At 41.7% G+C, this 144,179-nt stretch overlaps 3 protein-coding genes across 5 annotated transcripts; all 3 read right to left on the bottom strand.

Annotated features, from left to right (window-relative positions):
• Window positions 1–9,101: 9,101 nt before the first annotated feature.
• Window positions 9,102–20,596, bottom strand: LOC131924105 (SERTA domain-containing protein 4-like). 3 transcript variants are annotated; one of them, XM_059279329.1, is made up of 5 exons: window positions 20,370–20,596; window positions 19,183–19,306; window positions 16,779–17,004; window positions 9,606–9,721; window positions 9,102–9,497 (listed from the first exon to the last, which is right to left on the bottom strand). In XM_059279329.1, the coding sequence occupies exons 3-5, from the start codon at window positions 16,795–16,797 to the stop codon at window positions 9,123–9,125; spliced, it is 510 nt and encodes a 169-aa protein (XP_059135312.1). In that variant the 5' UTR covers window positions 16,798–17,004; window positions 19,183–19,306; window positions 20,370–20,596; the 3' UTR covers window positions 9,102–9,122. The 3 variants fall into 3 exon arrangements, 2 of the variants coding, with proteins under 2 accessions (XP_059135312.1, XP_059135313.1); XM_059279330.1 differs by lacking the exon at window positions 20,370–20,596 and adding an exon at window positions 19,789–19,868; XR_009382782.1 differs by lacking the exon at window positions 16,779–17,004 and having other exon boundaries at window positions 20,370–20,589.
• A 16,324-nt stretch (window positions 20,597–36,920) lies between these two features.
• Window positions 36,921–140,880, bottom strand: Syt16 (synaptotagmin 16). The gene is made up of 6 exons (XM_059279187.1): window positions 140,358–140,880; window positions 71,380–71,592; window positions 63,893–64,146; window positions 58,186–58,626; window positions 55,059–55,248; window positions 36,921–37,951 (listed from the first exon to the last, which is right to left on the bottom strand). Exons 1-6 carry the CDS (start codon window positions 140,878–140,880, stop codon window positions 37,638–37,640), a joined length of 1,935 nt encoding a protein of 644 aa, XP_059135170.1. The 3' UTR covers window positions 36,921–37,637.
• On the bottom strand, window positions 53,529–54,056 carry LOC131924117 (small ribosomal subunit protein uS10-like). Its single transcript, XM_059279342.1, has one exon. It carries the CDS (start codon window positions 53,898–53,900, stop codon window positions 53,547–53,549), a length of 354 nt encoding a protein of 117 aa, XP_059135325.1. The 5' UTR covers window positions 53,901–54,056; the 3' UTR covers window positions 53,529–53,546.
• Window positions 140,881–144,179: the final 3,299 nt, after the last annotated feature.

Here is a 144,179-nt window from a genome sequence, read left to right as displayed (position 1 = left end):
TTTTCCTTTCTATTACTGTTCTAAAACCCACTTGGGAAGAAAGGGGTTAATTTAGTTTACATTTCCCCCATCAAGGGAAGTCAAGGCAGGGACTGAAGCAAAGAGCATGGAGAAAGGCTGCTTGCTGACTTGCCCTCCACAGCTTGCTCAGCCTGCACTTTTACATAGCCCAAGAACCACCTGTGCAGTGGACTCAGCCCTCCCACATAAATTGTTATTTAAAAAAAAAAAAAAAAAACTTGCCTACAGGCCAATCTGGTGGAGACATTTTCTCAGCAGAGGTTTCCTCTTCCTAGCTTGACCCTAGCTTGTGTCAAAAGTTGTCACGAGGCTAACCCAGCACACATGGTAAAGCCTGCATGTATCATGGAATTTAGGTGAACTTGACTTCGATTGCTGTTGTTGTTTTCTTATTCGATGTTTCAACCTATTCAGGCCAGGGTAGTATCTTTAAGATCTGTTTGAGACTGTAGTCAAGGGTCCCATCAGTCTCCAGATACCTAAGAGAGGCCAGTCTCTGGCAGCCACCGGTCAAGACAAGCAAAAGTGCAGGAAACTATTCTTTTAACAGCTTTTCATAACCCAGCTAACAAGAAACACCATAACAACGAGGAGGTTTAATGCCATGTATTTCTTACCAATTTGGATGGGAAATTCTGGCTAGACATAGCAGTCTGCATGGAGGTCAGAGGTTGATTCCAGGTGTCTTCCTCAACTTCCCTACTCTGAGTTTTTGAGAAAAGCCTTCTCACTATACTTGAACTCACCCATCAGCAGTCCCCAGCAACCCACCCTGTCCCTACCTTCCGACATTGGGTATTAGACACATGCACTGCCACACCAGATCTTTACATGGATTACTAGGGCTGCAAGCCTGGGTTATGCCTGCATTCCAGGCTCTTTACCAACTGAGCCATCTCCTCTAACCCCAAACTCTCTTTTAAGGGATGTGTTTGAGAGACACAGTTGTTCTTGAAAATTATTTGCTAAGAGACAGACAGAACTAGAGGGATGCCCCAGGAACTATGATGTTATACTTAGGGTGCAAACTGGGTATTTCCTTTACCTCCAGGAACCTGTGTTCAATACCATAATCACGCTTTTGTCTGTGGGCATCACCTAAATTTTCTCAGGTGACATCTATTCCTGCATCCAGGACCCTTTCTTTGGCCATTGTTCCAAGATAACAGGTACAAGTTTATAAAGTAGTAGGCCAGGGGTATGTAAAATTATCTAAAATTTTCTTCAATTGCAACCAAAAACCAGTGGAAATACATGAAGTGAGAGTAGCAATCCTCTCAGCCATCTGTCTGAAAGGCACTCACACCCTTAAAGCAAATTCAAAGAAGGAAAAAAACACTATCAAGTTTTGGGATCATGCCCAGGATTCTTTTCTTCTAAATATGGAAACAAATATTTAAGTCCCTGGTGCATTTGCACTGGCTGTCTGGATCGCTCCCATGATTCTTCCTTCCCACAAGTAGATTGCTTCTTCTCCCTGAGCAAAGAGCTCTCTTCGCCTATGCTGAGGCAATCAATTCGGTTCCATTCAATTATGCAGGGATCTGGGAAAGGATGCAGCATTCAGAGGAGAGACAGCACAGTGCTTAAAGCTTTAGAATGTTTTCCAGATCCTAATGGCCTATCGATGACATCAAATCAGAGAGTTTCTATAGTTGCCCCTCACCTTGAAAGCCAAACAGAGACAGCAGTTGGTTTATTTAAGTCCCTTAATTATTTACTATCAACGCAGAAAATATCCTTGGGGAGTGTGACATGAGAAGGAAGGTTAGCCGGGCAGTGGTGGTGCACGCCTTTAATCCCAGCACTTGAGAGGCAGAGCTGGGTGGATCTCTGTGAGTTCGAGGCCAGCCTGGGCTACAGATCGAGATCCAGGACAGGCAACAAAACTACACAGAGAAACTCTGTCTCGAAAAACCAAAAAAAGAAAGAAAGAAAAAGAAAGAAAGAAAGAAAGAAAGAAAGAAAGAAAGAAAGAAAGAAAGAAAGAAAGAAAGAAAGAAAGAAAAAGAAAAAGATAAAAGAAAGAAAAGGAAGGTTAGCCTAGGCAGGTCTTATAAAAACAGGGCAATAGGGACAATGGTCCACTGCCAGGATACAGTTTCCCTAGTCACAATGACCACAAGTAGTAAGTGTCTTGCCCCAGGTGTCCATGGTCATGCTATATTGGCAGTTGAGCCACAGCCAACTCTAGGAGTGATGCTGACCATCTGGCATGTACATCTGGCTAGTGACCAGCAGACACGGCCCTGAAGCACCCTGGAGTAAGTCTTCCCAGAAGGCGGCCAAATGAGGGTGACATCATTTCAGTTTGATAAGTAGTTGTCATGTATTTTATATACCAATTGATGAAATGGGGACTATGAGGCAGCAGATGAAACCTCTGTATTTTCCTTCCTTATGAGCTATCAAAATACTATGACAAGAATTGGCCCAAGTGGCTCTGTGCTTTAGTAATGATGATGCTTTATCTTCATTTGGTGCAATGATTCTGTGATGCTTGCGTTTACATAGCACCATGTACACACATTTCTAATCATCACATTCATGAGGTGATGGTCGAAGTAGCTTGTAGGTAAGGGAATGGTTGGAGGTAGTCACCGCTGTGTGGAACACGTGGGACACAAGGGAAGACTTACCCCAAGATGAAGAAATAGCAGTGGAGATATACTCACTGTCTCTTGTCTGAACACTTTCCCAGATCCCTGGCATTTGTATGGGTCAGTTATTCTTGAGTTACTGAAATAACTGCATACTTAAGAAAGATGTCTAACTGGATGTATGCAGGAAAATACTGTTTGCTTGCAAACACCTTACCCTGGTTGTTTATGGACCACACACATCCATGGCCTACAGGGGACTTGGCTGTCATTTGTCTGCAATGTCAATAACAAACACCAGAGAGAGAAAATGCATCTCTCTGGTGTGTCCCTCCAGCCTATCGGTAAATCTACCACCAAGAAACCATGGGCACACCTGTTGAGATAGTTGGGGAGCAGGCAACCATCCTTGATGCTAAAATCCATAGAATGTCATGTCTTATTGTTAATGACTTCTGCTATGTGACATTTGGGGTCAGTTTTAGCAAAGAAAATGTGCCATGAGATTGTGCATCTTCCAGCCCATTAAGCAAATGCTGCATTGAAAACGCTAAGAAGAAAACTAGATCCACCAGCCTTTAAAATGTGACCTCTGGGATTCAGAGACATTCTGCAGCTGCTACATCAGGATCCCACCTCCCCTGCTTCACAAAGGGTTCCATATTTCACCAGTAATAAAACTTTATTAGTAACATGTCAAATACGTTGTAAAATACAGTTACCCTTCTTCTTCCTCTGAGCTTAAAAAAGCAATCCAATCAAAACTTTAAACCATGACCCAAATATGTTTAAATGCGAAAAAGACATATTTTAGGTTATGTAACAGACACACATTTTCCCCCAAATAAGTGTTGTAGAAAGGCCATCTGCTCCGAATCTGGGTGCGTTCCCACAGAGCCACGCTTCTGCTGCTCTCCCATCATTAATGGGTTATTACGACACTGTATTTCACAATAGCGATACTAAAACGCATGACCAGAAGAGAGCTTGATGAAAACACATGGCATGCTCCAACCACACAGCTTACGCAATTCCTCATTTACTAATCCTCCATCCCTTTACTGTGACCTCCCAACCTGAGGAGAAAGGGGGGATCCCTGGCAGGGGCAGGACCTTGTATGGAGGAGAGCTCAAATAGAGTTCAAGACAAAGGGGTGAAGGAAGCAACCCAAGGTCATTTCCTAGCCAACCTCTCCATCCCAGCACCCCCAGATTCCTGGGTTTATAGGCTATTTTGTACTATAGATATAGATTTGACCACGGAGATTGTCTGTTTCTTCTTAGCTCTGGAATAGTTGATTCTTGTTCCTGTGTTATCAAGTGGAGCACCCCTAATTCCAGGGTGACTGAGGGAAGAGATCCCCCTGGCTGATAAGGATGGGACAGAGCTCTACCTTTGCTCCTCTTACGCACTTGGTTTGGATCTGGTCTTCTAACTTGGGAAATCAATTTCCATGCATGTTATGCTGGTTTATATTTGTGACTATTTTGAACAAATGGTTTTACGACGCTATGATGTTTACTTTTGCTATTTCTTCTCTCTCTTTTTTTCCCCTTGAGACAGGATCCTCACATGTAGCCTAGGCTGATTTTAAACTCACTGTATAGATGAGGAAGACCTTGCCCTCCTGACCCTCTTGCCTCTAATGGAATTGCTGTAACACTACATCTACTTTTATTTAGTATTTCTTAAAAGAAAAAAAAACTTGCTATGAAAAACAGGCATGGACATTCACATGTAGGCTTGCATTTGTGGTTTTCATCCTAAAATTACAAATAACCATTTTACTCAAAAATGCACTCACTAAAAATATTGAAAATTGAAGACTTGGGGTCCCATTAAAGACCTACAAAGAAGAATATGCACTATTAACACAACCACTGGGGAACAGAATGTCCAAAGGGACTTTAGAAGTGCCAATGCAGAGGAGTGTTCTTAACTCAGTCAACTATATAACGTAAGCCTCAAGGAAAAACAGGAGTATCTTCATGTGGAAATTTTGCCCCAAAATTTCAACCAGGAATGTAACAATTTTTAGACATGACTCACTTTAAAAATAAAAAATGGCACTTGTCATGTTGCTAATATATAGTAATAAAGTTTAAGAATAAGGATATTTAAGTTAAATCAACATATATTACATAAAGTACTTGAATTAATTATATACAATCTTTGTTTCCAATACAGGAATTTTCTTAGCAAAACATGACTGTTACACTGAATTCTAGAAACAAGAATACTACCTTAACTCACAAGTACTCAGTGACCAAGTATGGTCATTTAAAAAAATGTGTCCAACAAATAACATTACTGTGAATGGATTCCAGTTTGATAAACTCCGGAGCCCTTTCTCAAAGGAATTCAACCAGAATTTTAAGCTGCTATCCTCCTATGAGTATCTCTGGGCAGATCAGTGTCTGTGTGAGAGAGGATGGACAGAAGAAAACTTGGGGACCAGGGACACAGCTGTGATTCAGAGAGGCAGCTCATGGGACAGACAGAAGATGGCTTCAGCAGCAGGTGTTGAGAAGTCCCCATTTCCATTTATAACAAATGACAAATGAACAAAACCTGTCTCTCTGGCTTTAACTCATGCCAGACCCAGCTTTTAGGCTATAATCTACCCATTAGGGTTGTCCTTTATGGCTTTCCTCGACATTAATATTAACCTGATTTGCCCCATAAAAAAAAAAAAAACTAGAGAGATGGAGGGATTGTTATATACTTGAATTTGTCTTCCCAGCATCTCCTGAGGAGACATCCCAGAGATGAGTGCAGACCAGCCTCATTTCCCCAGGCAATGGAGGCATCGTCCTATGCTTCCAAGCACAAAATACCCCTGTGGAGCACAGAGTGTGCATCCCTTTGATGTCTGCTCTGCATTTACTTAAACTCTCCTCTTCCAGGTGCATCTTTTCACCTGCAAACACTTTTGGAGAAAGATGTTGGATAACCATTATCTCAGTTCTCTTCAGGGAAACTGAGCAAAGTGACTGTGTATCACTTGGGTCACACCCCCTGCTCGGGCACAATGTTCAACCCTAAGAGTGGTTCTGCACTTCCACACAAGTCTCCTACCAGCAACCCGCTTAATCTTGAGAGGTGCATTGCAAACAGGTCATGCATTTGAGCATACACATTTGCACACAACCTCAGGGTGTCATATCTCCTCCAGCTGTCTTTGCTGTTTTTCCTTCACTGGTCTGCCCAGAGTCCAGTTTCAGCAGTATGTTGTAGCAATCCCACACTTCAACTCTCATCTGTGCTGAATAGAATCTAATGTTAAGCATCGTTGCTGAATGAAAGAGAAGATCAATCCATTCAGATAGCAGGTGCATTATGTACAGTGGACACAGGAAAGAAAAAAAAACGAACGCAGCAAACAAACAATCCCTCACATGAAACAGTTTGCTCATTCACTTACGAGTCCTGCCTGCTGCTGCTTTCCCAGTCCTCTTTTTTTCTCTTCATTTTTCTCATCTCCTTTTGTGTTCTTGTATTCTGCTTTACCAGGTGTGTGTGTGTGTGTGTGTGTGTGTGTGTGTGTGTGTGTGTGTCTACCTCTCTTTCTTGTGTGTATGTAAATCTGTATATCTGTGTGTGTGTGTGTGTGTGTGTGTGTGTGTGTGTGTGTAAATCTATGTATATCTGTATGTGTCTGTGTGTGTGCATGCAGGCATGCATGTGCATGCATTCATGTGTGTGTGTGTGTGTGTGTGTGTGTGTGTGTGTGTGTGTTCTTTTGGGCCAGGGTATCTTTATGGTGCCTGCAGGAATAAGCAGTACAATATGTACACTCAGATTTCTCATCCCAGCTTCCCTACCCTAAGGATGGTTTCTGTCACCAGAGAAAGGAAGCCTAAAGTCAGAAGAGCTATAACTGGTGTTGGCACCATCCATAGTGGAACATACAGAAGTCACTAGCAGAGCAAACATAGATGGAATCTCCCTATATCCCAGCTGGTCCTGGTAAAATCACAATCATCCACTGGCTAGCTTGGGCAAGTCTGCAGAATTTAAATACAAGTTTAAAACAAAAATCAAGATAACACTTGTCAAATCCTTATCTATAAGCAGTTTATTGGGGGAAATTATTTGCACTAAAAGGTATTTTTAAATAATTTGTTTTTAAATCAATGCATATTTAAATAAAAGTAGAATCACAAATACCACTGGCTTCTAAGACAGCTTATATAAGAATGTGTAGATCAAAGCTCTCCGGTAATGATGTCTTGAAATAAAATGAATTTTTACATCTGTTACTGGTTCTTTGTCCCAGAGTTCTGGCTTTGATTAAGGTTTTTTTGATTAAGACATACAGGAAACATTACAAATTTACACTTTCTTGATGATTTTTTTCTCATCTATCCCCAAACATGTGTATTTCTATATTTAACCAATTTTAACATGTGTTTTTTTAAAAATGTCATACCTGTTAGCATTGGTGGCCTCTTCCTAGAGGGGCTATTGTAAGTAATGCCAGGTGTTCTTTCAGTAACAATTTAAAAGTCATCAGATAACTGATTCCATTTTTAGACTTATGATGGCATAATTATCCTATCAAATTTGGAGTTTGGGACTAGACTCATTTTTAAATAAATCTATATTTTTGGAAGGGGTTTTCTGAGAAATGTGGTCTTTTATAAGCAATGAAATAAAACTATTAAACTTTTGTGCCAAATCTTACTCTCCAACTAATTTTTAAATATTTCTATATGGATTTCAAAGGCATCTTGCCATTCACACTAACTTGTCTGTACGCCTTTGCCTCTTATTACACATTGTACTTTATTCTAAAGCACTTTTCATAATGTTGATTGAGCAATTAAATATAAACTCAACACTTGGACCTATTGTGTATCTTGGTAGTCTTGCACAGCACAATCTAGTTAGAGAGCCCATGTTCTTAGTGCAAAATCACCTTGGTGATTTGTCATAGGGACCAAATGTGGTACCAAAAATAAAAGCAAAGGAAGATGCAGCCAGCCTGGTTACAAGACGGCTTTTCAGCTAGGGATGACACTGTGCTGACAGTTGCCATATTTGCGTTACGAAAGCTTGATATCTGAATTTAGCATCATATTCCTGTTGGCCATCATTCTGAACAAAGCACTAGGAAGCACACCAGTAAACGAGTCATTATGAAGCCCTTAACAATGTTTCCACAGTACCCATGCAGTCCTTGGATCAGAACCTTGTCTTGGCTGGTCTTCACTATCATAGTCTCCCTAACACTCATCTTTGAGTCTTTGGTATTTTCTTAATACACCTTTGGCACCTAGTTTTCCCAATCTGTTTTTATCAATAACAGTTTTTTAAATGAAATACTCCACAGGACAAAAGCTTCAGACCCTGAGGTCAGACGTCTCACTCACACCTCCAGAACACGATGAATCACTCCCAACAACTTCATAAACCTATCCAACGTGTTACATCTTCACCCTTAGAACTGTAAAACGTAGGAACTTATCCACATCTCTCCCCAAAGGCATTCTCAGACATATTGTGACGTGGTAAGTGATCGACTACTGTTCAAAAATCAGTGCAGTGTTTCATCCCGGTACCTTCCGTGAGCTCTTAGCGGGATGAAGAAATAACATCATTTCTAAATTCTATTATTCTCGCCAACTTTCCAGAGCAGGTTTTTTTTAAAAAAAATTATTATCCTATTAAAAACATATTTTGCCTGCCTACCCTTTCCTGAGCTTCACAGCCTATAAAAAAAAAAAGTAAGATCATATATAAAATTTAAACTCTTAAAGGCCCAGCACAAATTTTAACCAACCCATAGAACTTAAAGGTGATCCTATATGCGATGCTAATCTATTACATTTCATTCTTAAAGAGAAAGTCTGTTCAGATTATAAGAATAATCAACAAAATGAAGAAAGTGGATGAGCTTGGGGTAACCCAGTTGCTACACTGAGCAAGGAAGCTTCAGTATATGCTATGCTGGTCCCATCGTTAACTCACAGTTAAAGGATACTAACGACAAACCATTTGGCACAGTGTTTGACAAGTCAAAGAATTTCTGAAAGGACAGAACTCTCACTGTGTAAATAAAATTAGATTAATTCTACCCCTCGTCCTCAGGGCCACAGCATTATCAATTTTATATATATATATATATATATATATATATATATACTTTCAATAAGAGTGGCAGAATTTAAGTGTGTGTGGGGGGGAGGGGTGACTTAAGAATTTTAACCTAACAGATTGACCAGAGATCAATCTCTTCCTATCTCAAAAAACAAATTAAAAAAACCTTTTTCTCCTAATGCATCAATTCACTGCTTTATGATAAAGTGGGTATATTTTCCATTCAACAAGATGGCACTAAGGATTGCTGGGTAATACCCATGGTTCTCTCCCCTCGGTTCGGCATGCATCTCATCACTGAGATCAAGTGCACTGGCAATTAGTGTCTTATATTAACATCTTCACTATAAACAGTTCAGGCATGTAGAAACAAAATATCAATGAACTTAACAGTTACTTTAATTCATTTTATAAATAAGCAACTGAGAATTTTGCTCCAAGTGGTCACCAGTGTAGCCCATCCCGTAGATGGGGTTTTCCGAAGTATAAGGCACAATGTGGTAGGAATGCAGCTCTTCATAGTAGAGAGACTGGGAACAGCACTCCTGTACCATAAACTTCAGCCGTTTTCTTGTATCCGAATAAGCAGTCTTATAGGAGGGAGATTCCTTAAAGTATTCATAGCTCTCTTTCTCCGTCTCTAGGTGTATCTTCCTCAGCAAATTGTTAATTAACACAGACCTTCTTAAGTAGGTTTCTGGGTCTTCAAGAAACCTGAGCTTCTCCAGGGAAAGCTTGAGGATACAGGTCCTGTCTTCGGGTAATATCAAGTGCTAGGGAGCAAATAGAGCCATTACTCACCACATAGAGAAAAAAGCTAGAGCTTTGTGCTATCAATGACATTGGGGTGGGGAGAGACTGGGAGAAATGTAAATCCTTACTTTTGGAAAACACCCATGGTAATCTTGATGTAAATCTTCTTCTTCTGCATATTTCCTCTTAAAGTAGGCTACTTTCGACGTTGTTAATGAATACGATGGTACTTCTCTTGGATAAGCTAAAACAAACAAAAGACGATTGGAGAAAGATCAGGTGGCATGGTGGCAAAGAGAGTTTCAGCACATGGAGACCATTTGTTAGCAACATTCTAGTGACCCCAGAGATTGCTACCTCCTCAACAGTACTGTGGTTGGCAATTGTCTTATGACTGAAGTGCCTGTTGGCAGAAAAATGCCATCATTTAGACCCAAAATAGACAGTTGCATTTAGAGTTCTATGTTCATTTCCTTATGCAGCCCCAGAAATCAAATTCAAGTACTGTTTAATTTCGTGCTTTTTGTGTGTGCCAAAATATACCCAAATGTGAAGTTGGTACACAGAATATAGTGGAAGGGGTTAAGTAATTTTCCACCATTCTTTTTGCTAATCTTCCCAATACTCTGGGAAAGTTAACACTTTTAGGGTAATCAAAATGACGTAAAACAGTTGGTGGCCCAATCATGCCTTTAAAAATAGTGGTATGATCCCTAACAGCAATCTAAACAACTGTCCTTACACCCACAGAGAAATGTATTCTTCACCCCACATCAAGGAAGCTTCTTTTTGTAGCAGGCAAAGACCACACAGAAAATCACGACCAAACAAAATGCAGAGTTGTGGAGCCCAGCCCCAGTGGACATGTCTACAAAACACTCCCTCACTCAAAGCTCAGGGAACTTAGCTGAAGAGGGGCCAGAAAGAGTGTAAGAGCCAGAGGGTCAGGGAGTTTGCTGTGAGATTGGGTCTCCTGGTAACATCAGAAGCTACAACCCGTAAAGACTCACCAACATGACCACCCAAACGAGAGCTAAACAAGGATGGACATTTCAGATTGGACAGGAAAAAGCCCAAGAGGCCTCGAGTTTAAACAAAGAGCTACAGGTGACTGAGGAGAGCTGGGAGTGGGAGAGGAGGCCCTCCCTGGGGAAGAGAACACCAAGTTTTTGCTCAGTGCCAAATGGTCAGCCCTGAAAATATACATACAAGTAACATCATACAGACTAAACAGGTTATAGATCGGAATACACAAATACGTATATGTATGCAATAACAACTGAGGAAAAGAGAGGCCATGAATTTGAAGGAGATCAGGAAGGGCATTTGCATTTGGAAGAGTTAGAGGGAGGAAAGGGAAGGGAGCAATGTTGTAATTAAAATGCAATTTCAAAAAGAAACAACAAAATTAATTAATCAATTAACATAAGTCTATATCTTCAGACAAAACCATTTTACATGATTATGTTTTAACCATTGTCCTGACATTTGGCATAATTGAGGTTAATCATGAGGAACCGGAAGAGAATGGATAGCGTAATTGACTTTAGCGTAATGTGTGTGAGTAGAAACCTTTGTTTCCTCCTTGAAAATGCTACTGTCACTGAGGATTCTGACTCGGTTCTCAGAGATCTGCAAAGGGGCTCCAAGGATGTACTCTAGGTGGCACTGTGACCACAGAAAGGTAGCAAGATCAAAATTCCAAATACAGGGGCTTCCAATTCAAAGCAGAGTGAACGTACAAAACAGAGTCCAGTTTGATATTCATTCAAGCTCCAGGGTCCAGAGCACGTTTGCATTCTTCACCCTAACCCATACCCTCACATATTTCTGTGTTAGAACCACTTGATTCACAAAATAATGAGTACGTAAAGACGTGTAGGTTAAATAAATTTATACTTGGGCATTTGGTGCTTTTCCTCTAAAATGTAGAGCTTTAACGAGCGTAAGTATTAAAAATATGCTCTTCGATAACCTGCTTTCTGTGGTGTTTTCTTCATCTTGGAGGCATGTGTACATAACTTTCACATGGCTCTCCTGTTGCTGGAGGGGTTCTCCTGAGCCAGCAGGGAAAGCTACAGGCCTTACCTCAAGTACCCCAAATTCTCCCTGGTGTTACTGTGGGTTATAAATCCAAAAGAGCCTTAAGTTAACATGGGTATGTCTTACTAAGGAATCCAAGACTCAAAGCACTTGTGTATCCCACCTAAAAGAGACCAGTGATCAGGAATCAGTAGTTGAGGCTCCACGCTCACAGTTCCTGAACTCAATAAACAAAGCACAGCTTATGTAGATTTTTTCACTGGTTTAAAAGGGTTAGGGAAAAAGAACGATACTGATCAAATGAAACCATCACCAAACCCAAATTTCTCTGGGCATTTTTTGTTCGTTTGTTTTTCATTTTTAAGATAATGGAACTGTTAGGGTCACTTTGAAAGCTATTAACCAAATAACTAGATAACAAAACTTTAGTTTATCCCTTGTGATAATGACTCTTACATGCATGTATGTGCATGTGTGTGTGTGATATATGCCTGTGTATATGTGTTCTTGTTTGTACATGTCTACATAAGGTGCGCGTGCAAACGGAGGTCGACATGGATTTTCATCCACAATTGATCGCCACATTACTTATTTGAGAAGGGGTCTCTCACTGAACTTAGATTCACAAAATGGCTAGACTAGCTAGCCAGGAAGCCCTAGGGTCTCTTACCCTCACCTACTTAGCATTCAGGTTACAGGTCCTGGCTGCAGCCTGGCTTTTACGTGGGTGCTTGGGATCCAAAACTCAGGTATTGATGCTTATACAGCAAGCGATTTACATGCTGAGCCAGCATGTCCCCAGCCCCTATTCCTACTTTTTAATTAACTCTCTAACTAATTGATGTAATAGTGGTTCTCAAATGCTAACAAGCATCAGAATCCCTTGTAAGGCTCCTTGACACAAACTGCTGGGCTTCTCTACCTTTTCAGTGGGTCCAGCGGGGAAAATTTGTACTTTTACCCGATTTCCAAATGAGATCCATGTCAGCTAGCCTGGGCCACATTTTGAGAACTTGAGTGTTACAGCACCAGGCACCTGTACTAGTAGGCAATAAAAGTTGAATGAGCCCATCAGCTGATAGCCAAGCAAATAGGGTTGATTGATTTTGTCATTGTGGCTATTGTTCCCCTTTATCAGCTTGGGTTTGCTTTTTTTTTTTTTTTTTTTTGTAAGCATCATGAGCAAAGCCAGCTCACATTTTAAATTACACAGTAAAGAATGAAGTCCATTTTCAACAAGACTCCCGGGGATCATCTTAAGAGGTGTCAATGCCTGTTACTAGCATTGGTGCTTAGGAAGGTCATAACCTTTCCTGGCAAGACCTAGCGAGCTACTCTAGTGAAGGGTAGAGTGAGGAAAGACTGGGAAATAGGAAGCATAACTTTGCCATAAGCAACATTGTTTTTAATCTATATATGTGTCCTTTATTAAATATTGGCTTGCTTTACCGTCTTAAGTAACGGCACTTAATGGAACATTTGTAGCCAGTTAAAAGGCCTTTGGTGACACAGTGGAAGACAATGTGTCAGACTTCACTGTTCTGCCTCCCACTCCCAAGAGATCCTCCAGGAACGCTAAGGATTCTGGGTGGCTGTATTCCAGAAATGAGCCTCAACTACAGACTGCATCAGCCCTTGAAAACACAGAGCGAATACTCAGAGGTCTAGACCTGAACCAGCTCCTCCTGGGCAGGGCTCTTAAGTCAGTTTATTGTTCTTGAGGAAACACCCCCAGTGCTGGCTGCTGAATGGCTGAGCAGCGTTCACAGCTGCTGTTAGCTTGGCAATCCCCTCCAAGCTAGCTGCCTGGCTCTTTGCAATGTTTTCCACATCACTTTTTGGAAGATGGTTTTTAGCCACTTTGAGGCTAAAGTATGTAGCAAACGTACGTTGCTACATCTGTTTACTTGCTGGATAAAAACTCAAAAGCTTCAGAGCTGGCAGCTACGTATTGATCATGCCTGAAGTCTGCCTCTTCTGAGTGCAGACGAGGAAACCACAGCCCAGAAGAGAGTCTAGTTGACAGCCAGTTGTGTGGCTAAGAGTTGGGGGTCTAGAAGTGGCAGGGGGGAGGCGTAGGTTTACTCTCCAGATCTATTGCTTCTTGGTTGTATGACTTTAAACAAATTACATAGACTCATTACAAATCTCATTTGTCCAGTGGGGTTAGAAATACCCTGGATCCTGCGGTTATGCAAAGTAGCATCACACCTAATATATGGTAAGCCCCGTACCAAATCATAATAATGAGTGCCAATAGACGGAGACCAGTCACACAAAAGCCAAGCCCACCCCACCCTACTAGCTCGGACCTAAAGACCATTCCCACCACCCAGCCACACAGAGAGGATAGTTATTGGTTGAAAGCTTCCCAAAAGGCAGCTCAGATGGTCAAGTTGACAGGTATTACACAGAACCCACAATCTCTCTGAGAACGTGTTTCTGGTGTATTCCTATGGGTCATGCATTTGGGGCGAAAGGAAAAGCAAACTGTCTATGAAACATTTATCTAATCTTCTGGATGATTCATCAGTGTTGATCCAAATGCCCAAAGATGTGCACTTGCTATGATTGAGTGGAGAAGAATAAATGTGCTGCTGTTCCTGCCACCAAAAAGCTTGTAATTCACCTAAAATCCAATGAAATAAACAAGAGCAAAGTGACTATATGCCTTTAGAGTCAGCACTCTGAGTTCTGAGAATAGTATACAAATTACAAAACGGAATTGAGCTGAGCTGGAACTTATCTCTGAAGTAAAACAGCTAATGCTGGTTTGAACGTTAAAATTATTCTTAATGTTGTGACCTCTGGGTCACAACGCAACGTCTGTGCCAGGCCCCAAGCATGCCACAGTGTTAAGAGCTCAGCAAGTAACACACCAAACACCGCAGATCAGAGTGACCCACCTGTCATGAGAGCTCTGGCAGGGCAATTCATACATATGTCTTTAAATAAATGCTTAAAATGCAATTACAAACGATTGCTTCCTTATTGTCCTGCATTTGCCTCCAGGCAACTGGAATCCTGTTAGCATTCAAGTGATTTCATTTGGTAGGAGGCCCAGGGACAGTACATTAAGGTAACATCATCAGCAAATTAATTTATAAACACTTTGAAAGGGCAGACAACAGTAAAAGAACACCCCACCTGAGTGATTTTTTTTTTTTTTTTTTTTTTTTTAGGTCAAAGGAGAAACCTGAGAAAGAGTAAAGAGCCGCTGTGTTTAGTACTATCATCTTCGTAGTTTTTAGTTTTCCCCAACATTTTAACCAACACCCGCCATCTGGTTAGAGGTGTGCATCCTGGCTACCAACAGAAGGGGTGGAGGCTGATCTTCGGGGAAAGCGAGTGCTGTATCAGACCAGCAGCCGATGTCTGTCATAGACAAAGCATGGCCTTATCAGTTCCCCATTTGTGATGTGAGCCAGGCATTGGTCTTTGAAAATATTAGTATCCTGTCCGTCTAAACCACGCTTAACTGATAGGACAACTATCAGTTTTCATCTTAAAGGCTATAAATACATTTGTTTGGAATTATCTAATCGAGGGCTGGTGATGTAACTCTGTAACTTGGTGGTAGAGCATTCACCTGGCATGCACAGGACTTGGGTTCAATCCTCAATGTAGCCAGAAAAAAAAAAAAAACACAAAACAGAAATAATAACAACAACGACAAAGAGAACCATCTCCTCTGACCCTGCTAGGCGTGTTCTGCCATCTCGCTGCATGGCTTCAAGCATTCCGCCGTGACAAACCCCAGCTCTGTGATTTGTTTCCTGTCTTCAGGACATAACCTGAAAGAGCCTGAGTTTTTTTTCATGGGGGCGGGGGACAATTTCCAATTCACTGATTTTCATGTCATTTAGTTGAGATGGTGCTTTAAAAGCATTTTCTTCTTTGTCTGTCACACACATTCATAATTTCAGCTCAATCACTGTTATGTATCATTATTGCAATGACCCATTTTCAAACCATGAATATACATCCTACACAGAAGCATCATGTTCTATGTAGGATATCTGTGCCCTCACTGGTGTGAAGCACAGGGTTACATAAAACATTCATGAATGTGTTCATGAAGGCAGACGGGAACAAAGTCCAAGGCTGTACTGGCTTGCTTTCCGTGGACATACAGCTTTGTTGATACCTGATATCAGGTAGGTATCTTCCTTCTGTCAACACCCCAAGTACCCAGCACCTTTCTGCCTGATACGCTCTATGGTAGCAGAACTCAGTGTCCGTGTTTAGCTCTGGATCAATGAGGCAATCTGTTTCTTCAGATCTATCATCTATTCCAAGCACAATATTGACTTTATTGTCACAGTTTCTGATTAGCAACAAGTTGCAGATTATGGAAGGCTTTCTTAGGAACTTCCAGAGATACTGATGGCCAATGATTTCTTAAGAGAGCAGCGGCATTGTCTGGCCTGAGATTCCTGGTCCCCTGGCATAGTCCCAAGCACAGAAGTGGACTATTGAACAGAGCATCCGAAGTCCCACAAACCCATCTTGTTCTACTGGTCACTGAACTGGAGAGAACACCATTAAACAAGAGGTGACCAGCCAGGCAACAAGGGAGTTACGCTGCTGCAGCACAGCCCACTTCTCCAAGAAGCTAGCCAATGGCAATGGCAGAGGCCAAAAGGTATGAGTTTTGAGAGTAACCCCTTGTGATTTATCACTCTCTAGGGGAATGGTGCCCCCGTTCCCTGCACCCTGAACCTTAGAATGTGGGACTGACATAAAAATTGGCCAAGCAACTACATTTCCTGATATGGCTTCCAAAAATCATCCCACCAATAATATCTAGAGAGAGATTTTAACTCCTGTAGGTACTACCTAGGGCCAGCGCCTGGAGAGGAGAGTTTTGATCTCTGACCTGAGGGCAACAGAGGCCTTTTAGAGAGTCCTAATCAGTATCACCCACACGCTCTTTTGTTTGTATCATCATCCATCGTCGTATTTTATTTGGGTGTATCAACAAAGCACCCCAAGGCCAGATTTGCTTCTGTTGTCCAAGAAGGTTTTGTGTAAGACTCAAGTCAGAACCACCACTCCCTTCTCTAGGAGCCCTGGCCCTGGCGTTGAGATGGTCTGCCTTCAGCGCTCGTGCTGTCTGATTGGTGTTCCCAACTAAAGATCCTCTAGCAAGAAAATTATCTGCAGCAGTGGGGTGCCTCCCTTCCACAGGCGTGGGGCATCCTCGAAATGCACTGTACTCAAGCTCGGCCCATCTGCGAAGTCACTGGCTGTCTTACCGAGATGTGACAATAGCATGCAGGGACAGAACGGAGCCTTTGGGCACCTGATTCCCACTTCTCTTTGAAAGTATCCCCAGCTTCTTTGGGTAGGCTCCTGAAGTCTCACAGACCCTCTGATATATCCCTTGCAGAGTCCCCAGCTTCAAACTTGTGCCTCGTCTCCATCCACTCACTGGCATTTAGAAGTCTCCTATCTCTCCATTAAGATAATTTTCTCTTGCCTCTGCAGTAGAGAATATAGAAGTAAATGCTTGGTTTATTCTAAATACAAGGCTATATTTGACAGTACTGAATGTAATACTAGTAAAGCCTTACTGCCTTTCACTCATAAATCCATTGTCCCCTCTGGGAATTATTTCCTGAAATTGGAAGAGTCTGTATTGGTGTCTTTGTATAATTTTGACTGGGGAAAAAATTTAAAATAATTGTGTTAGACTAAAAGGGAGAAACAATGTACTAGAACTGTATAAAAACAGCCTATTTTTTAATGTAAATTTAAAACGTAATTTTTAATGTAAATTCAATGTAAATAAAGAGAGTTAACAAGACAGGCTTCTGCAGGCCCCCAGGTCCAACATAAAGGCAGGTTTTTCTTCCTTTGCCTCAATTCTGAAAGTTTGGTCAGTGCACACCTGTGTCCATTTCTGAGAAAGTTATTTTTCATCTATAGATAGATTTCATTTCATATTTATGCTGTCATGTAGGTTTCAGAAGCACACACTGCTCTGGAAGACAGTCTAAGCTGCCTGTGCATTTGCTTTCAAGCATGCTTGGGACTTCAGTGTTTTCCCTGCTGAAACTGAGTCATGAGCAGTAAGCCTAGGAGTGGAAGCCTTGATGGAGATTTCAAAGACTCCATTGTGTCTCAAGGCATCTTCGAAGCCTTACAGGAGCTTCGTGACATGAATCCAAACATGAATGTTGATATGCACCTAAAGACTTAAGACTTCCCGACAGAGTGAGCCGCTGGAAACGGAAGGGTGCAATTAGATCTCGGTTTCAGCCCTAGGCTGTTTGATCTCAGCTTGATCTAATCTAAGCATCATATCCCAACCACACACACACTCTTTATGACCCAAAGTGTGGTAATGTGGATGGGGGCACCTAGAAACTTCAAAACCAATGTTTTCTTTCGTGGATTCACTGAAACTGTGGAGCCACCAACATCCCTAGGATTAAGTGTCTGCTATCATGATACTTTATCTTTCTATTTATTTAGGACTAAATGCTATGACATCAGCAAGGAGTGATTTTTCAACAGACATGTTCACCAAAATCTGTGCAGTACATATTCTGCATATTGCACTTTCATGACGAAAATCAATACAAAAATCTGAGAAGCACTTTGACTTTTTTGATTGTGACAGGGGTCTCAGTGGATGGCAGTGTCATTCACAGACATCAAAGGACATAGAGGTTTTAAACTTCTATGTATGTCTCATAAGAAATGAGATATATATAATATATGTATAAATTACAAGACTAATGCATACACATGAACCAATCATCGTGGCTGCTTTTCTCACACACTCCTGAGACTGAGGCCCTGCACAGAACACTTACACATCCCCTGGAAGATTGCAGTGAGTCTCATCATCTCCGTGGATTTGTTTCTCACAATAAAATATGGCAATTATCATGACAGAAGGGGGAAGGCTGGCTGGGACTAAGAGCTAATGAATTCTGCAGTTTGGGTTTATATGTGGTAATCTTATCCTAATATTATTAAACTACAGTGATTTCCATAAGCGACCATAAAAATGAATGATTTCAAAGTCTTATGACATTCATAAAGCCATATAAAATCAGAGAGAATTTTTGAATGGGAATCTGAATAGATTCTCTCCAATTGCATATCTCTATGGCGGGCCCATCTTTCTGAGTTTGCCATTCGCTAGGCTAGTCACCTCTGGCAGGGTACTGCTCAGGGACTGCTCATTACACCAACTTCCACAGTGCTAGGGAGCTGAACATTCAATTATACATCAAATTCAGTCTTATAATTGAGAAGAAAGTAGTTAATTCTCCTTGGTCTCTACCATAAGTCTTCATGTAAACGGGCATTCCAAAAGTCCCCACAACCTCCTATGGTACCTTAAAGAATTCTCTTGGATTCTTTCGCCCCAGAACCACACAGCCAGTTTGCTCAGAAAGCTTCCTCTTGACATTTTCCGGGATCCAAGTTCCCTCACTTGGCCCACCCAATTCACATGGTTCTAAGAGAGGAACTCTGACAGCCCATGAATGTCCTTTTTACAGAAAACCTCTATTGACTTCAGCCCAGCAACAGCCTATATAAACAGCCCCTTCTATTAATCCTGTAAGTTGCCACGATACTACATTAGCATTTATCTCTCTGGATACATATTTAAACACTAATTTCTCTTCATCTGGTGATTACCTGGTGATGCTGACTCAGTCCGAACAGCGTATGTCTAGGACAGTCTCAGAAGATTTGGTGAGAACTCCCCTTGGCACATGGAGCATGTCTCACAGCCTCGGGCTCATGAATGGTGACTGGAGATCTTGAAACAAGGAGACATACTGGCATAAGTCACCTCTACCGAATCAGGGATGCCGAGACATGAATTAATTGTCAGAGCAGGAGATCGCCGCGTGAGGGGTTTGGGGGGTGGGGGGTGAGGACCGAGATGTTTGAGGTAGGGTCGATCTGGAATCTGGATTAGATAGAGAGATAAACCTTCCAACTCACACAATCACTTAAGTTTAAATCGGAGCAGCGTCAACTCCCCCTAAGAGATTTGGAAAGTACCCAATAACTTATCTCACCAGTTATTTACTGGTGATTATTTGGAGAAGACTGATCTTTTTAAAAATCACAGCCAGCTCTTGTACAGTTCTCTCCAAAATCACAAAGCAATTAACTCAAACCACAGTAACTTGGTCTTTCTCTGGCATAGTGACTCTTTCTGGCAAGGTTTGAAGTAGCCAGACGCCGCTACACGTCTGAAGATAGTTCTCAGCAAAGGGCTCCGTTTAACCACACCTAGTCTGCATGGCTGTGTGCTCACGGATCTCATCATCTTCTATATTTAGAGAGACGGGCTTTCCAAGGGAAGACGGGCATCCAATAAGGACGATCTCATCTAGAGAGGTGAGTTACTATGGTTACTGCTCAGGAGGCTGAGGACCCGTGAAGGGCTACTCCTGGCCAGATGGACCCTTTCCAGATGAGGACCTAAGACAGAACCCTGCTCTCCACACGCGTTGACTGAATTTAGTGGCGCCTACTCCGTGTCATTTTGTCCGTAACCACAGGCTGCCTTTGGGCGCTCGTTGCCTCCAGCTCTCCAGCCTCAGGCAGCCAGGCAAAGCAAAATCAAGGAGGGTGGAAAACTTCTGAGCACTAACCTAACAGTAGTGAGCCGAGGGGGGAGTCTCGATATCCAGTCCTGGGATTTAAAAAATCAAATCAAGTTATTCGAGACCCGTGGCTGGTCACTTTTCAATGACTGGGGGCGGGGTAGGACCGAGGCCAAGTCCCTAGCCTCCTGTGCTTTTTCTGGGCCTCGGGGTTAGATGGCTGGCTGGAGGGGTTCTGGCATACCTTGCCAGGGGTCCACTCACCCGAAGACTGCGCGTGCAACTGTTTCGTAGCTCCTGTTTTTCGCGAAGGTGTCACTCTTCGGACGGGCTCTGACAGCGACAGCGGCGGCAGCAGCGGCGGCGACTGCAGCTCGGCTGGGCGGCCGGCTCCTGCAGATCGGTCCCTCCTTCTCTGAAGCGCCTCTCGCTCCGGCTCAGAACGCGAGGCGGGCGCGCGGCTTTTCTAGGCGCGCATTGGACCAAAGGGAGCAGATGTTATCCGGTTGCTAGGAGCGTTGCTAGGAGGCGATGACGCCCCTCCACCGCTCCGAGCAACTTTCCAGAAGGTCTCGAGCGCCAGAGGGGGCTGCTGAGAGCCTGTCTGGGAGCTTGCTTATACCTGGAGCGAAGGCTGGGATCGAAGGGTCCAGCCATTGACTGGACACAGAGGGAGTGTTGCAGGCTTGAGCGTTGAGAGGAGCCTCGCATCCCAGGAAACGGTCACTCACTGGAGGACCATGGGGGTATCACCATGAAAATTGAATTTGGGGACAGTGGTGGAACTGCACTTAAAGGTGTGAGCTGAGCTGAGCTGCGCGGAATTCTTTGGCTCTGGGGTCTGTCTCCAACTGTGTTCCTGTTCCTATAAGCAGGTTTGAGTAGTTGATGGATTTGGAAGAGGGAAATATTAATCCATGGAACTCAATCTTGAGTTTAATTCCTTTGGGCACCCGATACGGCTGCCTCCTGACAAGGTGTCCAAGATTGGGGGTGGGGGGCACAGACTAGGAGAGGGGGGGCTCGCATGGTCTAAAAGTACTTCATTCACACAACTTAGATCTGAGAAGAAAATAAACCCTCGATTAATATAAAATTTTCTGTAAAAAAAAAATTGCAGAAAAGATATGAAGTTGGAAGAAAGATATAGGGGTTTCCAGGATAGTAGTCCAGGGAGTGGGGAATGAATATGATCAAAATATATTGTATACCTATATTAAATTCTCAAATGACAAATAAAATGTATATTTTTAAAGGCACCCAAAAGGGTACTTCCTTTTCACAAGGAAAACTAGGAGTAACTATATATGTTTCAGTCATTTTTGCTTTATTTTAATTTCCACAAAGGTTTACATGCTCTCTGACTTCTGGATAGAACTTTTTAAAATTTGTTTTTTTGTTTATGTTCCTAACCATTGCTTCTCATCACCACTGTTGTTAAATAGTGTTATTTTATCTGGGAAAGAAGCTGGTAAGATCCTCTAAGTGGGAACATTTGAGAAGCCAATGAGCAAATTCAAGAAAGGAAGACAAAACACCTAGTAAAGATATTTTGCCCAATGTGCCTCCTTGACGGTAAATTCCCCCTAAGGAAGGAACATAGCATTTCCCTGACTCCCCAGAGAGTCAGGCCAGGGCCAGGATGGAAGTTAGCACCACCTGGGAACCATTTACAAAGAAATACTGTGTTTAGATCCAAGACAGGTCTGCTGCATAGCACTGTGTTAAGTACTGTGGTGGTAGCCATCTTCAAAGCCAGTGGGGCTACAGTGTGACCCCACAGCTCAGAGGCCTCCAGTATCTACTTAATGCCTCTGTCAGACTTGGATCTGGGAGTGTGGTTGCCCTGAGGTTTGAGAAGCTGACGAGCTGAGTTGGAACTGTGCAAAGAAGTAATAAGTAGCCCAGGTGGGCTAAAGAGCTAATCATCATAAAGGTACTTCGAAGGGGACTAAAGGGGGACCTTGAGAGCAGCTCAGATCTCCCAGGCATCCAGCTACGGTATGTTACGTGGCTGCTTTGCGCTTGGCAGCAAGAGGCTAAAAGGGGCTGCCACCTCCTTCCTTCTCCTCCAGCTCTTCCCCTGGGACTCTACCTTTGACCTTTAGCTTCCAGTCACCCTGGACTCTTCTCTGCCTTGTATGGAGAAGGTTCCAAGGTCTCCGGGAATATGTGCATGGTATTTCTTTCTCTTTCATGTGTCTCCCTCTCACCTGGCTTCCTCCCTCCCACCCAGCCTGCAAGTTGCTGCTTAAATACATCCTCCTAGCCTAGCTTTCCTAATGACAGCCCGAGTCACACTCCCCCAGCCCACCTACGGTACTCACCCTGCCTCACACTAAGCTAGTTCTCTCAGGATAACAGTGAGTGCCCAGTGTTTAGCGCACAGCGCCAGCTGCACGTTAGGGAGCCCCGCTGAGCCTGTGGCCATGATTTCCTGAGCTGGGCAGCTATTAGCTAGTGCCACACACTGACATGAGGGTAGCCTGGAGCTGCTGTCATTTTCAGCTAGGGGTGTGGGAAGACTTAATGAAGCACTGTATTTATACACTGACTCCATTTCCTTTTCGAGGACCAGTGTCTGGTCTCCGTGAACTGCAGGAAGTTCTCAACCTGGAGTCTCTCTGGTATATTCTTAGCACTCCTCTTCCCAGTCCTCTAAACTGAGTGTGAGCCCTCTGAGTTCATCTGTCTTCTCTTTCCTAAACATGCACCCCCCCCCCCAGGCTGGGACAATAGCTCAGTCAGTGAAGTGCTTGCCACAAAAGCCCGAGGACCTGAGTTCAATCCCCAGACCCACCTTTAAAAGTGGCGTATGATAGCATATGCTGCCAAGGCAGAGGCAGGCATATCACTGCAGTACACTGCCCGCCCCGTGGGAATGGGGGTACACCTCAGTAGCCGAGCATCTGCCTAGCATGTGTGAACCTGTAGATTCAGTCTCCAGAACTGAAAACAGACAAACCCCACCCATAATCACATGCTATATCACTACGGAACCAAAGCAGAGAAACCGTTCAGGGGAGTGCGGTGGGCACACCTATGCAATGTATCGGAACCGACAGGAAACAATGTATCTGAACCAATCAGGAAACAATGTGTCTGAACTGACCAGGAAACAATGTATCTGGACCAATCAGGAAACAATGTATCTGAACCGACCCGGAAACCTGGTCCACCGTGTAACCTCCGAGTAATTGCCCCATCTCCCTTTCATGTAGGGCTCCCTTAAAAAAAAAATAGACGTTAGAAAATGAGAAGGAAGGGTCAGGGTGATATCAGGATGACAGAGTGGCCTTGTGACAAATCTAGAAACAGAACAAAGGTATGACTCTTGATCCCTGCAGGCCCATTGATATCCTCAAATATTTGTGTTGTTCTTTGGTGACCGTGTCTTGCTGCGTATCCCAGGCCAGCTTTGAACTCTAGACCTCCTGCCTCAGCTTTCTGACTGCTGGGGAATAACAGGCATATGCCGCCTTGTCCAGACTACAGCAGATGGAACTTCACGCACGCTTCACTCCTGGTCGCTTCCTTTTGAGCAACATTCCCAAATCCTCCCGGAGACACATCCCCAGACACTGTAAGGCCCACACCAAGTTTTGGGGTGTTTATATGATTTGATTCATCGGTCCAATGTTATTGGAGATGGTGAATGTTTTCAAAGTAACTCTACACAAAGCACTACAGGCAACCAAGGCCTGCCAAGAGTGGGGGAAACAGTCTTCCCTAGGGAGGAGCACAACGATTGGTTATCCAATACCAAAGGGTCAGCCCTGCAAACAGTAACGACATACAGACTGAGCAGGTTGTATGTGTGTATTTAGGAATACATATGTATATACATACATTTATATAACAGCAATTAATGAAAGAACAGGCCATAAATTTGAAAGAGAACAAGGAGCAATATATGAAAAGGAAATTGCGGTATCAAAAAAAGTAAAAAAAGAAAAGGGATATTATAAATAAATCATGCTATAGAGTTTTAAAACTACCACATGGGCTAGGAAACACAAAAGAAAAAACGGATCCATGGTCATAGAAAGGGGTACTATTTCAGCCCTTAAGGATGGGAGAGTCTTAATTGACATGTCAGGAGGCATCAGTCCTAGAGACTCCAGATGACATATTCTAAACTTAGTTAGATCTCTTTCTTCTGCACTCTACTTACAGCTAAAACTGTACATTTTGGTACCTTCATATACCATCTGTGGTTCCCTGTGGCCCATATGGAGGAGCATCCAGCCTTGCCCAGGCTACCAGCTCAGAGCAGTTTGCTCTGGACTTGGAGCCTCATTTCAGCAATGTGCCCACAGCCCTGAAATGCTTGAAATCCAACATGACTGTTGGTGAACAAGCAAATCACTCTGGTCAGCCTATAATGGGTACAGCCATGGGTGAGAAGGAACTGGTGGCGGGGGACCGAGCTCAGCACCACGAGGCCTTCAGTTGTGACCACCAGGGACACAACACTGGGAAGACGCTTGTTTCAGAAGATGGACAAAGGAAAGAGTGCTGGGATGTGAGATGTTGTCTAGAGGGGGTTTACTATTTTCAGTTCATTTCCCCAGGCATATAAAACTAAAATTGCCAATTGTTTCAAAAGAAAGATTACTTTTTTATTTAGTGTGTGTGCATATTCATGAACATGCATACCATGTGTGGAGGCCATGGACAGCTTGCTGGAGTTGTCTCTTTAATTCATAATGTGGGTCTAGGTGATCAAACTCCAATCTCTGTGGGCTTCTGCGCCTGCCTTCTTAAACACAGTAGAGTTCTGTGACTGGTCCTGGTCAATTAAGGTTGGGCAGAAGTGTGCCCCCCCCAGATCAAATTATTTCATTCTCTCTCATGCCTTTCTCCCCTGCTGACAAGGCAGGGTGTTCCTTGAGAACACATTATGACAGGAAGGTAGCAAACTCTCACACAGAGAGGTCCTCAGAAGAAAGCTGTATGGCCAAAGAATTGCTTCAGACTGTGGTGTTAAAAACCTTTCTCACACAAATATGCCCACACTTAGGGCAAGTGGTATTAATGCCACAACTAACAAAATAGTGAAAACAAACTGTCCCTGGAGTATTTCTAGAATAGTGTTGCATTTTCATTTGATTTGGAGGAGTTGGACTTTGCTTTCATGCTGTGGAGGTGCTGGACTGGAACAGCCCCACTCCTTCTCCTTCTTTGAGATCAGTGCATCTGAGCATTGTAAACTAATTAGAAATGAGTAAACACGGAGGATCGAGATTTCTGGACAAGAGTGTCACTGAAGGGGAATCACCTCCACTCAGCATGTGAAAACCTGCACTTGCCCTCAGTTTTCCAGACACATTTTAGTAATCCAGGTATTGTGATATTTATATAGATCCTTCCATACCTGGTATTTTTAAACTCAATCCCTTCAACAAGCATTTGACAGGTGTCGACTTGTACTCATGCTCATAAAAGCCCGCATCATTCTGAAGCTAAGTAAATCATGTAGCTTCTCAAGTGTAATGCTTGTGGTTCTGACATGCATGTCTGCAGCTGGGGTAGTTTTGAAGTTAAGGTTTTTGTGTGTAGTGAAATAATATCATTCAGGCTCATAAAATTGATACGTTGGTGGTGCAAAATGTAACATTAAAAATTTTGACACATGTACATACAAACCATCTGCTAAAACTTTATTGACAAGACCCGTAACAATGCTTTTACAAAATCAGACTGCTTCTCAGTTTTGAACTGCCATGAATTCAGTTTCATTAGACATTTTGAACAAACTGAGGCTAATGCTTCTAGGTTTCATTTTTTAAACAAAAAGCAATTCAAATTTGTCCTCATGCATTTAAATACCTAATACAGAAACAGATTTCAGGCTGCACGAATGTACTTTTCCACATCACCAAGACTGAGTATCTTCCATGAGTTGTAGAAGAAAAACTGTAACTCTCCCAGACATGAATTCCTTCTTTATCATGGGCAAACAATTTTATACATTCTAATGGATTTCCAAAGGTTGTATTCATCACAAGAGGATTGACATCCTATACCTCTCTGGTGGCCTGGTAGAGACAAGGGACATACCAGTGGCTCAGCAGTGGATCACAACCGTGAATACAAGATCAGGAACAGTACAAAAGTTAGAAAAAGTACACCAATGCTGAGTTTCACAATTTAAAAATATCAAAGCCTTTTCCACCACGCTCATTTTTGCCAACAGAAGTAAATTTAGAAATGGGGAGGGTCGTTCCATTCTGTCTGTTCTTCAGACAAAAATGTGTCTGTCATCTAAGCTTTCATGGGGTACCCTAAAGTCAGTGATGTCACACCAGGGAAAAACATAGGACTCCAATATGGAATGCACTGATGACTCATTCTCTCTTTCTGTTTATCTCTCCTCCTCTTACACATACACATACACCCCCTTGGCCACAGAGGCATTACCTGAAGATGAACTTTCTTCAGAGGGGTCCTATGATAGAGGCCAGGTCTAAAATGCCTATGAAGTCCCGAGAAAGGCTCAGGGCAACTCTTACTTGACAGTGGCCTGGCCTCCAACCATAAACTTCTCAAAAATTCTGCTAGTGGCTTAGAAATCTAGGCGAAGACCCAATTTTATGCTAAAAATGTAAGTAAAATGTATAAAACTATTGCTACCCATCAAAGAACAAAAGCAGTGCAGTACACAGAGATGACACCTGGCAGGAAACACGGGCTTGGAAGAGATGATCATGGCCCTGCATCTGCAGTATCCAGCCAGGAGCAGAGCAGTCCTGGGAAGCTCTTCCCACTGAGAACAGCATGCTCCACCGTAGGGTAAAACCTCCTGAAGACGTCTCCCAAAATAGTTACATGTGCTCAGAATGAATGAATCATTCACATTTACATTTTTTATGCAAGTTCTTCAAGGACACCCATCAAAAGTTGAGATATGAAAGAAAACCAATAAAATATTTTAAAACAACAGAACTGCACACGGTATGCATATGGCAGGACATAGATGTGTGAATGTGAACAACTGTTTCAGATGCCATATGAAGACTAAAAAAAAAAATCAGATTTATCTTGTACTGTGAACCCAAAATATTGCTATGAAATCTTGGATGTTCCTTAAAAATGAGTTTTTAATCTTTAATTTTTCTGGGAGATAATGAAAGTATATTTACAAAGGAAGTGATTACGTGAGTGAGGAAGGCTGGTGGGGGTGGGATGTGGACAGCCATGTTCTTAAGAGAAAGTGATAAGGTAGCTTTAAGAACCCTTTTTAGTGGGTAAGGGGATGGGTTGGAATTCTTTCCATAAACTGCATTCAGATCCCCTTTTGGAAGATTGAGTGGTGGAAGGGGGGCAGCTAATTTAGTACTTCTCCTGTATTCAAACTGTTATAAAGGAATGTGCACACTCAACTCAAAAATGGCAAACCCCCGAATAAAAGTGGAGTTGTAATTTGTTAAAGAAACAAACCAGAACCATGGAGATGGTACAAGTCAAAATCCTTACCACGCAAGCCTGCTGACCTGAGTTTGAGCCCTAGGAGTCTTCTGACCTCCACAGGCACACCATGGCATGTGCTCTACACACACACACACACACACACACACACACACACACACACACTCATGCCCACACACATCTTAAAACCTTTTAAATCAGAGCCTAACACATTATTTTCTCAGAGGCAGAATCACTAAAGAACATTCCAACTGTAACTTTTAGTCAAATTACTGGCAGAGATCTAAAAGTGTCAATTACTTTGATATAGCAACATAATAAAAGTGGATCTGACCTTAATATAAAAATAACTTAAAGTCTCCAAAAAGTATGCATGTCTTCAAAAATTCTGCAAAAATGTTTTCCATCTAAGATCTCATCCTACATCCACAGTAGGGGCTCACAGTGCTTGTTATATTAATTGAGAACCTTAAAGAACTGTATTCCTACACCCTAGTGTAAATAAGTAAAATGGACTGAGAAGCCTGGCTGATAGATACAGGGAAGGTTCAGGGGACCTGAAGTTCGCCACTATTCTTAGAGATCATGAAAGGAAGGCAGGGTACCAGAATGCAGGCCTTGTTAATTTGCATCTGACCCTCATTGCTCGGTTAGACCTTCATCTCTGCTGTAGGAATTGGTCCACAAGTGGCTGCTGGCACAAAGCAGGGCAGGCCATATATACAGAATATGGTAAGGGCCTCAGATATGGCTCACTCAGCAGGCCTTTTCCTCATTCATTCCATGTGATTATCAGGATCTTCCTTTCAACATCCACTTGCTTGTCATAGGTCCCCCATCCTGCGTGTGGTAAATCACCCTTCCCCTCAGAATGCAGAGCTTCCAGGTGCTCAGAAGCCACTGTTAATCAATGTGCATGGCTGACAAGGGCAATGTGTAGGATCACAACACTTCTCTCAGCAGAAGTGATAAAGAGGAGGCCATATAGACTGGAAAAAGCCAATCCAGACTCAGTAGCAACATCAGATCCATAGGAAAGAATCAATTTGTTTTTTCTGTGATGATTCACATTCAAATGTGTCATAGCAAATGGAATTAGAGGCAAAAGTAAATAGGTCATAAACTGCTGTATGCAGACAGAATAGTATTCAACACTTAAAAGAAATGAGCTATCAAGGCATAAAAAGACATGAAAATGTAAATGCAGATTGCAAGTAAAAGAAGACAATCTGAGAAGTCTGCACACTGATTGATTCCAACTATGTGACATTCTGGAAGACAAAACTATGAAGACAGTATAAAGATCAGTGGTTGCCAGGACTTAGTGAGGAGAGGGATTCAGCAATCAGAACACGGGAGTTCTAGGACAGTGAAAATACCCCACATGCTATTATAATAATAAAGATATACATTAGATGTACTTCAAAACCCACAGAACATACAACCCAGGTAAAACCCTGACATGAACTATCTATCCACTTCCTATGGAGATGTGTTGGCATAGATTGACTGTACCAGATCCAACAGTGTGGCAGAGAGGATGCTGATAGTGAAAGGTGTGTTGAGTGGGAGCATGAGTAGATGTGGACTCTTGGGTTTTGTTGTGAACCTAAAATCACACTCTGTAAAAGAAAGTCCATTATCTTTATTAATAAATATCACAAAAGTATCATGGTTTAACCTGAAAATACAGTTCAAATGTCATCCATACAAACATAATTTTTTTCACAATAGAGTTTACACATTTTCTCTTTCTATTCACAGATTTAAATTAAAATTTGTAATAAAATTATATTTTAAAATTTCTGGGAAATACTTTGTAGTTTGTAATAATAAAACTCAACATGTGGCTGCATTAGTTGTCAGCATAATAAACGTTGCTTTATAATGTGGAAGAATTGAGCATTAGTCAAGGTTACTGAAGGGTGCAGGGAAACGTAGGAAAGTTAGTGAGCTTTGCCCCTATGACCATGCTAAGGAACCTGACCAGTCTCCTCATGAAATAAGTGCATCTCTAGAATGCACGTGCTTCAGATAGAACTGTTATCTTTCTCTTCCTGAACATGTCCCTCAGTTAACCGGAGTGTCATTGGCAGCTGTCACTTCCAGGTAAGATGACACACTAGAAGTCCCCCGGATGACTTAACAAGAATGGAAATCAGCCTCAGAACAAACAGACTCCATCTCAAGGACAGAAAGAGGAAGACTGTCAGAAAGTCACAAAGACAGAATGACAAGAGCTGAAAACTGCAAGACAAAGACAGGCAACACCACAAAAAAGGTCAACCCAACACAGCTCCATGTGGGAGACTCCCTGGCTGGGGGTCGGAGGGACAACTTAGACAACTGTCTGGTACCTTTTCTCAACTACCAAGGTCACTAACAGATGAGATATGTGTATTTCTTACTATGGCCCATAGATGGGCCATTCTTTGGTAAGTTGTTTTAGGCCACCAAAGATTCTGACTTAGGTAGCTTGAGGAGAGCTTAGTGGACGCTTGAACTTTTATGATGTTAAGAATGATAAGCAATAAATCCCCTGGGTGGAAAAAAATCCAACCTGGTCCTTTACTATGAAATTAAAAGTATCAAGAATTATATCCAGGGCTGGGGAATCTAGCTCAACAGTAGAACATGCCATCTGTAAGGACTGGGGGTTGATTCCTAGACCTCAAAACCAAGTTGTGTTCAGACCAATTTCAAAATCAACACTAAAAAAAACAAAAAAAAAAAACAAGAACCAATATTGATCTGACACATTTTACAAGGATGCCCCAAAATGTTCCGTTTTGGGGGACTGCGGGTTGGGACTCATTGTCCATTGTGCTTGGCTTCATAAATACAGATTCTACCACATGTTCTTTGACCATATCTGCTTCATCCCCTCACCTGATCACTCGCTTTCCCCAGTCACACTGCTGTTCCTGTTTCTTCCATCTCCCTTCTCCTGTGTTACATATAAAAATGGTTTTGTCTGCACATATAAAGTCTAGGCTCCAAAATGAGAGAAAATATGCAACCTTTCTCTCTCTACATCTGTCCTACCTTGCTTAATATGATCTCAGATAACTAACATTTATTTAAAAAAATTAAAAACGTCAGTAGGTTCTTCGTCCACATCCTCACCCATGTATCCTGTGGCTACAGTCTCCAGTCCACACATTCAAACAGGAAGAAGCAGCCATTTCTGATAGGCAGAGCCCCAGTAAGAACTGTCACGTTTGCCTGTACAGACCAACCACCCTACTGCCTTATAGAGGGAATTCAGTATTCAGTCACAAAAGTTCAAATCCCCGTCTCACCGCCAGCTCCTGCTGTAACTCACTTCTTTGTAGGACTGGAACACTGCATTCCTCCCTCTGTAGATATAAAACACCCATTTATTTGGAAGAGAAGCATAAGCTGCCAAAGATATTTATTCCTTAACTAGACACAGAGTAATAACTTCCAAATCCTCTCCCCTTTACAGGAGGGAAGAAACCATGGTAGAAATATATTAAGTCCCAAATTACAAGATAATAAAAGTAAATTTTTGCTGGCCTGCGGCCCTTGTCAGAATCGAGCATGAAAGAAGAGGCTATTTAGAAGCAAAAATATTGTCGAGTTCTTTTATTCAGCAGCACATCTTCTAGCCCCCGCCCAGATTCCAGAACATTCTAAGCATCAGTGACTTTAGTGAATATGTTTTGAATACATCCAAAAATTATTTTAAAAGTCAAATGGATAATCTAAGGGAAAAATCAAGTCAACAAAAATTATACATACATCAGGTGACACCGTGGGGAAATCTGCCTTCTCGTGAGCCTCAAAGTCGATCGGTAATATTGTCATACGGCAGTAAGAAGGTAAAGCTCCCCTGAGACACTTGAGGCGGCGTTAGTGAGCACTCGAGAGCCGTTCACAGAGCTCAGCAGTGATTCTAAGAACATCCATCGACCTCCATGGCTGCCGCCCGAATGTGCACTGTAAAATCTCAAGCTGTGCACAGGTTCCAGGTGGGTTGTAAATATAGGTGATTATCACCTCCGTGTCTAGGATACGGCAATCTGACCCAAGGGGCATGAAAGCAATCGACAGTCCCTGCACCATAGGAGCCAGCCAGCCAAAGCCTGCAGGCACCCCAGTGTTACCCAAACAAGACCCGAGTAGCAACTCCCCAGAGAAGAACTAAGAAGCTGAGAAAAATCCATGCAGGGAAACTATAAGGGGAAGAATACAGGCCAGGAGTATAGAAATTACATACCAGATACTAAATTTAGAAGAAACCTTCTAAAGACCACTTCCTGGGTGCCCTCCCATCCTTTGGGAACAAATGCTGCCAGCACAACTTCCTGTTTTAAAAGCCATGCTTCTGGAAGCTTCTTGGCAATTAATTTGCCCTTTTGGGCAACCAAGGCTGGCCCCCAACTCAGGGACTAATAGCAGTTTTTTCCTGCTTCATTTAGCCAAATGTGTCTCACTTCCTTCCCCTAACCCACGATCTGAAAATCTACCTTGGACTACAAATAATTAAAAAAATCACTTAACGATTGTATATTGGTAAGCACTGTGGTTTTAATGTTAGCCAATGACTTCAGAAGGATTTTTAAGCTCTGGACCATCCCAGATAATCCAGTGCTAGACATAGGGAAATCCAACAAATACCTTTAAGCTAATGTGAAACAATCTCCGTATATTTTTGCTAATGTCAACTAAAGTCTCATCATTAAGGGTTTGTGGGTGTTCTGACTCTATCCATGTGGCCAAGATCAGAAAACGTCCATTGTCCTCTCCAATAGGGTTTTACCTTCTGGGTCATTGTTACCATATGTCACTTCCCAGTCTTCTCATCTCCCACCCCACAGCTTTATCATCCCAACTAGTTATCCCTCTTGGAAAACACTAAGCTAAATGACCTGTGTCTAATGCCTCTGTGTTGCTGTCCCTGAATTGGGAAGCCTGGAATTCAACATAACATGTTGACACTTTGCCAGTGAGTAGAAGTACAGCCTCACAGCTTCTCATCCCAGAGTCACTCTGGACCTGCAGATAGAGCTCTGTTGGTAGAGTGCTTCCTAGCATCCACAAAGTCCTAACCCCAGTACCACAGAAACCAGGCATGGTGACACACACCTATAATCCCAGCACTCAGGAGATGGAAGGTGGAGAATCAGAAGTTCAAGGTCATCCTCAGCTACTTAGTGAGTTCAAACTCGTAGGAGATCCCATCTTCAAAACCACCACCACTACCACCATGCAGAAGATGAATGGCCCACGGCATCCAGTAACATTTGAGGTAACTTGTCCCTGACTTCTATTGATTAAAGGTCAACAAAGTTTCTTCTAAACTTTTAGGACATCTTCATCACTTTTAATCGTTTGAAAACAACTGGACATATACCCTATTGTATCAATCAGAACCCTTAAACTGAAAAGAAGTTCTGTTCGATGATGGAATTCCTTTCACTGTGATCTAATGGAAACAATGCCAAAGAACTGGTTCTGAATGGAACCTTCAGTTGGACAATGAATCTTAAGTTTTCACTGCTGAAAATTCCTCATCTATAAAGATATAAATAGATAATGTAGGCTTTAAAGATATATCGATTTTTAAAGACTGTAACTGTAGTATTACACTGCTTATTTCTGTAGATCAAGTGAAAATATATAGCAAAATGCCACCAAGTTTTTTGATGGGAAAAGTGGTCTATCTGCCTATGAGCAGCAGAGTGGGTTGAGGAAAGGCCTGTGAGCAGCTGATCAAGATGTAAACATAAATTATTCAGGTCTTGCATTACCTCCAAACTAAGAGAATAAAAGACAGAGATTTGGTCATACCTCAGTTGATATCTACTATGATGTAACTTACTCATTTATCATGTTCATCTCCTGACAAAATCTACTTGCTGTGCAACTCTCGGCCAGCTTCATGAAGGTGTGTTTTTCATATTCCTGAGAAAGATGTTTTGAGTTACTGCCTAGTGTTATAATTGCATTCCTGGAAAAAGTAGTCAACCTTGAACACGTCTTTCTCAAGCATGATTATCAGGAGTAAATACTGAATATTAGCTTCGTGCCAGCTTCTATTCTGGTCGCATTACATCTGTGACTTCACTGATATCTCTTAAAGGAAACTTAAGCAGTAATTCTGCTTTCCATTTGAGAACACTGGGTTGTGGGTTGGCTAGGTCATTTTCCTAAGGTCACACAGCAGAGTTCCACCTGAACCCAAGCTATGACCACATGGCCTGTGCCTACTTCACTGCCTGGGGTCTGTTTTGTTCCACACCTTTAAGTATTGTCCAGAACCCCACTGATTGTTGAGTGTTGGTTGATCTTAAATGCCTTTCTCAGTCTATTCTTCTTGCATATACACCAATTATGCCAAACATGTCCACATACTAATTTCTTCATCTCTTCCATACCAGGTTATTTTATAGCTGTATCTAAACAAATTATTAGTTTTTCAGACAATAAAAGGTCTTTTATCATTTCAAGATCTATCATCCGCTTCTCACTAGGAATTTAGAATGGAATTGTCTTTACACATAGTTCTATGCGAAGTTAAGGGGGAAGCATCACGTGTGTTTTCTTGTCTAATCACTTATCAGCAAAGAATATGCCCTCGTGCCAGGCAAGGTAGTTCATGGCTGCTGTAATCTCAACACTTTGGAGCCTGAGGCAGGAGGATCACAAGTTTAAGGCAAGCCTGGGCTATACAGTATGTTCCAGTGGGCTACAGTAAGATCCTGTCCCCAAATTGTTTCCACTTGGTTTTATGTCACTTACAAGTGACTCCATACCTTCTAAGTCCTCTGCATGGAAAGCACAGCCAGGTTTGGGTGGATACACAGCTCAATGTCCACACGGAAAGATCAATAGATCAATGAACTTTCTATGAGATTTAAATAATGCTTTACTTGAAAGGAAGGATTTGGATCCTCAGATAACACCTTCTAGTACACAGCCACAATATAAATCACAATACCAAGAGGCAACAGTCATTTGTATAATGCTGTGAATGTACATGTTGAAAAGGGAGAAGGGGTGCTTCAGTGGAGCACCTAGCACTGTGGAGAATGTCAACATTTGCATCAATGCCGGAACTGTCATCAAAGCACGCCATAGCCAATGGCACCTAAGTTGAACAACCACAGATGCAATATCATGCCTCTTTGCAAACATGGTGTGGCTCATTTCTGGGGACTCATGGTGGTGAAAGGTTGAGAATACTACATTCATGGGTATTACAAATTCTTCGTATGTCAGGGAAAGCAGGACCCCCTCTGCCCAATAGTTATTTGATCAGCAAAAACAGGGTCCAAAACACCTGTGCATCTCTCACAGGGAGCCAGCAAGGGAGAAGGAACCCAGAGCAGGTGTTTGTCTGCTCTGGTGAATAGTCTATTAAAATAAAAGGAAAGGAAAAATAGTCAGAGGGGATCCGAGAACACAACAGCCACCACCATGACTGGTGAAGCCAGCTCTTCTCACATCAGTGGGAGCCTGTGCCCTGAAAGAAGGCGCACGATGAAACACATTGCCATAAACTCTGTGCATCTTGTACTCTCAAAGCTCACTCTTCAGGAAAGAAACTAGCAAGCGACAAAACCCAGCATTTCTTCCACGTCAAGCTCTGCACAAGATATTAATCATTAGCTAGCTAAAACAGGCAAAAGCAGCTTTCCCACCACAGAGCCAACTAATTATCTTTCATAAGTCTTTTGAGAGGCAAATGTAGCTGTAAACACTCAAGTGAAAAACATGTTAAATGCATTTGGGTCTAGACTTTGCCAAGAAAATAAGAGAGTCTAAGTGCACAAAATCCAAAGATCTTCCTAAAGCAGAATTTCAAATTGAGGTTAAAAAAAAAATGTTCAGCTTCACATTTCAATGCATCTTGTCTCTAGAATTTGATGTCTGTACCATCCATGGAGGGTGAATGCTGCTGTATAATCAAGATGCACATGTGTTATATGACGAGTGATACTAACATAGAAAATTATTTAAAAAGTGGGGGAAACGCTTTTCAGGCATCTTTCCTCTTGAAAGGATGCACACTGTTGTAAAGCTCACTACACCAGCAGAAAACCCTAAAACTAGGTGAGTCAAGGAGCAGAACAGAAAGCATAGGTGATTACTGGGGACCACAAAGCCCTGGAGGCAGGCAAACATGAATGAGGAAAATCCAGGGCTGTCTGTACAATATATACAGATTTTTTTCAAATGTAAATTTGAAAATGAATGCTGCTATTATGCCAGTGGCATAAAGGGAAGCATAACGAGGCTGCTCTACTTCCCTTTAAACACAAGGCATACAGAGAGGGAGGGATGTGAAAAGCCAATTCTTCGCCGCTCTCCATCAATTGCACTCAGTTCTACCCTGTGACACAGTCACGCTGCAAAGACCACTCGGCAGTTAATGGACACGACGCTGAGAAAGCACTCTCAGGTCTTCCCAAGAAAGATAGGGGAAAACCCAAAGGACCAGAAAAGAAATGGAGATACTCATTTATTCTGCAAATTCTTGTCCTTCCATATAAAGTTATTTCTTCCAAATATCAGATCCCTGTGATCACAGTAGCGTTATCCCATGCCCTTGCCTGGTCTTGTCAGGATAACCATTACAAATTGCAAGGAATAAATATGTTCTCCCAGCATTGCAGCCTACGCTTACAATCTGTCGAAATGTAGAGCTGAGGGGGAAGCTACGGGGCTTTGACTGTATACAGCCATCTCTAGCCATCACTCTTCCCACAGACAGGATAGAAGTCAACAAGAAAACATAAAAGGCTAAAAATAAATGACTGGGCAATTGCTCAGAGAACCTGTAACATTGGGCACAGGGTTAAGTGTGCATGCCATCCGCCTCTCACTTCCAGGTGAAAGTTATTGAAATTAAGAGCTCAGATCTAGGAATCAAGAAAATAAAAATGCACTGCAAACATATGTAAAAGCTGCTCATAAGTAAAACCCTATGCCCAGAACCATGCATGGTCAGCATTTAAACAGTACGTGCTCAGAAGACAAGGAGTCACTAATACATATTGTTCCATGTGAGAAATAGCACTGCTGGGGATTTTAAATGCTCAAAGAATTCAGTGTCATTCCATACAAAATGACATTATGTCTTCACTCACAGGAGTTCACATGTTCATTCTCACAAGTCAATCAAATCAGTATTTATTAAGATCCACTGTGTACATTTTACTATGCTCTACTGGCAAGGTACATAGCATAAAGATGAACATGGCTGACATGCAGGAGTACATACAAAAAACATAAATGTAAGTAAATGTAATTTGGCTATAGAAAAGGTATAATCCAAATGAATGCCAGATTTGGAAACAAAAGAAAGCCAAGACTTTATTATCTCCTTGGTTTTCCTCTTGTGTAGGTACTGACTTGTTTTTTTTTTTTAAAGGCACAAAAAACTTGATTTTTGAAATTTTACATATTCAAAAGGAGATGGGTTAGATAACAGTCACTTTTTAACTCTTACAACTTTAAGATGATTTGTGTAACCCAATTCTTTTAGAAATCATGATATCTAATTGAGAAAAAAGAGGCATTTCATGAATACAAATTTATTTTACACCACAAATTTATAACAATTATCTTTTAAATAAACAGACCTTTTTTTTTTCATAAAAAGAGTAGTTATGCAGAGGATTGTGGATTGGTTACATCTTCCTGTAACCCTAGGCATCTGATTCATTTCTCTCTTTTGGAATTTTGAACACTGAGAAGAGTGATTCATACACCCCGGTGATGGAAAACAGCAACATTACAGCTCCTTTAAAATCTCAGTCTATTCTCCAAGCAAAAAGAGAAAGCAGGAGAAGTTGCATCCCACAGTGTGAACCAAAACACGATCATCCATTAGCACAAATTATGACATCACCAGCGGTCTCAACTAGAGTACCATTTCCCAAACTGTGCACTTGGCCGTGACAACATTTAAACAAAAACCAAACCTTTGATAATGTTCTAAACCACAGAATGCCCTAAGATTAGTAAAATTCTCAATTTGAACCCCCCCCCCCCAGACATCCACACAATGCTCTGACTTGGTGTCTGATCATCAAGGCTGATGGAGCACACAGATGCCCCTTGGTAAACCTAGGATTCTAGCAATGTATGCCACCTGCATATCTGCTGGCCTTTGCTTTCCCTCATCTCCTCCCAATGCTCCTGCTCCTCTTCCCCACTGCTGTTCTGACCCAGCGCGATCCAGCCAATCATCTCCTTACGCTTCATAGTGCGTCTACTGTAAATGGAAACCATCAAGGTGACATCAGAGAGCTGGAAGAGGGCCACCTGGAAGACAAAGGTCTCTTTATAGACAGGATTGGGTTGGCCACGCCGAATGGATGTCTTGCATCGGGACATCTCTTGGCCCACACAGTTGAGGAGGAAGAGTTTCCCATATGTATCTGCAGCAAAAAAACAAGCGAGAGAAGCATGAGAAAACATCAGTGCTTTGCACTGCACTGGCTTAGCTCTAATCTTCACATGGACTTCAAATTTCTCCTTGCAACGGTATCTTCAGGTCGGGACCACCACATCTTGCATAGATAAAGGAAAAGGAATATTGCCTTATATGTCTATTGTTTAATACAAGCCAGTCTGGCACATTCTGAGGCTCATTAGAACCTCTGTACGGAGTAGATATGGAGGTGCGCAGGCATATGTACAATGGGGGCTGTGGCCATCCAGAGAGAGCTTGATTTATGTGCCAAGATGAATATGCACTCTTTTTCTCCATGTGTGGGATTTTTCTTTCCGAGTCAATGTATTGTTTTCTGTCTGGGCTGAAGAGTATCTTCTGTTCTTGTTCTCCGCATAGTCTACAACATTCTCTGAACCATCTCATGATGGAACTCCTTCCTGCCCACAAGCTTCACCTCCCACTCTCCTGCACACTCTCCCAATTCCCTGATATCCCAGTGGCCATCCACCTTCCCTACCTTTTACCAACAATGTTTAATTTGCACAACGCTGTCTCCAGAATCCCTGTGACTCTGCCACAGCACTCGGGGTCATTGCCCATTGCCTACAAACTGCCAGTCCCTCAAAGGTAAAGAGAGGGTTTACCTTATTCAGCCTGACTTAGTTCCTACCTGGAGCTAGACTTCTAACAAATAATTTTATAATGAATATTCATTCATGACTAGACAGAGAGCTCAACCTTTTTCTCTTTCAATCTCATGTTTTCAAACAATGAAATCAAGCAAAACTTCCCACTTTAAGACCCCTACACTAGAATACTATGAAGTCGTGACTGATGTCCTCCTTTTAGTTACAGAAAGGAAAGGAAAGCATCCAAATTTTACTAACATCATCTACTTTGGCTAAAATTCCTGAATGAATCATTAAAAAGAAAATTACCCTCAAAAATGCATGTTATCAAAATCACTTCATTGATCATTTTTGGCCTTTTTTTTTTTTTTCTTAACTACAACTTTTGCTTCTAACTTAGATACATGCTACTATTCAAAAAAAAAAAAATCAAAATGTTAGGGTGTTGCCTAAGTTCCACCACTCTGTACTTTCTGTTCAGTGGAGGCAGAAAGCTTAGTGTTTGCAGCTCGCTTTCCCAGCTAACCACCAGTCTAACTTTTTTAAAGCGTAAACCCAGATCTCTGTAATTTCCTCTCCGGGCATTGTAAGGTAGGAAGCAAATTACAACCTACAGTTTTCTTTGTATGTTGATCTTTTTTCTATTCCGGTTTGATGTGTTATTTTATGCACTTATCTGCTGAGAAACACAAGGTGTGAGATTACACTTCAGGTGTGAAAACACTTCTCTGTCTCAGAAACAGGGCTCTCCACTCCTCAAACTGTTCCACAGAAAAGCTGTCAACAAACCGACAGTGGGAACGAGGCTGCACTTCCGTAGCCGAACAGCAACAGGACACTGCAGGGAAAGCTCACTCCAGGCGTGCTGATCTGCTCAGGCAATTCTGCCGGTTGGAGCAGTAGGGATGGCGTTCATCTTTCAAACAAAGACTTGCTCATTTTGCAGAGAACATCCTGAGCTTCCGCTTGTCCCAAGATAGATCTCTAATTACAAGAAAGGCCTATTTCCCACTAATCTCACCACTGACTCTGGGGCATAGGTGCATGACATGGAAGATGAACATTTGATAAGCAATACAACATAAAGGCACCTAACTAAAGGAAAGGATACTGTACAGTTCAAAGAGGGAAGTTTAAATCAACGTGCCCTTCAGGAAGTCCTGCCTGGGTGAAACTGGCAGAGACATAGCTAGAGTCTTCTGGAGCTCCACAACTGACTCCAGTGAGCACCAATCCAACAGGTAACCAAATGCCCAACTTAAATGAGCCCTATTTTATTTCTTTGGAAATTGATCACAGAAGCTATAAAACAACATTGAACTAAACTTCACCTTAGAAGATTCAGAAATCTTTATAGTATCTTTATAGCGATCTTCAGTAGCTCAGACCCATCATCACAGGCTAAATGGGTCAGAGTCCCTTGAAAGAACAGTGACTTGTATCAGGTCATTTGTCTCATGGCATAAAGGAAAACGCCCCTTGTACCCTAATATTTTGAATGTTTAACGAGAAGCACACAAATAAGTTAGAAACAGAATTGTGGTTAAAAGTCTGAAAATGATCAATGAAGTGACTCTGATAATATATTTATATTTTATTCATAGTAGCTAACAACCCCAATTTATCAAGGCACAAAAGTATGTCATTTGTAGCACAGGAGGAATTTACAGCAAAGAAATAAACAGTCACAGAAAAGAGCCCACTCAAAAACACCTGCCCATTCACAACCCAATACTCTACCAACTACTGCAGACTGAGCCTCCAGGGATGATCTACCATCAACTGAAGAGTGAGCCTCCAGGGATGGATGGTGTACCATATACTGCAGAGTGAACCTTCAAGGGATGGTCTACCAACTACTGCAGAGTGAGCCTCCAGGAATGCTATACTAACTACAGCAAAGTGTGCCTTCAAGGGATGTTCTACCAACTCCTGCAGAGTAAGCCTCCAGGGATGCTATAGCAAGTACTGTAGAGTGAACCTTCAAGGGATGGTCTACCAACTACTACAGAGTAAGCCTCCTTCAGGGGTACTGTACCTTCAGGGATGCTGTACCAAATATGCAGAGTAAAACTTCAAGGGATGTTCTACCAACTACTACAGAGTGAGCCTCCAGAGCAGAGGTCTGTATGACTCAAGTATCTGGGAAACAGGGCAAGTAAAAGGTAGTTGGCCATTTAATTCTCTGTTCCTTTTTAGTATATTAGTATTTACAAAGCATTTTAAATACATATAAGAATATAGAAACTAATATCACATGTTCCCATTTGGGATGGCTAACATTTTTCACACTTGCTACTGATATTTTCTGAGTTTTGTTTGTCTTTTAAGAAATAAGAAGTTGGGTATAATGCTCACATCTGTAATTCCAGCACTGGAGAGGCCCAGGCAGAAGGGTTATTATGAGTTTGAAGCCAGCCTGGGCTTACATGGTAGGTTCTAAGCTACATAGCAAAACTCTCTCAAAAGTAGCCATATTGATGATTCTTGAGCAGCCCTCTTTGGAATGTTCAACGTCTAAAGTTGTAGTTCATCACTTCCAATGTATGTTTTTAGACCTTCACCACATGCAAACAAAAGAAATCCAAAACATACTTAATAACATTTTTGTAAATTAACATATTTAACACTCTAGTGTATATCTTCCTGAAACATTTTCATTTTTTGATAGTCATATAGCAGTTTAATACTGAAAATATATTAACATTTTACTATACAACAGAAATACATTGTCAATGAAAAAACATCTTTCAGTGAAAACCTGAAAAAGTCTATCATTATAAACAATTTCAGTAGAGGACACCAGCTTTGTAAAGTGGTGTCTTAAGCTTGAAGTTCCACACATGACACTTCAAATATGTGTTATAATAGAACACATTATTTTTTTTTACACTTTGAGGACACAAAGAGAATTATCATATAATGTAGCCAGCACCCAGCTAAATATATATTTTCACTCAACATTAAATTTTTAAGTATTATCTCTATATGTACGAGACAGATGAGTTTATTTCCATATGTACTGTCCCAATGTATCAATGAATCCCAACTTGCTCATCCATTTTCTTAATGAAAGGATGTTTGTAACAACCAAGAAATACAAAGGCTTCCCCATTCCATTTGCATTGTATTGATAGTTAACAGTCTCTCCCAGAGATGTCAGTGGATGTCTGTGTTCCCTGAAATTCTAGGTGGCAAAATCTTTGCCACTTGTATTTACTGGCAGTATTTTCTCCCCGTCAGGGGCTTCCCTTCCTGTTGTGTTTGCAGCAACTTCTGTAGTATTTTACAATTTATGGTGAAGTTTATAAATGTCTTATTTTCAGGGAATGCTTTATTATTTATTTATTTTTACAACTAGAACACCCTACTCCAACTCCATAGTCTCTTGTATTTTCTTCTATAAATTCTAATTTTTCTCCTTTGATCGTTAATCTGGCTAAAATTAATATTTTAGTGTGAGATAAGGAGCTATCTATTTTTTATATGAGAAGCGGTATTCAGTAAATTATTCAGCAAAAAAAAAAAAAAAATCATGATGTCCAGCAGGTCTCCAGGGTTCAGGGTTGATGATATTTATTATAATTGGCTCAAAATATGTCTTGCTGTTTTGGATAATCCCTGTGTCATGTTTAAGATGTATCTTTAAGCTTTATATAGGCTAATCCTTATGTCTTTAAACTGTGATTTTCTTTCTCGTTCTCTCTCTCTCTCTCTCTCTCTCTCTCTCTCTCTCTCTCTCTCACACACACACACACACACACACACACACACACACACAAATAAAATATCATTTAAAAAAACTTTAAAACCATTGGAATTTGAACTGGAATTGTACTAGAGATATAGACTAATATAGGAAAAACTGTTTGTATAATGTATGGAATATCTTCATCAATGAACATGGTATATCTATCAACTTAACAATTACCTTCTGTTATTTTCTCCCAAAATGTTTTATTATTCCTTCTATAATTTTCTCACTTGCCCTCAATTAAAGTTATTCTTTGGAATCTTAGATGATGTATTGCCATTATAATGCTAATATTCTTAAACTTTATTTTTTAACTTTTGCTGATGTATTTGAATAGAAGTAATTTGGTACAAGTACTACTTTAAATTTGTACAAATTGGTAGATATTCTTGTGTTGTAATGCAGGCAATTGAATTTTCTATATATATATAATCTTCGTTTCACTTCTTCTTTTCAAGTTTTACCTATTTTATTCCTATATCTTATGCTATTAAGCTGCCTAGAATGTTATTGTCAAGTTAATAAAGTTCCCTCTGGGCCATGTATTAGTAGATGTACATCTTTCTAAGATTCTCTTGTACCAAAGAGACATGAATCCTGAAAACTAAAATCCCCTAAATTCTTGCCAGTCAAATCCCAATTAGACTCCACCAATGAATGCTACCCACAAGAGTCAGTAAAGGAAGAAAACGGAAAATGGAAGCATTAATGGCTGACACAGGAAGAGATTGCCCAATGTGTTTGGAACTCCTGAGAAACATTCCACTGTGTGCACACAGAAGAACAGTCCTGTGGCATCTGTGTTTCAGATTCCTAAAAAAAAAAGTTTTCCTGGTGGTTATCCTCCCACCTTCCACTGACTGATCTTAATAGTCAAACATCCTCTGACACAATGTACTAGGTAATTCTCTATTTTCTAGACAAAGATCTGACTCATACAGTAACGGGTAATCTCAACAGGAATGGTGCCTTCATAAAAAGCAAGCGTGAGAATTGACTTAGAAGTCAGGGCCAATTCATTAAGAAGGTAGGATCAAAGGGCAGAAGAAAAAAAAAAAGAGTAGCAACCCATACCCCCAAGAGGATAAAGCTGCAACTTAGAAGGGGAAACACATACCTGATGAACACGTAGCTCTAGGGAAAGGGATTCTGCAAACTCCGGGATTTACAAGCATGTATTTTGGTATGATTGGCTTAATTTAGGTGATTAGAGGGAAAAGATAGCCTTGGGAAGGAACTGACCCAAGTAGAACTAAGCCATATTTGAGGAAATAGCATAAAAATTTAGACCTTTCAGTATTTAGAAACCTGATTGTTTTACATCTCCAAAGAGTAAGAGATAGGTTTTTAAAGTTTTGGTTTTTTGTTTGTTTTTTGTTTTGTTTTGTTTGTTGTAAAACAAAGGCCTACTAAAGGTTGCAGGTGAATACTAATTCATAGTGAATATCTAACTAAAGCTGTGGCCTTCCAGACAATATAAACTGGCTGGACCATGTGACTGAGTTCTGAACAATGGCATATGAACAGCACTGTCGTCTTCAGTCATCTCTACAGTCAACCAATTCCATTCAAGCCCAATCTCTCGGACTGCCTTTTCTCCCTTCAGGGAATGTGAATGTGTGTGTGTGTGTGTGTGTATGTGTGTGTGTGTGTGTGTGTGTGTGTGTGTGTGTGTGTGTAATATATATATATATATATATATATATATATATATATATATTTATTCATATCTCCTCATTGAATAAAAAAAGCCTATGGCCCTTAGTCAGAGCATGAAGGGAAGTCGTGTGACTTACTTTGAACTGTTGGGGGGAAATGTTTTGCTGCGTTAGGGTGCTGAGATGGTAGGATCTATCAATTACAGCATCATAGCCTAATCGATATTAACACATCTTATACTACACATCTGCTGAGCTATTTTATTCATTAAGAAATTGTGCATTTCATCAAAAGCCTGTGTTAAAAATCTATTGATATTATCATATTTATTTTTTGAAAACTCTGTCAAAAATCTATTTGCATCTGAGGAAGTCAGTCATGTTTTCTCATGAATTAGTTAACATATCAATTATACCAGCAGATTTCCTAATAGTGCATCATTCTTGCATTGCAAAGCTAAGTCAAATTTTGTTAGCAGTTAGCAAATTTTATGTGGCAATTTTATCCTTTTGTATTTTTTGTGATTGTTGATGTTTTATTTGTTTTCTATTTCCTAGACTTATAAAATGTTTTATCTATTTTATATCAGTTGAATTGAATTTTCTTTATTATTGTTCTCCATGTTGCTTTAGAAGATTAAGATTTTACCATGCACCATGATTTATTACCTAAAATTAATCAGTATTTCTGCTTTCCATTTTCTTAAATTTCTAATTTTTAACAAGCTTTTAGAAAGCATTTTTAACTTTCTTTTTATTTATTCTTTGTGTCTTTCACATTTTGCATTTCGATCCCATTCTTTTCCCATCCCTTCATATTCATCATCTACCCTTGTGACCTCCCCCAAAATAAAATTTAAGAGAAAAAAAAAAAGAAAAGAGAAGGAAAAATCAATCTCATCTTGGAAGCTGTAGTGTGACACAGTGAGTCACACAGTTAACCCTTTTATCCATATATCTTTACTTGCAAGTGTTCATTGGGTCGAGGCCTCTGGTTTCTGCTACACTATTGATGCTAGGCCCTCAGTGGGACTCCTCTTGAATATCCTGTTGTTGCCCTGTGTCATGGAGATCCTGCAGCTTTGGGTCTGCAGGACCAACTGCTTCACATTGGAGAATTCACCCTGGTGGTGAGGACAAGGGAAAGCTAGAAGGCTGACCAAGCCTGCAGCTACCCAGGCCCAGAACCAGGGTTATGAGTTGGCCCACCCTAACACCCACCCATCTGTGATCTGCTAGAGCATGTGAAGGGACCAGAGCTGTAGACCCAAAGCTGCAGGATCTCCACGACACAGGGCAACAACAGGATATCCAAGAGGAGTCCCAGTGAGGGCTCAGCATCAATAGTGTAGCAGAAACTAGAGGCCTCGACGCAGACCAATGACTCTGCAGTGAACACTTGCAGTAAAGATGTACGGACAAAAGGGTTTACTGTGTGACTCACTGGGTCACACTACAACTTTCACGATGAGATTGATTTTTCCCTTTTTTTCTCCTTTTTTTCTCTAAATTTTATTGGGAGGGGGTTGCAAGGGCAGAGGGTAGATACAAAGGAACAGGAAAATGAATGGGATCTAGTTGCATGATGTAAAAGACACAAAGAATAAAAAGACTATACTTTTAGGGATTATTTCTATAGCTCATTACTAGAGAGTATTTTTAGGTTTATAAACAAAATTTGGCAGAAGGCTGAGAAAGTCCCCATATAGTCCTTGATTCCACATACCTTGGCCTCCTAATATCTTCTTTTTGAATATTTTTCTTTGAACATGACATCAGTTTAAACAATCACTCTTGTGTGGCCTATTAGTCTGGTTTTATAATACTCTCTGTCATCTTTGTAACATAATTTCCCAGTATCTAGAAAGTTTAACCAAGCAGTTATGAGGAAAAAAAAAAGAATAATTCTCTCCATAGCTGATATTGTTATATCAGCTTTAAGAATTGCAATAAGAACAACAGCATGTCATGTAGATCAATGGAGTGGAACAGACGACCTTGATATAAACCCATGCAGCTACAGTCATCTGATTTGTCACAAAGATGGTAGAGTATGTATCACAGAAGATTCAGGCTTTTCCAACCAATGACACTGGAGAAACTAGAGCTCTCCATATGCAGAAGAATGAAGCTATGTCCCTCTCTCTCACTTTGCACAAAAATCAGTTCAAAATAGATGGATCAAAGACCTTCATGTAAGAGTTGCAAGTGGAAGTACTTGGGGGGAGGGGACATGGAGAGGCAGAAGTACAGGCAAAAACTTGCAGAAAAGGACTTTACTAGCCCAGGAAAAATCATAGAGCTTCTGTAAAGCAAAGGTAAAAAATCAAATGAAGAGGCGGCCCTCAGAATAGAAGGAAATGTGTGCTAGCTACACAGCTGACAGAGAAGTGGCTAAAATACACAAAGAACTCAATGGAACAGTGGGAAACCAAACAACCCAGTCTAGAAACGGGCTAATGAAATGAGCAGGCAGTTCGCAAAAGATGAAGTACAAACGGCTAATAAGCACATTCAAAATGTTCAACATGTTTAGCCACCAGGAAAATGCAAATTAAAACTACACTGAGACTCCATGTCATCTCATTCAGGATGGTTGTCGTCAAGAAAACAAATAATAGAAGCTGGAGAGACTGGGGAAAGGAAAATTCCTGAATACTGTTGCTGGGGGTACAAACTGGCAGAGCCATTACGGGAATAGGTATGGAGGTCCATTAGAATACTAAAAACAGCCCATCCATATGATCCAGCCACAGAGCTGAAGGGGTTGGATTCCGTAAACCACAGAAACATTTGAGCAGCATGCTCACTGCAACACTGTGCCTAAGAGCCGAGCTAAGAAAAAAGTGGTATATATACATAACGGGTTTTTATACAGCCATAAAGAATGAAATTATGCTGTTAGCAGTTAAAGTGGACGTTAACTGGAAACATCCTATTAAGTAAAACACACCAGACTCAGAAAGACAAATATGACTTTTTTTTAAAATTTTATAAATCTTAGGTTTTTCTATAGCCATAGTAAAACCTCTATGTAGATGTGCCATGAAAGTAGAAGCAGAAAGGCCTAGTGAGAAGGGGGAGTGGGAGAAGGCTGTGGGGCTCAGTATATCAAAGTGCATAACAGATTTACATCAAAGCGTCCTTACAAAGCCCATTAGTAAATGCACTATTAAAATGAAATCTACCGTCTCGACCACTGCTCTGTGGGACTGAATAGAAAGTGTCATGACACCATCACCACCACCCATCTCCAGAACTCTTCCACCTCTCCAAGCCTGAAATTCTAAGCACATTCAACACTAACTCACGTCCCTCTCCCCTCCAACCCTGGCAGTACAACCCTACTGCCCGTGTCCACAATTCTTACTATTCTAAATTTTATCTCATGTAAACAAAATTCATGCAGTAAGTTCTGTGTGGTTTATTTAACTAGTGTAGTATCCTCAAGGTTTAAGTAGAGTGTAGCACATATTAGGATTCCCTACCTTATATACAGCTGAACATGTCCTAGGTTAATGTACTGGTATGTTCCACTTGGCTTTCCATCTGCCAGGGGATGCTTCTTGGCTTCTGTATTTAACTACTGTGAGTAATGTCAATGTGAACACGGTGGTACAAATACCTCAAGATCCTGCTATCAACTTTTTTTTTTGGTATATGTTCACAAGAGGAATGACTCAATCAGACAGTAATTCAATATATTTTTAGAGTTATCTTACTGTTTTCCACACCAGCTGATCTACGCACAACGCAGAAGGACTCAATTTTCCTGCAATCTAACTCTTGTAACTTGAGAAGTCCTGATTACAGCTATCCAGCAGGTATTAATATCACACTCGAGTCTACATTTCATTTTCCTGGTGACTGGTGATGTTGAACATAGTTTCACACTCCTCATGGCCATCGGTATATCTTCTCTGGAAAGATGAGTGCTTAAGTCCTTCACCCATTTCAAAATCATACTTCTTGCTATTGAGTTTTAGGAGTCATCTATATATTCTCTGCACAAATCTCTTTTTCAAATCAATGATTATTTCTCATATTTTTTGGTTACTTCATTATTCTACTGTTATCTTTTCTTTAATCTTTGTGTGCATATGTGGGTGAATATGGGTATATGTGCATGTATGTTCACACGTGTGAATGTGTACCACAGAACATATATGGAGGTCAGAGGACAGTGTTCAGTGTTAGTCCCCATCTTCCACCTTGTCTGAAACAGGTGTATAGCTAGGCCAGCTAGCCCATGAGCTTCTGGTGATTCCCTTGTCTCCACCTCTACCTCACCATAGGAACACTGGGATCACATGCTCACGCTTCCACATTTCCCTTTACGTGGGTTCTGAGGATCCATATTCAGGTCCCCATACTTGCACAGCAAGCATTTACCCACTGAGCCATCCTGCCAGGCCCTGCTGTTGCCTTTTGGTTCCCATTTGTCTGTGTTTATTTCACTGCCTGTGCCTTTAGTGTCAAGTACAGGAAATCATTGCCAAGTCCAACATTGTGATGATTTTGCTGTTTCCTTCAAAGAATTTCCCATTTTAGGCCTTATGTTGATGACTTTGATCCTTTCCAAGTTGACTTTTGTTTATGATGTTAGGTATAGATTCAACTTCATTCTTTTGAATGCATCTAGCTTTCCCAGTCCCATTACATATAATCACACACACACATATATATATATACATATATACTGCTAAACAATCTTAGCATCTTTGTCAAGAAGCATTTGACCATATGTGATCATCTCTTAAGCAAATGAAGATCTTAGAATTCTTTGATTGCCAACTCTCTTCCCCATCCTTCATGTTACATCTGCCTAGGATTTGACTTCCACTCTGCTGTTTAATTCCCAACACTGATCGTGTTTACTACCGCTCCTGTTTGGTCTAACACAACACGTGCAGGCTTACACTCATGTATGTGTTTGTCAATTCCTTTCTTCATGACTCCTTCCTGCATCTATTACTTCCTTCTAATTCCTCTTTCCTCCTCCCTGCAATATATTATTTAGTATTTTTTCAGTGATTAATCCCTTTCAACTTTCAAGACAAAGTCTATTTTTTTTTCCTTCACTCGAAGAACAAGCTGACACATTGAGTGTTTATCTCATGAGACTTTAGCGTTAGTTCTGTGGTTGAGAAGTACATCTCCTCAGTTAGTTTATACCCTCATTCCTCTCTCATTAACAATGGTTTTAAATGTCTTTATTCAGATAGAATTGACATATAATGCTGTCTTTTTCCCCTGTTGCTTTTAAGATTGTTTTTCTTTAGACTAAGCTCATGTGTCTCTGGCTGGCTTGAACTTGCCATGTGACCGATGATGATCTGTCATCCTCTATCAAGTTCACACACCACCATTCCTGATGGATGCTGCCCTAAGGACTGAACTCAGGGCTCTATGCATGCTAGGCAAACATTCTACCAACTTAGTACACCTCCAGACCACTCTTAATAACTTCTGACTTTGTTGTGACAACTGAAAAAAGAAAAATTACACATGCACTTGGTAAGTTGGCACCATATCTCAATCTTCATGAGAACTGACCATTATTATAAGCACACAGTGGCTACTAAAACACTGTTTAACTAAAACGGTTCTAAAAGAAGGCCTCTGTCCCATGCATGCCCATTTTCATTGAACCCTCCCCCCCCCCACACCCCACTCCCCACCCCCGCCCCGTGCACTCTATTTGTATACTGTACCCTTAGCTTTCACTTCTTCACAGCAAACAAGAGGCAGCTCAGGTTTGCTTTGCTGTTTTTCTTTCCTCCACTCTGCTATTGTGACTGCCTAACAAGGTTAATACACCGCTGCTGTTAAGTATTATCATTTGGGTTGTAATTATCACATGTGACTAATCATGGGCATGCTGCGAAGCTGGGAGACTTGCTGGTTTTAACTGGAGGGGATGTCTTAATGATAGCTTTTGACAAGCACCATTGTATGTGCCTCTATACACACACGTACACAGTGCAGAGACACACTGTCAATGAAGGCAGAGCGGAGACAGAGAAAGGGAAGTTGCCAACAGAATGGATGACTTCTTCAAAAGATGTCAATGCCTGTGTGTCGGTGGAATCCCTTTGTTAATCTTATTTAATAGAGAAGGAAATTAAATTCGGAGAAGTTCAATCAAATGTCAAGGCCAAGCAATAACTGGGTGGCAGGCCTGTGCTAACAACAGAGGAGATCTGTTAAACCTCAAGTGAATTGCTTTTTCAGGAAACCAAATTCAAAAGACAATCAAATGTTTCTGACTAGTACTAATATCTTATGCAAAGGAATTTGTAAAGTATGCGGGGCTTTCAGAGAGCTACCAGATTACCAGATCATTTTCTCTCACCTTTCCTCCAGCTGTGAACCTGGGACTCCCTTTTTTTCCACTGGAAGAGTTGTAGACCAGCTTATGCTGCCTTACTGGCAATTACAGTGTTTCTGAACAGTAAAATTATTGCACACACTTGCTTGTTTGTTTTCGGCTTAAGGTTGATGCTAGGGAAGGAACTGCTGGAATGTCACAGCATGCCAAATTAGACAAGAAACTTCCAGGTGGCCAAAGTTTCGGCCTATATTCCTTCCCACTGTGACAGCTGTTCTTTCTTCATTGTCAACTTGACTATACCTGGAATTAACAAAAACCCAAATAGCTGGGCACACCCGTGAGGGATTTTTCTTAATTAAATCATTTGAAGTGGGAAGACCCAATTTCAATCTGGATCTTTGAGGTGGGAAGATCCATCTTTAATTTGGGCCACACCTTCTGCTGGCAGCCTATATAAATGACATGGGAGAAGGAAGCTCTCTTTTTGCCTGCTTGCTCTCACTCTTGCTTGTAAATCCATTCCTTCACTGGCACTAGAGCCTACTTCTTCAGGATTCTGGTGTATACTGAAGACCATGTGAAACATCCAGCCTCAGAGACTGAACAGCTTCTGGATTCTTGGACCTTCCATTCATAGACAGCCATCACTGGATTAGCTGGACCACAGCCTGCAAGGCATTCTAATAAATCCCATATATATGTATATACATACACATACATGGAGAGATTCATTCTATAAGTTCTGTTACTCTAGAGAACCCTGACAACCATGAACATGTTCTCCACATCAGCCGTTTGGTGATAAACCAAGGATAAGAAGGCTCTGGCATGGTTTCTAATTGTTGTGACTCATGTCTCCACCATTGTTTTCCTTGGCCTGCTGAGTCCCCCTCACCAAGGACTCTACCTTAGATGTGGGGGAACTGATTACAGCTGGACTGCCTGTTTCCTCTCAGGCTCTCATAAAGAAAATGAATTCCATCGACTCTTTTTCTACATTGTCTATTTTGCTTAGGGAGAACAAATGAAGACCCCCCACCACCACAGTAACCTTCTGATTGGGTTAAACTGGCAAGTTCCAAGTTCTTTTGTTTTCTGATAAGTCATAAGGCAAGAGATTCTCACATCTAAATCTCACCCTTTGTCTCTTTTCTGGCAAGCTGTAAAACTTTAACAACACTACAAAGAAGGAAAGCTCCCAATGTTCAGGCTTAGCCTCCTCTCCCTATTCACCCAAGCACTGCTGTTCCACAATCATGAATACCTGCAAGGCAGGACTGAGACTCCCTTTTTACAGAAGAGGTGGAGACACCTGAGCTGAGAGACCCAAGGGCAGTATTTCGTGACCCTGCCTCATGTTCATTTCTAAGGCACACATCTCCCCTAGTAGGCAGGCCCTTGGGTATCCACTAACACAGGCAAGGCATCACTGGCTGCCTGCCCTCTCTTCTGCTGTGGATAGCAGTGCACCCTGCATCCTTCCTGCCCTGTTCTCACTCACAGCTCATTTACTTACTGACTCCTAGCCTCTTCCCATCTCTATTTCTTCCAACTCTGCTCAGTCACCTCATAACACATGAATATATACCCTAAATTTGTCTAATAGATGCCAATGCAGTTAGTGCTCATGCCCTAATGTAGAGCTAACACTGTCAGCCTCCCAAGTCCTTGAAAGTACCAGGAGGTCCCTTTTAGGGGCTCCACGAAGAAATTTTTTACACTCTTATCCCCTCCTAATTGGCTTTTCCTCAACAATCAGCATTTTTCATAGACAAAAAACCTTTTGTTTCCACTGCTTGGTTTCGGTTTTAATTAAGAGCCTCAAACCAGCATTGCTTTCTAATGCTTTGGTTTCAGAGATGAAGTATGCCAGTCACAGTTAAAGTTAAATTGTGACACTATGTCTATAATAAATCCTACACTCGTGTGCATGGACTTAAACTTATGGAATTAAATCCATTTTCAAGTTAAGACTTACCCTTTTGTTTTATTCAGGCTTAAATAATTATTACAATGATTTCTTTTTGGGGCATATTTTAAAAATAGAATTATATGAAGATATGATGGTATAACCTTCACTATCACAGCTCTATGTGTATTATCTATACCATATATATACATACCATATATATACCATATATATATATATACATACATACCATATATATATATATATATATATTATTTGCAGGTAAGGAAACAAATTCAGAATATCTTAGTAACTCACATCTAATATATAAGAGAACCTGAATTTACAGTGTGGTTTATTAGCTTCTAGATGATTCTTTCTCAATCACCATGCTGTACTCCTCCCCTGCACTGGCTATACCATCCAGCACACAGAGGAGAGCTTCCTAACTTGGACCTGAATGGGCCATGTCTATGATGCACAGCTTCACTACTCTTTACATCTCCATCATTCGCATTTCCCAAATATTGTTCAGGTATTACCAAATCTCAGCAACAGGGGAAAGGAGATTGGCAGGTGCTCCGGGGGAAGAGCCTTAAATCAGGATCCTAACAAGTACTAGGCTGTTGTGAAAAGAAAAGATGGGTCTATCAAAGAGCCTCTAGCTGTACAATTAATAATCAGTGCCTATTGCACATTCTAAATAGCTTTCACCTGCCTGAATGGTGACATGGAATGTGGATTACGCACCTCCCAGTCTACTCCATTACCCAGAGTTCTGGGGCCTTCTCTGCCGGTGTCAACCTAGTTTTGTTAATGCATGTGTGATGAGAGGAGTATGCTTATTTGTATGTGTTCAAGTGCACTTGTGTGTTCACATCAATGTGGACGGTGGAGAACAACCTTGGGTTTCGTCCTCAGGAACATCATTTACCTCTTTTTAGACATCTTTCATGGGCCTGGAACTTACCAATTAAGCTATATTAGACTGCCTGGCCTAAGAGATCCTCCTGTATCCTCCCCCACAGTGCTGAGATTACAAGAGTACCACCATTTCACATGGGTTATGGAGGTTGAACTCAGGTGTTCATACTTTTGATGCAAATGCTTAGCTAACTGACTTAGCCCCTTAGTTCTTTTTAAAGGTTTGACTAGAAAGAAAGCCACTGACAACAGATGCTTGGTAGTCTACAGCAGAGTGAAGGGGGGGCAATAAAAGTCTCAGATTCGGTTATAGGAGCCGACTCTTTTTTTTTTTTTTAAACAAGTGATTAAGTCAATTTATTTAGTTGACTTAGGCATCCGCAATAGTGACTTCAACCTCCACTCCTGGCTCAGTACTGATGGAAGTAATCTGTTTAACAATCTCGGAAGGACTGTGTAAGTCAATGAGTCGCTTGTGGTTTCTCATTTGGAAACGATCCCACGTCTTGGAACCACAAGGTGTTTTTCTTGTAGTGATTCTCAGTGTCTTGGTAGGCATGCACACTGGTCCTTTCACCTTCAGATTCTTTTCCTTTGCGCCTCTGATCAAGTCAGCACACACCTTCTCCAGCGACTTCACGTTGCGGTTGGTGAGCATGATTCGAATTCGGTGAATCGCCACCTTGGGCTCCACGGGCATCTTTCCGGTATTTTTAAAAGCCATGGCTGCGGCGCGGCTTCCTGACCGACTTGTTCCTCAGCAGGAGCCGACTCTTATCTAGTTCCTCATCTCCCTCTTCCATGTGACGCAAAGGCTCACTAACTATCAACTTTGTGTTGATTTCATCATTCTATTAATGAGATTCTAATTCCACTGGGACGCAGATTCTTTCTTTTCTACTTTCCCACCTTCAAATTTATCTTCCTGTTCAGAAGAGGCTAGAACTAATTCTACAGCATGTTTCTGACTCTCTTGCAGCTAGCATTCCACATACAAAATATATCCCTTGAATTAGATATATTTACATGAGGTCCAAAAAGCAGAAGTTCGTCTCTAAAGCTTCCTTAGCAGGTAATTAAAATCATAAAAATTTTAGGTAATTTTATAGCAGCATTATTTCAATGTTCATTATCCAACTTCTTAGTTTGGAGGACTATTGAGGCAACTGGTAGCAGCAGTTATTTGACTCTTCCTGAACCTTGATCTCCATCCATGGGGGGAAAGGGGTTGTCCTAAGCATTTCTTCCTCAGAAGTAGTCATTTTCCTGATAAGACAGTCCTGCATTGCCCAAGATCTATTCCCTTTACCAAATAACCATTACTAACATTTCTGTATGCTCAGTGTCTGTTTGGCAGTATGCTAAGCCCTTCATATAAATTTATTTATTTAAATATCATACCACTCCTATCAAGAAGGTATTTTTTTTTCCAAGTGGGTCAAGAAGGGTTCAAGAGACTGTGCAAGATCAGAGTAAACTGAATGTGTATTAATAGAGCTGGAATTCAATCTCCACTCTGTCTGCCTCCCTCCAAAGTCAGAGTTCTGCCTCTATACAGTTGAGGGCTTGTAAAATATTGGCAGATTTCAATTCCCATGCATGTTACATTTCTGGAAAGGCCTCAGTCTTTTTCCTTAAATAATATAGACACACAGATCATTCTAAATCATGTCAAGATATATTTAGATACCATAGAAGTCTTTCTTCTAATTAAATAGAAGCCATGAAGAAAGCCAGAGGTATTACTTCATGAAAACATGTCCAAGCCATACCAAATTTATCTTTTATCACAAAAACAAAGTTGAAGAATTAAGATGAAATAGACAAGGCTTTTCACTTGCCTCTGGAGATACCAGAGCTAGAGCAGCAGACACCTACTTACCAGGAGCTCGGTTAGCAGCGAGGTTTCGGAAATGGCTGCCTTTGATCATTTCCACAGATAATCGCCCTGTTGTGGCATTGTAGGACAGTCCCACCAACAGCTCTGGCACCCCTCCATGAGACAGCGACTGTGTGGATGAAGCACTGTCACTGTGAGACACCACAGATGGGCTGAGCGGAGACTCTCCACTCTGGAGGGGAAGAACACAAAGAATTCATTGGTCCATGCTGCGTCCCTCTCTTTGAGAGAAAGCTGATATTATGTTTGGTGAAATTGTGACCCGGTCTCAATGACTGCCAAAGACTACTAATGGGCACTCAGTGTGAATTACAATGTGCCAGGGAACGCAGCCATGTATGAGATGGCCTATGGTACTAGCCGACATATTTATTCCAAGAGTAGTCTCCATTCAATATTTCCTCTCTAAAGACAAAATGGACAAAGATGTTATTGCTAGTGTAAATCAAACCTTCTAAGATACATGGAGGGTGAATAATACATTTAATATAGGCCAAGACTCCCTCCTGTGTAATTTGCTCCTAAATGTTTCTGTGGAACCTACCCACTCCAGGCCTGGGCTTTGTCTCTGTTCTCTTCACTCCTGATGAATAAGGCAATACAGAAGATGTTTTGTCTCAAAGATAAAAGAAATGACCACTGGGTATTGGCCAGTATATGAAACACCTGGTGTGTGGTTCTGCTGCTAAAGAAGTATATTCCATATAAGAATTTTTGTTTCCTATGGAAAAAAAATTACACAGGAAGTGAGCACTTTTACTATTTAATATTTGATGGAGGATCAAATACATGGACTGTGGATCTTGGTGACCTGGGTGGCAGCAGGTGAACCCAGGAAAGAGCCCAGGCTTTTTTCTCCTGTTTATTCATGTACACACTTCTGAGTGCCATTGTTATGCACCGGGCACATCAAAAAGAGGACAAGATAAATGAAGACACCGATTCTTACTGAGGAGCATGAGTGGGCATCAGCCTCACTGGCTAGAACAGACCAGCAGTCCCTCCAGTATACCACTTCCTCTATGGCACACAAGTGCACGGGACTTCTCTTAAATCTTTCTTGTCTGCATCTGAAATTATTTTCTAAAACTTCTTGCCAGCATCCCAATAAGCAAAAACAATATAAGGAATCAAATGCTGTGCATGTCCAGGGGACTGCATCATTTTAACCGAACCATGTGTGTTTCTACAAGAGCCTCCAGGCTTTCATGGATCATGATTTATAAGCAGAATGGCTAGTGGTCTCAACAGGGGCCTTACAGGCTTTGATGCCCAGAAGTTAGAAACGCACCAACAAACCTTTGCATCCTTGGGAGGAAGGCATTTATCCTTGTATTTCTACAGAAGCCTCTGATGTGGTCCTTTTCATCGTACTGTTTACCTACCCCTATCAGCTTCTTAAAGCTGCATCCATTACTCAGTCCCTCCTGCATACAAGCATATCTGGCATATAATCATGCTCAACAGTAGATGATAAACGAGATATTTTCCTCCCTCCAAATTCCTTCACACTGGCTCCTTTTCCCCATCAGCCTGTGCCCTAGCACACAGCCCAGAGCCTGGCACTGATGAGTATGGGTGTGGCCATACTCACTTCTGTGCTTCAGAGTGCAGGGTCTCTTTTTGACTCCTCTCTGAATTTTGTCCTCTATGATTTCACGATCTTAAGTAAAGCATGAAGGATTTGCGCAGACATGAGGCATGATCTGGCTTGTGCTTTCTTGAGCTCATTCTAACCCTTGTGCCAGAAAACAGCAGAGGCTTAGAGGCCACCAGCAGGGGACTATTCCACTAGCCCACCGGAGAGCCAGGTTCTGCTTACATCTAAAGAGAACGCACGGCTTGCAGGTGGAAAAGAGAGGTCATGGGTGAGCGCTACAGTTTTGGAGCTAGCGACGGGGAAGATGAGCTTGCCAGCAGGCAGGGCTCAGAAGACAGCAGGTGGCATAGATTTAGAGAGGCAAAAATTAGGATCTCCAGTATAAAGATGTTCAGGCGGAATTAGAACTTCAGACGGATGGACCTCCCTGGAACGCTTCTTTTTCCTCCACAATGCCTGTGTGTGTGCCCACCTCCACCTTAGTCTTGAGGATCCACCCACACATGTCACCAGTCTTGTTCCCTCAATTGTTTGAACTATGTGGGGGTGTTTTTTCCTTTCTGGTTTTTTTCCCCATCATCTCAAAAAAACCCTCCCCTGGTCATCCAAAGCAAGCTGCAGCCTCTCGAGCTTTGTTTACCAAGGCCTGCCTGTCAACACCCTCCTCCACGAGACTGTGGAATAAGAGCTGTCTGCTTGCTTCTGTTGCTACTTGGCTTATGCAGCACATGCCAGGAAACATCTCCCAATGAATGACTGATTGGCTGACTAGCCACAGCTGCCTGATCTTTCTATATAGTTTTGTAAAAGGAGCTCTTCACACTCCATGACAGATAACCAGTAGCAATGGTGAGGCTGTCCACCTCTTAGACCTCCAGGCCATTGAACCCCTAGGAGTAAGACACATGGTAGGAGACCAGTCACAAAAACGGAAGGCCTCGGAAGTGCCAGGCACTCGGGGTTACTGTTGGTGGATGCTTCTGAATGCTTGTTAAGAGCCTTTCCTCAGATGTTCAGTAATGCACACCTGTATTCTGGCACTTGGGAAGACGAGGCAAGAGAATCATACGTTGGAGGGCATCCTGGGTTACAGAATGAGCTTGAGGCCAGCCTGGGCTACGTAGTAAGACTCTCGTTTCAAGAAAACAACAACAACAAAAAAAAAAGTACCATGTCTGAGAATCCTCATAATGCATCCCAGAGATGGGAGGAGTGGGAATGCTTACCCACTAAGCCAAAAGCCTCTCCAGGTCTTACCATGCCCTGTAGCATGGCGCCACTGTCATTTCCTAAAATGGGTGGAAAATATATCCATCAAGTCATCAGGATGACAGGCTTGAAAGACCCACTGTCCATGAAGTGCAAATCGTGGCTTATTAATGATGAGAGCCAAATGGAAAATTAAATTAACATCTATGAATTCACAAGCTGAATGCTGTAAATCAAGGGCTGACAATCCCCGGTCTTTGAACACACCGCATCATTAGCGGCACCATTTAATATACTCACGCTTATATTACTTCTTGGCTCCAGAACCAGAGTCACTTTCATTTCCCCTTCTGGGTGCAAGTGGCTGAGACAGAACAGCTTCTCTCCCATCATCCTCTCCCGGGTCATCTTACGGGCAGCATACAGGCGGAATCGGACAGCACAGGCAGCCACATCCCTGGGCTCCAGCTTGGCGAAGGTGACCTTCTCCTTGAAGACAGGATTGGGCCCTCTCTGGATGTTCGTCTTGCCCCTCTGTTTCTTACTGGGCAGCAGCACGACATGAACTTGCCAGGAGTTGACGCCACTTCGGTCCTTACCCGGAAGTCCCTGTGCTCTCACAATGGTCACGGTGAGCTTCCGGGTTACAGCGCTATATTCAAAGACGATATCTAAGTAACCGCACTTTGAGATAGGCTCCAAGAGCCTGGGTGGCACCTGCAGACTGGTCCCATCCTGCTCCTGTTACAAACAGAGGGGGTGGGGGAAAATGAGGACAGGAAATGATGGTGACTTATAGCACGTTGGCAGGTCGCTGCCCCTTGGTGCTTCCTTGGCTCCCAAGCTTTCTGATGGCCAACACATGGCCTTCTTCTGTGTTGGGAAAGATCTGAGGGCTAAACCCTCTTCATCAGACTGTGACTTCCTTGAGGACACAGTGCCTGGCATAGGGTAAGTGTTTCGAGAGAGTTTTTTGAACGAATAAATGAAGCACTTACATCTTTCAAGTTTCATTGATGTGAACTGCCTCACAAAAAAGTACAAGCACCCACTAAGGTCGAAACCAGCTGAGACATGAAATCTCTAATTAAGTCAACTATCAACTATGTAAATGCCAACAGGCAACTTTTGAGTCCCCAGGAGTAACTGCTAAGCCTGGAACTATTGTCTGCAAATTAGAACCTTCCCATAGGCAAAAATCTCAACAGGGGCAAGATGGGGCCTCCCCGCAAGTGATCTTTCAGTGTGTTTTCAAATTTCCTGAGAGAAAAGACTAACAGCTGAGCTTTTCCCTAATGGCCAGCTGAGTCATTCAAGGATTCTCATTAAGTCAAGGGCTGGGGCCAGAGACTGTATTTCTGAGATGTCTGCCAGGGATGTTGGCCACAGCAAGCCCAGGCTAAGGAGGTCATTCACCACAACCAGTGAGCAAAAAGCACTACCTGAGCCAGAAATCCCGAGTTAAAATCATAACTCTACCACTGGCTAGTCTTGCTGGGCCCTGGCCAAACTGAAAAGCGTGCAGTAGTATATGCCTACTTAAGAGAGTAGGGTTGTGAGGTTGTATTAAAGATGAAAATCCTTCTTCAGACCAGACTCCATATCTATTTTCAACACTGGTATGGAGCTACCTGTTTCCAAGCATGCCTCTCTCTTTATGGAATGTCACCCTTGGACATCAATTTACTTGTAGCTACTCAGATTTGATGCCCTTACTGGGAAAACTAAACTGAACACCATTTACTGTAATGACCACCACCACAACAAATTATTAATTATGTCGATATATTTTTTAATTTTTCCCTGAGGGCCTGAGTCTTACCTATAACTAAAAGGGTGTCATAGTGAACCCATCCTTGATGGAAATCAGTTCTTTATCTATGGACTTGAACTCGAGATATTGCTAATTCAGAGATTGCTTCAAAAATTACAATAAAATACTTCAACAATGGCATTCATCAATGAAACTTTCCCACACAGTCATAGGGAAATACATGGTGCTGTAGAATCAAATGTTCTTGAGAAGCCAGGTCTGCTACTGATAAGCTTTACAACACTGGGCAAATTACCTAATACTTTCCATTATTTTTTTCTTAATAGTAAAATAAGGATGATACCCACCACATAGGGATGCTGTGCACTTGACATGTCGGAGACATCTAATAAATGCCTTTCCCTTTTAAGATTCAAATTAGCCTGCCAAGAGAATTCAGCTTTCTTGTAAAATAAGGGAAGCTTCTTCTATCCTTTCCCCGTGCATGCAATCATGCATGAGCATTTCTATTCAAAGGCACTTAGTTTCAAGCGATAGCAGTTGTTGCTATAGAGACTTCTGAATACAACTGACTAGTGTATATATAATATTAGAAGCAAGTCTCCAAGGAGTTAGGAAAACTGAAAAACCAAGGCAGAATCTTTTCTTAAGCTCCTGTCTCTCCTTAAAACTCCCATCTATTTTAGCCTACTCTTGATCATCTGCATGGCTTGCCTAGATGTGAATAATAATAGCTAGCATCTTTTAAGTTATTCCTAATGTCAGGTACCATATCAAGTCTGTTATAGACTATAAAAGGCAGCTCTTGCACACTTCAGTTCCCCCTTGGCCTCAAACTTTGTTGCGTTTTCCTCTACAGACACAACCTGCCTGGGCGCTAAGAAGCTGCAGCCTGGTACAACCCAGTAAGCTCTTACTTCCTGCTCATAAAATACAATGCTCAGCTCTCATCATTGGTCCATTGGTACCAAAGCTTAGAAAGTATTCTGCTTCCCATCATGTTTAGAAAGGCCAGAATGTGCCATTGTTAATACCCCATGCAATAAGCCTTCTCCTATTGGCAGGATGACCTGAGAGCAGGTTATAATTTCTTGGAGTATGTCCCACAGGATAAAGCAATTGGTCTTACTGGGTGGTGGCCAAATCAATGGCACATTCTCATCCATAATCTGTCTTCTTCCCTTCCTCATTCCCGCATCCACTGAGAATGTGCTCAATGGCAAGGTAGGGAACAAAAGCCTTCACCTTCAGCTCTGTCTTACTGGGGAACCCAACTAGGAAACACTGTGCTTTCTAATACTTATATCTGCCTAATGAGCTAGTATTTTAACATCTTGATTTCATCGGAAAGGAAATTAAAGCTAAAGTTGGCTATGTAACTAATACCCTTCCAAGGTCACATGCCAGGCCAGGATCATTCAAGATTCTCACTCCCAGCAACCGGAGAGCATATCTTACCTAATATTGAATAGTCAAAATCCCAAACCTTGTGTTAAGCCACATGACCTACTTCTTTCTGCCAAACCTTTCACTGTAGATGATTCTGTGTGTATTAGACATGTGGGATGAAGACAGAAGGCAATCGAAATGGAAGTTGGTCAGCAGTTCTATAAATTCATCCCCTCTCAGGTCTCTCCTCTTAGTACTAGGTAGGAGTTGCTAGCTTCATCATCTGCCTCAATGCCAAGGTAAAAATACCGGGTAATAAGGATCTCCCTGTACATCCATCATGCTACCTATAATGCTCGCTGCACCTGCAGGCTTCTGAGGAGCCCTGGGCAGAGCTCTACTGCAAGTGTTCTAAGAACTCTGGGCAAAGCACAGCTCTGGGCAGCAGCTGGGCTCCCAATGGGCCAGTCCCAGCTGTTGCTCATGAAAACTGGGCTTCGCAGCCTCTACCTGGGTTGATTTGAGACAGAGATTTGTGAGGGTTTGTATTTTCATAGCAATTAATTATTTCAACACACATTACCTATCACCAGGCCACCAAAGGAGCTCCTTGTATGGGTACTGTTAATACTGCTAATCTGTTTGACCTTCCTGCAAGGTAAAACTCTCTTCCTTCTTATCCCCATTTGGCAGATTTTAATTAACTTCTCAAGGCCAACCAATTAATCAGTGGAAAGCAGAGATGAAAAGTGGGACACCTGGCTCTCTGTGTGTTTGAAATTTCCAGCCACCTTCCCATTGTTTTCCCTACCAAGCCCTAGATCTGCAGGAGAAAGTCAATGGTCTTGGCCAGCTGAGGGGAAACCAGAAAATCCATGATCATAGCAGGTAGTCGCACCGCATGAGCGCTTTCCTTCTGAGACAAAATAAATGATTCCTTGAGCTTCCCCTGTCCTGATTCTCCCCTTTAAGGTGGAAATGCTTGCATCAAACTGTCAGAACCCCCATAAGTTTAAAGATTTTCTGTCAAACCGAAAGCCTTCCTGTTTTAGTAAGATAGTGTTGATGTCATCTTGTGGCCCAAAGTAAATGGATCCACAATACGTTCTGGATGCCAGATACACCAGGGAAGCCAAGGTTCTTAACATAGCTAAGAGACAAATAAATCAATGCTTAAGAGGCAAGCTCCGCCTGCAGAGCAGCCAGTTACGGGAACTGCCTGAGCTAGATCTCAAGTTCTACAGTAGGAGCACCAAATTACAGTTTTTGTCTCAAAATAGATAGGAGGTTGAATGGCGCACACGGAGCTGTCTGGGTATTTTTGGAGCCTGAGAACATTCAGTACCCTCAGCATAAGTCACCTATTAAAGCACCAGGAGGCAGGGAAATGGGAGGTTACATGGAGAAGGCAAGCCCAAACCTAATGGCACAATTATCAGGGAGACAGAGTTATCGACAGGCAGGTAAATAGTTCTGGTTTGTTTTTGCAGGGAGGGAGACAAAGGGAGTATTTTTAAATATTGTGTGGGATTTGATTTGACTAAGAGCAGTGACATCATGGGAAAGCAGACTTGTATTTTGTTTCTGTCTTTTTTTTTCCCCTTTTTAACAAAACTGATGAAAGTTAGTAGCTTTGGGTACTGGTGCGGTAAGGATTGACTTTAACAAACTACAAACCAGGTATCTGAAGTTTCCATTTCTGGTTCTCAGCAGAAACAGCATCATAGAGGCACCAGAATATGCACGCAAATGCATGCACACAGGCATTCTTACACACGCCCTATGTCTCCCCACTAACTTGAAAACAGCAAGACTTTGGAACATGACTTTTTTACAGTTTTTTTTTTGGCATTTCTTTAAGCACGTAACCAATGTGACCTCTGAGTCCTTCTAAAGACATTCACCCCACTTATTTTCTCTGGTTGTAGTAATCAACTCATTCTTTACTTCTAGCTCCACATGTTGTACTGAAGTCATATGACCATTGACTATTGAATGTTTATGAGTAATTTCATCTAAATTGATTTCAAATTAGACATTAGACACCACTAGTTAACACATCTTAATATCAAGGAATCATTATAGAATGGGCGGAGCTCACGAACAATCAGAAATGCTTAGGAGATAAAACAATGTTTTAAAAGCCTGGACTGTAGTAGCTAGTGTCCCTCTCTGTCATGGCTGCCATCATTGTCACCACTCGCTGTACCTCTGGCATGTGATAGACAAGCTTTAGTTGGAAGACGGGTTCATACACTGCATCTTCCATCAAAGGTTTATTACAAAAAGCAACATCAATGGCCAGAGTACCAGAGTATCAGTGCCACCTCCCAGACCTTCATCTTGATTCAAAGCTAACACTACAAGACACTCACCATAATTTCATGTGTACTTTCATTTTGATGAACATTTCACTTCAGTAAAATTCTCCAATAATTTTAATTTTAGCAATCATAGCTAAAGATTTGGGGTGAAATAAAATAGAATCCACTTTTCCATGAAGGAAAGCAATCAGGCTCTCCAAAGGTCTAAAAGGCCCTTGGTATGAGAATAACCCTGTGAAGGGCCTTCCCCTCATAACCCTTCTCCATCTTCCCACCACATTCTGCTGCTGCTTTCATTTTGAAAGGATGTATTTGTGATTCTTTTATGGCTATTCACCGAGGCTTTGGTCATCTAGACAAAAATTTGGTTCAAACGGAAGGTATTTTTAAGACCAGGCAACACCTCCTTGAAGGAGACATCCAGTGAGGAAGAGGGAAGGAAATGAAAGAGTGCATGGAACTAAAACAAAGAATAGAAAGCAACTTGCCAAGACCAAAGGAAAAGAAGAAAATAGCTTGCCTCTGCACTCCACATAGAGGAGCTGGGAGTGGTGTAGGCATCTTCAAAACCCCGATTAGTCAAAGTTGTCTCTGTCTCCCGGACGCCATCTGCGCAAGGATGACTGAGGCTTTGGACCATGCCAGTCTCTTGATGACAGGGGCCATGGTGCCTGGTGACTCTGCTCTCACAGGGAGACTGCGACAGGCTAGAGAGGGCGTGATCTTCATAAGACAGAACCCCAGAATAACTGAGTGGGCTGGTTCCCTCCAAATCTAAATTTGCAAGAAAAAAAAAACGATTTCAAATATATGTTCATACCTTTTGAGCAAGAGAAATCGCGCCGTTGTAGCCACAATAGTCAAGACCATGGTGGCGAAACTTATGACAATAACATCTGCAAAGACAATGCCACCCACGTGATAAACAAACTTTGTCCCTATACTCAAAAAGACTACTACCTTATTATATGAGATAAAGTAGGCTTAATATCTTACGCATGTGTGTATGTGTGTATGTCTGTTTCTGCATACTGGTGGACATGCATACATGTGGGCCTACATGTGAAAACTGTGTGTATGTCTGTTTGTGTATACTGGTGGACATGCATATGTGTGTATGTCTGTTTGTGTATACTGGTGGACATGCATACATGTGACCCTGCCTGTGGAAATGGAAGGATAACATCAGGTGTCATTCTTAGGAACACAATCCACCTTTTTTAAGACAAGGTCTCTCATTGGCCAAGAGATCACCAATTCAGCTACACTGGCTGACCCCATTCCTAGGATTACAAGCACACATGATCACATTACAGTTTTTTATGTGGGAACTGGACACTGGGCACAGGTCCCTGTTCTTACAAAGCAAGTTCTTTATGAACTCAGACATCCCCCAGCCCTGGTTTAATACTTCTTACTTCTTAATGATATGAGTATAAAGAATGGATATTTATGCCAGATGATGGTGGTGGTGCGCACCTTTAATCCCAGCACTCAGAAAGCAGAGGCAGGTGGATCTCTGAGTTCGAGGCCAGCCTGGTCTACAGAGCAAGTTTCAGGACAGCCAGGGCTACACAAAGAGCCCTGTGTAGGGCTTGTCTTGAAAAAATACCCCAAAAATGGATATTTGTGTTAAAAGGTTAAAATAAATGTATTAGAGCTGATAAGCTCAAGACTTTAGAGATGGTTCTAGAAAGCAGATAAAGTGACATGCAGAACACATGGTCTCCTCACTCTTAGCTCCTCCTCTGTCTTCTGCATTTACCACAGTATTCTCTGCTCAAAAGGCTTCAGTGGGAACTTGATATAGTAGCAAAGATCACCTGTAATGACAGTACTGAGGTGGCTGAGGCAGGAGGATCATGGGCTTGAGGCCAGCCTGGGCTACAGGGGAAAATGTCTTTAAAAAAAAAACTTGAAATCTTGATAAAAGTGAAAGCTTCTGTATTTGAGTCACAGAAGTTCTGAATCTGAACAGTATGATGAACCTGGAAAATGTTCATATTTTCTGAACACTTACTTTCTTACACAAAAATATTTTTAAGAAGCCATCAGTGGGTCCTTGGAGATGTAAAATAGTTTCTATCAGACAGACTGCAGCAGGCTTTCCCCATAAATATTAGATTCTCACCTGCCTGGCCCGATCTTGATTCTTCCAACCCATTAAACCCGTTTCCACAGCATCCCAACTCATCATCCACTTCTGATCTCTCTGAGTATTTCTCTCCTCTCCTCTCTGTCTTGCCCCCTCAGAGACCATCAATCCTTGAACTATCCCTGACTCCTTCAGGCTCAGCCTTTTTCTCTCTCCCCTTTCTCCCCTTCTGAAGCCTTTTGAGCAGAGGGTAACCTGGTAACTGTAGAAGACAGAGGAGCACAGAGTGAGGAGACCACATGCTCTCCACACTCCTTGTTTGGTTTCTAGAACCACCTCTAAGTTATCAACTCCAATGGATTTGTTTTAACATACATATCCATTCTTTATATTTATATTATTAAGAAGTAAGAAGTATTAAACCAAAGCTTGGGATGTCTGAGTTGGTAAAACACTTGCTTTGTAAGTACAGGGACCTAGGTCCAATGTCAGTACCCATATAAAAACCTTGGTAGTTTTCTTTCTTATTCTCTCTCTCTTTTTGCCCCCAATCCTTCTTCTCATCTTTCCTCTCCTCCCCCATATCTCCCACAATCCTATTCATCCCATTCATTCCCCTCAATGTCAGCAGACAAAGCGAACCTGACAGGTTCCTCCCAAGCAACAGCTTCAGCCCTGATTGGGGACCCAAACTAGGATGAACGAAAATGAGAGGCACAGACATGAGTGAGTGGGGCAGTGTGCTGACTGGTTTTGTGTTAACTTGACACAAGCTAGAGTCATCAGAGAGGAAGGAGCCTCAGCTGAGGAAATGCCTCTATGATATCTAGCTGTCAGGCATTTTCTCAACTAGTGATTAATTGGGGAGGACCCAGCCCATGGTGGGTGGTGCCATCCATGGGCTCATGATCCTGGGTTCTACAAGAAAGCAGGCTGAGCAAGCCATGGGAAGCAAGCCAGTAAACAGCACCCCTTCACGGCCTCTACATCAGCTCCTGCCTCCATGATTCTGCCCTGTTTGAGTTCCTGCCCTGACATCATTTGGTGATAAACATCAATGTGGAAGTGTAAGCCAAATAAACCCTTTCCTCCCCAACTTGCTTTTTTGTCATGGTGTTTTGCTGCAACAATAGAAACCCTAATAGAAACAGGCAAAGAGACATCCCTAGTTCAGCTCTTATGTGCCCTAGCAGTTCCTCAGATGAGTCTAGAAACTTCAGCTATAGCACATGCTCCAAGAAGACATAAACACACATAGTCTGTATCTGCTGTTACATTTCCACTAAACTTCCTGAATAACTTTCCCAAGTAGTCATGTAATGACATCCTCGAAACAGTCAGGTGGGAAGTGATGTGGAATCTTGGTGACAATAACTAACTAGGGTATATAGGACTGATATACTGATTCAAGCTTTATATACAATATAATATAACATAATATATATACATATACACATATACATATATAAAATGTGGGGCTTGTAAATGGCTCAGGGGCTAAAGTGTTTGTCATGCAATCAAAAGTACTAGAGTCTGAATGCCCAGAACCCACATAAATGTTAGATGGGCATGATGGCGCATCTGTGATGCCAGTGCCCAGGTGGCAGAGATGATGGATTCCCAGAACAAGTCGACTGGCTAGACTAGGCTTACTAGCAAACTCTTGAGTTTGACTGCGAGACCCTGTCTCCATGACTAAAGTAGAGAATGATCAGGAAGACTCTGAACATCAGCCTTGAACCTCCACACACATGTTCACACATATGTACATGCATGTACACACATACACATGCACGTGAGAATATACATATATATTCATTCTCATGTGTATTTTTTTTAAATATATCCATGCAGACCAGATTGGCACAACTTTGGACTCTGGATTTATATTTTTTCAAAACCACACCAGTCATTGAAAAAAAAATCCTCTTTCTATTGTGTTATTCATAAATATTCAGTCCAGGCTCCTTGGAAACACTTTCACAGGATACCACAAAAAAAATGTTACATTCATACTTTCAGATGTTTGGCAAAAACACTTTTTTAAATGCCACAGAAAACGACAGAATGAGGGGAAACTCCTCATGCAAAAACCTCCAACAATAAAGCAGGATTTTCTCCTAAGTCTCTAATTAGCACACCCATTCCTCACATACATGAACAGTGAGATGTCCTATTAAACAGTGGGCCATCTATCAATGTGTGCAGTACCCAGCAGGACTTCGGCACAAAATCTAACTTTGCCAAGAAATTATCCCCATAAAATTGTCTCATGACTTTAACTCCTATGGCGATAATACCTAGATCAGTAATGTGGGACTTTCAACAGCTACATTAAGCCTTGAAACTTATTCATAACTGAAAAAATAGAACTATATTAATGTACCCAAGCATTTTCCATGACAGACAAGCAAGGAATGAATGAGAAAATCAAGCCTGGGCTACATGTCAAGTAGCAACATGAAGGAAAGGAAGTGGTAGATCACTTTCTATAGGACAGAAAGGTCCCCTTGCCTTTAAATGACAGAGTCACACCACCTTAAACACATATGCAAAGGTAACAGCCTATTGTCAGAGAAATAGACCCTGGCTTCTTAGAAATTACATGACATAATTATGTCACATCAAATATATTTATGTAATCAGATAAAGTATTCAAGTTGTTTAGTTTATGAGCCACTTTAATGGAAAACTCTATTACCCAATTACTGTCCTCCATTCTCTATATCTAGCCATATATAAAGATTACCACTTACTATCAGGTGGTCCACCTGCATGATATCTTAGCTGGGTTATGGATGCCAATTACTCAATTACTAATAGGAATTGATGTGACCCTACTTTGCAGGTGTGATTGAGGTTCACAATCAGTTCATTGAAAGACTGCAAGAGAACTGAGGCTACCCTGGAGAAGAAGAAATTGCATCTAAGAATGGAAGTTCCAGCTCATAGTTGAGAACTTGCATCGACTCCCTCACAGCCTGCTCCAGGGAGGGCAGAGCTGGAGACTTCTGTATCTACCCAGCATGATCAGATCAGCTAATTTTTTGCAATAAATCTCTTGAAATCCACACACATATGTATAGTGTGTGTGTGTGTGTGTGTGTGTGTGTGTGTGTGTGTGTGTTCCTAATCCTATTTCTCTGGTTGGCATATCACTCCAAACAGAACTGGCTACAGACACTGACTGGGACTATGGGTTGTTTTTAATGATATGAAGATGATATCTAACTTATATGATATGATAACTATAAAACATCTCAGTGAGTATACCCAACATTTTGACATTGTTATCATCTAAAAAGTTCACACTCAAAAAGTTCACAATAGCATTATGAATACTTTTAAGTCTCAATGTCTTAAATAAGCTAATTATTTTGCATTTGGGCCACATTTATAGCTCTCCTGAGCCACACGTAGCCCAAGGGCTGCAGTTAGATATGCTGATAAGGAGCAGCTATTCCTAATTAGCTTCAAGGTGATTGCTTGAAACAAACCAAAAAAAAATTTTTTAAAAAGCCAACCCCAACAAGTCAACAATTATGCTATGGCTCATACTCTGCCTGGAACTCAAGCCTTCCATTACAAGAAAAAAAGAAATTTTGAACTTTACAGGTAAATGGATGGAACTAGAAAAGATACTATTGAAACAGGTAACCTAGACCCAGAAAGACAAACACTGTATGTTCTCTTCTATTGGAGGCTCCTAGCTCCAAATCTTGAAATGTGAGCATATAGTAGTATGGTATACACTATACGCTATTGTATAGTAGTAACTACAGAAACCAGGAAAGAAAAATGGGACCATTGACAGGATATGGGGTGTGGGGAAGCAATATAGAGGGGAATAGCAGAGCACAAGTGATCTAATCAGGAAAATGGGTAAAGAGGGGGCTTAGGGCATGGAAAACAAATAAATACAGAAGAAGATATGAAGAATGTAAAGGGGAATGGCAGAATACATGTGATGATCTGACAGGGGAGATGGGGAAGAGGAGCTCTTTATGGAAGAGGGAGGATGATGAGTACAGGAGAAGGTTAATGAAACATTGCAAACGAGGAGTCAGAAAGAATGTAATGGGGAAGAGTGCTGTAAAATGCTGTCTTCTGGCCATTGTACTCAGGCACTCAGAGCATCAGAGGTTACCTGCACAAGACCTGAACAAGATCGAGCCAGTCAACATTGTAGCATGGATAGGGAAGGGGTTTGGGAGGCTTCATTCCTAGTTAAGGAGCGGCTGCAGATGATGGCTGCTGGTGGAAGGGGGGTCACTGCTCAAATCCACTATAGATTGCTCATGCTCTAGTGAATGGCCGAACCACCATGTTCACGTGAGCAGCACTAATTGGACTCAGTTGGTTTGGAAAAAAAAAAATAGAGGATATGAAGCTGAGGGAGCAGTGGGAGCAGAGGAGATGGGGGTGGATATGGTCAAAATATATTGTACACATTTATGAAATTCTCAAAGGATAAATTGATTATTTACTGAAAGAGTGCATTGACAAGGGTGTGAAGCAACACTAAATCGGATGCCTAGGGGGAAAAGCATGGTTTGGAATACACTGCTGATGAGTTCATAAGGAATCAACCATGATCTCACTTAAGGCAAGCATAGAGTAAGCTACCTGCAGCTCACTGCAAATAAAGATTTCACTTGGCTATCGAACATTTAATTTTACTGTCCAACACTTTAATACATTTTAAAACAAGAAGAACTGTCTACAATTCAACTGAACCTAAGTAAAATACAATACCTAAGCAGAAAGTAGGCAAAATATAAAGAAAAATTTATTCTTTATCTTTAAATAATTCCACTGGTAGAATGATGAATGAAAAGAAATGGTAGGAAAAGTAAGCAATGTAAACATTAATCTTCCCACAGCTTTGATGGCCTCAAATTTAGCATAACGCTATTTCTAAAAAACCCTTTGGATTTTCTTCAGAATTTACAGGAATTCATTCAATGTGGTAGACTTTGTCCTCTGTCCAATAGACAGAATTTTATCTTTTCTATCACTACCTGTCAAAAAATCAGAATTACTAGTTCTGACAAGGATAAGTTACTGTTCATTCCAGGAAGGTAAGGCAGGGTGGCTGGCTCCATTCTCAGAGCCTTGGCCATTTATATAAATCAGACTCGAGACGCCCTGGCTTCTGGGAAATGGGGCCATTAGCTTTAGAATTAAACAAGCTACTCCCAGGGAATCAACTACTATTAACTTTCATTAGCCAGCATTTGCCCGCTTGGTGGAAAGAAAGGAATGCAAAGTGAAGCACTGGGGAACAGGAGAGAGTCGGGGAGGGAGGTTGGAGGGTCTGCAGCCATTTATGTTGTGGTTTGTTAAAATAGGTCATGTTGGGTTGTGTCAATAAGTCTGACTGCATGACAAATAGCAAGCTTTCCCTGCCCCCCAAACAGGGTCCTGTTGGTTCGTTGAGCCTTTGTTCTTTTTCTACTTGTCCTGTTCTCATTACCAAACCAAAATCTCTCTTTTACCATTTCTCAGTCCCTCTGCCTCGAGTTAACAACATGAAAGATGAACTGTGATGTCCCCATTGCTGTGGCTGCCCACACGCCCCAAGAGTGAAAAAGAAGACTGGAGAGCACAGATCACTGTGAGCAGAGATGAAGCTGGATGGTGCATACTTCCTCTAGCCTTTTATCAACTGCATTTCCCAGACTCTTCCCTGGTCCAGCATCTCTCTCTCTTCGGGACTCTGAGCACGAAGTTGAAAAGCACTGAGAAATGCTACAGTATTCTCTGTGGACTCTTTCCCCAGTTCCATGGTTTATTCTCTTTCCCCTCCCTGGACTCTTAGATGCAAGGATAAGTATTTAAATTATTCACCAGCATTCTCACCAGTAGCCATCCCTTGCCTAGATAAGGGAGAAACAAGCTGCAATGGATACCTTCACAAGCAGACACTTCAGCGCTGTCTTCTTGGTGGATGGACAGCAAACGGTTGCATTTTGTTTTCGGCTCTGACTCTGCGGTCTTTCCCTTCTCGGGTGCTCCCGTACGAAAACTCTGGGATCGGGACACAGAGATCTCAAACTGCTTGATCACATCTTCATCACTCTCAGAAGATGTGGATGGTTCTTCGTCATCCCCAAAACTGTTAACTGGGAATAAACAAGAGTCATGAGTCTCCTGTGTGGCTCTTGATACAACACAAGACAGACAGACCAGGAAAAGGAGAAAAGAGCATGGGGGCTTAGCCTGGATGGAACGAGCTCAAACCAGATAGGAAGGATTTAAAGCACTCTTGAAACAGAAATCTGGGTCAAAGGGATAGTACATGGAGTAAGGAGAGAGAGATGGTTGGTACCCAGGAGAATACAATAAGACACCCATCACTGGCACAATGACCATCCTGAGACACAATGCTGACCAATGGCCCTGCTGATGGTGATGGTGATGGTGCATATAACCATAATAGGAAAAGCAGAGCTGTTACAGGCACATTTGCCCAATGTGCAGTTCTTTGTACAAGGTACACTTTGTCTTGTAGCATTTATTAAAACACACAGGGCCAAGCCCTACTTCAGAGGAGAGATATTTGCAGCTGGGATTTTCCAAAGGCTTCCCTGCTTTGAAGAGAGATCACTGTGTGTATGGGTTTCCACTCATTTGAATCACAAGTGTTGTAAATGTTTCTCCACTCGACCCAAATTACTGTTTTTAATGTGTTTTACTGGGGCTGCGGAGATAGCTCAGTGGTTGATGTGTTTGCCACGCGTGCATGAAGACCTAAGTCTAACTCCCGGCACCAATGTAAAAAGCCGAGTGTGCCAGCATGCACTCGTAACCTCAGTACTGCTTGGGTGGACACAGGCAGATCCCTGGAGCTTACTGGGTAATAAGTCTAGCCAATTCATAAGCTCCAGGTTCAGTAAAAGGCCCTGCTAAAAAATAAGGCAGACAATGATAAAAATAAGATACCTGATACCAACCAAAAGCCTCCACATGAGCACACAGGCATGTACATGAGCAACTGCACCATATATATGTATAAATATGTGTGTATGTACATAGACACTTGCATATATATCACTGGGTATATTTGAAGTTTAGGTGATACTATGGGGGAAAGAGAGAGAAACCGTTTCAGTTTTGTAGTGAGAAAAACTGCCCTATTTTCTCAAATCCCTACCTGTTTAATATGTGACAAGAGAGACTACAATCTCCTTATGCAATATAAATCTCCAGTACAACACAACATACTGGACCCTAAGACTGTGTTTTAGTCTTCATATCTGCTGTGTTGCATCCTTTGAACCACACCTCCCTATCCCCTCCTTCACACAACTCTGGAAAGCCTAATTATTTCTCTGTTTTTATACATTGGACTCCCTTTTTTATTTTCTACATAAGTGGGATCATGCAAGATATTTCTTCCTGTGTCTGGCTTATTTCACTTGGTGTGACATTTTCTAGGTCCATCTACATTGTGCCAAATGGAAAATCCAGTCCATCTTATGGCTGCATAATACAGTTTTTAGACATGTGTATATACACAAATACATGCACATGTATTCTTTAGTCACCACTCACTTAGAAACACTGGGCTGTTTCCATAGCATTACACTATAATGAACATGGGATGCAAATATCTTTATATGAGATGGTTTTTACCTCCTGCGAGTGGGTTCTCAGAACAGGGACAGCTAGGTCACAGAGCAGCTCCACTTTACATGTCTGTAGGACCCTCCATACTATCTGCTCCAAATGGCTTCACCAGTCAACCTTCCTACCAACAGCAAACTAGGGACCCCTTTCTTGTTCCTTGGTTAATGAGACATCATTTACATTATTTGTGCATTTTCCTACCAACAAACGTACAGTCTTTCAATCTCTCCAGCATACCAAGAATGCTTGTGATTTTGAGTTCTTTGCCTTTGATGTTCCTTCTGCCTCCCTGCCTCCCTGCATCCCAAGGACTTTCATAATGCTGGCTCCTTCCCATCCAGGTCTCAGATCAACTGTCCTTTCATTCTGAAAGCTTCCCTGATTATCCTGCCTTGACCAGCTCTCATCTCCATCCCCTCTTCTCCTCTAGAACATCTATAAAAATAAGCCTATCACTTCTCTTATTAACTGATGTTCTATTATGTAAAATAATGCCGGTTATATGCTAAGTATAAACGCCTGTTAAATATTGAGCATCTGGTGAATACCCAGTGTTGTCCCAAGCCTGGACACCCACATACACCTTCGTGCACTGTTCTCTGTTACTGAATGCTCATACCCAGCCTCCCATCTAGACTAATTAAGAATGTAGCTCATCTTTGAGGTTTCTGTCTCGATATTGTATCTTTCAGAACATCCTTCCTTTACCCCTTAAATCAGGCTAGGGGCTCCTTCCATGAGCTATAAAATCATTCCTGTGTGGGTTTTTTGTTTTGTTTTGTTTTAAACCTTACCAATGCCATTCCTACAGTATGGAGGAATTATTGTTTCTTGGAACCCTATCTTGGAAGAGAATGGAAGGAAGGAGACGAGGGGGTGGAAGAGACAAGATGATGGGAAGCAGGGGAGAAGGACGGATAGGGGAAAATCAGAAGTCCAACAATGGCTGCAGACTTGCTACCACTAAAGGGTATAGACCCATATTTGAATCAAAGCAGGCTGACCTGTACCCTCGTAGCCCAGAGGTGCAGAGTTCTGGGTGTGGGGGAGGTCCTTACAATGCTTGATCATGTTAGCTGCTCCTGTAGCTAACAGTCCCTTCTCGTCTCAGGTCCTGTGCACTTTGTTTTGGGTCATTTTAATGTCTCCATCATTTCCCCAGTGCTTTTACAAGCACTGAACTCCTCCAAGTCCATCACTGCTGCCTGATGGGCACCAATATTCTATCTGTTTCTCCATGGAGCATCTGATCCATAAACAAGAGAACACACTTATTTCACCTCAGTGTTACTGGCTCTTTATAGCCCCATGTTAGGACCAGAAAAAAAAATGTCCAGAGAAACTAGAGCTCTCATTAAATATTTCAACAAGTTGTACAGATAGCCCTACAATGAAGTCTCTTCATGCCTACAGGTATTGGGCTTAGTATTCTGGTATGGTATGGACCATAACATGAAGGAGAGAACCAAAAATCAGCAGGGATACAATTAAACTCCCTCTGTCTTAGAGTACAGCACTGGCTAAGAACCAAGGAGGTAGCCAAGAGGACATATGGGAGGGATGGTTGACTTGTTAGCACTCTTCCCAACTCTGTGATTCCATTTGTACACTTCGGCCAGTTTTTAAACTTTAAATATCCACAAGTCATTCATTGCAGATACATGTGCCAATGTAAGATATTTCTCTACCTAGACAATTATTAATGATAGTTAAAATATATGTACACATATTCCTTATATTTTCCCCAGTGAGTCACTGGCAATCTACAGAGCTTCTCTTTAATTTAATAATCATATAGTAACTATAACATCTACTCTATCTTCAGCATCCAATCTTCTTGGAACTTTGTACATTATATATATATATATATATATATATATATATATTACATTTACTCATCATAGACTATTTTTATTCTCATTGAACAGATAAACAATGACAAAAAACAGTAATTTGTATAAGAAAACAGTCAGGAAAGTAACAAAGCTGGAACTCGAACACAGAACCTCTACTCTTAAGCATTTTTCATATCATCGAATGTCCTCACATTGGAAATAGAGCCATGTCTAGATGACTCTTTGAGTGAAGACAGAAGAAGCTTTGCCAATTGGCCTTAAATCTGCCCAAATTCTGCTCTCTCTTTGCTAGATGAAAGGGAAGAGCAGCAAGAAGGGCAGCTGGTCCACACGAGTGTGGGCAGGCTGCAGGATAACTGGCCTGTCGCTCTACATCTCATTTAAATATAACCACACCTGCTATTCGAAGCCTCATTTCCCATGGATCTTAGAGCATTCTTGGTCTAGAAAGGAAACCTGAACTCACTCCTGAATGCCATTGGTCAGTGACACCATTCAGGTGACACAAGCAATCCCATATTCAGCCTTCAGTAGGGTTGTGGTGGTTGGAATAGACAGGGCCCCTCTACGCTCATAGATTTGAATGCTTGGTCACTATAGAGTGACATGATTAGGAGGCGTGGCCTTGCTGGAGGAAGTGTGTCACTGGGGTTAGGCTTTGAGGTTTCAAATACTCAAGCCAGGCCCAGCGTCTTCCTCCCTTCCTGCTGCCTGCCGAGATGTCGAACTTTCAGTTCCTCTCCAGCACCATGTCTGTCTGCATGCCTGCATGCTTCCCACCATGACAATATGGGGTAAACCTCTGAACTGTGAGGCAGCCCCAACTCAATGTTTTCTTTCGTAAGAGTGGCCATGATCATGCTGTCTCTTCACAGCGATAGAACGGTAACTAAGACAAGGATCAAAGCATTCCTTCAGCACCTGTCAGATGTTCACTCATTTACTCCACACAACGACCCAACGAAGTCATTATTGTTGACATGCCCATTTGGTGAATGAGGACCTAAGGCTTAGTGTCAGTCAGTAACAGTTTTAAGTAGGGAATCAAGATTCAAGCCCAAGCTGTCTTGCTCCAAAGGTAATAATTGTTTAAGGGGAAAAAAAAAATCAGTCTTTAAAATCTTGTGTAAAGTGTTCATTCTCACTAGGGAAATGAAATCACATAGTTTGAGCTGGAAAGGACTCTTGTGAGCATCTCTTTCCCATTTAAAGAGGGAAAGTCATCAGCTCATGGTCAGCCCAAGCCAGGATCAGTTCCAGTTCTCCAGTGTTTGCAATGAACTGTGTGGCCAGGCAACTCTCCAGTCTCTCTTGCTTATGGTCCCTTCCCCCCGTCCCCCCCCCCCAAAATTCAAATTTTGGATATTAACTGCTTGATTGATCCATTTATCTGCCTTGAAATGAAACTATGTCAACAACTAAATAGCTGGTCTGGGTTTCATTTAATTCAATCTCTGAAAAATCAGTCTCAGCTAAATTATGACACTTATTTCAAAGAAAAGGCAGTATTTGGTGGAGCACCATGTGAAATTTCAAGTTCAAATTCCTTTCGAGATAGAGATCTGAAAATAGTACAGAGGTAGGTTTTTTTACTAAAATCTTGACTCCTTTAGCAATTAGCTTGCCAATGTGACAGGGAAAAAAATACTCCATAATTATCTTGGGTGCAGATAAATTACTTTGATATGTATTCATCTTCAAACTGAAGTTCTGTTTGTCTCATTCAATCAGAATGCAGATAGAGCTCTGACAGCTGTCACAGAGGACTGTCCTCTCAGCCAAACTACCATCATCTTTGGGAGTTCAGCTGAGCCCACTCATCAAAGATCCTTACGGTGGGGTTTGTCAGTCATTGACCCTCCCTCATAAAAAGGGGCAGCAAAGTCACAGGGCCCTTGCCTGAGTATCCAGACACCTATCCCAACAAATTGCATGAAATGCTGTTTTAACTGCATGTGGCAATTGCCTCAGGGAGGGTTCACACACATGGCCGGGAGGTGGGGGGTGTCGGCTAGAGAATATAGTGGAGAAAGAACTAGAAGAGAGGCCTCAACCTATACAACTGTGTGAAATCCTTTATCCATGCTGGGTAAAGACTTCCCAGGGCAGCCTTCTCAGGGGAAGCAGCTGCACTCCTCGAAGCAACCCCTCCCCCATGCTCTGTGAGGAAGCACAATACATTCATTGGTTCCTGGAGTGAAATTTGTTGTAATTGTGTCTTGGTTTATCTTTGGGACCTTGGAAAGAAGAGTGGACATGTTTATATCTCCCCTTTGGAAGGAATCTTAGCAATAGCATTGTGAACACCTTCCAAGAAAGAGAAGTCAGAGTCTTTCGCCATCCTTTGGATGCATGACCACTTAGCTTTACCCCCCTTTATTTACACACTACCAGGATACAGCTGAGGGCTTCTCATACTGCAAGAGTTCATGAATTGACAGACTCAGGGAGTCTACCTGACCATGACCCATCAGTGCTAAGTCCCTACTGCAGTCGACGCAGAACGCCCCTCGCTCTAATTTTTCAATGAGTTTTTCTTTCTAGTTTAATGAGGAGCAAAAGAAATTCCGCTTTCATATTCCAGGTCAGGGAGACAAGAAGGGAAGTGTTCAGTACAACATAATCTGCTGGATGCAGCACCAGCCAAGGCTAGACGTGCAAGAAGAACATGAATGAAGCTGCCAGAATTTGAACCTGATGGCTCCCATTGAGAAATTTGTGGTCTTAACATCAGGACCATCAGTGTCCTCACACTGAATGCCTTATTTCTAAAAGCTGTTGAGAAAACTAAGTGAGATAAACAAGGCATTCGTACTTAGCCTGTGCTTGGCACGGAGCATACTCGAATGTTAACTATTATTCCTACAACCGTCATCATGTCCTTGCCCTGTGTGTAAACCCCTTGACATGGAATTTCAGTTCCATGCAAAGGAATAAATGTGCCTGTTCTCTCTCAGGGTCTGATCTGAAAGTTCGCCATCAGGCTTGTTGGGGAAAAACAGTACAAGAATCAAGGGCTAGGAGAGTAGGAGATGAAAATGTTCGTGTGGGTTGTGTTTCTCACCTTACCTTGCAATCCTTTCTCCAAGCCTGGAGGTGGAGTGCTCTGTGGGAATTAGCAGCGCTGTCTGGAAGTGGGCAGTGCCCAACACCTGCTCTTTTTGTTGCTTCTTTAAGGGAAAAGAAAATTTGAAGGGGAAAAAAAAAAATCCGCCCAACTGGCAATGCAAAGGGAGGGCTTCTTGAGCTTGTCTGCTCTATTTTACAGATGGAGAAAAATTGTAAAAGATCACTGCAGCTCCAAGCTTATTAATTCCTTCCACCCACACAAGAGCAATTAAGTGGAGGCAAGCATTGCTCACGTCTTATCGGCTGAGCGTGGAGACAGGGGGCGTGGGCTGTGCGGAGCAGTGCCTGGTGCCACCTGTAACTACAACTGCAGGAAGGTCCCTTTGATAGACAGTTTCTCAAAAACCCACGGTGACCATCTCCCCACGGTGACTGGAAAGGGACAGAAATGAAGACAAGAATCTGGTGAAAATGAAAAGGCAGAAGGGAGGTCAGACATGACCATCTCAAATCCTATGGGAAAAGGTCCCCTTTCTAAGAGCGTGTCACAGGCATTCCTGGACTCAAGCCGGAAAGGGTTTATAAACCATCTGATCTCGATGGCTTTCAGACCAAGCTCTGTGAAGATCAGGGGTTCTTCAAAGAAAGCCAGGAGCACTATGGAAGTAGGAGTGCGGGCCAGCTGATGCACTGGGGAAGTCCGGGTCTGTGTCCCGAACACTCTGGGATTATTTTGTTTTGATATGGCTTGTCTTTTCTGTTTCTTTCTCCATTGGGTAAATGTGAAAGCACTGAAAAGCACTGATACGACTCAAGCCTTTGATTCTGCAGAGTGGAACCCTAGAGGCGTGGAATTACTTCTGAGAGTCAAACCGCTTGTTAGGGAGAAGCGGGGGTCAGGGTCTAGTTATCCTGTCCTGTTTGGTAGCCCCGGACCTTCCATGAGATACGTCAACAACTCTCCCTCACACAGGAACAAAGAAATGACACTTGTAATAGTTAAACAGGAATGAGGCAAGCGAACTATCTTTCACTAAAATGAGAAATAACAGAAAGCACTCAAGAACAAGTAAGTTACAATATTATCTCAGTTCTGATAATACTAGGGTGATTCCTACAAATAAAAAAGTAAGTATAAATGTCAGTCTGTGATAAAAAAAAAAAGAAATTTAAACAAATTAGTTGTACACTTGGAGCAAAAGCAGGCAAGAACTGGATTTGTTTTAAAGAAGGCTTCTTGGCTGTGTGAAGCACATAGCTACAGTTTTTTGCTAAAAGTACTCTCGCATCTGGGAGGTGCAGGACTCTGTCAGAGGCCTTCTGACTTGAGAGATCAGAGGACAGAGTTCAAGGCAATCAGAGCAGCTGGAAACAAGCAGGGGAGGCCCCCAAAATGGGGGGAACCATGGAAAAGGAACCCCGATATCTACACGTGAACTTAACGCCACCTTTGACTAAAACCTGAAGTATTTTGGTATGGGGGAGAATCCCAGCGCCCTAAAACAGGAGGCTGGAGGAGATGGACAGATATGCCAGATGCTGCCTACTATAAGGGAAACTGAAGTAGGAGTTAAAATCAGGTCCAGTTAAAGGTGCTGTCAACCACCTCAGTCTTGTCAGCAAACTCTGGAGGTTGGTCCTAGAAGTGAGACCAAGAGTAAAAAGAAAACAGTCTGTCTAACAAGACATAAAACTAGCACTTCATAAGACAAAAGGAGGCAGCTGTCATTTGAACTGGAGAAAATAGACCCTGACTCAAGGAAGGTGAAAGATTCCAACAACTTCACATTTCACCCACAATGCCTGGTGCACAGCCAGAAATCACCAGACTTAGAGAGAAACAAGGAAAGTACGCATGTCAAGGCAGGAAATGAGTCAGTGGGACTAATCCCAGGATAACCCAGAAGTGGATGTCAGAGACAGACTCTTCCAAAAGATCCGAGGGAGAAATGACCACACAGAATATACAGGATGTGAAATTCAATAAAAGAACTGAACAACAAGAAATATATGTAAGTGTTCTAAAATTGAAAACAGTCTCTGGGATTATTTTGAAATGCCTCTGGATTGGTTTTACGGCTGATCGGAAGTGATGATAGTGCAAAGAACCACAGCAAGAAGTAACCAGTCAGCAGAACACAAACATCTGGAGAGAGTGGCCAAGTCCCTAGTACACCAAACAGTCCAAAATATGTTTGTCTAGGGTCAAAAGTAAATAAATAAAAGGCAAAAATGTGGAAGAAAAATATTTTTAGAACAATGGTTTAGGTCTCTCAAATTTATTGGGAAAGAAATAAACATACAGATTACAAGTCAGCATCGTAGACAACTAAATAAAAAAATGAAAACAGATGATTGTAAATTACAAGATCAATAAAAAACACAAACACATTTAAGTACCACAAAACAATACTATAAATATAAATTGATTTTCCCAGAAGCAATGGAAACTAGACAAAATTGAATGACATATGTAAATGAGAGGGCCAGCCCTGAATTCCACATTGACAGGCAATATCCTTCAAGCAGGAAAATAAAGTAAATAGTTTTGTATATAATAGAAATAGAATTCAAGAGACCTGTACTTTAAGAAGGGGTAAAGAAAGGCAGAAGGCAAAAAGATAAAAACAAGAGAGAAGAAAGGGGTTGGCAGGATTGCTTAATGCGTAAAGGCACCTGCTCACAACAACCTGAGTTTGATCCCCAAGACCCATATGGCAGACAGAGATGTGTCTCTTACAAGTTGTCTTCTGACTGCTACATGCCTGCTATGATATACATGCACACACATACATGCATGCATACAAACACATGCACACACATGTACACACACAATACAAAAAAGAATTGAACTTCAGAGCTGATAGAAAGAATGAATGACAATAGATATGGTAAATAAGTGGGCAAATAGTTAAAAAGATACTTTCAATTTTAATTCTTATTAAAAAAAAGATTAACTGACTAAAGAGCAAGGATAATATTACATCATGGGGTTGACAAAGTATGCAAACAAAATCCAGAGGCAATATCACAAAGGAGGAAGGCAATAAGGTTTGCATGCCACACACAGCACACACTATACAGTACTATCATGCAAAGCATGCATGCTATGAAACAGTACAACTATAACTCATAAGAGACTGTGAGAAAATGAGCATGCGTGGTCCCTAGAGCATCCAGCTACTGAGTGAAATACACATAGGAACAGCTAAAGTTTTAATAAAGGAGTTAAAATGGAATGTTATGAAGACAGGTGGTCAATGCATCCATGAAGCAATGAGAGAAATTTTAGATGGGGAAAAAAATGTTACAAACAGAAAAGACACAGCAAAATGAGATAGTGAAATCAGTTGATGTCCATACACTCAATTCAAACAGATAGGTACCCCACGTGTAGCTACAGCTTCCCAAACTAGAAAAAGATTAACTACTCAATGGTCACATATCTTAAAGGCAAGTATGGATAGGTTGTATATAAAAGGACTAAAAATAAATTTGCAAGCTATAAACAGAAGGAATTTAGTGCTGTGGTATTCATATCAGAAAGATGCCTTCAAGACAAGGAGTGTTAGGTTAGATAAAGCGTGTTTTACAATGATACAGTGGTCAGTTTATCAGGAAGACAGGAAGTAAAAATGTGCGCACATCTATTAATGGGGCTTCAAACTCAATGAGGAACACAGCAATAAAGTGAAAAGAGAAATTATAATAAAAGTTAGAGGGCTGCTGAGATGGCTCAGCAGATAACAGGAGCCTACCACCAAGCCCAATGGCCTGAGTTCAAGCCCCAGAATCCACTTGACAGAATGAGAGAACCAACTTCTGCAAGTTGTTCTCTGGCTTCCGTATGTGTGACGTGACACATGTACTCACACACACCAACGTACGTGTAGAGGGAGAAATAACAAACGTAATTTTTAAGTGAGGGATTTTAACACACTCTTCTCTCAGCTTAGAGGGCAACTTATAACCAGGACCTGTATAGCTCTGTGTCATGACGCCACATGTAGTGACCACGGTGACGTGTACTTAAACGTTCATCCTGCAATTGTTCGATGGAGTGCCAAGGAATATCTGCCTCTACACAACTCTTGCAGAAGCAGAGAAAGAAAGGGCATTTCTCCAGCCATCGCATACTGTCAGTATAATCCTAACACAAGCACCGGTGTGTACGCATTCCTGTTCATGCATACACAGGTGCGCGAGTGTGTGCGTGTGCGTGTGCGTGTGCGTGTGCGTGTGCGTGTGCGTGTGTGTGTGTGTGTGTGTGTGTGTGTGTAAGGTTGGGAGCACACATGGAGGCCACAGGACAACCCTAATTGCCCTTCCTTTGTTTTATTATATTCTTTTGAGGCAATTTCTCTCACCAGCCTGGATCTCATCAAGCAGGGTAAACAGGCTGACAGTGAATCCTCTCTCTCTCATATATGCTGCTATGGCTGGTTTTGTTAACAAAGGTTCCACAAATCAAACTTGCAAGTCCTCCCCCACAGTGACACACTTCCTCCAACAAGGTCACACCCACTCCAACAAAGCCACACCTCCTAATAGTGCCACTCCCTGTGAGATTATGGGGAGGGGCAATTACATTCAAACTACCACACTGTGATAAAACACCATGATCAAAAGCACCTTGGGGAGGAAAAAGTGTATTCCACTTCTACTTCCACATCACTGTCACTGTTCATCATCAAAGAAAGTCAGGGCAAGAACCTGGATGCAGAAGATGCTGCAGAGGCCATGGAGAAATGCTGCTTACTGGGTTGCTCCTCAAAACCTGCTTTCTTATAGAAACCAAGATCACCAGCCTGTGCGTGGTAATGCCCATAGTAAGTTGGGCCTTCTCACATCAATCACTAATTAAGAAAATGCTCTACTGACTTGCCTATATCCCAATCTTATAGAGGCATTTTCTCAACTGAGGCTCCCTCCTCTCAGATGACTCCAGCTTGTGTCAGGTTGACAAAAATATTAGCTACCATAGGTCTTATTAAAAAAATAAAGTGTTAAGAAACAAGTTTTAAAAAATAGGACAGAACTGAACAGAGACTTCTCAAAAGAATCAAACAGCCAGTAAAAATTTTACAAGAGTGTTAAACATCCTTAGTCATCCCCAGTCAGGATGGCTATCATTAGGAATACAAATGCTAACAAATACTGGCATAGATGTGGTGAAGGGGGGATTCTTATACACTACTGGTAGCATACAAACTAGATCAGCCATTTTGAAAATAAGTCTGGAGGTTTCTCAAAAATCTAGAAATAAAATTGTAGGTCCTAGCTCTACACTTGAGTGTACACCCAATGGATGTTATACCCTACAACAGAGACACTTCCACATCCATGTTCATTGCTGCTTTATCCACAGTAGCTAGGGAAGGGACTCAAACTAGATGCCCATCAACAAATGAACATATAAGAAAATTAGTACATATACAAAATAGAATATTACTCAGCTATAAAGGAAAATAAAATCATGAAAATTACAGATAAATGGATGGAACTGGAAAAACTATAGTGAGTGAGGTGACATGGGCCCAGAAAGACAACTGTGTGCTCATTCTCTCTCTCTCTCTCTCTCTCTCTCTCTCTCTCTCTCTCTCTCTCTCTCTCTCTCTCTCTCTCTCTCTCATATGCAGATCTTCAAATCTTTCAGTTTGTGTGTTCAACTTGGAGCACAAGGTGGAAGCCAGGAAACTCAAAAGGCACCTTCTGTAAGGGGACACCAGGGAGGAAGGACAGTAGACTGTACATAAAGTTAAAGGAGAGTTATAGTGTCCTGGAGGCGGAGAGACTTATGTGGTGAAATGGGTGGAGGAGAGGTCTAACCCCAAGGAAGGGCGTAGGGAAACCTATGTGGAAACATACTAGCTCATAACCCAACTAAAAACATAGTCACAGTCATTGTAGGATGTAAGTGAGATGAAAGAAGAAGGGGGATCCTGGAGGCTAAAGGACTGAGAAGATGGAGTGAGAGGATAGGGGAACAGAGGATGATTGGGGTAGCCAAAACTAAGGATGTATGAAAAACTCTTTAAAATTTTTCTAATGGAATTACCCTCTGCGGGTGGACAATGTCACTCCCATGGATTACTAAATGAAAACCTCAGGACAAGGCACAGGATATCCCCATGAGTTATTGATCAAGGAGTCCCTAGAAGGTTCCAATACAGCATATACTTAGTTACCCACCATGACTACAAGTCCCTTTTGCTAAAGACACAATATACTTTGGCTGCAGGATACAGAGAAGTGAGTTTCAAACTAACCAGGAAACTTTCTTGTGGTAATACTGTGTTCTCCTAAATATTGTGCACCCTAATAAACTTATCTGGGGTCAGAGAACAGAACAGCCACTAGACAGACATAGAGGCCAGAAAATGGTGGCACTCACACCTTTAATCCTAGCCTTCTTGAGGCAGAGATCCATCCGGATCTCTGTGAGTTCAAAGCCACTCTGGAAACAGCCCGGCATGGTGACTCACACCTTTAATCCCAGGAAGTGATGGCAGGAAGCAGAAAGGTATATAAGGCGTGAGGACCCAGGAACTGGAGCTCGTTAAGCTTTGATCTGGTTAAGCTTTTAGGCTTTTGAGCAGCAGTTTAGCTGAGATTCATTCAGATGAGGACTCAGAGGCTTCCAGTCTGAGGAAACAGGATCAGCTGAGAAGTTGGTGAGGTGAGGTTAGCTGTGACCTGTTCTGTTTCTCTGATCTTCCAGCGTTCACCCCAATACCTGGCTCTGGGTTTGTTTTTATTAATAAGACCTTTTAAGATTCATGCTACACTTTCTCCCTGTGGTCTAGCTTTCATAGTGCCAGAAGGTAGTGCACAGGCTTCTGGGGATAAAAGACATCAGTGGTCTTACTCATCACTAGGTTTCTCATGCTCCAATACCAACTCGCCAGGCCAAGATATGCTCACTGGGGCAGTAGTGACACAGCTGTCACTAGAGGCAACCAACTGCTTTCTGATTATATTTGAGACCTGTTCCCCAGACCCAAGTGCTGGGCTTGGCATGGAAATCCAGGTCAAAGGTCCATGGCTGGAGAGGGCCTGTGCCCTAGGGTACAACCTGCTCTTATTATCTTATTAAATGGTCATGCTGTCCTCAACCTTTGTCAGGGAAGCTTCTTTTTGTAATACACAACAGTCAATGGCGAGATGAATAGCTGGTCAAAGTACTAAGGACAGGAGATTGGGGGTTTAGCCCTGCATGGTACATCTATATCAACCATATTACCACTACCAGCAGGCTGAGGAAACATCTGAGAAGAGAAGGCAGAAAGAGTGTAAGAGTCAAAACTCATGAAATGTTATATGTTATGTGTGTATACATATATATATATATATATATATATATATATATATATATATATTATTACATATGAATGATCCCTCAAAACAGTTTTTCAAAAGTAGATAGAAGTAAAGCTATCTGCTCTGGCAGCATTACCTGTGGCCTATATTAAGAAACAACGACTCCTCCAGCTGTCTCAAATCCCAGCCTCCAGCCATTTCTGTTAGTGAAGGTCAAGTCCACAGTCAGAGGACTAGACCAGTCTTTCTGCTCTCAACCTGGTAAAGAAACCTGGGGTCCCAAGTACCACTGGTTGCAGCATCTTTTCTTCTAATCCTATTCCCTACTCTACACACCTGAAGAAGGTTGGCTTTCCGATTTATATTCTCAGTTCCTCGGGAAGCCTTGAACTTATGCCAGTGCTGTTACTTCCTGGATTCTCTTCCTGTGTGAACAGGCACATATTGAAGGAACTACATCTGAATACAGACAGCACTGGCACAACCAGGCTCTCCTTCTACACGTTAGCCTATAACAAGAAACAGTGTTTGCCTAGATTGACTCCAAGTGTACCTGCATATCTGGACAGGGATTTGTGCTGCTAATGATTCAGCTAAGGAACCAACCCTAGATCCAGGACCCTGTGGTGTCTTTGATGGTTATTTCTGGACCAAGCCAGATTCATCCAAGACAAGAAGATGTGTGGTCATAGTCCTGAGTGATGGGCTAGTTGATTGTGTCCCTAGGGATCACTAGAAGCTACGGACAGCACCGAATAGTACCTGATTGGCATTACTGAGTCCTCTTTCTCAGTATCAAGACTGTCTCAAGGATATTTTCTGAACAATCTTTGACATTCACACAGAATTGTTACGTGTCGGCATCAGAGCTCTCCTGGACAAAACAAATGACTAACTGTCAACTTCCCTGAGAATTTTCAGCTCTGCTTTCTAATTTGCATGCCTCCTACAAGGGAATTTGTTGATAGGACCCAAGTGTTGCGCTGTTTCCCTACTATGATGGCATTTACATACAAATTAATGACCAAGACTATAATTTACTTGGCTGAGAACTGAGGTGACCTAATAATTAAGTCTCTGCACATGCAGAGAAAGCACAGAGCTAGAAAGGTTGCTCTTGCTTTCCTCCCCACCCCCACAGTTCCCTGTTACTCTAACAAATGCTTATAAGCATTGTGAGTCAATGAATTACAAATCCTCTAATTAGATTTTTTCCTTTCAATTTTTAAATTTTTTTTTAGTTAGCGTACAAAACACTGGGCTTCATTATGACATATGTGCATTCTGATATGTGCACATGTATGTGCATGTGTAAACACCTGGGCATGCATGGAGGGCAGAGGAGGACATCAGCTGCCCTGTGCTGTCACTGTCTCCTTCACTGTGACCTGTGCTGGTAAACCACCAGCTCCAGGGATCCTCCTCCTGTGTTCACCTTGCACAGCCTGGCTGTTAAGTGGCTGCAGGGATCAAACACAGACCCTCATGTTTACACAACAAGTGCTCTCACCTACTGAACCATCTCTCTAGCCCCCAAACCTGTGATCTCAACTCATTATTCTCCAGTTTGTGCCTCTGGTGTCGAGCATATGACTAGGAATAAAGTAAATGCTTCAACAGTAAATGAACAAAGAACAGAATACATGTCTTGCAATATCTGCAGAAGGTTAGATCCAGGACCCCTCTTGATTACCGAAAATCTGTGGATGTCCATCTTCCCTATACACAGTGGGATAATGTTTGCATATAAGCAATGCCCATCCTCGCTATAAAACACCTCTGGTTGCTTATAATATCAAACACAATAGAAATGCTACATAAATAGTTATACTGTACTGCTTCGAAGATAATGACAAGAATTAAGTCGGTGTGTGTTCAGGCTACACATTCATCCTAGGCCCAAGCTACAGAGTGCACAAATGAGATTCAAGGCAAATAATACCCACATAATGAGTGTTAGAAAGAGATTGACAGTCTGTGAAACTGTAGGAGGCTACAGCAGGGTGTGCCTACACATCACTTCATCCGTGAGGATTCAGCACAGTGCTCAGCATGTGGCAAGCTCAAGTTTTGCCATCAGAATGTTGTAAAATTTTGTTTAAAATCTTTTCTATCTACATTTGGATGGGTCTTAGATGCAAGCCACATGTATATGAAGAGCCAACTACATGTGTATATACATATTTAATTATTATGAGAAAATAGCTTATGTAATTATAGAAGCTGAGAGTGCCCAAGATATGCAATCAACAAGCCACATGCCCAGAAGGCCAGTGATGTGGTTCCCAATAGAGTCTAAAGACCCTCGGAACTGGAGAGTTAATGGTGTAATTTCCAATCTGAGTGCAGAAAACTCAGATCCCAGCTCAAGAAGTGAGGCAGGTGAAGTCCCTTTCCATCTTTTTGTTAAAGTCAAGTTTCAGCTGATTAGATGAGCCCCCCTGACATTAGGGAAGACATTCTGAAAAACTACTTCCAGTATGCTTAATTCTGTATTTTACTATAAGAACAAGAGGAGCCAAGCTGCCCTTCAATGTTTTGCTTAGACATATTTAAACCACAAAAAAGCTTCAAAAATACAGTGAGACCACATTCTAATTTCAATATTACTAGGTTAAAAAACTAAAGATTGAAAAAAAAAACTTTGGGAGACCAGAAGCCACTCTTCATAATAGTTGATGGGTCAAAAAAATTAATTAGAATTCCAAAATATTTACAACTGAAAAATAATGACTCTATCACATACCATACACTTATGGCATATGAAATGGTACTTGAAAGAGATTCACAGATTAATTTGGTGTATCTATTAGAAAAACAAGACTGAAAAATTAACATGACAAATGGTCTAATTAGGATGTTACCAACTAATAGTTTAAACCAAAGCAAAACACCAAGAAGAAATGCAAGATGTAAATCACAGATGAGGGCTGGAGAGCTGACTGCCATGCAAGAATGAAGATCTGAGTTTGGGTCCCCAGCACCCAGGAAAAGCCAAAGATGGTGGAATAGTTGTGTAAGTGTTAAGGCAACTCCACGTAGTTAAAAGGGAGGTTTATTTGGGGGTTTTACTTAGAACAAGTGAAGGGATAGGTTACAGGGTCCGGGAGAGATGAAGTGCAGTCTAGCGGTGTTCTCCGGAGAACTCTGCTCAGTCTACCATCCAACATCCAGGATTACCAGGAACCAAAGAGAGTGGCACATCCAGATCCCAGGTCTTAATGGCTCCCGTCTTGGCTCCGCCTCAGGGGCAGGCCATAGGTAGGCGTAACAGTTACCGGAAGCCTCAGTGCAGGTAGTACTTCCAGGTCAAAGCTGGAACAGCTACCCACTACAATGGAACATGGCTGTAAAGCCAGAGCTACAGAGTCAGAGCTGGGCAAATACCTGGAGCTCATTGGCTAACTAAATAAACTTCAGATTCAGTGAGAAACTCAGTCTCAAAAACGAAGACAGGGAGCAACTAAGAAAGAGACTCCACGTCAACCTCTGCTCTTCACTTGCACATAGAAGCAAAGATGAATAAAAGCATCAAGAGAAAGAAAACATAAACACTAGCAGCTAAAAACTGTGTCATTTAATTGACAAGATTACAATAACGACATTCAAAAGTCATGAGGAATAATCATTTTAAACAGATTGAAGAGAAAATAGAAAATATATGTATTAGTAACCACTAAACAATAATAACCATAAAACATGAAAAATCCAAAAGAACCTTATTACATCCCAATAGTTGTACCTGAATTTTTTTAATCTCACAGAATAGGGAACATCTCTTTTATATAGCTGTTCTAGAAGGGGACTTCCACATTGTTTATGAGAACAGTGTTACAAGAATGGGATTAACTCAAGTAAGGTAATTTATGGAGATCAATCTTAGCAGGAGTAATACAGAAGTAATACATCTTCAAGGCAACCTGGAATACACAGTAAAACCCTGTGTCCAATAATAACAATAACAACAGCAGCAGCAGTTTATGGCAAGCCAGCAGAGGAGTCTGAATCTTGGGAAAAGTCTTATCGAAGTAATCAACCTCATTAATAAAGACAGAAAATACATCATCATCTCAAGAGATATGCAAAATCCCTTGAAAATTTTTCAATACTTATTCTGGGTGTAAATAAATAAACAAAGAAAGAAATGGAAAACTACTAGCAGATGAGACAGAAACATTCTCAACATGAAACAGAAAAGAATCACACATAGCAGTAGAATTTTAAATTCCTTATAAACAAAGAGCAGAAATACTTGATCTCATCTCTTCCCTTTGAACTGTGCTTCTAATTGCAGGGAGATAGGAACAGTAAACTTGGCACATGAATTGGAAAGCAAGAAACAAAATTTTAAGAATGAAATGTATGAAAAAAAATCCAAAAGAAACCAGTTCATCTTTACAACTGTTGACTTTATCCATGTGCCTTCAGCCTGTGAATGATGGAAAAACTAAATACCAAACTTGACCTTCCAAATGTGACACATGCAAACACTTAGGCATAAACAACAGTTCTCAAGACATTGAACATGGCCAATGCCACCACCTAGGAATTCCCAAGACGTGGGAAATGAATAAGTTCTGTAAGTACACAAAGTGTCAGCCCAGAATGCTCAGAAAAGAGGACCCAAGCTTAAGTAGTAAGTAGTCTCCCTAATTTAAGTAAATGAGGCTGGGTCTCCAGCGTGGGCAACTAGAGAGATGTGTGAGTCAAATGAAACCTATGAAAAATCAATACTATCAGAGTCAGTGTAAAAAACATAGGTTAGAAGCGATGTCAGATTTGGATGGTGCAGAAAAAAAAACTAGTGAGCATGAAAACATACTAAAATAAAAACTATCTAAAATAATACCCAGAGAAATGGTCACTGTAGAAAAACCTGAAGAGGACAGCAGTGAGCAGCGGGGTGTCAGCCAGTATAACACACCTGTGATAAGGGAGAGGCTAAAAGAAGTATCTGAAAAGATACCTTCGATTTTTCCATATTTGAGAAAAATCATAAACCCACTAATTTAAGAAGTTCAACATGATCTCAAACCAAGAAAAATCATGAAGAATATACCAAAGCCCATCAAATTCCTTAAACATATAAGGAATGCAAAAAAAAATTAACCAAAAAGTGATCTAACTAATAACTGGCAAATGATCTGAATAGGTAATTCTCAGAAGAAGAGATACAAATGGCCAAGGAATAAGTGGGCAAATACTCAGGATAATTGGCCACCTAAATGCCATGGGCTTTCAAGGAAACACAACTAAAAACTACAATGAGGTAGCGCCTTGCCCCAGTGGGGATGGCTATAATAAAAGACAAATAAACTTCTGGCTGATGATATGGGAAAAAAACCAAATTCTCATATGCTGTTAATGAGGATGTAAACTACTGTGGAAAACAGCAGCAGTTCATACGCATTATACAATACTAAAAGCAAATCTATCACATAATCCAGCTGCCCCACCTCTGTATATATATCCAAGCAAAAGGAAGTCAACACAACCAAGAGTTACCTCACACCCTGGTTGATCATGGTACTATATTCATAATAGGGAAGATAGGTAGCCAGCTTAGGTGCCACTCAATGAATCAATGAATAAAAAAAATTGTATGTGTTGGGGGGGATTCTATAAAAAGTATACAATTCTATTCTATTGTTTGCAGCAAATTACATGGAACTGGAAAGCATTGTCTTAAGTAAAACAAGCCAGGCACAGAACAACAAATATCTTATGTTATCGCCCATATGTGGGAGTTTGCAAAGCATAGAACTGAATACAAAATAATGATTACCAGGAGTGGGGAAAGGAGGCTGGATTTGCTCAGTGTACCCTGTGTGCACATACTGAATGTCATAGACATGTACAACCAAGACATGTCAATTGAAAAATTAAAACCAGTTCAACGTAGCCAGAAACAAAGGACACAAAGAATTAACACTAATGCAAACCGTGCACTCAAACTCACAACAGTATATCAGGACTTGTTCAACAAGTGTAAAGAAGATCCAGCGATCCGGTGTGTCACTAGCAAGAAATATGGTAAGGGGAGGTAACAGAAAAAGGGAAAATTCTTTGTCTTCTCTGATCATTACCTCTGCAAACATAAAACACTTAAAAGTAGGCTTTTTTTTTTAAGTAGCAGAAGAGGGGAAGACCCTTTGTGTAAAGCACCTTGATGAGGATGACTGATTCCTCACTGTGAACTCCCAGTGTTCACAGTGTACAGCACAACAGAAAAGCTGTACAAAAAGAATGCAGCACAGGCATGCCTTCATGACATGAAGGAAGTCCTCCAAGCAGAAGAACAGCAGCAGGTGAGTGGCTGGATACGCTAAAGAAATGAACACCTGACGTCACAATATGGGAAAACATACAAAGACTCGGGATTGTATCATTTAACATTGTCTGAAGAATGTGTAAAGATTTAGGTACACCTTGGATCACACATTCTAACTTTTACTTTATAGCTTCTTTCTCTCTTTCAGGACAGCATCCTCATTATCCTCAGGAAAATGCTTCTAGGCAAATCTCCAAGAGGTATGCGATGGTTATTCTTTGTCAACTTGACTGGATTTAGAATTACCTAGGAGATATACCTCTGGGTACCAGTCTGTGTGAACTGTTCCAGAAAGGTTTAATGAAGGAAGCACAATCCAACCTCAAAAGTAGTGTGACAGAGCCAGCCTGATGGCTCATCCAGTAAAGTGCTTACACAAGTCAACTGAGTTTCATCCCCAGAACCCACATGAAGGTCGGATGAAAGAACCAAGTACACCAACTTGTCCTCTGACCTCCACATGCACACCATGACATGAATGTGTCCCCACACACATCATCCTCCCTCATGAAAAGGGCTGGCAAGTTGCCTCAGCAGGTAAAGGTGCTTGCTGCCAAGCCTGATGACCAGAGTTTAATCCCTGGAAATCAGATAAAAGAAGGAAAGAAATAATTCCTGCGAGTTGTCCTCTGATCTCTACACTCAAACCATGATGCACACATACCTGTATATACAGACAAACACACATGATAGACAGACAGACAGACAGACAGACAGACAGATAGATAGATAGATAGATAGATAGATAGATAGATAGAAATAGATGATAGATAAAATATCTTTTAAATTGCCTCTGGCCACCACATAACTGCAAACATGTGCACACACACAAGAGCAATTAGTAGGCAAAGGACTCTAAGCAACACCCAGTAGGTATTACAACACACAGTAGTCCTCATTATCTAAGAGGGCTGACTCCAGGACCCCACAGATACCACAGTTTTAGGATGCATAAGCCCCTTATGTAACATGGTAAATTATTGTATATAGCCTGTGCACTCCCTCACATATACTTTAAATTATTTCTGCTTTACTTAATCCAACATAAATGCTAGTAAATATTCGTCACATTCTATTATTTGGAGACCAATGACAAGAAAAAGGTCTGTGCATGTTCATTCAATACAGACATGTTTTCAAATGTTTTTGATCCAAGTAGGTTAAATATGAAGATATAGAGTGGTGAACATGCTCATCACATAGCATATAATAGCCCATTTAAAACATAATATCCCCAGAGGTAACTGTTATATCCTCAACTCAACCAACAAAGCTGCTGTGGCCCAGGAAAATTAAGCGACTTGTCAGTTCTTTGTGAGTTCCTCCATCTCTCTGTTCTCTTCAGTGAACATAAAGTACAAATGCCAAACGTTCCAGTCCTTAGGATCCTGGGGATGACAAAGGTCAGACAGTGGGCCAGAGCTCAAAATGAAAATAAATGAAACAAATAGAAATCAAGATGAGGCCCAGAGAGTCCTTTAGTACACAGTAGCTAGGAACAAGAGCATCCTAGGTCAAGATCACTACAACTCTTCCCTTCCATCAAAAGCAGAAGATGCCAACTGGCTATAGCACTCTGTCCTGAGGAACCAGTTGTGGCCTCAGAGTCTGTAAAGAGCACAATACGATGATCAGAGAGGCCAATAAATCAAACTCTTGGCAACACTTGGACCCTGAAGAAAAAAAATCTGCTCAAGTCCCAATAACAGCGGTGCTTTCACCAAGCCTGAAAGCCTGATAGAAAAAGGAGAGAATGGATGCCAATTCACTGACTTATTGAGCTTGATATTGAGCCTATGACATGAGTGACATTCAACATGGAATGGTGACCACTATCAGACCCGTGCCCTCAACAAGCAATTGCAATGCATCGTTTCTCCCATCTATGATGCTGAGAGGTTTAGGGGGCTGGGGATGGACCTACAAAACAGATAGCCAGGGATAGCTCTCTTCTGACATCAGAAACAGTCCTGATGAATCATGATCTTCAATATTGCCAAGCTCATTGCTGGAAATCTTGGGGCAACGTGTGATTTTTGGATTGGCAGTATCTTCAGTTCTATATTTTTTAAGGATGCTGTGGTACCAAGAGCATATATTACTTAATACCTCAGAAGAGTCCAGGGCAAGACTTTTATTACAAACACATTAGTAATGAGTATCTACACCAAGAGATAAGTGAAAGCTTCTAAATAACCTCATGTCCAGCAAAGTCATCCTTGACCTTGTGGTGAACACTCCCATTTTAGATGTTTGGGATTTTGGAACACCAAATGAGTTTTTGAATAATTTTTGTTTGTTTTTTGAGACAGGGTTTCTCTGTATAGCTTTACGCCTTTCCTGGGACTCACTTGGTAGCCCAGGCTGGCCTCGAACTCACAGAGATCCACCTGGCTCTGCCTCCCGAGTGCTGGGATTAAAGGCGTGCGCCACCACCGCCTGGCGAGTTTTTGAATAATTTTATTAAAGACATTACTGGAAGTACCAATTCCAGACAAAAGCTATGTGTTTGTTTCCAGAAGAGACACCCAGATCCACCTGTTGCTAATTAATAAAATCATGTAGTTTTTCTTCTCTGACTTTTCAGTGAATTTACAAAATTTTAAGACTCAGGAGACTTGGGTATGCTAAAAATCATTTTAAGGTCTCAGAAAGCAAATGTGTAGGGCCATACATAGTTCTAGAATCTGGGAACAGCAGAGTTAACAAGTAAGTTTTACAAATACAAGGAAAACACTAGAAAATCAAAGGGGGCTTTGAACAAGACGCCTACCATAACTAAGCTGAAAGGACAAAACTTCCAGAGCCTCAAACTCCTATCATGTGGGTACCATGAACACAGCGCATCTGAGACTTGACTTGGTCGTGAAGTCAAGTGCCTAAAAATTCAACAGCTTGTGCTTCGCTCTGAAATTCAAATTGGTGCTTTTCAGTCCCAGCATTCCATCCACGGAGAGTAGGATGCACTGATGGCATCCCTCCTTTGTCTTCTACAACAGCACAATCTCACGTCCTTCCTATTTCCTCTCCACTCATCTTGACAGCCTCTACAGTCAGGTCATTTCCTTGGCGTGGTACTTCTCATGGGCCTGCTCTGAGCATTTTTCTCTCAGCAACCAGGACTTTAGCTCCATGATGACTGACAGTGTGGATTCCCCACCCTTCCTTCCAGAGCTTTGAACTAATAGTTTAACGCCTACTTTCAGTGACTACTCCCTCCACACCCCAAGCCTGCCCAGCTCTGCTTCCTCCTGTGTGCTGCATCTTCCTTCCTTATCTCCATACCTACAAAGACCTCTACTACCACATGCCCATTCCCAACTTGAACCTCGGTCTTCAAAATGCTTCATGCTTCGCCTTGTACCAGAGCTGTTCCCTGCTCTCCTGTGCAAAGCAAGCCTGAGCTGGGGCTCTATCTCAGTCTCAGGCTTCCTTCTCCTGCACCCTACACTCACTTACCAAAGTAAGAGAAGTTCAACACTGCATTTGTACCTGAAGACTCTGCAGATGGACAGCTCCTTAAATGTGGTAGCAGGGTCCGTCTCCCTATATCCTCTGGTGTGGTGGGCTTAGTGTCTAGCTCCCAACAAATGTTCAACAAATATCAACTAAATGAAGGCAGTGATTAATTAGCACCATATTACTGTAGTGGAGAATCTGAACCCCTCAAGCTAACATGGAAAAGCGTTCACAACTATAACCAGTACTGAGTAGCTGCTTAACAGGAATCTATTGAAGGGATATATTTTAAAATAAATTATCTTGAACAGGGCTTGTCATTTCATTACTCATAAGCATATGAATTAAATGGACTTTGAAATCTGGATTTCTTGCCCAATTTTTTTCAGCAGAAAATACCTATTGAGTTCAAAATAGCTTCCAAAGCAACACTAAAACGTTCAATGTGTTGGTAACCAGGGGAGCATGATTTCTCAAATTCAACTCTACTCATCTAATTTCATCATTTCCCCCAAACTATAAATTAACATCTATTTATCTATATATCCCTGTATTTTTCTTTCCTTTCTTTATCTTCATGTTCATTAAATGGACTCAAAATTGGTAAGAAGTACCAGTGAGATGTATCAGTTGGTAAAGTTACTGCCAGTCAATTCCAAAAACCTGAGTTTGATCCCTGGGGACCACACTGTGGAAAGAGAGATCCAACCATCCCCAAACTCTCTTCTAGCCTGCACAAGGGCACATGTGTGCCACACATATAGCGTGCACACACACACACACACACACAAATATATATATATATATATATATATATATATATATATATATATATATAAATTAATTTTAATGGATAAGAGCTATACAGTATGATAAAGAAATGAGCAGAGTTGTATAATTAGAAACTGTGTGTATGTATACGTGTGTGTGTGTGTGTGTGTGTGTTTATCTGAAGAAAACAAAGCAGTGTCAGCACTAATAAAAATACCATGTCTTCAGAACTAAGACACTAAGCAATTGCTCTATGTGCCCTGGGAATGACTGCACACCAGATTCTAGAACACGTACTAAAACTAAATCATGATGAACATTGGCTTTGGAGGGATACCATGTTTAGCAACACTAAGCTCATAACAGCCCCTGACCACTGTATTCCAATGACAAATTGTATCTGGAAGATTTAAACCTCCCTATTAAAAAGTAGCCTCCCAGTGGGCCAGGGAATGGACACACACATGAATATTCTAAACCACTTCCAAAGACCGGACATCTGTCACACCTATCAAAGTCACAAAAGAAACTTAGAAATGTCATATCTGGATGTGATGGTCAGCCAAGCCTACCCTCAGAACAGAAAATTTTCTGTCATTTTTCTAGAAAATGAATGTGTGAAATTTTTTTTTCAGGAAGACAACTTTTTAACACCTTGATGTGACATAATCACATGTCAAGAACTATATATACAGACATCACCATGATCAATTTTAGAACACTTTCATCATTGTAAATCGGAACTCTATGCTTCGCCCATCACCAGCCCAACCTCCATAGCCACAGCCAGTAATTAACCTACTTTCTTTCTATATGGAATGATATATTATGGATACTTTTATATAAAATATGCCCTCTGTATTGTTTTGCAGGTGGCTTCTTTTACTTAAAATAATGTCCTCAAGGTTTGTCTTTGTTGTAGTATGTACCAACATGGGGGGGGGTGGAAACCTGGAGGTCATTCTTTTTAGAGATGAGAAATAGTTTCCATTATATAGACATACCACATGGTGCCTATCCATTCATGAACTGATTGATAGGCTATTTTCATTTTCTAGCTGTTATGAATGATGTTGCTCTGCAAATGCAAATTTTGTATAGACCTGTGTTTTCATTTCTCTCGCATACATGGCTGGGATGGGGTGGGGTGGACAACTCAGTGTTTGATTTGTTACTCTACGAGACTGACAACGAGAAGACAGCATTTTCCACTTCTCCTATCAACAGACTAAGGTCCTGCTTTCTCTACCTCCTCACTAATGTTTTATCACACTTTTAGTTAGAGTCATGCTCATAGTGATAGTTCAGTGTGGTCCCAAGTTGCTTTTCCCTGACAGCTAATGACATTAAACTGTTTATGTTTCTTGATTCTTTAATATATTTTCTCTGATGTTCCTATTCAAGTCCTTCTCTATTTTTAAGAATTCTTTATATAGTCTAGGTACAAGTCCCTTATTGGATATAAAATTCACAAGGTTTTTTCACTTTGCTTGGTGATGTCATACACAGCACAAAGGTTTCCAATGTTGGGTAAATCCAACATATATGGCTATTTTTTTCAGTCTGTCACTTGTACTTTTAGCAGTAGACTCAATAATGCTTTCTCTGACCCAAAGACACCAAGATTTATAACCAGGTATTTTCTCCATATTCTAGTTTTATGATTTTAGCTTTGGTATTTTTGTCTATGATCAACTTTGAGTTCATTGTGTGTGCAGTATAAGTAACCTTTGTTTTTTATTGGGTATTGATTATGCAGTTATAAATTATATGGCATCATTCACATCATTCATCTCCATCATCAGTACTCAGTCATAACTTCTCTCCACCTCTTTTGGACTCCTGTATGCTGTGTCTTCATGCTGATTCTTGAACTTCTTCCAGTCAAATTACTCAGTTGATACATGATTGTTATTAAACCTCTCCCAGAATGTGTGTCCTTGTTTTGAAAATAAAAGTGATCTGTGCTATGCCAGGTTCTGATTTGTGCATTATGACAGGGGATCAAGGATATCCCTGCTGTGATGGCCAAGACTTACACTTACTCACTCACTGATGTCAAAAGATCACTTCCCCTTTGGCATGAGAGAAAGATCGAACCTGTGTCCATTTACAATCCAACCTGAAGGAGCAGTTTTGTTTTTGCTGCTTAAAATATCACAGTACAAACTTTTCAAGTATCCTGGGTTGTTTTTTAAATATTTTAAAACTAAATTAGCACTTAGTCTTTGATGCACTTTCTGAACTATTACATTTTGTGAATAGTAGGGAGTTGCTTTTCCTTAAGGTTATTGTGATCTTGAATTTCACAAAATGTCCTTTAAGCATTGATAATTCTGTCATTTATGCTCTCTACTATGTTTACATCTAATAGTTGGTGTATACTTAAAACTGCAGAAATAAAAACCCAATTCAGATGACTGAATAATTAGAGATAAAATTCTTTCATTATTACAAGGATATTTTCATTAGAAAAATGTGCTGAACCAAACAAACAAAAAAGAAGACAGTCTACCCAAATACTGTTGCTAAACCCACCAGCCAACCCAACTCCAAGTAAATTAATGTTTTAAAAGGTGTCAATTTTACCTTAGTGAGTTCTAATTCCACAATCTAGCACTGTTACATTTAAAGAGATTTCCAAAATTTCTAGGTGAGCTTTGCTGCAAAACTAAATATTTAGAGCTAAAAGACATCCAGTACTCTTAACGTTTATAAGCTAAAATAAATAATATATTTATAATCTCAAACACAAATTTTTGTGTCTTAGGTAAATAGGTCCATCCCATGGTAATAAAAGTTACAAAATGATGGATCTGAATAATCCCTTCTTGTAAGAACCTTGATCTTTTTATATATATATATATATATATATATATATATATATATATATGCATATACAATATATTTTGATCATGTTTGTTCTTTGTGTGTGTGTGTGTGTGTGTGTGTGTGTGTGTGTGTGTGTAAACATGAGTGTCACAGAAGACAACTTTTGTGGATTCACTTCTCTCCTTCCACCTTTGTGTGGGCTCTGGGAATTGAACTCAGGTCGCTAGACTTGTGCAGCAAACACCTTTACCTGCTGAGTCTTCCCATCCTCCCATCATCCCTGATCTCTGATTCTTTTAAATGTCATTCACTAAAAGACCTCTAAGGATATACGCTATCTTACTTACCATCTTACAGAGGATGGAATTGAAATCCAAAAAGAGTAAATGATTTTTCCTCAAAGAAGAAAATGACAAAAATTATCTTAACATCCCATATAACTTTGGAAATTTCAATTTTGTTAAAATATCCAGTTGCTGGTGATGCTAATAACCACATCCCTTCTTTTTTCTATAAAGCTTGTACCATTTCCCTTTGTAACCTAGCTTTCCATCCACTCCATTCAGCGGACCAGGTCATCTAGCCCACCATTCCTGCTTTATTCAATCTTTGCCCCAGATTCTCTTGTCACCTCTCTGGCAATCGGCAGGCAATTTACCTGCTGTTCTACACACCGTTTAATTCCTATCCAGCTTTATGTTTTGAACTGTTTGCTGCTGCTGCTGTTTTAAATGTTAATGTCAAGAGTCTCTTGATTTTAAAGTTCAAAGGAAGTTCATCAAACCTCTGTAGACCCTTCCCAGTGTTCAGAAGTCTCTCAGAAGATAAATAAATGAAACATAAACACGAAACCTTCCTCTTTGGACCACACTTAAACACATTTAGATGCCTCTTGTTATCACAAGGCCTGCCTCCAGGGTGTCAAGAATCCATCTGCTGAAGTCACCACAAATCAAGACTCTAATTTACCCAAGGAGGTGAGATCCTCTGAAGTTATTGCCTGAGTCATATGTCTGTCCCTTATCAAGCCTATTCCTGCAGTTTAGAGCAAGACAACTGTATTTTCCAGGTCTGTTTCCTCAGTGGTGACATGGGGGAGACACTTCTGGTTTCTAGATTATTTTCAGTCAGAAAATACTATCATTCTTCTTTTCCAGGCTCACATTAGCCTTGCTCATATTCATGATTAGCAGAAAGGAAAAGATGCCCAAAAGTTCAACTACCTGTTCATGCAGATTAGGAACTATTTGCCTTTCAAATGAGGTTGAACTATTTTTTTCCACCTTAAAAATATACTGTGAACATCATCTCCGTTTCTGAACAGCTCCACAGTGTTTTTCTAACTATAGTGTTTGTGCTAAATGTGAACAGACCTGCAAATTAATGCATTTTAGCTCACTCGAAATCCAGATTGCCAAGTCTCTTTCTCTGAACTTAACCAAGTTAAGAGTCAGGTTTTTTTTTTAAGGAATACTTGTATTTAATATAGAGAAAGAAGGTGGCTTTATTTGTTGAGGGTATTATGGCCTTTCATTTTCAACATATTATACATATTTTAAAGGAAATATGAAAAAATATGAAAGTAGGTAGACTTTAATAATTCCAGATAATGTACATCTACCCTATATCTTATGTGCTGCATAAATTTCCCATGTAGTCCTCCCAGCAATTTTATAGTAACTAGCCAGGTAGTTGTTTAATGTAAAAAAGCAACAGAAACATGGAGAGACTAATATGCCTAAAGTCACCTATGCCTGTGTCCTGGGTAGTGTGGTTCTAGAGCACATGCTAGTCAACTCGAAACCAAGATACAGCATCTCGGATACTTATGACCAGCTCGGTGCAGCAGATAGCTCAAGGCCTTGATTTGTTTTCCTTGCAGGATTTTGTTTTAGTAGTACAAATGGCTACAATCTGAAAATCCATTCCATCTGATGTACCTCAATACACAACAATGAATTCTTGGTTAAAGCCAACTTCAAGTGTGATAAATGATAAACAAATGAAAACCTCTAGACTGTATCACAGAATTATCAAAAACGACTCAAAGCTCCAAGCAGGAAGCCAAGATGTAGCCCAGCTGTGAAAGGTAAAGCAGGAGTAACAAACAAAACTTAGGCTGGGTATGGTGACACAGACCTCTAATCCCAGCCCTGGGGAGGCAGAGACAGGCAGCTCTCTGAAAATTTGAGGCCAGCCTGATCTGCATAGCAAGTACCAGCCGAACCAGGGCTACACAGTGAGACCCTGTCTTTCAAAAAAAAATTAAAATAAATAATAAACAAAATTTAGAGTATAAAGGTAGACAGGATTTGGAGAAATAACAGAGATGGTCTCAGTTTATCTCTTATTTTCCAACAAAGTGAGGAAAATAAGGGTATATCTGTATTGATATAGAATTCCAAGATTTCAAAATTACTTCCATGTAGGATACTCTTGACTTTTTACAAGTTCAATTTTTCAATATTTTAGGAGCACGTTTTGTTTGTTACACTTTTAAAACTTACTTGTCCCTGGAAGCACTATATAAAATAGACAGAAATACTGTGTATTACAGAGGAACTAACTCTCTCTCTCTCTCTCTCTCTCTCTCTCTCTCTCTCTCTCTCTCTCTCACACACACACACACACACACACACACACACACACACACACACACGGGAAGGGGCAGGGAGTCAGAGAGAAAACCGTCAAGTGGGTGTTGCCTGAGCAGAAGACCTGTTTCAGTTGGATTTGTGAAGAATCTTTTCAACGGCGATCAAACCCACTTACTGTCTTTCCCCTCTTCAAAACTGCAAATCCCATCATTTGTCTGCACTACCCAGTGATGCCTCGTTGTGGAAGGAGGTGGGAGGAATGGGTGGCACAGGGTGGTCACCTACCAGCTGCTGTTAAAATCTGTTAACTGGCAGGCAGAATCTCCTGATTTGTGAGCAATTTCAAAAAGGGAAAAATTCAGAACAACCATCTGGGAAGTGGGAAGAAAATGCCACTTGGCAAAAATGTTTCAGAAAACACAGGCAAACACAGAAACACACACAAGCGGCATCAGTGTGTACACACACATACACACAGGGAAACGCAACGACCTCAAGATAAAAAACGGTCAGCACCGTCCTACTATTAATTTCTTTTCCCAACTCCAGTGCCATGGAAAGGAAGGTCAGAGAGTCAGCGGGCCGGCGACAGAAGAGCTGCTGACTCATTACCTGATTTCAAGCAAACCACCTGTTAGGAATTTGGGGCGTAGTTTATCAATTTGCAAAGCAGGTGTGAGCATTCACACCTTCCACGGATCATGAAGCTCATTTAAATGAGGGTTTCAAAGAACTATGCTATTCTGGGAATAGTATTCCCGAAAGGAAGTGTAACGTATCATTTTTAGAGTCCCACGTGACCTCCAGATACTCATCGAGAATCTTCACAATCGAGAGCAGCAAACCAACCACCGTGGGCATCACTGTTCACGAGCACAGGTACAGTGGGAAAGCCTGGAGCTCGCTCCTACTGTTGAGTATGGCTGCTGAGGGAATTAGAAGCATGCAGCCTCCTGTTTCCTTTATCATAGCACATTCACCCACATTGATCCAGAAGGACCATTCCACCCCTAATCCTGGTGCTCAGTCGGGCCCTGGGAGAACCAGTGGGCTGAGGGGTAATTGTGAAAAGGCCCACACATTGCATGAAAACCCAGGCACAGACTGAATTTTGCACAGAGGACTAGGGAGAGATGTTTCTATTTTTTGATTGTTTGTTTTTGTTTTTGTTTTCATGTCAGGGATTGAACTCGAGATCTCTCCTGTGCTAGACAAGGGCTCTGCCTCTGAGTTGTATGGTCCCATCCCTATTTCCACTTTTAAGAAATAGTTCCCAAAATTCAATATTGAAATGTCTCATTCAGTTTCTCCTGTTTCCCTTTTCTTGATTATACTACAAGAAAAACAATTTCTATGCCGAGTTCTTTCACATTTACACTTACAAATCTGTTTTAAAATTCCCTCAGAAACATGAGGATCTCTGTGAGTCTAAGGCCAGTCTGGCCTACAGAGTGAATTCCAGGACAACCAGAGCTCTGTAGCGAAAACCTGTCTCAATTAACTAATTAATTAGTATATGAATAAATTAATAATATGAACTTTTAAACTCAATACAAAATAAAAATGATATTTTACAAAAAGTAATGTTCCAACACTCATTGTACTATAAAATAAAAAGATGGCCCTTCTGGACCAGAGGTGAGTATCTGGGCTCAGCCTAGACCCCATCCCTGGGCACCAGCCACTCCGGGGAAAACCTGCCCAACTTGGCCCCAGGTTCTGGCCACCACCAGGCAGGTTCCCTTCTAGCCCTACTGGGAAGGCTCCCCTTCTCCAAGACCCCCGGCAGACCCTGCAATCTCCACACCCTGCCCCCACGCCCATCTGCCTGAGAACCCAGCCACTTCTTGAGACTTAGAGACCGGCCCCCAGCTCCCATGCTGCCCCAGACTTCCCTTCTGGACAAGAGCTCCCATCCTGCCCCAGACTTCCCTTCTGGACAAGAGCGCCCATCCTGCCCCAGACTTCCTGTCTGGACAAGACCTCCCATCCTGCCACGGACTTCCTGTCTGGACAAGACCTCCCATCCTGCCACGGACTTCCTGTCTGGACAAGACCTCCCATCCTGCCCTGGAGTTCTGGACAAGAGAGAGAGACTTCCTGAATCTGTCAGCTCTGTATGAACCAAGTGCACTGATAAGACCAAGAACGAACCACAAGGAGATGGGCAGACATCAAGGCAGAAGTACAAACAACAAAATGAAGAGCAATATAGCATCACCAGAACCTAGCCCTCCTCCAACATCTAGACCTGAACATCAAAAATTGGAAGAAGCAGAAGAAAACAGCCTTATGAATAACATTATGAAGAAGGTAGAGGCTTATATAGAGGAAAAGACAAAAAAGTGGGAAGAACGCTATAAAAAACTAGGGGAAAGGACAAGTAAAGTAGAAGAAAACAATAAAGTCCAGGAAGAAAACAATAAAGCACTGAAAGAAAATCATGAAAAAGCAATGAAACAAATGAAGGAAACAGTCTAAGACCTGAAAAGAGAAATAGAAAAAAATGAAAACACAAACAGAGGAAATGCTGGAAATAGAAAATCTGAGTAAACGATCGGGAGCTCCAGATGCAAGTATAACCAACAGAATGCAAGAGATGGAAGAGAGGATCTCTGGCATTGAAGATACGGTAAAAGAAATAGATTCATCAGTCAAAGAAAACACTAAAGCCCACAAAGTCATGAACCAAAATGTCCAAGAAATTTGGGACACCATGAAAAGACCAAACCTACGAATAATAGGGATAGAAGAAAGAGAAGAATACCAACTCAAAGGCACAGAAAATATATTCAACAAGATCATAGAAGAAAATTTTCCCAACTTAAAGAAGGAAATGCCTATGAAGATACAAGAAGCCTATAGAACACCAAACAGACTAGACCCCCAAAAAAAGTCCCCTTGCCACATAATAATTAAACAACTAAACATACAGAATAAAGAAAGAATATTAAGAGCAGCTAAGGAAAAAGGCCAAGTGACTTATAAAGGCAAACTCATCAGAATAACACCCAATTTCTCAATGGAGACTTTGAAAGCCAGAAGGACCTGGACAGATGTAATGCAGACACTAAGAGACCATGGATGCCAGCCTAGACTAATACACCCAGCAAAACTTTCAATCATCCTAGACGGAGTGAACAAGACATTCCAAGACAAAGCCAGATTTAAACAATACTTATCCACAAACCCAGCCCTACAGAAAGCATTAGAAGGAAAACTCCAACCTAAGGAAGTCAGATACACCCTCGAAAACACAGGCAATAGATAAAGCCACAGCAGTAAACCCCATAGACGAGAAGTACACACACACTACCACCAAAAAATAACAGGCACGAAGAATCACTGGTCATTAATATCCCTTAATATCAATGGACTTAATTCACCTATAAAAAGACATAGGCTTACAGAATGGATACAAAAGCAGGACCCATCTTTCTGCTGCATACAAGAAACACATCTCAAATTCAAAGATAGACACTACCTAAGAATAAAAGGCTGGGAAAAGACTTTCCAATCAAACGGTTTTAAGAAACAAGTGGGTGTAGCTATCCTGATACCCAGCAAAATAGACTTCAAACTAAAATCAATCCAAAGAGATAAAGAAGGGCATTACATACTCATCACAGGAAAGAGCCACCAAGATGAAGTTTCAATTCTGAATATTTATGTCCCAAACACAAGGGCACCCACATATGTAAAAGAAACATTACTAAATCTTAAACCACATATAAAACCCCACACATTAATATTGGGAGACCTCAACACCCCACTTTCACCACTGGACAGATCTCCCAAATTGAAACTTAACAGAGAAATAAAGGATTTAACTCATGTCATGTGCTGTGGGATGGTCTGTATGTCAAATATGTTGCTGATTGGTCTGTAAATAAATCACTGATTGGCCAGTGACCAGGCAGGAAGTATAGGCGGGACTAACAGAGAGGAGAATTGAGAGAACAGGAAGCTGAGTCAGAGAGACACTGCCAGCCGCCATCAGGACAAGGAAGATGTAAAGTACCGGTAAGCCACAAGCCACGTGGCAAGGTATAGATTTATGGAAATGGATTAATTAAGCTGTAAGAACAGTTAGCAAGAAGCCTGCCACGACCATACAGTTTGTAACCAATATAAGTCTCTGTGTTTACTTGGTTGGGTCTGAGTGGCTGTGGGACTGGCGGGTGTCAGAGATTTGTCCTGACTGTGAGCCAGTCAGGAAAACTCTAGTTACAAATGGCGTCCAACGTGGTGACAAGAGTTTCCACCTAAAAACTGAGAAAAAAAGATTCTAAAACGGAGCTAAAAACAGCTTCCTAATTGTCTCTCTCAAATGAGCGGCAGCTGCCAGTTTGAGCTACTGGCGGGTTCCTAGCATGCGTGCATGCTCGACCTGCAGTATGGCGGGAATGAGGCCTCTGCAAGTGACACATTAAGCTGTGTGGTGGATTTAGCCTTTGCTAGTACAAAAAAAAAAAAAGAGGTTTCTGGGCTACACGCTGCTTTGATAGAAGTATAGACCCACTATTTCTGAGAGTTGATGGATCCCAGAGCTGGCGGAAAACGTATCACCGCCATGTTGGGAAGCTGAAGTGGGCGGAGCCAGCAGCCACAGCACCAGCACCCTTTCAGGCTTAGAATAAAGTTTAAAGCAATAGGCTCAAGCTAATATAAAAAACAAGCCACGTAAAGATGGCTACCACACAGAGAATCTAGATTATGTTCTCTTTGATATTCATAACTGAAGAAAAACATTTGATTGCAAAAGCTGTTGAGTTATGCCAAAATGTATATTTTAAAGGTACCTTGACTTCAAAATTTGGATGTAAGGATATGTTGCTTTGGAAAAGAGGCTCTGCTTTTGTTTCCACAGAAAGCCAGAGGCTATGGATTTGTTCCAGATTAAGATACATCACGTTTGACCAGCCAAGACCCCCTGAAAGGTCTCTGATGACACCATGGCCCAGATGATCCAACATCCAGAACGATTTGAAGGCAACTGGCTCAGACGATACAGCCTCATGGACTATTCCATAATCCTAAAATATTCTTTGTGTCCCCATAAGATACAGCGCCCCCCTCCAGCAGGAAGTAGTAAGAGAAGCTATGCCCAAATTCCCAAATATACCCAGCTGACTTTGGAGATGTGTAAAGGTTAAAACCTTCCTTTTTAAGAAAAGAAAAGGGGAAGTGCTGTGGGATGGTCTGTATGTCAAATGTGTTGCTGATTGGTCAATAAATAAATCACTGATTGGCCAGTGGCCAGGCAGGAAGTATAGGCGGGACTAACAGAGAGGAGAATTGAGAGAACAGGAAGCTGAGTCAGAGAGACACTGCCAGCTGCCATCAGGACAAGGAAGATGTAAAGTACCGGTAAGCCACAAGCCACGTGGCAAGGTATAGATTTATGGAAATGGATTAATTAAGCTGTAAGAACAGTTAGCAAGAAGCCTGCCACAGCCATACAGTTTGTAACTAATATAAGTCTCTGTGTTTACTTGGTCAGGTCTGAGCGGCTATGGGACTGGCAGGTGATAGAGATTTGTCCTGACTGTGGGCAAGGCAGGAAAACTCAAGCCACAGTCATGACTCAAATGGATTTAATCCATATCTACAGAACATTCTATCCTAACAAAAAAGAATATACCTTCTTCTCAGCACCCCATGGAACCTTCTCTAAAATCGACCACATACTTGGCCACAAAGCAAATCTCAACAGATACAAAATAATTGGAGTAACCTCCTGTGTTCTATCAGACCACCATAGTTTAAAGTTAGATTTCAACAACAACAAAAACTACAGAAAACCTACAATCTCATGGAAACTGAATAATGCTCAACTGAATCACCAATGGGTGAAGGAAGAAACAAAGAAAGAAATTAAAGACTTCCTAGAGATCAACGAAAATGAAGATACCACATACCCAAACTTATGGGACACTATGAAAGCAGTGCTAAGAAGGAGATTCATAGCACTAAATGCCCACATAAAGAAGTTGGAGAAATCTCACACTAGTGACTTAACAGTACACCTGAAAGCTCTAGAACAAGAAGAAGCAAAGTCTCCCAGGAAGAATAGACGCCAAGAAATTATCAAAGTGAGAGCTGGAATCAATAAAATAGAAACAAAGAGAATAATACAAAAAAATCAATGAAACAAAGAGTTGGGTCTTTGAGAAAATCAACAAGATAGACAAGCCCTTATCCAAACTAACCAAAAGACAGAGAGAGAGCATCCAAATCAACAAAATCAGAAATGAAAAAAGGGACATAACAACAGACATTGAGGAAATCCAGAGAATCATCAGGTCATACTTCAAAAACCTCTACTCCACAAAACTGGAAAATCTAAAAGAAATGGATAATTTTCTGGATAGGTACCACATACCTAAGTTAAATCAAGACCAGATAAACTATTTAAATAGTCCAATAACCCCTAAGGAAATAGAAACAGTCATTAAAAGTCTCCCAACCAAAAAAAAGCCCAGGACCAGATGGTTTCAGTGCAGAATTCTACCAGATCTTCAAAGAAGAGTTAATACCAATACTCTCTAAATTGTCCCACACAATAGAAACAGAAAGAATATTACCAAACTCCTTCTATGAGGCTACAATTACCTTGATTCCTAAACCAAACAAGGATACAACAAAGAAAGAGAGCTACAGACCAATCTCCCTCATGAACATCGATGCAAAAATACTCAATAAAATACTGGCAAACAGACTCCAAGAACACATCAAAACAATTATCCACCATGATCAAGTAGGCTTCATCCCAGGGATGCAAGGGTGGTTCAACATACGAAAGTCCATCAGTGTAATACACCATATAAACAAACTCAAAGAAAAAAAAAACACACGATCATCTCACTAGATGCTGAAAAGACATTTGACAAAATCCAACACCCCTTCATGATAAAGGTCTTGGAGCGATCAGGAATACAGGGAACATACCTAAACATAATAAAGGCAATTTACAGCAAACCAACAGCCAACATCAAATTAAATGGAGAGAAACTCAAAGCAATTCCACTAAAATCAGGAACGAGGCAAGGCTGTCTGCTCTCCCCATACTTATTCAATATAGTACTTGAAGTTCTAGCCAGAGCAATAAGACAACATAAGGAGATTAAGGGGATACAAATTGGAAAGAAAGAAGTCAAGCTTTCCCTATTTGCAGATGATATGATAGTATACTTGAATGACCCCAAAGATTCAACCAAGGAACTGATACAGCTTATAAACACCTTCAGCAACATAGCAGGATACAAGATCAACTCAAAAAAATCAGTATCCCTCCTATATACAGTTGACAAACAGGCTGAGAGGGAAATCAAAGATACATCACCCTTTACAATAGCCACAAATGACATAAAATACCTTGGGGTAACACTAACCAAGCAAGTGAAGGACCTATATGACAAGAACTTTAAGTCCCTGAAAAAAGAAATGGAAGAAGATGTCAGAAAATGGAAAGATGTCCCATGCTCATAGATAAGCAGGACTAACATAGTAAAAATGGCAATTTTACCAAAAGCAATCTACAGATTCAATGCAATCCCCATCAAAATACCAACACAATTCTTCACAGACCTGGAAAGAATAATACTCAACTTCATATGAAAAAACAAAAAACCCAGGATAGACAAAAGAATCCTGTACAATAAAACAACCTCTGGAGGCATCACGATCCCTGACTTCAAGCTCTACTATAGAGCTACAGTAATAAAAACAGCTTGGTAATGGCATAAAAACGGACATGTGGACCAATGGAATCGAATTGAAGACCCTGACATTAATCCGCACACCTATGAACATATAATTTTTGGCAAAGAAGTCAAAAGTGTACAATGGAAAAAAGAAAGCATCTTCAACAAATGGTGCTGGCATAACTGGATATCAACATGTAGAAGGCTGCAAATAGATCCATATCTATCACCATGCACAAAACTTAAGTCCAAGTGGATCAAGGACCTCAACATAAATCCAGCTACTCTGAACCTGCTAGAAGAGAAAGTAGGAAGTAGTCTTGAATGCATTGGCATAGGAGATCACTTCCTAAATATAACACCAGTAGCACAGACACTGAGAGAAACAATTAATCAATGGGACCTCTTGAAACTGAGAAGCTTTTGTAGAGCAAAGGATACAGTCAACAAGGCAAAGCGACAGCCTACAGAATGGGAAAAGGTCTTCACCAACCCCACATCTAACAGAGGACTGATATCCAGAATATGTAAGGAACTCAAGAAATTAGACATCAAAATGCCCAACAGTCCAATTAAGAAATGGGCTATAGAACTAAACAGAGAATTCTCAACAGAGGAAACTCAAATGACTGAAAGGCATTTAAGGAACTGCTCAACATCCCTAACTACCAGGGAAATGCAAATCAAAACAACTCTGAGATACCACCTTACGCCTGTCAGAATGGCTAAAATCAAAAACACTGAAGACACCTTATGCTGGAAAGGATGTGGAGATAGGGGAACTCTCCTCCACTGCTGGTGGGAATGCAACCTTGTACAACCACTTTGGAAATCAATATTGTGCTTTCTTAGAAAATTGGGAATCCATCTCCCTCAAGACCCAGCTGTACCACTCTTGGGCATATACCCAAGGAATGCTCAATCATACCACAAGAGCATTTGTTCAGCGATGTTCATATCAGCGTTGTTTGTAATAGCCAGAACATGGAAACAACCTAGATGCCCTTCAACTGAAGAATGGATAAATAAAATGTGGTACATATACACAATGGAATACTACCCAGCAGAGAAAAAAATGACATCATGAGGTTTGCAGGCAAATGGATGGATCTAGAAAAAATCATCCTGAGTGAGGTAACCCAGACTCAGAAAGACAAACATGGTATGTACTCACTCATAGCAGGATACTAGATGTGGAACAAGGATGACTGGACTGCTACTCACATCACCAGGGAGGCTACCTGGAAAACAGGACCCCAAGAAAGACACGGGGATCGCCCAATGACAGAGAAATGGATGAGATCTACACGAACAGCCTGGACATGAGTGCGGGTAATGAAGGGCGAGGGTCGAGGGAAAGAGAGCTTAGGGGAGCGGGAGATCCCAGCTGGATCAAGAACAGAGAGGGAGAACAAGGAATAGGAGACCATGGTAAATGGAGACGACATGAGAATAGGAAGAAGCAAAGTGCTAGAGAGGCCCACAGAAATCCACAAAGATACTCCCAGAATAGACTGCTGGCAATGGTCGAGAGACAGCCAGAACTGACCTACTCTGGTGATGGGATGGCCAAACACCCTAATTGTCATGCTAGAAACCCCATCCAATGACTAAGGGAACTGGATGCAGAGATCCACGGCTAGGCCCCAGGTGGAGCTCTGGGAGTCCAATTAGCAAGAAAGAGGAGGGTTTATATGAGCGAGAATTGTTGAGACCAAGGTTGGATAAAGCACAGGGACAAATAGTCAAACAAATGGAAACACATGAACTACGAACCAATGGCTGAGGGGTCCCCAACTGGATCAGGCCCTCTGAATGGGTGAGACAGTTGATTGGCTTGATCTGTTTGGGAGGCATCCAGGCAGTGGGACCGGGTCCTGTGCTCATTGCCTGAGTTGGCTGTTTGAAATCTGGGGCTTATGCAGGGTCCCTTGGCTCGGCCTGGGAGGAGGGACTGGACCTGCCTGGACTGAGTCTACCTAGTTGATCTCAGTCCGCGGGGGGAGGCTTTGCCCTGGAGGAGGTGGGAATGGGGGGGTGGGCTGGAGGGAAGGGGAGGGGGGGGCGGGAGGGGGGAGAACAAGGGAATCTGTGGCTGATATGTAGAACTGAATTGTATTGTAAAATTTAAAAAATAAATAAATAAATAAATAAATAAATAAATAAATAAATAGTTAGCCTTCACAACGTTGACATCTGATGGCTTTTCCCAGTGTGTTCTCCTTAATCAATCCCATCAATAATTTTTTTTCAGACCCAGCTTGCCTCAAACTTGAAGCAGTTGCCCCCAACCCCGGCATCCTACCTGCCAAGTGCTCAGATTACACACATCTACCACCATGCCCAGCCTTCCAAGTACTCCTTAATACTACTTTAACAAAATTAACATGAAAATTCATTCTTAAAATTCTCTTGCTCTCCTTCGAATTCATGGCTTCTTTTTTTCATTAATTGTTAAATATGTGTGTGTGTGTGTGTGTGTGTGTGTGTGTGTGTACATTGTGTGTGATTGTTGCTTTGGTCTCTGTGAGCCCATGGGAGTCCTATGAATACAACAGAATATCAGTAGGAATAACTTTTTTTTTTTTTTTTGCCTGCTGTGTTTGGTTCTACCGTAGGTCTCTGGGTAATCCAGTCTCTAGTTCCTCGCCATACAGACAGTGTAGGGCCTGGGTTCCCTTAGGGGTAGATGGGGCCTGGAACAGGAAGAATTTGGTATGAGGGGCAGGAGAGATAGAAGGAGAGAGTGCGGAGAGAGACAGCTGGAATTGGGAAACCTTAGCGCAGAGGAAATTTCCTGCGGTCTATGTGGGTGATCCTAGCGAGGACTCCTAGTAACGGAGACTACAGAGTCCGAACTGGCCATCTCTTGTAGCGAGGCAAGGCTTCCAGCAGTGGGACTGGGTTGCCTTCGGTTGAGCTGTTAATCGAGGGAGTCCCATGGAGATCCCGAAACAACTGGGTCTCATGCTAAGACAGAAGGACCGCACTCTGACAGCCCTGCCCCTTTCTAATGAGAGACAGAAAGGGAGTGGATCTGGAGAGGACGGGAACTGGGAGGGGCGGAGGAAGGGGAAACAGTGATGGGGATATATTATGTAAGAAAATTATTTTCAATAAAAGGAAAAACCAAAAGCAGAACTACAGCACACAGCCTGCCTGTGGACTGAAGGCATTATCCATGTGCAGGGTCACCCCAAAGCGGCGCTGGTGTCCTGTCCGAGCACTGGCCGGGAACCGGAAACGCAGCGGCGGTAGGGGTGGGAGGCAGTCTGAAATGGACACAACTAAGCTCCTGTAAACTTCAAACTCTCTCAGAATCACTGTCCAGCTTAATTCTAGACGCCCCAGATGCCTGGGATCGTTCCAGCTAACTCCAGGCAGAATCCGGGAGCTTAAACCCAATCGCGCCAGAGACGGACCTAACGTCGTACCGAGACGAACCTAACGTAAGGAGACCTTTCGCTCGGGACGGAGACACAGGCTGGTGAAACCCAGTCCTGAAGAGAGGGGGAAATAGGGATGATTCTCCGGGGTTTTTCACTTCCTGCCCCTTTCCTGCCATGGAAAACTGATTCCTACTAGTTCAATTCAACCGATCTTGGGCAAATTGTGAGTAATTTCTGGGCTCGGTGACACGCATGCCTGTAATAGGGCTACACGGGAAAAATGGGAGCTTCTGGCTTGCCTCATATGTAGAAGGGAGAGAGGAAGCAAATTACAGACTTGAGAATCTCTAGACAACTAAATAGAATAGAGAAAGGGCCAGGGAGAAAGAGGGTGGGTGGAGGGATCGCCAGCAGGGGCTGTCCCGAAAAACAATACACAAACTGAAAATCCATAATTTTTTTTTTGTTTGTTTGTTTTTTTGTTTTCTGAGACAGGGTTTCTCTGTGCAGCTTTGCGCCTTTTCTGGATCTCGCTCTGTAGACCAGGCTGGCCTCAAACTCACAAAGATCCACCTGCCATAATAAATTTAATTGAGGTGTTAGTTAATCTTCTCTGTCTTGAAGAGTAGAAAACTGGATTTCCTACCACGGACTCCAGCACTATCTAACACGTGGTGCAGACCCAAAGATCTCCAGTCCTAATGCCGTCTGGTTTAGCCCTTCTTTGTTCTAACCTGTCTCCCTCCCTTCGGGACTCACCCTAGATCCTAGATCTGCTTGTTACCAGAAAAATGGGCGTGGGTCCTGAACAGAAAGTTCTCAAATGAAGAAATAAAAATGGCTCAGAAATGTCTCAAAAAGTGTTCATCATCCTTAGTGATTAGGGAAATGAAAATCAAAACACCTTTCATCCTACCACAGTAAAAATGGGGAAAACCAACCACACAAATGCTGAAGAGGATGTGGGGAAAGAGGGACCCTCATTCACTGTGGCTGGGATAACAAACAGCTACAGCCATGCTGTAATTCTGTGGCCCATCTTCTCTCGTAGTCTGCTTTTCCCTGACAGAGCTATGACACAGCCTCAGCACAGTCTGCTGCTTCCATAGCTTAATTCACAAAACAGTTGTGAATCTGTAGTCACAGTGATGATGTGACAGATACAAAGATGGTTAATATGTGTTCCGCGTTCAAAGGAGTTATTCTAGATAACTTCTCTGTTTCTGTGATAAAACACTAACCAAGCTGGGTAGTGGTGGCACATGCCTTTAATCCCAGTACTTGGGAGGCAGAGGCAGGCGGATCTCTGTGAGTTTGAGGCCAACCTGGTCTACAGAGCGAGATCCGGGACAGGCATTAAAACTACACAGAGAAACCCTGTCTTGAAAAAACAAAAAACAAAAAAACAAAAACAAAAAACAAAACAACAACAACAAAAAACACTAACCAAAAGCAATTTAGGGAAGTGTCTTAGTTAGGGTTTCTGTTGCTGTGAAGAGAAACCATAACCAAGGCAACTCTTACAAAGGAAAACATTTAACTGGAGCTTGCTTACAGTTCAGAGGTTTAGTCCATTACCATCATGGCAGGAAGCATGGCAGCATGCAGGCAGACATGGTGCTAGAGAGGAGCTGAGAGTTCTACATCTTGATCCATAGACAGCAGGAAGAGAAACTGAGACACTGGCCTGGCTTGAGTATCTGAAGCCCCAAAGCCTGATCCTCAGTGACACACTTCCTCCAACAAGGCCACACCTATTCTCAACAAGGCCACACCTCCTAACAGTGCCACTCCTTATGGGAGGAGTGCATTTTATTCTAACCACCACAGGAAGGGAAAGTTTATTTGGCTCACAGGTTACCAGCCACCTTCAGGGAAGCCAAGGCACGAACTTGAGGCAAGAACCTGAGGGCAGGAGCTGAAGTGGAGAACGTGGAAGAACGCTGCTTTTTAGCTTGCTTCCTGGCTCATGTTCAGCTTCCTACCTGTCTAGGAAGAGTATCACCCACAGTTGACTGTGCCCTCCTCATCAATTAGCAATCCAGAAAATGTGCCACATACATGCCCACAGGCCAATCTAATGGAGCAGTTCTTCATTTGAGATTCCAGGCATGTCAAAGTTGACAACATCACCACAAGTCCACTTTTGGTCAAATTCTTCCTCTTCTCCCTCTTCCTCTCCTCTTTCCTCTCTCTCTCTCTCTCTCTCTCTCTCTCTCTCTCTCTCTCTCTCTCTCTCTCTCACACACACACACACACACACATATCACTATTAGGACATAACCTTTTTTTATTCCCAAGATCTCACATTAATATCATAAGAGAAAATACAGTACAACTTTTAAAGTCCCACAGTCATTTTTTTTTAAATCACAGCCAGGCATAGAGTACATGCCTTTAATCCCAGCATTCAGGAAGCCAAAGCAGGTATATCACTCTGAGTTCAAAACCAGCCCATTCTACATAATGAATTCTAGACCAGACCAAGCTGTCTCAAAAAAAGAAAATTTTCAAAAAGAAAAAAAAAAAAGCCCAAATTTTTTTTTGGAATCCAAAGTCTCTTAACTATGGACTTTTGTAAAATCAAATACAAATTGTACACTTCCTTATTACAAGAAGGGGAAACCATGGCAGAGTTGTAATGAGATAAAAGCAAAACCATAACCTAACAACAGAAATAGCTCCTGACATCTGGAACTGAGTTATGCTCTTCTGAGCTCCAAAGCCCTTAGGTAGCTCCACCTCTTCATTTCTGTCATCCACAACCCACACAGCTTGTCTTGCAGGCTTATGTCAGATGCACTCCATGCCTGCCTCTGTCCTTGGTGGTCATCCCATGGTCCTGGCATCTTCGGTATCCTGAGGTCTCTATGGAAACCGAGACTTCCTCTTCACTAATGGCCTCCCAGGGCTTCTCTGTGGGGACCCTAACTCTGCCACATGGTACCCAGCCCCCATTTCTCTCTACGACTCCTTCATACCTTCAAAGCGTGTGGAAGATTCTTACATATTGTCAAGTTCTACTACCATCTTGAAATGTGACCTTTTCCCATTAGACCACAGCTTCTGTGTGGAAACTCTGAGGAAATACTTCCCAAGAAAGTTCACTTCAAATATGCTGGTTTCTTATTAACTGTAATAGATCCTTCAGCACATCTGACCAGCATCCATTGCCCCTATGAAACACAGAAGGTTTCCCTTCTGTGATTTTTAATTCAAATATATTATCATACAAACCACTATGATAGAGTCTTTGAGGGGCTCTCAAACTTTCCACCAAAACCTCACAAGCCAGCCCTCCATTGTCTGGGGTTTTATTGCCCCCTCAGCATTCTTATCTCCCAAGTTCCCACAGAACAGTTCACTAAGCTATAAACACTCAGAGGCTTTTTCAGTACGAGGTACCAAATCTTCTACAATCACCCCTGTAAAAATCATGGTTAGAGCTGTCACAGAAACAACCCCACTTCTGTTATAAACTTCTGTTCTAGTTTGCTTCTCTGTTGTTATGATGAAACACTGGCCAGAAGCAGCTTGGAGAGGATTTATTTGGCTTACAGGTTATGTAGTCCATTAGCAAGAGAGCAAAAACCTGGGGGCAGGAATTGAAGCAGAGCCCACAGAAGAATTCTGCTTATTAGCTTGCTCCATGCCTTATGTTCAGCTACTTTATTTTATACAGCCCAGGCCCACCTGCTTAGGGAAGGTACCACCCATAGTTGGATAGGTTCTCCTACATCAATTAACAACCAAGAAAGTGCCCTTAAAGACATGTCTATGGGCCAATCTGATAGAGTCAATCCTAACCGGAGTTCCCTCTTCCCAGGTGTGTCAAGTTGAAAGCTGAGATTATCCATCACAGGAGTTTACAATCTAGCAGGGGATCCCAAATATGTATGCCATAAAAAAAAAATGACCCGAAGTTAATATAATTTAAATCATGGCAGTTTTAGTAACATACTTAAGGCTCAAGTACTTAAATTTTGACAATAATTCCATTGCAATCTGTGCCATAACTTTAAAGTACAAAAATGTACTTGAATACATCAAAGACTGGATTAATAACGAACAAAATAAATATCTTTTTCAGCATGCTGAATGACAGTACCTCTCTAGCCTATATAACAGCTCTCTCGTCTTGGCTGAAAAACTTTTAATACAGGGACATACTTTATGAATGACTTGGGGCTGTGCCACTGAAGCTGAGATGCTGTGACTTCATTTCCACAACCAGAGTGCCAAAGAGGAGTGAGTGCTCCCTTGATCTTTTGTCCCTACAGAAAGCATGATAGCTGTTGCCAGAGCCCCTGAGATGGCTCTTAGGGAACACTGCAGTGGTTTGCTGGCTGACAGGAGTATCTTTGCAGCTCTCCTGCATGGGGACATCACAGAGGCCTCACAGAAGCCAGAGCTATGTGACTGCTGGCCCAGGGCAGGACTCTGTCTTGCCTTACATCTCAGTGAAAGAAAAGTGAAGAGTAGTCTGTCACAGTCTCAGTTGTTTGTCACTTATTACCAAGTCAGACAAACTGCTATAATAATACTATAGACTTATGAGCAACAGGAATTCATTTCTCACAGGTCTGGAAGCTAGCAAGGTGTGGTGGTTTGAATAAGAACGGCCCCCATAGGTCATATATTTGAATGCTCAGTCATCAGGGAGTGAAACTATTTGAGAAGGATTAGGAGGTGTGGTCTTGTAGGAGGAAGTATGTCACTGAGGGGTGGGCTTTGAGGTTTTAAAAGCCCGTGTTGGATGCAGTCCACACTCTCATCCTGCTGCCTGTTGGATCAGGATGTAGCTCTCAGCTTCTACTCCAGTGCGATGCACACTACCATGCTCCCCACCATGATGATAATGGACTAAACCTCTGAAACTGTAAACAAGCTCCAAATTAAATGCTTTCTTTCATAAGAGTTGCTGTGGTCATAGTGTCTCTTCACAGCAATAGAATAGTAACTAAGGCACATGGCCAAAATCAAGGCACCTGTATATCCAGTAGGTACTGAGGATTTACTCTCTGGATCATAGCTAAAGGACTCTTGTTCTTTTCCAACATAGCAGAAGAGAGGTAAGGCTACTCTCTGGAGCCTTCAAGAAGAACATTAATCCCACTGGTCAGTGTGGAGCTCGCATCTGGAAAGCCCCTACCTCCTAATACCATCAACTTGGTTGACTCAGTTTCAGCACCCAAACTTTCAGGCGAAAAGAGCAAAAAAAACTAGTCCTTAGCACTTGCCTTTTAGATGTGCATTGCTCCTGGATAGAGAAAATAAAAATAAATTGTTAGATTCTGTACTTTTTCCTGATGTCTTCCTAAGGCAAATATTGTGTCAAAATGTCAAGAACCTTGGAGAGTTACACTCTTCCAGTTTCCATAATCTATAATTGCTTGTGGGATATGTGGTGATATTTTATTTGTATGTTAATAAATAAAGTTTGCCTGGAGATCAGAAGACAAAGCCAGCCATAAACAAAAGTCAGGCAGTGGTAGTACACGCCCTTAATCCAATCACATGGCAGGCAGAGTCTCTTCTCTGTGTGTTCAAGGACATAGGCAAGTGTGGTGACACACGCCTTTAATCCCAGTACCAACCATAGAGACCTGGAGGTCTGTACAGACAGTGATGAAGAAGTGAGGTAGCTGGGCTAAGAGCCAATGAGAAGGCAGAACAGCAAGACAATAAAGGTGCAAGTTAGACAGGAAGAGGCTAGTTCTCTGGGGAAGCTACATGTTTCTGAGAGAAACATTAGAAGGTATTATTCTAATGAGTGGTCATCAGCCATCCAGATTGTGCAAGAACAGGGCACAACAACTGATGATCTTCCAAAAACACCAACAGCTCTACCCTGTAGACTATGATAATGACTGGAGAATGAAGACCAGGAAGGCTTACTTCCTGGAGGCAATGAGGTCTGCAATCCACTCGTGAGGAATGAGGGCAGTCAGCCAACCCTTTACACTCCTCATAGTTGATAGGTAAGCACAAGGGCAGGGAGAGAGATGCAACAGTTTTAGGTATGAGGGTCATTTGAGTGTTTTGAGATACTGGAAGGCCATGGGCCCAAATCATTAGAGGCTATGTGTCTTCGCTGAAATGCTTTTGTAGGCAAAGAGATCTGACGCGGTTTCAAATGAACAAAGACAAGAGAGTAACAAAAACAAAGAGAGCAGATAGGACATCACTGAAATGGACTGACAGAGAGATGCGGAAGACCCAGAGTAAGGCAGTGAAGGCAGAAGTTGCTTTTACATGATAGAGAATAGCTTTAGTATCTGTAGACCTAATGAAGTTAGGATGGGATCTATGGTGGAGGAGAAGTTGAGAAAGACTGCTATCTTGCTCTCGCAACCAGACTTCCATCATAGAACATGATCCCTTTAAGCATGATGAGCCTTCAGGTGTGTGACACCATCCTAAGAAAGGTAAGTGGATAGTAGAGGAGTCCAGATAAGAGACGAGGATGCGGTGGGAGATATAAACAAGTGTATAAGGTAAATGAAAAGAAATGGCTAGATGGGTTAAGGAGAAAGCCAGGGACAAGTGGAGTCTAGTACCCAGACGATGGATGAGTTTTAGGGGAAGCATGGCCAACAATTTTTATTGTCAAAATAAGTAAAATTGGAGTGGTGACAGATTATATGGTGAAGGAGCTGCGGAGCATACTCACAATCTGAAAAGCATGCTTGTTGTGGGAGTGGAGGAGGCAGCAAATCACAATGAGTGGAGAGGTGCTTTTCTCATCACTGTGGCAGAATACCTGGCAGAAACAACTTTTCAAGTAGAAGATTTGTTTGTGTTCTGTTTCAGAAGGTTCAGTGTGTGGTCACTCGGCTTCATGAACTTGGGCAGAACTACATGGGTAGAGGAGTGTGTGGCGAAGAGTGTTCACCTCCAGACAGAGAGACAGGAACAAGATGCCTCCAATGACACCTCTTCTGGTAGGCCCCCAGTACTAAAGGTCTCAGAACATCCCCAAAACAGCACCACAAGATGGGGATGCAAACCCTAACCCACAAGCCGAAGAGGTACATTTCAGACTCAGAAGAAGGAAGGGAAAGAGAGGAAGTTTTCCACATGAATTCCTTAAACCACATTCTTAGTGAAGTTTGCTAGAAGAAACTATAATGCTGGGGCCAGTGAGACGGCTCAGCAGGCACAGGCACTTACTTCTCAAGCCGGACCATCTGAGTTCCATCTCAAGAGCTCATATAAAAGTAGGGGAGACCGTATTCCACAAAGTTGTCCTCTGACCTCTGCCTGAGAGCCATGGCATAGGAGTAAAACACACACACACACACACACACACACACACACACACACACACACACACACATCATATATATAAAAATAATAAAAATGAAGTTTTTCTTTAAAAAAAAAAAAGTAACTATGCCAAGAAATTTCTATGTTGCCAGTAATTGCTACTGAGTTAGACTTTAACCAGCAGAGGAAAAGGATGAGTATGGGAGAGCATCGTCCCATTTCCAGATGGCAGCCCTGATGGGAGTTAGATCCACGCTGTTTGGAACCTCAGTTTCTTTATCACCAGAAGTACGAATTACTTACCTAAATATACTTTCTTCTAAAGAAGAGATAATAATCTGTCATTATCCTGCTCATACTTTAAGAGCTTATAATAACAATTTTAAAATATAATGTTTGTAAAATATCTAGCCCATAATTTTGGGTACAGTTTAGTGAATATCTGTCAGTGCTGTATTTATTAGTACTGATATCAGCAACTGAGAAGGTCAACTGATCACCTCAAGTGATCTACCAAACCAATCAAGATTCATAACGCTAGCCGGGCGGTGGTGGCGCACGCCTTTAATCCCAGCACTCGGGAGGCAAAGCCAGGCAGATTTCTGTGAGTTTGAGGCCAGCCTGGGCTACCAAGTGAGTCCCAGGAAAGGCACAAAGCCACACAGAGAAACCCTGTCTCGAAAAACCAAAAAAAAAAAAAAAAAAAAAAAAAAAAGATTCATAACGTAGTCTCCCAGCTTGGGGATTTTCCATCAGAAACCATGTGCCAGTGTTGGCTTTTGCTGTGAAATCTGCTTCTTTTTACACTGCTTACGATTTCAAAACCAATTTGAGTCCCCAGATCTAGCTTCTACCCAAAGGCTTCTTAAGAACGGATCCTGAACGTACCATTTGCAGAACAGCCAAGGTAAAATAGCAGTTGCCTTTCAAGATAAAAATACCATTTTCCACTTTAAAAAAAAAAAAACAAAACCATGAGAACAAATAACTCATAAAGGTATTTTAGTAATTTTTTTTCATGTCATTTCTCCATGTAGACGGCCAACCTAGGATCCGGTAGTAGGCAGACCACCATAGCCCACACTCTACTGTCCACATCTTTGTTTGAGCCCTCCCCTTCCATGGTGGCATTTGTGATTTTCTGGTACCAGCAGAGCATGACAGATGTGGCAGGATGCCACATCCATGACTGTATTACACAACATGGCATTCTTTTTGCTATCAGACTCTACACCTTGACAAAGAAAGCAACTATCCTGCAGAAGGAAGTGGGGGGGGGGGCTCTAGGAATTGCAGGCAGAGAATCCAGTGCTCTCAGTCCTGTGTCTACAGAAGCATTCATTCTTCCAAGAACCTGAGAGAGTTTTGAAGTAAATTTTCCTCCTGTCCAAAGCCCAGATAAGAATAGAACCTAGCTGTTCTTTTCTTACAGCCTTGTGGCATGTGAGCAAGGGCCTCAGCTCAAATGTACCCAGAAGCCTGCCCACAGAAATGGAAACAAATTGGTGTGGTTTTAAGCCACTAAGTTTTGGGATGATCTGTTACACAGCTGTAGCTAACTAAAAGAGATTCTGTGTAGTTGCCTCAGCCAGGATAGATATTTGGGGCATTTTCTAACATCCAAAGGAACTATGAACTAGATCAGCAGGAACAGATGATGCAGGGCAGCAGATGAAATACTGCTTTGCCTGGTTTGGTAGACATGCATCCATATGCACCAGAAAGCAGCTGTTTCTGGCACCTGGGGTAACATAAGGCATGTGCAGGGATACGGGAATCTAGACTTATTCCTGAAGCTAACTTGTAAGCCAAACCAACATACGGAATAGGAACAGTGGCAATGCTCGTGAAAGACATGGACTCCTTGGACGCAGCTCCTTGTGCAATACAACATCTATTCTCCCAGCTTCTAGAGTCTTTATTTTCCTCTTTTTCCTCACATCACTTTCAGACTATGCTTCTGGAAAAGGTCCTTTTACTTCCCTCTCCAGAAGTGGCAGGAGACATAGGCCTGGCTAATCAGAGCATCACAGCTCCATGACTTTCATTATCCCTAATATGTGCCACATAATTCAAATCCAATCGAGCAAATCAAACCAGGTGGTTCAGATTCCAAAATTAATATTTTTAATTTCCAGAAAGTGGGGATATTTTTCTCTACCAAATTGTAACCAAATAGCATATTTTTTAAAGGGGTTTTAGCAGCCATTTCATTATCATGCAGTTTGAGAATAGAGCCAACCCAGAAGGAAAGATAGACAAGAAATTTGAGATAGAAGAAAAGAGACTATATCCCAAAGAAAAGTTGAACTTCTGGATAAAAGTCCCATGAAACTAACTTGCACCAAGATTGATCAATTATTTGAGTTCACTCCCTCTTTTTTGTTTTTGTTTTTTGTTTGTTTGTTTTTGCTTATAAGAAACTGAGAAGTTCCTCGTGTGATTTAAGGTCGGTTCAGGTGGGAAAATAGTGTAGCTCTTGAGGCAAAAGCCATAATGCCTTTCACGGTTGTGTCCAACTTTGCAAAGAAAAGCAGAAGGGAAAGAAATACTAGCTCACATGCAAACTGTTTCAGCCAGACTCAAATGAGTCAGTTCTTGTCATGGGCTCACATAGCGGAGAACAGCTAACGGTCTTTCTGAACATAGTTTAGTCACGGCTCCTTTCTGTAGGTTCAAAACAGACCAGAAGTGAGGGAGTCCCAGAAAAGGCCTGCTGCTCTCATTTGGCTTTTGAAACATGCTATGATCTAGAGAAGATGAACACAGCACTCCAAGTGTCTGCTTCAAAATGATTTCTTGTCCTCCAAAGAAATAGTTTTGAAATGGTATAAAAGTTCTTGAAATGTTTGACAAAAATGTCTCCTGTGATGATCCCATACCCAACACCTCTAAGTAAAAATTTAGGAGACAATTAGGAAATATCAAAGATGGTAGAAATGCCTAAGCAATAACTGGGCGGGTACAGTTACAACCACAACCTGAAAAGCTTGGGTAAGGGCACACATAGGATCGACCTGCTAAGCATAGTCGCCCCATCCCATGCTAGGTTCATTTACTTTTTTATTATACAAAATATTATTCTTTTCTCAGGTATCCACAGGAAACTTTTTCTCTATTGCTTAAGTCTCTGCTTAGATGTTGCCTAAGGGGTCATTCTATGTAAAAATAGAAGTCAACCCTATACAAAGGAGCACTTACCCACACTTTGTGTCTCCTTGTTCTCCTCGTTTTCCTACACAGCATGCATTACCAGGCACACTATGCTTGGTTAGTTAGTGATGATTAGATAGGAATAAAACCCAGCTCTCTATTGCACCTGTCTCAGTCAACCTGATGATTCTACTCTTCGCACAGCTAATCTGGACTAGTTCTACCTCAAGGTAGCACTTTCACTGTCCTAATGGTCAAGCTTCAGCCAGAGAAGAAGGAGCTCTCTCAACAGAGGGAACTTAGCACGGAGAATTGGTTTCACCAATAGTAAAAACTGAACTCGCAGAAAGAATAACACACAGGCAGACCAAGAGTTGTAACCAGAGGAAGCAATTCCTCCTCCTGCCTGGGCTGAAGAAACAAAGGGAAGTGATCCAAGTTGTCCAAAGCCAGCAGCTCAGAGATGAGGTGAGGCCCCACACATCTGAAGCAGGGCCATCTGAGGGGCGTCACCTGCACAGGAACTCAGAGGAGGAACATCACAGAAGTGGGCTGCCATCATCTAAGGGGTGGAAACTGGGGCTGGCCCTATTGCCTCTGAGAGGGTTTCAGCAAGGCGGAGACTGCCAGTGTGAACTGCTAACAACAGGGCTGTCCTGGGGTGCCAAGGATAGGAGCAGTGAATAAAACAGCAAGTCCTTCTCCCTCCCCACTCCATCTTTCAACGTCCCTTTAACGTTCTTCTTAGCACAAGCTAGGAGGATGCGCCTTCAAAAAGAATTACAACTTTTGGGATTCTAATCCCCATCATTCCAAGCAGAGGAATGGATGTGGGCTGAGACAACAATCTAAGATCCAATACCAATCTTACTGTCTATCTCCGATTTTATCTTCTTAGAAGAAAAAACAGATTACAAATAAAATAGCACAAATGGTCGGCTCACCTACTGTCAGCCATTACTGTAACAAATGCATGCAATGTTCCAGTTGGAAAGAGAGAAGGTTTACCTTGGATGATGGGTTGGGGGGTTTCAGGCCAGTCAGTTGGCTGCCATGGGGAAGCTTATGGTGGTGGGGAGGACATGGTGAAGGGAACCAGCTCACTTCAGTGGCTAATGCAAAACCATACAAGGGCTGAGGTCCCACTCTCCTTCAAGGGCACCCCATCAGGATACCCTACCTTTTTAAAGAATGAACCACCTTGCAGTAATCAAGCTAGGGAACTTAACACATGGGACTTCAGAGGACATCCTAGGTCTAAACTACAGGAGCCCCTGAGGCATTACCAACAGTCTACTCTTACAAACTCAGTAGATTTTAATCTTAGCACCATGGATGAATTTCAGGAGGTCCATATACCCATGAAATTCCACACACACTTTAAAAAGTGTATCCTACTATATACTTTTGCAGATAAGTAAGTTCATAGCTTCCTTTTATTTTAAGATTATAATACATTTTTCCTTTCCCTTTCCTCCCTCCAAATCCTCCAATATTCCCCCCTCCCTACCTTCCTTCAAATTCATGGCCTCTTTTTTCACTGATTGCTATTGCATGTATATATGTATAGCTATATTCATATATGTCCTTAAATATAATCTGGTCAGTCTATATAATGTTATGTGTATGTATATTTTCAGAGCTGACCATTTGGTACTGGCAACCAATTGGTATACTCTTCCCTGAGGAAGAGCACCTCTCCCATTCCCAGTTTTTCTCCGTTGTCTATAGTTCTGTACGTAGGGTTGAGGCCTTGTGGGTTGTCCATGATGTCCTTGTTTAGTTCACATTTGGATAGTCATAGGTGTAGCTAGAGTTTTCCTGCCTGGCCCACAGTCAGGACAAACTCTCTCACCTGCCAGTCCCACAGCCGCTCAGACCCGACCAAGTAAACACAGAGACTTATATTGGTTACAAACTGTATGGCCGTGGCAGGCTTCTTGCTAACTATTCTTACAGCTTAAATTAATCCATTTCTATAAATCTATACCTTGCCACATGGCTCATGGCTTACCGGTATCTTCCCATGCTGTTTCTCATCATGGCAGCTGGCAGTGTCTCTCTGACTCAGCCTTCCACTTCCCAGTTTTATTCTCCTCCTTGTCCTGTCTATACTTCCTGCCTGGCCACTGGTCAATCAGTGATTTATTTATTGACCAATCAGCAACACACTTGACATACAGACCATCCCACAGCACATAGGGGTGAGACAATTTTACATTTCAAAGGGGCCTGTACACCTCCTAAATTAAATATCACTGCTTCATGTTCTCAATCACTTATTCATTATTTAAACACTCTGTGGAAAACTACACAACGTCTAAAAGTTAGATTCTTTAAGTGACTAAAGCACTCTATTGATTACAACTCTCTTGGCTGCAGGGGAACAGGAACCAATTTGAACCACCCGAGGAAAAAGCAAGAGGCGATGACAATTTATTCAAAGAACCTCAACCAGGGAAGAAATGTCCTAGTTTAAGAAAGAATTGAAGTAGGATTGTGGCTCCATAAAAATGAACTTCAGTGTACCTGCTCACAGAGATATTCATGTTATCAAACTATTAGCAACTCTAGCAATGCATGAAGAAGAGCTTGACGAGCAGTTGACTAACACTACAAAATCAGGTGACATCAAACAATCTACATATATCCATATAACTCAAAACGTACACCGAATGGGAAGAGAAAACAAGTTACAGGGTGTGTTCAATATTATACCATTTGTATAAGCTTTGGAAACATGTAAGGGTATGATTTTCCAGGTGTGGTGACATACGTGTAATCCCAGCACTAAAGAAACAAAGACGGGGGGTCCCTGGGGTTTGTTAGGCAGTCAGCCTAACCAGCAAAACTTGGACCAGTGAGAAATCATGTCTCAGAGGAGGTCGGTGGTACTCCTGAGGATGACACCTGAGGTGGTCCTCTGCTCTCCACACACATGCACTCACTCAAGCATCCCAAAAAGCATGTATAGCTTAGAGATACATATGCTTGTCAGCAAAAGAATAAAAACACCGTTGGAATCATAATCCCCAAATATAGATGTGTTCCACCCCTAGTGAGTAGAGAAAAGTGAAAAAGCAAAGAGGCTCTCTCAGGAGACTTTATTTCCATCTGGCCTAGATGGCTTCTTTATAATAAATCTGAATTAAATATAGCAAAATGCTAAGACGTGGCCAAGTTATGTGACAGATTTGTGATATTCCTCTATATTTTTCTATGCTTTTGAAATGTTTCACAAATGGATTTAAAAGCTAAGAAATATAAAGGGCACTCAGAACTCCATTAGTAAGGACCCAGACTTTCCCTTGGCATCAGCAGCAGGAGCCCAGAGAGAAGGACAGCTTAAATCACAGTGCAGACATTTCCCATCGTAAGTCTCTTCTATGGAAACAAGAGTCTCAGGAGTGGATGTGAAGGGGTCTCAGTGGGGGAATGTTGTTTGAATCTTAGATGGTCTTTTAATTTAAAAAAAAAAAACAGAGCCAGATACCAGGGTGAAAACTGAAAGATCAGAGAAGCAGAACAGCCAGCCACTAGATTAGACATTGAGGTCAGGCAGTGGTGGCACACACCTTTAATTCCAACCTTTGCTTTGATCTCATGCCTTTGCTTGGGAAGCACACATGCCTTTAATCCAGGAAGTGATATGGCAGGACATAGAAAGATATATAAGGTGTGAGGAAACAGGAACTCACTCTCTTTAGGCTGAGGATTTCGTAGAGGTAAGAACTAGTGGCTGGCTGTTCTGCTTCTCTTATCTTTCAGCTTTCACCCTGATATCTGGCTCTGGGTTTGTTTTTTTTTTTTTTTTATTAAAAGACTTCTAAGATTCGAATAACAGGGGAAGGAGGGGACTGTGACAGAAGAGACACTGGCAGAGGGGAAGAAGACGGTGCATGTGTCGCCATGGTTTTGAAAAACTAAACACACAGCAAGCAAGAGTCTCCCTCAGCGTGAAGACGTATCAAGAAGTCATTTCAGGGGGCTGGAGAGATGACTCAGAGGTTAAGAGCACTGACTGCTCTTCCAGAGGTCCTGAGTTCAATTCCCAGTACCCACATGGTGGCTCACAACCATCTGTAATGAGATCTGGCACTCTCTTCTGTATACATAATAAATAAATAAATCTAAAAAAAAAAAAAAAAGTAGTCATTTCAGGAAGCTCGTGGTTCCTGGCTGGCCCCAGAACCCCCTCCTTTAGACTGGCTAACTGAATGTAAGGGTGCCCCCAGATACATTACAAGGGCAAAGGGAACTTCACAACAGTTTTCATTGACTAATCCCACAACTACAGAAGAATTTGTGATCCCTTGGGAACTGATAAAATAGAGTTGAAACTTATTTGGATTGTAACTTGCCTTAAATTCCTCTAATCCGTTCCTAATAGCAGTGAGCATGGAAAAACGGGGGGGGAGGGATTTTATTATGTCGCTTAGACCTACCCTTCCATTTTCCCAGCATCCTTTCATAGTAACAAACAGAAATCAGGGTGGGAAATATGGGATCCATACTTTGATCCTTGCCATAAATTAGACCTTCAAATTTCTTATACTTTTGGCTGTGAGCCCAGCCTTTAAATGGCTGAGCCATCTCTCCAGCCCCAAATTTCTGTCCATCTAAAATTTTGTTGCCTCCCTGACATTTCTTCAGAGGATGACACAGAACTCTAGAAACAGGTAGCAGAAGCAGCAGCAGCAATGTCCTTGCCTCAGGGCCAAGATCTGAAAAGTGCATGCCAGCTCCTCGAACATCGCTCATGGTTAGCTGTTCTAAAATGTGCAGGATGGAATATCAAGGAAATTGAGTTCACGAAGCTTCCAGAGGACAGATCCTCAAAGCGTGGCAGAATAATAAACCTTTTCCCTAGCTGGTTCTGGATAACAAAGGAACTTGCCGGCAAATGCTATGTAAGCCAAGGACTAATAGATGAAGATAGACTTAACGTGGGAGAGGCTTGCTTTCAGGACCACATTCCTGCAGTGGCAACGCAAAGTTCCCACTTGGCAAAGAAAAGAAGAAAGGGGAGAAGGAGACAGCTGTCATGTGGCCACACATCCTACAGGAAAGATGAAGCCCGGTTGAAGTTGAATTGGTTGCACTGTAATACCCGACACCACTTACTCCTGGCTGCCACCAACAATCCCAAGGCCTTTCCACCCGTGATGGCTGACATCAGCCACAAACTAAGAGCATGGTGGGATTGTTTTTCCCTTCCCCATTACCTTCCCCTGGTACAGAAACCTGGCTAGAAAATGACATTATGTCACCATGCTCTCAGACCCTGCTGTTGTGGCATCTAAATCCAGTCCATCATGCCAAGGATTGTTTCCAAAGTTCTATACGGCAATGGACTTGAAACACATTAATTCCATTAGCAGGCTATTTCAGGAAATAGCAAGCATATTTCTTGGAAACAAATATATGTGGTTTAAAAAAAACAGACACACACACACACACACACACACACACACACACAAGTGAAAAGCTGAAAACAAAGGAGATTTTTTTCCAACACTATTAGAACTCCTTCCTGCAACATATCAAGGGTGCCACAGCTGCTTGTCCGATGGGAAGTCGGTGTTTGGATCTGGGTCTTTAAACCAAAAAGCCTATCTTGGGATGTCACTGTAAGTACTCTCTCTGCCTCTTAATCATCAGCAACTGCTAAATGAAGCGTGTCTATTTTCTCTGTTACATTTACTACTGGCAGCCAGGTCCTCGGTAAGTGCCCAGAAATGTTTCCATGGTTACAAAAAGCATTCAGCATCCCTCTTGTTTTGGGCCAATTTAGCTTAAAATCTATTGTGCAGAAAAATATGGCACATTAAGGAACATAAAATCAAGATGCGACATTATGAAAAGAACTCAAGATTAAACGGGAAAAGCAAGCTTGATAAGGCTTTTCAAAAAGTGCACATAAATCTCAGATTAGGATGCTGATTTTCCTCGCCTCTCTCCAGAGTGCTCTCTCCAGCAGAGTGGCTTACACTACCCCTGGGTAATAAGGGGGAAAAAATGAGTACAGGAAGATTCTTTGAGATAGGAACTCATAGCTAAAATAAATATATTTTATTTTAAACCTACAGGTATCTTAACATCTGTACAGCTGAGGGTCCGGTCGTACATCCTAGTGCTGCTCAGTGTTTATTCTGAGAGAAGACAGACAAGGGCGTTTGCTCAATGGCTAAAAGGCAATTGGAGTAAATGCATAGGTCATTTCACCTTGGGGAAAGGGAGAAAAGTGGAGGTTCCTGGAGGCAACTTAGTCATGTTCCTCCATCTACGGCCATAAGTAATCTGGACTAACAAGACTGTCTTCACTCAAAGGCCACACTGCACACCAATCCCCCCATACCGAAGAGTCGGGGTTTTGAAAGCAGTTTTTGGATCCTTGGGAACAGATTAGACAAATGGCACAGTCTTGGAAGAAGCTCAAGGACGAGCCTATGGCTTGTCTCGTTGGTGCCTGTCAGCTTCCCACAGCACTCTGTGTGAGGTGGGGTGTTCTTTGCACGTGTGAGTAGGAGAGGCCACGGTAGTGCACCTCTCTTTACAGATGTCCATCCTCTGCCTCCACATGCCTGGGTCCCTCCAGTATCTCCTACGGCTCTTTGCTCCCTGTGAAATGGGAAGAGGTGGGTGGGATTCAAAGTCAGAATGCTAAGGTTGAATGGGAAGGCTTCCCTTTCCAGGAAGAAAGAAGAAACCTAGTTTTCCCCATCCCTTCTCCCAAGCACACTTGGCCCTGCAGGTATCAAGTACAAAAGAAAGGGAAGAAGGTGGACCCTCCCTCTCTCTCTGCATGGGTACCATCTTCTCTTTCTTTTGCCCTCGGTACCTAGAGATGTTGACTCTCACCCAGTCCTGAGCATCACACCTTCAGGTGTCTAAGACCAAGACTTCTACCTCTAGTGGGAAGAATGTCCACCAAACTGCAAAGCCATACCAAAGGCTTTCTTGGTGGAGCAATAACACCAATAACTGGCAGCCATCTATTGTCACGTGTTCACTCTGACTTACACGGTTCCTTCTTATAAGCCACTGCACAGCCCCCCTAGCATATACTGCTCCCTCCAACTTCATTTCAGAACTGATGTGACAGTTATTCCAAAACAGAGCTCTCTGGTGTCACCCTTATGACCTTTTTTTTTTTTTTGGTAATGCTCAGCTGTTTTGCAGGAGAGAGAGGCCAAACTCTTAGCACAGAAAACACAAGGACCCGGGCTCTAGCCCCATGATCCGGAGATGTCAGCCTGTCTGTAAGCTAGCGTTCATGAACGTTTGTGATTTCCTCCCTCTTGATTACCTCTCTCCCTCCATCCATCTACTAAGTTCTGACTCAGCCTCACAGATCCCAAGCCTGGATCATGTGCTATGCAGATCCTTATCAGGTCGCCTCTGACAAGATGATCTCAGAGGTTACCGTACGCGCAAACCGCAACTTTTCGCAAACACGTTAGCAGGACTAACTAGACACGTTTCTCACGTATCTCAGAACTCTTCAATGTGATACCACCAGCTCCTCATTCTCATTCATTCATTCCTCCACCCAAACACCTTACCCAACGTGATAAGAAGGTCCAGTTCAATCTCAGGACGCAGTGTTCCATACACCAACTTGAAGAGCCTGCTTCTGTTTAAGAAGTGGGGCGTTGGAAATAATGTGTCTCCCTTTAGACAATAATAAAAATCTGCATCTCTGTGAAATGATACCTTTGATGAAACTAACCAGGAAGAGGGGGTCATAAAGCAGTCAACCAATCTGAGGGTTAAGAGGAGATGACTTTTTCACTAGTCCTCACTGGCATGGCAGATGCTGGGTCAGCTAGGGAGGAGAATTAAGCTCATATTTCCAGGTAATTTCTGAAGGTCGGGTATAGACTGCACAAGGACAGAACCCATGGGAGTGACTAGCACAAGGGAATGCAAATCTAGTTAGAAGTTCCTCTTCCCAGAGTCCAGCAGACACCTACAAGAAAGACAGGGTAGGAGCGGAGAAGGCAACTGCCAGTATCCAGTCATGGAGAGCAGGGAAAAGCTATGCTAGGAAAAGTCCATTGGGTATAAAAACCTGTAAAAGCCCGCTGTCCCTCCAGGAGCAGCAGACCCTGGTGTTCTTAGACCACAGGGAGAGACACATGAAGGTCAATACATAGAACAGAGGACAAACTTCCGGGGAAGGGTGGAAAGGTGTGGGGTGGGACTATGAAAGAGATTCCCTACAGCCGGAGGGCAGACCAGACAAGCCAGAAGGTCCGGAGCCCCAGACACGGGAACACAGAGCCTGCCCATGACTGGAACAGCCCCAGAGCTGGCAGAGCACACCAGCGACCACACAGCAGCTCAATAGCAGAGTGAAGACAGAGAGAGACCCTCATGGGAACAGGAAGAAGAAAGCAAAGGTGACCATGGGCCCAGTTTTAACAAAACTCTCTAGCAAACAACCTCCCCACTCCTCATAAGGCACAAATTGAAGGTTTTAAGGTCTACACTGCGCCGAGGCTGACAATAACAAAGTGAAAACCCACTTGAGTTCTGACTCGGAAACACCCTTACAGCAAGGGCCCAACACTGGACAGACAGACCCATTCGTTTTTCCTTCCCCACATACCATGTTTCATCTTTAGTCATAAATTCTGTGAGAAATTTTTAAAAGCGCTCTATCTACTAAGAGACAAAATGATCAAGATCTCTAGCTCAAATATTACTCAGTTACAGTAGTTGGACTCTGAAATGGGGAATTTGAAGTATGTGAATAATATGTTTAAAACTGTTGGCCACTTTTAGGAATCCATTCCCCATGCTGGGCTGCCCTGCCCAACCTTGATGCAAGGGGAGGAGCTTGGTCCTGCCTCAACCTGATGTGCCGGGCTTTGTTGACTCCCATGGGAGAGCTGCCCCTTTCTGAACGGAGATAGAGGAGGAGGGAATGGGGCAGCCAGAGGGATGAAGGAGGTGGGGGGAGGGAACAGGCAGATAAAGGAGAGGAAACTGTGGCCGGTATATAAAATAAATGAAAAAAATAAAAACAAAAAAACCTGGGGAAAAAAACTGTTGCCATAAAGAGGGGAAGAATGCATGTAGAAAGGTTGAAGTTATTCTTAAAAATACAACTTGTGGAGTCATCAGAGGACTTGGAAGTGTTAGCAAATTTGAAAAAGGATGGGTCAACCAGTGGACACAACCCAAAGCGAAACATAAAGAGGTGAGAAGAGGGATACACAGAGGACTCCGGAGGGCTGCAAACGAATACCAAACAGATGAACACCAGGAAGAGGAAGAGCCAGAGAGAACAGACCAGAAGTGGTGCCTGAGGCAATGGCAGACAGACAGCAATGTTTCCAGAAGAATGTGACAGACAGACAGACAGCAATTTTCCAGAAGAACGTTTTCCATCTACCCTGACAGGCCTAAGCTTAGATACCACCAACCAAAGCCAATACTACAAGACAGGCATACATGTATGTACACACACATGCACACGACTCCAGAAACGTGCTGCTGGAAACCAATGTGATGTTTTTATTTTGCTTTTGGTTTTGATTTTTGATTTTTAAGAAAGAGAAAGAACATGAAGTTGGGTGTGGTGAGGGGGATCTTGGAGAAGATGGGTGGAAGGGAATGAATGAGATCAAAATATGTTGGATGAAACTCTCAAAGATTAAATGAAAACTTCTCAGAGGTTTTACAGTGGAAAAGGGAGAGGAGTATGTTCAGAGAAACATATATGAGGATTACAGCACATGTCTCATGTGACAGACACAGAAAATGAAGCATTCTGAAAGGACTCCGCCAAACACACCTAAAACATTTCTTAAATAAATGATACTTTTCAAAAAAAAAGCTGAGATAATTCATTTGCAGCATGTATGTGCCATGGGAAATGTTTAAACGAATATTGCTTCAAGTTGAATGAATGACAAAAATCACAAAAATATTTTTCCAAGGAAAAAGGACAAAGTAAAGCATGCTTCAAGTGGCAGAAATAAGGTAAATGTAAAATTAAGTTTCTATTTTAATCATCACAAGAGGTAAATGATAGTCTAAAGCTACACAGAATCAATGCATTGTGTTTATTTCATGAGGAAAAGCCAAATACATTGGCATTAACAAAGGCTATAAAAGAACACTTGGAGTATACACCTGCAGCAACATCATACTGCATATGCAGTGGTGTGCTGCTCTCTCACAAAAGACTAAAACTAGTAAAAGATGTATGTTTAATCCCCAGAATGACCTTAAATGTTTTCTAAGTAAATCCAGGATGGATACGAGGTAGGATTATAGAAATGTTTACTTCAAAAAAAATAGAAAAAGACTGAAAGATGTAAAGATTAGATGAAAGGAATTAAATGTGACAGATCTTAATTCAACAGTCTCAGTAACTACATTGATGACAGGTAATTGATTACAAACACACCCATTCAAGTGAAAGACTTTCAGATTGGGTTAAAATGGTTCATGCTGTAAGAAACTCACAATTAATATAGATTAGTTTAAAGAATTTAAAAAGACTGCATTGTCCCTGGAAAGGTGGGTCTGTAGTTAAGAAGGATTGCTCTTCTTCCAGAGGACCCAAGTTGGGTTATCAGCACTCACATTGAGGCCCACAGTACAGAAGCCACCTGTACCCTGGCTTTAAGAAGTCCAGTTCCCTATTCAGGCTCCATGGGCACCCCACCCACATACACAGAGAGGGGAATTTAAAAATAAAAGAGACTATATTGTGCCACATTAAACTTTAAAATGTAAAAAGCTGGAGTAGTCATGTTAATAGCAAAGCAGAGATTAGGACAAGAAACATCGTGAGACATAAAAATGACACATTACAGAATAACGAAGACTTTCAATCATAAAGATACGTTTCTAAAATGTGTCTGTACCAACAACAGAGCTTCAGGTTACATTAGCAAAAAACTGACAGAAATAGAAATGAGAAATTTCCAAATCAATAATTTGAGCTATAGACTCCCATACCTCTCTTTCAGTAATCAATAGATCAAAATTGATATCCTTGCCCCACAGAAATTAATAGATGAAACAACTATTAGAAAACCTGATAAGCTGGGTGGTGGTGGCGCACACCTTTAATCTCAGCACTCAGGAGGCAGAGCCAGGCAGATCTCTGTGAGTTCGAGGCCAGCCTGGTCTACAGAGCGAGATCCAGGAAAGGCACCAAAACTACACAGAGAAACTCTGTCTCGGAAAAAAAAAGAAAAGGAAAGAAGAAGAAAAAGTGATAAAGCACCTCAGACAACTTAGCTCAACTATATATTATGTTATATAGTTGTATATATTCATTATACTCTGAGCACACAGAATACTGCCTCTTCAAGTGCACACAAAACAGTCAACAAGTCAACACACACTCAGGTTAACAGAAGAAATCTGAATGTTTTTCCCCAGAGCTGGGGACCAAACCCAGGGCCTTCTGCCACTAAGCTAAGTCCCCAACCATGAATGTTAAATTTTTTACTTAATACAAAGTTAAAAAATACAAAATAAACTCAGCCCATTGTGCAATTAAACTAGAAATCAACCACAGAAAAATACCTGGACTCTTCAGTATTTGGACTCTAACCTAAATAGTTTTAAATAGCCACCACATGAAAAAACAGGCAAAGAAGACATGTGCTTTATAAACTTCTTTAATTCGCAATGAAACGAGAAACAACACACTGGTGTTTGTTGACTGCAGACAATGCATTGCTTAGAGGGGAATTTGTATCTTAAGTTGCATTAAAAATAAGAAACGAATTATAACTAAAGAAAAAGTGGAGTAATAAGTATAACAAAAAACAATGGAACTAAGAACCAAAAATAGAGGAAAAACAATAAAAAACAAAAGGTAGTTTCTTGCAGAAAATATAGACAGATTGACAACATTTCTCTTTACAGGCAGACCAAATCAAAAATATTTTTAAACATCACTTTAAAACGTAAAAATATTAGGTAATAAAGAACTAGCATAAGACAAATTCAATAATATAGATGAAAATGTCCTTGAAAAACACAAAATGCCAAAAATCACTTAAGAAAATAAAGCCAAGATAATCTAATGTCTATTAATTGAATTCTTCTTCTAAAACTTTCCCAACACAAAAATTCTGGACTCAAACACCTTAATTAGAGGCCCATGAGATGACTCAGTGGGTGAAGGTGCTTGCCACCGAGCGTGACGTTATGAGTTCCATCCCTGGGACGCATACAGGGAAGGAGAGAGTGGATTCCCCCAAGTTGTCCTCTGACTTCCACATGCGAGCTCTCTCATGCTCTGTCTTCCTCACCCCTCCTTCTCTGTCTCACTGTCTGTCACACACACACACACACACACACACACACACACACACACACACGAATAAAGCCCTTAGTAATGTAATTTTCTGGACAAAAGAAGGAAAAACACTTCTGAAATCATTTTATGAAGTGAACATCCCACAGATATGACAATCAGACAGTAATATACCAAGAGTGACTACTGAAACACAATTCACTGAACACAGAGAAATCAAGCTGGTACCTACCTAGAGCCTTCACCCCTACAAATTGATGTTCATGGCACTAGAAGATACTTTGCACAACACCAAACGTGAAAGTTCAACACCAACCCAGCTACAAACCATTTGATCGATAAGAATGACCTGCCTCGAAACTACACCGGTGCATTAAAGGCACAAAGCTTGTGGGAGTAACCAAGCAATATCTGATTGGGTTTAAGGCCCACTCCAAGAGATGGGGCAGATACCTAATGCTATTTGGGTGGCTAAGAACCTGAGACTAGATAGGCCGGGGAACTAGGGGAAATCTACATACTACTGTTCTGTCCAACATTATACACAGAGTGAGATGGTCAGATATTATACACAGAGTGAGAGACCTTAGAACACTCAGCGCTAAAAGGGATGCCTCCCTCAAATCCCTCCCCTCAGGGAACTCTGAAGAAGAGGAGGCAGAAAGATTGTAGTACCTAGAGGATATAGGAGACACCAAGGACTCCAGGCCTTCAAGAACAGCAGGACTAGCGCACACATGAATTTACAGAGACTGTGCCAGTGTGCACAAGGCCTGCCTGGGTCTGCACCAGATGGGGTCCTAGAGCTGAGTGGAGAAGTGGACACACACACCCACTCCTAACCCAGAAGCCATCTCTGATTGACAGCCAGTCACAAATGAAAAATTAGTTTTCTCCTAGGGAGTCTCCCTGGGACTCTTAAAGGTAGGTCCCGTACCCACCAGAAGATAACCAACACAAAAGGAACTCAACAGCATCTCGGGAGTTTCTTTACCTCCTAATGTTGCAGCAGAGCAAGGCTTTTTCTTTTGCTTTGTTTCATTTTATTTGTTCTATCTTATAGGTCTTTTGCACGTATACTACAGCTTCCAGTTTGGGGTTTTTAGGGGATTCTGAGGGTGCAATCCTGTGTGTCTCTGCAACTATAGACATTTATTGTACTTTTTTTTTTTTTTGCTCTTTTTCTTGTTTGATTGTTTTTTCATATTCTGATTTGTTTTTCATTTATATTATCTTATTTTATTATTATTCCTTGGGTACCTGTTTATTTTCTGAGGTGAGACAGAAAGGGGGTGAATCCAGCTGGGAAGGGAGGTGGGGAAGAAGTGGGAGGCATGGGGGGAAGGGAAACCATAAGTAGAGTATATTGTATGAAGAAAAATCTATTTTCAACCACAAAAGACATTTTTTGAGGTGCTGGTTTAAAGCTGTCATAGTAGGCCTCCAGCTTAGCTAGAGGACATGCCGTAGAGCAGACATCTCTTGCAGGATTAAGGAAAAGCCGCCTCAGCATGTCTGCCCACAGTGGTTCTCTGTGCGCATTGCTGGACTTCCACCGAAGCCCTGAGACATCCCGACAGCTCCAGCCCTCCTCCCTGTTATCTGTGCGCATTGCTGGACTTCCACCGAAGCCCTGAGACATCCCGACAGCTCCAGCCCTCCTCCCTGTTGTCCTGGTGCTGCCACCATTTCCCTGCACGGCCTGATGTTTTCTGCCACTGTTGAAAACATTCACCGTGCCTTCCGCGTCCTCTGCCGTGAATTTCCCGGTAAATGTGGCCCTCTCAGATCCCTGCAGGCAGAATGAAGGTTCGTTCTTCCTGCCACACCGCGCCAAAGCACATTTAAGTCTCTGTGAGCAGTTACCCTGTGTCTTTGTACACATGCGTGCATACCTGTGTTCGTGTCTGATTCTCACTTTAACTGCAAACCCAGAGGGTAGAGAGTGTATTTTCAGTTTCCCTTTCACATCTGCAAGAACCTTGTGATGACCACCCATCTTCTTGGTTTTTAAAGAGGTATTTGTTGAATTATTTAGAGTTAAATAAAAAATAATACCATTCTTAGTAATAAAAAATAAAAATGAGGCTGGAGAGATGGCCCAGTGGTTAAGAGCCCTAGCTGCTCTTCCAGAGGATCCAGGTTCAATTCCCAGCACCCACGTGGCAGCTCACAACTGTCTGTAACTCTAATTCCATGGGATCTGATGCCGATACACATAAAATAAACGTTAAATAATTTTTTTAAAAAAAGAACAAAAATGAAAAAATGAGTGCTTGTCGATTATGTTCAAGGCTCTAGATTTCATCCTCAGTACCACAAAAGATGAGCACACATCAAAATCCCAAATGACAATACATGAAAAAGTGCTTAGCAAAATACTAGCCCGTCAAATTCATCAATATACGAAAATAATAGCATTGCACAACAGAAGGATTTTCTGCAAGCTACATCAGACTAGTTCAACATCCCAAAGTCAATCAATGCAACTCACTGAACACAGCAAAGAGGAAGACTCATGTGGATATTTTGGATATTTTACTTTGGCAAAAAACTGTTTAACCGAACTCAATAGTCTCTTTTGACAAAAAGAAAGAGAGAGGGGGGAGGCAGGGAGGGAGGGAGGAAGGAAGGAAGGAAGGAAGGAAGGAAGGAAGGAAGGAAGGAAGGAAGGAAGGAAGGAAGGGAGAGGGATGGAGGGAGGGAGGGAGGGAGGGAGGGAGGGAAGGAGGGAGAAACCCAGCCATCTAGTACAGACAGGAACTGCTTTAACCTGTGTCTAGCCATGAAGTGGTCACGAAAGCCCTGTGCTAAGTTAAGGACAAAGACAAGGAAATCCACTACCACCACTCTTGTTTACCACCATAATAGAGAGACCATCCAGTGTAATCAGACAAGAAAAAGAATGAATGAGTTTGATTCTTAGACAGAAATAAAACTAGGAACAAGTGAACTGTCTCTCAGGGGACAAACAAAAAAATTAACAAACTAGTGCATGCATCCAATGGGACAGGATTCAGCAACATAAAGGGCCAATAAGACGGGCAAATCTCAAACGTGTTACAGTAAGTGAAAGGAACCAGATTTGAAAGGGCACAGACTCCATCTTTTCATTTAGATGACACTGTAAAAACACTAAGAGGAACAGAGCCAGAAAAAAACGTATCAAGTCATGTTTGCCATGAGCTGGAGGTAAAGGATTGTCTATAGAAAGCTCTGTGGGGATTCTTTGCAATGGTGAGATTGCCCCGTACCTTACTTGTGGCTACAGTCACCAAACAGTAGATTGAGGTGAATTTCATCTTGTGTAAATCATACTTTTAATAAGGAATAAAGAGCAAGTGTGTGTACATATAAACTCTAAAATCAGACCACCTGCACACTGCTTCTTCCCAAATGTGGAACTTAGGTTATGTTCTACAACTATAAAAAGGAAACAAGAGTGGCTGTATCTCAGAGGGATTAGTTCACCTTCTCCCTCATCCTGCCTCACAGCTAACGTGGTGCTCACCATTGCGGGTACAATGGGAATGTCACATCACGGCCTCCATTGTCTGACTTAAAGGTTGGGTTTAATTAATGTTTGCATTCAGATTTTACAGTTATGAAAATTAACCCCAAAAAATCACTGTTTAGCACCTATTAAGACAAATTCACATTAATTTCAAATACAGTCAAACTAGGCAAGAATTTTCTAAAATCAGAATACAATTTCAACTCAAATCTAAAGTTCTACCAAATATTTTACAAATAATTTTAAAAGACTCAAAACCATGGTCATTTATATTTCATCTTTCAGAAAGAATATTCACTGTCCTGATTTTTACCAACTCATCAAATAAAAATTAAGAAAGCATTGTGGGGGAGTGGGGGCAGGGCTCAGTCACTAAACTGCTTGCTAATGAAGCATGATGATCTGAGTCTGGATTCCCAGATCTCATGCAAAAAGCTGGGTAGAGTGTGTATTTACAATCCTAGTACTGGAACGGGCTGTGGCAGGAGGATTCAGAGAACTTGCTGACCAGCTAGTCTAGCTGAATAGACGAGCTCCTGGTTCAGTGAGAGACCCTGTCTCAAAAAAGATGGAAAGCAGTTGAGGAAAACAGTGTCTGAACACCATATGCACAAGCATACATGTACATAATGAGAGAGAGAGAGAGAGAGAGAGAGAGAGAGAGAGAGAGAGAGAGAGAGAGAGAAAAGAAAGTGCTACAAAAAAGAATATGATACTTTGCTTCCTTAAACACCAAGAGCCAGTGTGTGTCTGGTAAGACCCTCCCCTAAAAAGACGATACTAGGAAGAATTATTGAAAATGGATAAAAAGACAATATGGTATCCCAGAAATGTTGGCTCCCTCCAGCAAGAAAGGAAGCAATGACTTTGTCTGGATATGAATAATCTACTAATGTGTGTGGACTGTGTATGCATACATTGACACATGTATATCAACCCCTCACCTCAGCCTACTGTTTGCCTTTGTCTCTTAACCAGGTGGGATGGCCTCTCTACAGACTAGAGGATTAGAACTGTGGAAAAATCTATTCTGAAATGCATGGCCATAGTTTTCCCAGAGTTCATTACATTTGTGACCTATCCATGGCACTTTTATTAAAGCCCTATTTTGTGCTCAGTTCTGACAACATAAAGTGTCATAGGCAACTTCTATTAACTATGTCCTCATCATTCCAGGCTAAAAGCAAATGAAGCCGCCCTATTTCAAAGATCTCCCATCTACTGTCATCTCACATCACGTCCCAGTGAGACGCTGCGAGAAGTATTCTTGGAGTGTTATCAACTACAAATTCTGCAACAAGTATGACTGTTTGCACAGGATTTCACACTGAATAATATAGTAACATCTAGAAATTCCTAACCTAGAGGGAAGGAGGGAAAAAGAACATTTTAAAAGATATTTTAAAAAAGCATGGCATGTGCACAGGGACTTCTCCAACAGAACTCTCAGATTCATTTTAAGCTTTTCACTTGCTCAGAACTATTATTTTGAAATATGGAGCCCAAACATGGATCTTGTAAAGCTCCATAGAACAAAAATATTCTTGTGGATTGTATCTCTCAATCAGAAGCCAGGGTGAGGGGATGTGTAAGTGGCAGAGAAAAAGTAAAATCAATGTGATACTTAAAAGCAAACCAAAATGGAGCTATACAAGGCTTCTAGAAGAACATAGAGACAATGATACTGAACAGCTTACCTTGCTTTTTTCCATTAACTTTTCCTAAAGTGCCAGGGACCTGGGTGTCACAGCCAAGCTGAAGGCCACATTTCTGCCTCTCAAAGTGATGTTCTTCCTCAGCAATAGAAGAAAGCATCTGTGGCAGCTGCGGGCCAGCTGGGGTCTGATTGGGCCACTGGTGTATTACAGAGCATGAGTCTTTGGCTTGTTGATCAAGTCTGGGGCTTGACGTTCTGCCAGAGTCCTGCGAATCACTATTAGAGCATGAGAAATGGTCCTCTTCAAGAAACAGGGAGTTTGCCTCCTCTGAATTCCCATCATTGCCCTGCTCTTCATCTTCAAAGTAGGTTTCCTGAATCTGAATATCATCTAAGTCCTGGTCTGGCTTGTCACTCAATGCCGAATCGTGTTTGCTTAGAAGAACCAGTGATGCAGCTAATGCATCGCCTGCTTGCTGGAGAGCTTCATAAACTCGGGATAGCCAGGAAGATAAAGGCTGGAAGAAGTTCTGGGCATCCTGAGATGCCATGGCCAACACCATGGCCAACTACCTCACGTGTACAGAGTCCACTCCTTTGGTTCCTCCAGAACTCTGGGCTTATGTGAAATACAGAACAAGCACGATGAGAAATTTGAAGTCTCTCTTTTTTTTTTTATAACAGGCAAAACTTTATTAATATATACATAAAGAAAACATGCGCAGAACGTGAGCACCGTTGGCTGTAACTAAAACCAGGCAGCATGCCGGTTCCTGCGCCAAGGTCTATGGAGTAGGTCTTTGCAGGGAACAGAGCAACTGTGTTTGATACGGTAGTCTCTTAGTGGCTGTGAACATTTCACTCTCAACACTTCTCAGCTGAAACAGAGGAAAGACATGCTTACACCTGTTAGAATCACAATGGCAGACACCTATCACCAGATACCTATAATCAATGTCAGCGTTTGGAGGGTGGGGACAAAGAAACGTTATATTGAACTCTTATAATGGCTCAACAGAAATGACCATGAAACTCTAAATGTGGGTTCTACCCATGTCTGTACACCTCCTCAATTTCCATTAGCAGTAATGGATTCTAGTCACATGGACTGAGAGAAGTCTGCTCCCCATAGATCAGCTTAACAATGTGAAAAGAGTAAAAGAATCCATGGGAACAGCCAGTTAGGCATGACACTTCAAAATACAAGAAACGCTGGAGGTTCTGTGAACAAACATACAGAACCCAGAGAGCTAACGAACAGGCATCTCTGTTTTGCGACACAAAGGTTTATCCTCTCAAAGGAAATGTGTGTCTGGAATTTAAAAGCTTCCAACAAATCTTAAAATAGAGTGATACAGTTTTACGCAATCTCTAGAAATGATGTCTATTTTGGGGGAGAAATCACTGAAAATCTGCATGGCAAATGGATCATCCAGCTTCCTGGAGATATATCCTTGGTATCTTGTGCCTTTGACTGTGTCCCCATCTCCTCAAGTTAGCCCTCTGCAACTCATGGGCCTTCTGAAACATACTTCATCTCATAAGATTCATAATCTGAAAGAGGTAGCTCCTGGACATCCATAGAACAGGACACTGGGATGACCAAATAGCATATGCCTATGCTTTTATACTCATATGCAAACATAAACCTAGGTAGCTTTCTATATATACACGGGTGTGGTTATCTCACTGCGATCACAGTTTAGGACACAAGTCATTGTTTCTTTGATAGCAACATCTTCCCTCAGAATCATCCCATTCCTGAAGTTTCATCCCTCTTGATCTCAGCCCTTAGTACAACTGCTTATATTCTCTTAAAAATTTCTTGTTTAGTGACTCATAGATACATTGATTCATTCAGTAAACAAATAACACTAAGTACCTATTAAGTACTGGGCATAAAGCCAGGCATAAGGTAACCCTGAGATCCCTGTCCTCATGGAACCTTCATTTCAGTGAAACAGAAACTGAGCTCTGCCTTCTCCTCCAAAACTGAAGAATTCATGTGCCACTTTGTAGCCCTTGTCCTCCTCCAATGGCATATTTTCAACCCCTCTTTGTCCCGTTCCTTCTCCTGTTTCCCCTTTATACTCACCTGCTGGGAGGGCTAACCCATCCTATTTTTGTTTCTTTGGTTGGTTTTGGTTTCTTTGGTTTGATTAGTTGGTTAATTGGGTGGTTGGTTGCTCTGAGATAGTTTCATATATCCTGGGCTGATCTTCCACTTGCTATATAGCCAGGGATGACCTTGAACATGTGGTCCATATGTCTTCATACCCTGAGCACTAGGCTTACAGACATGGAAAACCACACCTTGTTTATATAGTGCTGGGACCAAACCTGGGGCTTCTGCATGCTAGGAAGCATGTTACCAACTGAACTATACCCTCCCCCAGCCTCAACCCTATTTTAAATTTAAAATTTTATAAACTCAAAATACATAGCTCCCGTCCTTAGCTTGTTCCTTCTCTTACTCTTCTCACAAGTCCAAGTCGGTAGTATGCAGCCTTTGGTAGTTCAGAGTCATCTAGTAAATTAATAAAGCACACGAAGCAATAAAGCACACAAAGGCTTAGCCTGGCTGTAGGAATATTATCTTCCCTGGAGGACCAAACCCCTACTAAAGGGGTTGATATTTAAAAAAAAAAAAAATCTGATGTAAGGAAACAGATACATGTTAACGTGCCACACCAAAATCTTAAATTCAGTCATTTCAAACCCAGTATGTCATTTTGCTGCAGGGATTCACCTCTTCTGTCACAGGACCTCACGACTGTGACACTCTCTTCAACACACTCCCCTTCTGTTCCTTGCAATCTGCCGTTAGCTTTTGCTCTCCACTGACTGCCTTCCCCGAGCTCCCAGTCTCTCATCTCACTCACCTGGTTTGTTTCAGCCTCCTGTCTTTTCCAGCTTCCATCGGAGATTCTGTCCCCCACAGCCTGACTTTCATTTGGGTTTCCTTCCTCTCTGCCCCTGGAATGGAGGCTCCACGGGAAGTGGAGGCCATCTCTCTTGTTCTGTCTATCTCGGCGCCTAGAATTGTACTGTACCCATGGTAAGTGAGTAACGAAGCCGTAAGTCTCATTAGAATCCTGCCTGAAATAGTGCTCAGTAGGAATTATATACTCAATAATTTTGTTAAATGTATGAGTAAAACCTACACAAAGCTGTCATGAAAATCTTCAGTGGTGTTATTGCACCAATTTCCTATTTAGTCCACTATCCTGTCAGCATTTGCTCCCCTCAATTTCACAACCCCCCATTTTGGGTGGCCTTTGCTGCTCAAATGGCTTTTTCATTTTACATTTGACCCAGAAAGTCTTTGGCCTAAGCAAAAGCGCTTCAGGGTGTTAGAGGCCAGGAAGGCCTCTCAGAGAAATCAGTGGCTTTTGCCATCTACTCCTGTCTTACAATTCATATAGCCCCACTTTTCTTCTAATGTCCAGCTGAGCACAGGCTGGCCCCAAAGAAACTGCCACAAAGTGCAGATTCAGCCACTCCTTATTACCCCTCACTGTGAGATCCTATATGCCAGTCATGCTGATACACTGAGAATTTCCAGAAATGACCTTGACTTTTCCTGATTTTTATTTGTTTGTCCCAGGATGTCTTCACACTTAGCCTGACTCTTTTTTTTTTTCATTGAAACTCCAATGGCTTTCTCAGCTAATTCTTCATCTACAATTAAAGACATGGCCTCAGAGTACTTAGAATATGTCTTTATGTTATAAAATTACATTTATGTGTCAATACTCTTCTGATGGGTTTCCACAAGTTTTGGGAGTGCTTTTATAGGTTACAGTTCCAAAATCCACATATAGCAAGAGGAGCTCTGAATAGGTTGGTTGGTTGGTTGGAT

The sequence above is a fragment of the Peromyscus eremicus genome, chromosome 14 (assembly GCF_949786415.1).
Source record: "Peromyscus eremicus chromosome 14, PerEre_H2_v1, whole genome shotgun sequence".
Taxonomy (NCBI): Eukaryota; Metazoa; Chordata; class Mammalia; order Rodentia; family Cricetidae; genus Peromyscus; species Peromyscus eremicus.
Note: the sequence above shows the minus strand (reverse complement) of the source record. Positions and strands in the feature narration are given on the sequence as shown.

Excerpts from the sequence above, each read along its gene's own strand:
- LOC131924105 (XM_059279329.1), bottom strand. Across the intron at positions 9,498-9,605 it reads ACCATGGGTGTTTTCCAAAA|CACTTGATATTACCCGAAGA; the intron begins GTAAGGATTTAC and ends TTTGCTCCCTAG.
- LOC131924117 (XM_059279342.1), bottom strand. The coding sequence starts at position 53,900 with ATGGCTTTTAAAAATACCGGAAAGATGCCCGTGGAGCCCAAGGTGGCG.
- Syt16 (XM_059279187.1), bottom strand. The coding sequence starts at position 140,880 with ATGGTGTTGGCCATGGCATCTCAGGATGCCCAGAACTTCTTCCAGCCT. Across the intron at positions 71,593-140,357 it reads AGTTAATGGAAAAAAGCAAG|TTAACAGTTTTGGGGATGAC; the intron begins GTAAGCTGTTCA and ends GTTTATTCCCAG. Across the intron at positions 64,147-71,379 it reads TGAAGTGTCTGCTTGTGAAG|ATTTGGAGGGAACCAGCCCA; the intron begins GTATCCATTGCA and ends TTGCAAATTTAG.